The sequence below is a fragment of the Perognathus longimembris genome, chromosome 2 (genome assembly GCF_023159225.1).
Source record: "Perognathus longimembris pacificus isolate PPM17 chromosome 2, ASM2315922v1, whole genome shotgun sequence".
NCBI lineage: Eukaryota > Metazoa > Chordata > Mammalia > Rodentia > Heteromyidae > Perognathus > Perognathus longimembris.
The window spans coordinates 44,589,653-44,701,743 of record NC_063162.1 but is presented as its reverse complement, the minus strand read 5'-3'; the positions used below and the strand labels follow the sequence as shown (position 1 = coordinate 44,701,743).

At 48.2% G+C, this 112,091-nt stretch overlaps 2 protein-coding genes across 3 annotated transcripts; one reads left to right on the top strand and one right to left on the bottom strand.

The window, feature by feature from the left end:
• The first annotated feature begins 25,467 nt into the window (after positions 1-25,467).
• Positions 25,468-36,963, top strand: Tacr2 (tachykinin receptor 2). Its single transcript, XM_048338917.1, has 5 exons — positions 25,468-25,859; positions 30,275-30,469; positions 32,089-32,242; positions 33,415-33,611; positions 36,435-36,963. The coding sequence occupies exons 1-5, from the start codon at positions 25,468-25,470 to the stop codon at positions 36,625-36,627; spliced, it is 1,131 nt and encodes a 376-aa protein (XP_048194874.1). The 3' UTR covers positions 36,628-36,963.
• Positions 36,964-38,677: 1,714 nt separating this feature from the next.
• On the bottom strand, positions 38,678-101,695 carry Hk1 (hexokinase 1). 2 transcript variants are annotated; one of them, XM_048338916.1, is made up of 18 exons: positions 101,507-101,695; positions 77,487-77,649; positions 68,836-68,984; positions 65,949-66,068; positions 62,160-62,255; positions 61,501-61,600; positions 61,229-61,412; positions 57,095-57,250; positions 54,850-55,083; positions 48,791-49,095; positions 47,104-47,252; positions 46,695-46,814; positions 45,201-45,296; positions 44,398-44,497; positions 42,970-43,153; positions 41,767-41,922; positions 41,245-41,478; positions 38,678-39,573 (listed from the first exon to the last, which is right to left on the bottom strand). In XM_048338916.1, the coding sequence occupies exons 1-18, from the start codon at positions 101,567-101,569 to the stop codon at positions 39,432-39,434; spliced, it is 2,751 nt and encodes a 916-aa protein (XP_048194873.1). In that variant the 5' UTR covers positions 101,570-101,695; the 3' UTR covers positions 38,678-39,431. The 2 variants fall into 2 exon arrangements, with proteins under 2 accessions (XP_048194873.1, XP_048194872.1); XM_048338915.1 differs by lacking the exon at positions 101,507-101,695 and adding an exon at positions 98,611-98,777.
• Positions 101,696-112,091: the final 10,396 nt, after the last annotated feature.

Below are 112,091 nucleotides of genomic sequence, written 5' to 3'. Positions count from 1 at the left end.
CCTGTCCATCCCCTCAAGGGCTTGTTTACCCCCCCACCCCCACCCCACATCCCAGAAGCTGGTCTTCAAGTATCCTTCTCCCTGACCCAAGCTCCTCTCCCATCTTAGCCTTCCTTCCTGTTTCACTTCCCCTCATCTTTCAAATATCCTAGGTGACACTCCAGTTTCTGAACTGGCCCTCTCAGCTGGCTCTCTCAGTAAGATGTTCCAAGGGCTGAGATGTCCCAGGACAGGGATCTGGAACTCTTTGGAGTGGATGCAGGACTCCTTCCTTGTTGCAGCCCCAAGCTCTAGCCCCATCCACAGCAGGCCCACATAGAGACCTCTGCTGTGGCAACCTGCTTCCATGTTTCCCCTCTTCACCCTGAAGTTCTGGGCTAACCTTGGTTTTCCTAGGTTGCTTTTTGTGGCATTGTTCAGTTGGATGGCATAGAATGACATCCAGGTATAACTGTGACCCTGGCCACCAGTCACACTCACCTGGTGAACTTTATGCAACCCAATATCTAAGCCCCAACTCAAGCAAGTTGAAACTTCACCAAAGGGCACCTGAGAATCAGCATTCATTTTAAGATCCTTAGGTGATTTGTGAAGGATTAAGCATCACAGGTACAGAGGTAGTCAAGAGGCTGAAGGAGTCGGCCCACATTTTATCAGCAAGCCACATTCCAGAGGTCACTTAACTCTGGTCTCCACTAGTGCGCTGGAAAATGTTTAAAAATCGTCTGGGGAGGCAGGTGCCAGTGGCTCATACCTGTAATTCTAGCTACTCAAGAGGTTGAAATCTAAGGATCAAGATTTGAAGCCAGCTCAGGTAGGAAAGGCATGAAACTCTTAACTCCAATTAAATACCAAATGTCAGAAGTGGAACTGTGGCTCAAGTAGGAGAGCACTAACCTTGAGAAAAAAAGCTCAGGAATAATACCCAAGTCATGAGTTCGAGCCCCAGGACTGGCACAAAAAAAGAAAAGAAAAGAAAGAAAGAAACTAGTCTGGGCACCAGTGGCTCACACCTGTAATCCTAGCTACTTAGGAAGCTAATATCAAAGGATCGACAGTTTGAAGCCAACTTGGGCAGAAAAGTCTCTGTGAGACTCTCATCTCCATTGAATCACTCAAAGACCAGAAGTGGCACTGTGGCTCAAAGTGGTAGAGTGCTAGCCTTGAGCAAAAGAGCTCAGGGACAGCACCCAGACCCTGAGTTCAAACCCCACAACCAACAAAGAAACAGAGGTGAGGAGAAAGGGAAGGAGGGAGGGAGGGAGGGAGGGAGGGAGGGAGGGAGGGAGGGAGGGAGGGAGGGAGGGAGGGAGGGAGGGAGGGAGGGAAGAAACACTGGGAGTGGGTAGAAGCTGTTGTTGATTTCCATTGTGTCAATATTTCTACCACATGTAACGGTAAGTCACCACTTCTAAGTCAATGAACCTCTGAATCTACAAGGGCCATGCATGGGCAATCTGGAAGACTGGTATCCTGTACAGTGCACACATCTCAGTCCACTCCAGACTTTACTGGTTAGCAGAAAGAATGAACTGGCATTATCCTCAGTATAGTAATTACCATAACAGGAATTAGAGATGAGCTTTCTTTTGGTGAAATTAATAGCTTTCAATATCCATAGGCTGGCTAAAGTGTCTTGGATACCTTGCATTTGTTATTCAAGCATAGTTTAAAAAAACACACAAAAACCTAGAAACTGCTGCTTTTTACTTGGTCTACTGAGTAGGCCAGCCACAGTGACCTACACTAATCCCAGCAACTGAGGAGGCGGAGACAGAAGGACATGGTGGAGGGCAGACCAGGCAAAAGTTAGTGAGATAGAGATCTCAAAACCCTTTGAGACAGGGATCTCAAGTCAAATACGATGATGCCCATGTATGGTCCCAGTTGGTCAAGAGGTCAAGAGGCAGGAGGATTGCAGTCCAAGGCCAGCCAGAAAAGTCAGCATTAAACTCTATCTGAAAAACAAGCTAAAGCAAAATGTCAGGGATAGGGCTCCAGTGAAACCTTGAGTTCAATCCTCAGCACCACACACACACACACACGTACACACACATGCATACATATACACACAGATGGTGCACTGGGCTATATCCTTGATGGGGACCTCTCTCCCACTGATACAACCATCAGACTATTTGAATTATGCCTCTAGAATATTCTATTTTCCCTGAGCAGACCTATTCTGCAAGGTGGTAGAGCTCTAAAAGGCCAGAGAGATGGGCCTGCAATTGACTTCACAAAGTTCTAAGCACTAGTTTTGTGGCCACTTGTTCATAAAGGTTTGTTCTGTGATGTGCGTGTGGGTGGTAGAACGTATGCTGAGATCTGTCATCCTCATAACTTGGCAGAGATGTTGAGGGGAGGCAAACCCTTGCCTTTAAAGGCCACTATGGTTGTTAGGAAAGATTTTGCATCCATGCAGCTGGACTTTCTCCTCTGTATGCCTGTTTCCCCACCTGGGAAACAATGAGCTGACCTGTTTCTGTTCCAGCTCTGACAATCTTAACCAGAGTCCTCAGTCAAGAGACTAGTTAATAGACAAATGTATACTGAGCTTCTACTCAGAGTCAAGGGAGACAAACTGCTGTCCTTTTCTGGGCACCGGGGGTGGGGGTGGGGGACACTAAAGATCAGAGTCCCAGAAGAGGAAACAGCAAATAGGAAGGCCATGAGACAGGAGAGCCTTGGAGAGACTCCTGTGGCTGATATAGGGCTAGCAAAGAGTGGAAGGAGGGAGGCTCAGACAAGAAGAAAGCCAGGTCACTTTACTAAGCAAATGTGGCTATCTCCAATTTCAGTGCAGGACACTGGTCAGGTTCAAGCAGGGATGTGAGAGCAAATCCAACAGTGCTTCTGAAGGTTGGCTGTGGGCAGAGTGGGTTAAAGGGCAGGAGGCCTGGACAGGAGGCCTAGGCAGCCATCCTGGCAAATCCTAGTGTTAGAAGACTTAGGCTTAGACCAGGGTTCAGCAGGGAAAAGCACTTGGAGGGCTACAGATTGGAGGTAAGGCAAGGTTCCTTGATGACCTAGATGTGGAATGTGGACCCCAAGGGGCTTTTCTTTTTTGTCCTTGAGCAACTAGATAGATTAGGTGTTGGGGACTCAGTTTTGGCCTTGGTGAGGGAAGGGTGCCAAGAGCGAGACGCTGCCCTTCCCCCAGCCCTGGGACAGTGTAACAGCAAGTCCCTCCCACCTTCTGGCCTCAACCGGAAAAGAAGCTCCCCACCCCTGGGGGGCGAACACGTGCATGCCACCATGATAGGGTTGTCCAGCCCACAAAGGAAGTTTCATGACATCACCTGATGGGCAGCTCGGCTTAGCCAATGGCCCAAGTCCTTCCCTTTCCCGCCATTACCGCTATATAAGCCCCCCTCCCAATTAAAGCCTTTGAGACTCATTCAACCATCCAGCCGTGTCCTGCGGTTCCTGACACGTTATGGGGGGGCTGAGGAAGGGATTTCGGCATCCCACTTCAGCCTAGAGCAGTCCAGAAAGGACACGCCTTACTCCTTCTGCCGGTATGAGGGGTAGGGCGGAGTTTCTTCCACAGAATCGAGGTTCAGGCATTTCCCCCCGGGAGATGTGGGGGGTCCTCGAGACCCCGACATTGGAACATCTCCTCCGGGGAAGGGAGGAGAAGGGGTCCTCAGAGATCCCAACAATTAGGTAGATGTTAACAGTCATTTGTAAACATGTGAAAGACCAGAAAGCTGGACACCAGTGGCACACACCTATAATCCTAGTAACTCAGGAGGCTGAGATCTGAGGATCAAGATTCAAAGCCAGCCTGGTCAGGAAAGCCCATTAGATTCTTTTCTCCAATTAACCAGCAAAAAGCTGGGAGTGGAACTGTGGCTCATATGGTAGAGCTCTGGCCTTGAGCAAAAATGCTCTGGGACAGAACCCAGGCCCTGAGTTCAAACCCCATGACCAACTGACAAAAAAGAAGAAAAAGGCCAGATTAATTGAATTTTGACTCATCCTACTTCCTCTATTCTTCCTGATTTTTTTTTGTTTTGATTTGATTTTTTATTTCTTTTTTTGTGCTGGTCCTGGGATTTGAACTCAGGCCCTGAGTGCTATCTGAGCTTTTGTGCTCAAGACTAGCACACTACTACACTTGAGCCACAGCTCCACTTCAAGTTTCTTGGCAGTTAATTGGAGATAAAAGTTTCACAGAATTTCCTGCAGAGGTTGGCTTTAGACTGCAATTCTCAGATCTTAGCCTACTGAGTAGCCAGGATTACAAGCATGAGCCACTAGTGCCTGGCTAATTCGGTCTTTTTTTTTTTCTTTTTGCCAGTCCTGGGGCTTGAACTCAGGGCCTGAGCAATGTCCCTGGCTTCTTTTTGCTCAAGGCTAACACTCTATAACTTGAGTCACAGTGCCACTTCCAGCTTTTCCTGTTTATGTGGTACTGAGGAATCGAACCCAGTGCTTCATGCATGCAAAGCAAGCACTCTACCGCTAAGCCATATTCCCAGCCCTTAATTTGGTCTTTTAAAAATGTTTTTATTCTGCATTGGTGGAGATTGGAGTGAGGCTTTCATGCATGCTAGGCAAATGCTCTACCACTGAGCATTTTAAAACCCACATAGAGTTGTATAGGAAGCTCAGAGGTGAATAGTATGCATTAGTATGGATTGAATGGTATGCATTTGAGAGTGCTCAGATGAATGTCAGCTTCATCTGATGTGAGATTATATAGGGAGATAAAATGATATAGAGATCTGGGAATAAGGCCTAGTGGCAAAGAGTGCTTGCCTCATATACTGAGGTGCCAGACTTTGAAGTCAGGCCCCACCACGTGAACCCCATTTTAGAATCGAACCTTGAGCCAATCAGATTTGTACCTGTGTTCTAATCTCGCTTGCACAGCTGATTGTTGTAACCTTGTTCTTTGCCTTTATAAGCCCTGTAAAATCACAGCTCGGGGCTTGCTCCTAACCTCCGCTGTGTCGGTGGGTAGGACGAGGCCCGAGTTGGCAGCTCGTTAAATAAAGCCTTGCCTTGCTTTTGCATTTCGGAGTGTCTAAATCTCGGTGGTCTTCTTGGGGGTGGTCTTGCGACTTGGCACAACAATACATGAAGCCCTAGGTTCGATTTCCCCAGCACCACATATATAGAAAATGGCCAAAAGTGGTGCTGTGGCTCAAGTGGCAGAGTGCTAGCCTTGAGCAAAAAGAAGCCAGGGACAGTGCTCAGGCCCTGAGTCCAAGCCCCAGGACTGGCCAAAAAAAAGGAAATAGAGCCTAGAGGAAGAGGGATCATCAAAGAAAACAGAAGAGGTGTGGCCAGTTATGTGATAATGTGAAGGATGCTTAGAGAAGAGAGAGAGGGCAGAAGAGAGAAAAATAGAGAGAGAGAGCTGGAACGAGTGTGTGGGAACTCTCCTTCCAGATCAGAAGCCTCTGATCTGTCCTGAGAAGTCAGAAACCAGGGGAGGGAGAGAATCAGTCATTGGCTTTGCCAGATGTGGCTCACTAGGGACCTTCACAAGAGCTCTTTGACTCTTAATTTCATTCCTGAAAAAGGCCATTAGCTTTCTTCCAAGCTTTCCATGCTTTCTGAAGGAGGCTTCTCTCTCCTAGCTCAGATTCTAAGTCACTTCTTAAGATGGTCTTTATTAGCCTTACTTTAGAGTCTTACTTTATAGCCCTAGCTGGCCTTAGATAAGTGATCTTCTGCCTTAACCTCCTAAGTGCAGGACTTATAATCACGTACCTCCTTACCCAATCTAAAATGTTTTCATAAAGAAAAATAGTCTGTTCTCATTTTCCTGTCCTTGATGATTAGTGAGAGTGAGTCTATTTTTTGTTTGTTTGTTTTAGTGCCAGCCCTGGGTCTTGAACTCAGTACCCGGGCAATGTCCCTGAGCTTTTTGGTGTTTACTTGGAGATTAAGAGTCTCACAGACTTTCCTGCCTGGGCTGGCTTTGAACCTTGATCTTCAGATCTCAGCCTCCTGAGCAGCTAGGATTACAGGTGTGAGCCACAGGCACCTGGCTTCTGAGTCTATTTGAATATGTTCTACTTCTGTAAATTTCCAATGTTTATTCTTTGCACATTTTCCAATTAAGTAACGGATTGTTTCAAGGACCAATGCCAAGGGCTGGCAGGCTGAGAAAATGCCATTTGCTTCTCATGGTACAGAGACCTTTCTAGCTGAGGAGACTCCATGCTGCTTTGGCAGAGGAGAGTCTCAGAAGCAGCCACCAGCCTGGGTTGGCCTTGTTGGGGCCCAGCCAGGCATTCTGGGAGAGAAGCCTAAGAGCACCGGCTGATGGAATGCTGAGTTAGGTCTATGTGACTCACACATGGTGTGGTTGGCGCCTGGAGCTCCACCTGTCCTTTGGAGATGGGGCAGGACAGCTGCTTCCAGGAAAGCAGGGTGCTGCTGTGGGAGGGGAGCACTGGCAGAGCTGGGTGGGCTTCTAAAGCAACCTGAGAGTCTTGTAAATCTTTATTCTGTTGCTGTAACTAAATAACAGGGTCCAGCTAATTTGTAAAGAACTAGAGTTTATTTAGCTCAAGGTTCTGGAGGCTGAGAAGTCCTTGAGTATAGAGCTGGCTTCTGCTCACACCTGGCAAGGTCTTTCTGCACCTTAACCTGGCAGAGGAAAGCATTTGGGAAGACGCTTCTTCTTGTAAAGCCACTAATGCCATCATGGCGCCCCACCCTCATGATCTCATCCAATCCTATTTGCTCCCAAATACTATTACCACATGACTGGGGATTAAGTTTCCAGTTCATGAATTCTGAGGGACAAATGTTTAAATAGTAACCAGTACCAAGAATGGGAGACTGGACTGTCCAGCAGTGGAGTCTGAGCTCGCTCCTGAAGCTACAAAGAAATGGAAGACAAACATAGACCTGCTGGTCTGGACCAGGGAAAGTAACAAGTCACAGTGTTCTACCACAAGCTGGCTTCAGGGTGGACTTTACCCCAAGAATTAGAGCCCTGACCACTTCCAGATTTCCTCGGCTAGTGTCCCCATCCCTACTGGCTTGTTGAACCCTGAGGTGGGAGGGCCTATCTTACCAGCATATGCCAGAATGGGGTCTGAGTACCTGGTGGGATGCTAGGCTTGTAGAGATTGTAAGGTCCTCTCCCTGAGGGCTCCATGTAGATGCCCCCACCTCATTAAGTCTCCACCCAGTTACCTGGGTAACCTGCAGACCTGGAGGCAGTTACCTCCCCTTTCCCTGAGGTCACCTCCTAATCCACCTGGCCCCACCCCTCACCCCTGCCCTAGATGTAAGGCAGGGCTGGGTGGGGGTCACTTTCTCTCTCTCTCCCTTCTCTCCGGCCATGGATCATCTTGGCCACAGGCCAGCAGTTCGGTAATAAACTTTCTTTCCTGCCTGAATACCGCGTGGTGTTCTCCTTTACCAGCGACCTACTTTAAAAACCTAACATATATGGTGCCGTGACTGTGATGCAAAACCCAAAAAGCACGGGAGGGAGGCGCCTGGTGAGTGGATGAGCTTACCGGGCAGAAGCGGCAGGCAGAAGCGGCAGAAGCAGTGGACGGAGCAGCAGAAGCGGCGGACGGAGCGGCAGAGAACCCGAGCAGCAGCAGTTTCACTCACCAGGGTAGACAAGTGGTGTGGAGGTGGTGGATGTGGAGGCCAGCAATGGTATTAGTGAAAAGTGCCGCGTGGCTACTCGCAGCAGTTCGGTTCGCGGAAAAAGGGCCGTCAGGACTGGGCATACTCCCAGAAAAAGGAGAAAAATAGATGGGAATGGCTTCCCAACCAAGTGCTTTGGGCCAGGCCAGCTGACTACAGACAGAGCTGTTCTTCATCAGGTTTCTACCAGAAATCTGGTGGTCTGGGAATTTGGTGAGAAGCCCATGGAGTCCTCTGGAGGCATCTCCTCTGCTGCCACACCTGATGGCTCCCTTCCCCTACTTCCTCTGTTTCCACTTATCACTCAGCTTCCTCCTTCCTGGCTCAGTGGCAGCCCTCCTTGCTGTCCCCCCCCCCCCACCTCAGCTACCCTCAGTCCTGTAGAAAAAAATAAAAGCCCCTCAGTCAGCAAAATGCCATTGTCTGTCACCAATACTCTCCCCGTTTTACTCAGGACACGCGGGCTTGTGTGCACACAAGCCCGCAGCCCCTTACAATCGTGTTGTCTCCAAACCTCAGAGCCACGCGCTATTTTCCTCTGCCAGAGCAAATGGCCCAAACAGTTCACAGTGAGTGCAGCAAGCGTGGTGTGGAGGGGCTCGTGTTATATAGAAGGTAGTTACAGTGAATCTAAATACCACGTAGGGACCTGCTAATTCAAGTTAGTGACAGGCTGGTGCTGGTGGTTCATGTCTGTAATTTTAGCTACTTGTGCAACTAAGATCTGAAGACCAAGATACAAAGCCAGCTCTGAAAAGAAAGTCCATGAGACTCCTATGTCCAGTGAACCAGCTGGAAGTAGATGTGTGGCTCAAGGGGCAGAGCACCATCCTTGGGCAGAAGAAGTTCAGGGACAGGGCCCAGGCCCTGAATTAAAGTCCCAGACTAGCACAAACAAAATACAACAAAAGAAAGAAAGAAAGACTAAGAAAGGAGGAAGGAAGAAAAGCAAGGAAGAAAAAACAAGTTTGTGACAAAACCTTTTTCCCAATGTGGTTATTTTTGTCTTGTTTGTTTTGTTGAGACAGGCTCTCCATATATCTTCCAGGCTGTCCTTGAACTCAAAATCTTTCTGGCTCAGCCTCTGAAGTGGTGGAATTACAGGCATGTGCCTCCACACCAAGTTTAAGAAAGATGAAACTCAGTGGGGCAAGGGAGCTCATTCCTATAATCCCAACAATGAGAGAGACAGAGGTGGGAAGAGTTTGACTGAAGGCCTAAAAGTTAACAAGACTCCATCTCAAAACTGAGGCAAGTTGTGGTAGGGCATGTCTGATTTCTACTACATAGGAGACAGAGAGAAGTCTCCTAGGCTCATTCCAGGCAGAAAGCATGAAACCTATCAGAAAAAAAGTAAAACAGAAAGGGCCGTAGTCATGCCTCAAGTAGTAGAGTGTTTACCTAACAAGCTCCCTAAATAAACCCCAGTACCTCTTCTCACAACTGAGGTCATAAAAAAATACCTAGCATAGTTATTTTTTATTGAAATAAATGAAGTAAAGATACAGCTAACCACTAGGAGTTAAAATAAAACTGGAATGGAATTACCTTAAATTCATTTCTACTTCCATTGGGAGACTAAAAAGTGTATGACTTTATGCAGTTGAAGAAATTAGAGGGGAAAGAAAAGCAGCCACACATATTCCTCCATCAAAAAAACAAAAACAAAAACAAAAAGTAATAGCTACTCAGGAGGCTGAGCTTCACGGTTTGAAACTAGTCCTGGCAGAAAAGTCCATGAAACTCTTTTTTTTTTCAGCCAGGCCCTGGGCCTTGAACTCTGGGCCTGGGCACTGTCCCTAAACTCCTTTTGCTCAAGGCTAGCACTCTACCACTTGAGCCACAGAACCACTTTTAGCTTTTTCTGTGATTAACTGGAGATAAGAGTTTCATGGACTTTCCTGCCTGGACTGGATTCAAACCACAGTCCTCAGATTTCAGCCTCCTGAGTAGCTAGGATTATAGGCATGAGCCACCAGTGCCTGGCTTGTGAGATTCTTATGTCCAATTAACTACCAGAAAACCAAAAGTGGAGCTGTGGCTCAAAGTGGAGAAGTATTAGCTTTGAGCAGCTTCCAAGCCCTGAGTTTAAGCCCCAAGTGTAATTTTTTTAAAAAGTAAGACTAAAATAACTTGTTCATAAATCAAGAAATAGTCATGTCATTATGTTAAGCAATATGAATATAAATTCCAGGGAAATGGCTACAAGAATTGAAATCAGTATGGCTGGGGGCACATTTTATAACCTTGTGGTATGGTTTGACTTTTTTTTTTATTAGCATACATTAGTTGTTCAAAAGAGGTTTCCTTATGACATTCCCACATATGCAAACAATGGATCCAGATCAACCTCACGCCTCTGTCACTCTTCCTCATCCCATTTCCCCTTCTTAAAACAATTTCAGTAAGTTTCATTGTATTTTCATACACACAAAGAAACTACCTCAGACCATATTCGTCATCATTCCTCATCTTCCCTAGCTCACTGGTGCCCCCACCCAAAACTCATTTCACTTTCCTGTTATTCTTTTATTTTGTGTGTATGTGTATTATTAATTACACCAAGAGATTTCATCATGCTATTTCAGACATGCATATTTTATGTTTTACTCAGAATAACCCTCTCTGTTGCTCTCTCTTCCTTTGCCTCCCAGGTCTCTGTTGATTAATAGATTTCATTGGGGTCCCTTATGCTATATTTGTACATAGTTGCACTTTTTTTTTTTTTTACAATTTCACCCTCCATCTTTTTTTTTCTTCTCTTCCCCTCATCCGCCTATCTAGCTTCATAGTTAGAATCATGTTCTATGTGCATACATATATGATATATATTTATGTTTATAGGTGCACACACACACACATATATATATATACATTCTCATCAATGTGTGTGTTTTAGGTATTACACATATGAGCAGAAACATACAGTATTTAGCCTAGGGGCTGGGGGATGGTACTGGAGCTTGAATTCAGGGCCTGGACACTGTCCCTCAGCTTTTTGACTCAAGGTTGGTGCTCTATCATTTGAGTTACAGCTCTACTTTTAGCTTTTTGCTAGTTAGCTAGAGATAAGAGTCTTGCGGGCTTTCCTGCCTGTGTTAGCTTTGAACCAAGATCCTCACTTCTCAGCCTCCTGAATAGCTTAGAGTTACAGGCATGAGCCACCAGCATCCAGCTAATAGCTCTTGGAGCTTGGCTTATTTCACTCAGCCTGACAGTCTCCAGTTAAACTATATGATTTATTACTTTGGTTAAAAAGTTAAATTACCCAGATGCCAGTGGTTCACACCTGTAATCCTAGCTACTCAGGAGGCTGAGATCTGAGGATCAAGGTTCAAAGCCAGCCTGGGCAGGAAAGTCTGTGAGACTCTTATCTCCAAGTAAACACCAAAAAGCTGGAAGTGATGCTGTGGCTCAAGTGGTAGAGAGCTAGCCTTGAGCTAAATAATTCAGGGACAGAACCCAGGCCCAGAGTTCAAGCCCAGCGACGGACTAAATAAATAAACTTTAAAGAGTAAAGAGCAAATACCTCTGGAATTTTGTCTCATCCTGATTCAGGAGAACCAGTAGAGATCTTTACTTTGAATTTTCCCTCTACCTGCTTATTATAGAAACAGGACTTCAGACATTTTATTTCATCATTAAGTATGTGTTTCTTCATTTTGAATGCCCATGATAGAAGGGGAAGAGACAGGCCTGGGGAGATAGACCAGACAGAACTTTCTACGACTTCCCCAGTGCTAACAGGAACTCAGTACACATGCTCCTCCTCCTCCTCCTCTCACTGCTTGGTTAATTATAGTTTAGGTTTCTTAAAAGTCTTTACTTCTCATAAAACAGCCATTTGTGGTATTTTCCATAGTTTTAAGGACTCGCTGCTTTGAAATTTCAAATATACATGTACATACTTTAGAGTATTATACCTGTATATATGAAGAGAAAATAAATTTAAACATTTAGCCCTGTTAACAGTTAAGCTGCAAAAAATAAGAATTTAGAGCAAAATTCAATACTGTCAGAAATAAAACTTACCTCTCGTAATACTTTCCTCCATTTATCTCTCTCTCTCACGCACACGCACACACACACACACACACACACACAGAGAGAGAGAGAGAGAGCAGGGAGACATTTGGAAAAGCAATGTGCAGTAAATGTTACAATGCAGTGATCATGGATTGGCTTTCCAGGAAAGCTGTGCCTGATTACTGGGAGTTGCCCCAATTAAAAGTTATCTCAAACCAGGGATAGAGCCATGATTAAACTTGACTGCAAAATGGAACCACATGGATTCCTTAAAAAGTCCTTTGGCCTGCCTCTCTTCCCAGACATCCTGATTCCATTGATCTCAGATGAGCACATAAGCATCTGGAACTTTCCAAGCTCCCAGGTAATTTTAATGTGCAGCAAAGTTCTGGGACCACAAGCCTATATCACAAGACCAGAGCCTATGTCCCTTGGTAAATAGAAGGGGAAGTCAGAGAGAATGGATGAAGAGCAGGCATGGAGGGTTAAGATCCAGGACACAGTGTGGACTACAGTAGGTGATGGTGTGCTGACAGTGGAGACAGAAGATGATAGCAATGCCCAGCTTCCGGGCTTTGGTAACTGGGTGGATGCAACCCATTTCCTGATATTCTAAACACAGAAGGAAAGGGTGGTATACTTTGGAAGACCAGCTGACTAGAGATGGCATGTATAGTACAAGACAGTTGAACTTCATAAAGAGCCTTGGCTACCATGGTCATCTTATGGAGGAGACTCCTTGAAATCTTCTGGTTGCAAGTATTCAAGCAATGAGGCTGCCCTCTAGTGTCATCATTTGTGTATTACAGGCACTCCAGCTACAGACCAGATACCTCTGTAGGAATGAGAAGGTTGTGCCCAGAAAAGAACAAGGATGGAAAAAAGTATAGTGTTAGGGATGAGAAACACATGGTTTCCCTTAATTCTCAGGTCTGGAACACCCAGGACAGCCACATGCTTGGTGTAACTGTGACTAAGAATCTCCTTTGGATGAACCAGTGTCTCTGTCAAATGCTCACATATTAGAAAAAGCCCTGAGTAGGGAAAGGGTACTAGACAGTGAGCCAGAGTTCCTATCAGAACTGTGCTAGTGCTTATCTGTCTGAACTGGAGCCAGTGCCTTTTTCTAGATTTTAGTGTCCTTAACAGGCTGGGAGTTTCTAGAAAGCTTTGTTTTCTTTGTGGGTAACCACAAGACTAACTTCTCTGCCCCCCCCCCCCAAAGCACACCCCCATGCAGAAGAGACAAGGGTGGATCTGAGGTTTTCCAAATAGACTTGAAGTTTCTGGTAAGGGGCAGAGAACAAATGCTTTGAAAGGGTACCAGGTGAGGGTCCATGGAGGTTCAAAAGGATTAATGAATGGATGGATGAGAATCTCTGTGCCACCCATGCGGCATTCAGGAGAAGTTTCTAGTCACAGAGAAGCTATTGGATGAGAAGAAAGGGTGTGTGAGTCACACCAGTACTATGACTATTAGTTCCTCTAATGGTGTCACTTTGGACAACTGATTGAATGTTCCTGAATATATATTCTTATCTGTGAAATAGAGGCATCACAGGTCAACAACATCAAGTACTACTTGAATCCTCTGTGCCAGGTATTATCCTAAGCACCTTGCCATTATTAACTAAATGAATGTTCCTCAAATCCTTTGAGGTAGCACAAATAGTCCCACTTTACAGACAAGGAAAAAAGAAGCACAAAGAGGTCCAGGAACTCATTTACTCAGCAGCACACTCAGCACTCAGTAAACAGTAGCTACTGTGACCATAGAGACTATGGTCATTGATTGTGCTAAAACAGGTAAGCTCATGGGCAGAGGTCAACAGAGAGAATTTCAGGAGATAGTGACATTCTCCAGCCGGCATCAAGCACAATTTGTGACTTCATCCTGCTACCTCATTACCCTTGGTGTTTACCAAATGTGACCATTTGGGAAAGGAAAAGAAAGGGCCCTTAGAACTGGCATCGTTCTGCCAGCCCCAGTGACAAAATCCAGGTAGGTCCTGGAGAAAGAAAAAAGTTCCCTTTCCCAGCTTCCCTTGCAGCTAGGGATGGTCATGTGGCCTAACTCTGACCAATGACACAATAGAAAATTCAGCTGGGGGAATACTGGGAAAGATTTCCCTCCTTAACAAAAAGAAAGAAACCTAGATGAAGGGTTTTTCTCCTCCTCCCTGTTCCTTTCCTGGGATGACACTAGGAGTTGTTATATTACATTCCTGAGAGGAAGACCAAAAACTTTTTTCAAGTTCCATGTTAGGTTTTAAAGTAGGTAGCCAGTAAAGGAGAATGCCACACGGTATTCAGGCAGGAGAGAAAGTTTATTACCGAACTGCTGGCCTGTGGCCGAGATGATCCATGGCGGGAGAGAAGGGAGAGAAGGGACAACCCCCAACCAGCCCTGCCTTATCTAGGGCAGGGGAAAGGGGTGTGGCCAGGTGGATTAGGATGTGACCTCAGGGAAAGGGGAGGTAACTGCCTCCAGGTCTGCAGGTTACCCAGGTAACTGGGTGGAGACTTAATGAGGTGGGGGCATCTACATGGAGCCTTCCAGGGATGGACCTTACAGTTCCCTAAGAGCCTTTGATACCATCAAGCTATTTCTCATGGATTGCCTACTTCCAGAATCCCAGTGAGGTGAGACTACTAAATAAACCCCTATTTGTTATTCCCCCCCTCCAAAAAAGAGCATTCTTCATGCCACACCTAGGTTGTTTCAGTGGGTTTATTCATTTATATCATTGCATATTCACTACAGCCAGTCACTGTGGAGGAAGGATATGGTCATAATCAAGACAGATTTAAATCCTGGCCTTGTGGATGTCTTAGCATGGCAGAGGAAACATACCTTGAATAGATGTTAATAAGAAGGAAAGCATAGAAATGCTTGTGGAATGAAGAACAAAGATCATTAACCTCAGTAAGCATTGGGAACTTCCTCAAGGTGACTGATTATGTAGAGTTAGATGCTGTAATAATGAGACCCTAAAATAGAGTTCCTCAAGAGAGAAGTTGTGTTTATTTGACAACCAATCCTTTTTCACACTCTGCCCTGTCTCTGCCCTACAACATGGCTTCCTTCTGTGGATTCAAGATGGCAGTATCTATTGTCATCCTTGCCTCTCCCCTCAGGGAGGGAAGGTCAGGTAGATAATAGTCAGGACACTAGTTCCTTCTTTAAAGATAAGATCTTGGTGTTGTGTGTATTACTCCTGCCCACATGCCCTTGGTCAGATCTTTATCACATGACCACATTTAGCTTGTAAGGAAGCCAGGAGACAGGTAACATTCAGAAAGGTTGCATTACTTAAAGGAAAAAAAAAAAAAGATTCCTGAAAGACAGTTAGCTCTCATGTAAGGTAAAGTAGGACTATTTTCCTCTTAATCTTTTTTTTTTTTTTTTTTTTTTTTTGGCCAGTCCTGGGCCTTGGACTCAGGGCCTGAGCACTGTCCCTGGCTTCTTCCTGCTCAAGGCTAGCACGCAGCTGCCACTTGAGCCACAGCGCCGCTTCTGGCCGTTTTCTGTATATGTGGTGCTGGGGAATCGAACCTAGGGCCTCGTGTATCCGAGGCAGGCACTCTTGCCACTAGGCTATATCCCCAGCCCGTATTTTCCTCTTAATCTTGAGAGCCATAAGGAGTCAGTGAAGGGCTATAAGCAGGAAATGCCTGGATGGAATTATGCTATAAAAAAAAATCACTATAATCTCAGCATGGGATTGAGAGAGTAGAGCAGGCAGATCATAAATTCACTGCAAGCCAGGCTAAAATAATGAGACCCTGCTTCAAAAAAAATTACTCTGGCCAGGCATAGAACCACACACGTCTAATCTCAGTACTCAGGAGGCTGCGGTAGTATTATAAGCTCAGGACCACCATGGTGGGCTAGAAAGCAAGACTGTCTCAAAAAAAAAAAAAAAAGCATCTCTCTGGACTCAGGTCTAGATGGCAGCAACCTGGTAATTGTTAGGTCCTCTCCCTGAGGGCTACAAGCAGATGCCCCCACCTCATTAAGTCTCCACCCAGTTACCTGGGTAACCTGCAGACCTGGAGGCAGTTACCTCCCCTTTCCCTGAGGTCACCTCCTAACCCACCTGGCCACACCCCTTGCCCCTGCCCTAAATAAAGCAGGGCTGGGTGGGGGTCACTCTCTCTCTCCTTTCTCTCCGGCCATGGATCATCTTGGCCACAGGCCAGCAGTTCGGTAATAAACTTTCTCTTCTGCCTGAATACCGTGTGGCGTTCTCCTTTACCGGCTACCTACTTTAAAAACCTAACAGTTATATGCAGAGAAAAACTGAAAATCATCAAACATGGGATGCCCCTCCTAGTGCTTCCTCCAGATAATGATGAAGAAAAAAATCAGGATCAGCCAGCACACCAAGGCACTTACTGCTCCTGTGGCAAAACCAAGATGAAGAGCTGAACTCTGGGATCTGGCACCGGGGTTCCTGCATGAAGACAGTGGCTTGTGGCATTGAACCTTCAATGCCATTTCCACTGTCAGAGTCAAGTTGGCCATCAGAAGACTGGAGACATCCTTACCTTACAGGAAAGGAGCTCACTTGCAGAAAATGAACAAGAAAGGCAACAAAATGATCACTATGGTAGCCATGAAGGCCACAAAGGAAGGGAGAAGCTAGAACAAGGGGTGTTGAGCAAACTATTGTGGAAAATTCATTGCTAATGGCATCCAGGACGAGAGAGAGAGAGATTGAGAGAGAGATCAGTTAATTCAGACTGAACTATTTTTGCTGAGTGAAAAATTATTTCTTACAAGGCATGACAAGAGTTAGATGGGGGGAGGAGGGGCTGAGTGTTAGGTTTTTTAAAGTAGGTAGCCGGTAAAGGAGAATGTCACGCGGTATTCAGGCAGGAGAGAAAGTTTATTACCGAACTGCTGGCCTGTGGCCGAGGTGATCCATGGCCGGAGAGAAGGGAGAGAGAGAGGGACCCCCCTCCAGCCCTGCCTTATATCTAGGGCAGGGGCAAGGGGTGTGGCCAAGTGGATTAGGATGTGACCTCAGGGAAAGGGGAGGTAACTGCCTCCAGGTCTGCAGGTTACCCAGGTAACTGGGTGGAGACTTAATGAGGTGGGGGCATCTGCATATAGCCCTCAGGGAGAGGACCTTACACTGAGAATATGCCCTAGTGGTAGAGTGCTTGCCTTGACTACATAAAGCCCTAGGTTCAATTCCTCAGCACCACATATATAGAAAAGGCCAGAAGTGGCACTGTGGCTCAAGTGGTAGAGTGCTTGCCTTGAGTATAAAGAAGCCAGGGACAATACTCAGGCCCTGAGTTCAAGCCCCAGGACTGGCAAAAAAAAAAAAAAAAGAGTTAGATGGGCTCCCAACATAAGCTGAAGGCACAGAACACCTTCATCCAGCCCTGTGTTCCTTTGTCTGGAGTTCTTTCCATCTGCCAACTTTCTGCTATTATTTTAGTAGAACTCAGTTAAAATAAACAGTCTATAGTGAGGCCCAATCTGCTACCATCTCTAGGAAAGCCACACTTGTAAGAGGGTCAGGCTCTGCTGCCCTGCCGTGAGATGCTGAGGCAGTTGTTTTACAAATGATCTTCAGGAGGCCCTCTTAAGATCTACAAAATGGGGCTGGGGATATGGCCTAGTGGCAAGAGTGCTTGCCTTGTATACATGAGGCCCTGGGTTCGATTCCCCAGCACCATATATACAGAAAACGGCCAGAAGTGGCATTGTGGCTCAAGTGGCAGAGTGCTAGCCTTGAGCAAAAAGAAGCCAGGGACAGTGCTCAGGCCCTGAGTTCAAGGCCCAGGAATGGCCAAAAAAAAAAAAAAAACGGGGCTGGGAATATGGCTTAGTGGCAAGAGTGCTTGCCTCCTACACATGAAGCTCTCGGTTCCATTCCCTAGCACCACATATATGGAAAACAGCCAGAAGGGGTGCTGTGGCTCAGGTGGCAGAGTGCTAGCCTTGAACGGGAAGAAGCCAGGGACAGTGCTCAGGCCCTGAGTCCAAGGCCCAGGACTGGCCAAAAAAAAAAAAAAAAAAAAAGATCTGCAAAATGGTCAAGAAAACCATCCAACATCACCTTTACAATTACAATATTTTTTTTTTAAGAAAGCCAGGCACCAGTGGCTCACACCTATAATCCTAGCTACTCAGGAGGCTGAGATCTGAGGATCATGGTTCAAAGCCAACCCAGGTAGGAACGTCTGTGAGACTTTTATCTCCAATTAACCACCAGAAAACCAGAAGTGGTGATGTGGCTCAAGTGGTAGAGCACTAGTCTTGAGCTGAAGAGCTCAGTAACAGCACCCAGGCCCAGAGTTCAAGCCCCATGACAGAACAGAAAAAAAAAAAAAAAGGAGAAAGAAGGCCCTGTACTCCACAGGTCACATGTAGGGGCACCCCTGAAGAGGTGGCATTTGAATGACCAGTGGGGTGACTTTGGGCAGAAAGAACAATCAAAGTTCTCCCCACTTGTCCTCACATCCCTTTGCTAGCATCACCTTTGAAGCAGGAGATGGATGTTCAGATGGCTTTAATAGAGAAACTCAGCTTTTGCTTTTTCTTGCTTTTCTTTCCTGCCCTCAAAGGATGGAATGCAAATATTCTTTTCATTTCCTAAGAAGGTCTGAAGATTAAAGTTCTCCATAGCCTTGAGGAAAGCAGATTCTTTTTGTAGAGAAGGAGGGGTGCGTTGCTTGTGCTCTGTGTCTTCTCAGAGTATGAGAGAGAGCATGAAGGATGGTGGGTTGGGAGAAAGGCTGAGATTTTGACAGAAGCAAGACTTCTTTGAAAGAGCCAGGGAGGGAAAAGACATGAGGCCTGGAGAAGTGCCAGCCAGCCCCGTTCCTTGCAAAGCCCTGGGAGGAAAGGCCAGGACAGCATCTACAGAGATGGTCCTCCAGGGTCCACTCCACAGCCGAACCACAAATTCCTGGGCCCCAGATGTGCTGCAGAAATGACTATCCCCCAAACAGTGGAGCCCTGCAGCACATTGGTGGCCAATGATGGCCCCACCCCAGAAGCGTTAGTGCCCAGGAAGGCCCTGGCAGGTGGGCAGAGGAAACCTACAGGTAACGAGGTTGGATTTTCCTCTGAGCACAGTGGAAGGGAGACTTAGAGTTGAGAGGACTTTGACTCAGAAAATAAGAAAACAGAATCTTTCTATCAACCCCAGAGCTATGAGCCAAGGCTCATGCTGGTTATATCTTCCTTCCCACAGGCCTCCTCTGCCCCAGCCAGGCCTGGGCAGGATTGAAACGCATCTCTGTGCTTCCTCTAAAATTGTCTCCAGAAGCCACAGTGCCAGCCTCCTCCTCGCTGCCTTCAGCCCTCTCGCCTTCCCCAGAGGCCTATTCTGCCCTCCTCTAAGCCTCAGGGTGTCACCCATTACATAGAGGCTATGGAATGTTCTCTCTGTTTGGGTGGGACATGGCTTCCCAGCTTGGTTAGGTCTTGGTGGAGATGGGTTATGTCTCTACAGAACCCTGTCTCCTAGTGCTGTGCTGGATGCCCTTTTAAACCCCCAGCCAGTGACCCACTCCCTTAGAGCCCAGGGCAGGTTGGGCATCCTGATCAACTTGGCAGATTGACCCTTTGCCAACCTCTTTTCTTCACTTTCACCAGATCACAGCAGTGCTTGATAACCCATTGGCCAACACCCTCAGCAGACACCGAGTCCCCTCTGTCTGTGACACCCAGGCTTGCTCCGGGCTGGCCTCGATTACTGCCCAGCAGCGGGTGAAATGGCGCTTCTCCACTTCCTCAGCTGCCTGCCATAGATGGACAGACTGTGCGGGAGGCTGCTGCTGAGAAATGTGCGCCATGGGTTAAGAGCCCGGGAGCTCTGTGTACACCAGGCCCACAGCAGATGTAAACACTCAGGCCTCTCCTCCCCAGCTAGATAAACTTCAGGCTTTCAGGGTAAGGCACTGCCCTGGCATGCTGTCAGTGTTTAAGGAAGATGTCAGCTGCATCCCATCTCCTTGAAGAGAGAGATTCTCCATCACCTCACTAACCGCCTGAGTTCTGGGCTGGTGACGCCCTAGCCAAGGCGCACAAAATCCACCTCTCCAAGGAACCAGCCCGGGATGCTGACAAAAGGGGACTGAAAGAGCAATAAATCCAGCAATGCTGCAGAGACTCTGACTTCCTCCTTTAGCACCCTGCCTGTCTTTCAACAAAGGGACATTCTTTTACATTCAGCTTCAGAAAATAGGAGTGATATGCCCTTAACCTCTGACAGGGAAATGGTTTAACATTCATCATGTTATTCATGGACTCAACTGGAATTTACTGATCATCTAATACAAGACAGTGTGTCAGGCACTATGCTGCCCAGAAATCCCAGCATTAGTGTTGGCCCTGTTCATTTAAGACTTTCATGTCTAATGTTGGAGTCATGGTTCAGAGGGTAGAACACCTACTGAGCAAGTACAAGACCTTAATTCAAATCCCAATAGGGTAAAAAGAAAAAGACTTTCATATCTGCATCTATGCTAAATCTATACTTTATGAATATAGATAAATATGGTATAGAGCCCTCATCCTCAAGTCATCATTTTAATTGTATTTGTTATTTTTATTCAATGCATATTCATAGGATATCAATTTTTACAGGCCTCTGGTTCTAGACACTAGATACAACAAGAAAGTTTGAGTCCTGGAGGGTCCCCCTGGATTTGAGGGAGATGGCCTGAACGAGCCTCCTAGGGGAGAAGGCTAAGAGACCAGTAGTGGCCAGAGAGAAGTGCCAGAAATGAGGACACCATCTGACTTGGAATGGGACCCAGGCAAGCCCACCCCTTCTCTAAGCACAGAACTTGCCATTTCATGAACCCAGGAAACAATCTAAAATCTAAGGAAGGCCTCCACAGAGGCTACCAGCATTTTATTCTATCCAGTAAGGAATCTAAGAGAAGAAAACAAAGCCAGGTTAACCCCTACCAAATGTCATTATTATTTCTCTATGAAAGAACGGACATTTTAACCCCAAATGCAGAGAGGACACGCCAAGAAGCAATGACTCATGCCTGCAATCCTAGCTGCTCAGGAGGCCGAGATCTCAGGATCATGGTCTGAATCTGGCCTAGGCAGACAACATCAAGAGATCCTCATCCCCCATTAACCAGCAAAGAGGCAGACGTGAGATGTGGCTCAAGTGGTAGGGCACCAGTCTTGATTGAAAAAGCAAACAAAAGAGTAAGACCCTGAGTTCAAGCTCTGTCTCTGTCTCTCACACACACATACACACACATACACACACACACACACACACACACACACACACATGCACACACACAACAAGAAGGTCAAAGTCTCAGAATAAAGCATGAGCCACTGGCTGTGGAAACTAGGTGACTTTCAGTGCCGTCCAAAGCTAATATGCCACAGTTGCATATGTGAGCCCCAAAGTCATGAATTACAAGAGTCTCCATGGCAGAAACACAGTTCCAGATTGCAAAAGCATCTCTCAGCCAGGCGCTGGTGGCTCATACCTGTAATCTTAGCTATTCAGGTGGCTGAGATCAGAGGATCACAGTTCAAAACCAGCCCAGGCAGAAAAGTCCTCATGAGATTCTTACCTCCAGCTAACAACTCAAAACCCAAAATGGAGCTGTGGCTCAAAGTGGTAGAGTACTAGCCTTTAGCAAAAGAGCTCAGGGACAGTGTCCAGGCCCTGAGTGCAAGCCCCACAACTGACCAAAACAAACAAACAAACAAAAAACCATCTCTCAGACACCGAGGAAGGGCACCTAGCCCACAATGCTTCCTGGAGCCCCTTTTCTCTCTGCTTGCTTCCCTCATACCTTGCATCTGCCCACATCTTTTTATGCTCCAATCTCCCAGAAAAAGAATTCCTTTCTGATAGGGTTTAGAAGTGGGTTCAGCATGACCCCCCAAAAGTTCCTGTTTGAAAAGCTTGGTCCCCAGGGTGGTGATGTTGAGAGGAGGTGAGACCTTTAGAGGTGGGGGGGGCCTTGTGGGAATGGTAAGGTCATTGGGAGAGTTGCCTTTGGAAGGCATTGGTTGGTTCTTACCAGGGTCCAGTTGGTCCATGAGAGTGGATAATCATAAAAGAGAAAGAGTGGCCCCTTCCCAGTCCCGCTGGCTTCCAGTCCCAGTTGTGCACTTCTGCCAAGACACATCCACTCTCACTTGACAAGGCTGAGGGCGCCTGCCAGAGTCGGCACCATGCTGTTTATACTTTCAGCCTTTAAAATGGAGCTGAATAAACTTCTTTTCCTTATAACGTATCCAACCTCTGGCATTTTATCACAAAAGAAAACAGACTAGGACATTTTCCTAGCTCTAGCTTTAAGGCTTCTTTACCTAAAGATCACAATGACCCAAATCATCAAGGCTCACACACCAGCACCTTCTTCATCTAAAGCAGGCAGATGACAGGCGACAGTCCACATCCATAAAATCCTGGCTACTTGGGAGGCTGAGATCTGAGGATCATAATTCGAAGCCAGCCTGGGAAAGAAAAGTCTGTGAGACTCTTATCTCCAAATAACCACCAAAAAGCTGGATGTGAAACTGTGGCTCAAATGGTGGAGCACCTGAGTTCAAGGCCCAGTACCAGCAATAAATAAATAAATAAGGAGACAGCTGCCATTCAGCATGGCTACCCTGTTCCTCCCAGACCCCCTTTCCGGATGCTGCATGTGTTGTGGAGGACAGTGTCCAGCTGTCACCCACGGAGGCCTCACATCAGCTACAAAGAACTGAGGTCATTGGCCACACCCCTTTTTGAGGATACCCTCTCCCAATCATCTATGCAAATTGCTCTCCTCCAATAGGATGACCCTAATGCAACCCACGCCATCAAATCACATTCCATGCAGCCTTCCTGTACATGCAGAGGTTTCCCATGCACAATCTGGATGGAGCAAACCAGAACAGGTTTGAAGTCCCAAACAGAGGTGAGGAATTTAGAATATTTTGTTTTCTCTTTTAACAAAGACTGTCCTTTGAGACTATTGTCCAGCAGAGGCCCCTGATGGCCTGCTCTGAGCAGCAAAGCCATCACTACCCCTCATTCCGAGTTGCCCCCACCCTCTCCTGCCCAGAGGCTGCAGGCCTTGAGCAGATAGTTGAAAAGCTGCAAGAACATATGATTTAGTGGGGAAATAAAAACTCAGTTTTAGTAGCTCCAAAATATAATCCCCACTACAAACATGGTGGAGGTGGCAGGACATTGGGAGGGGGGACTTGGGCTATTCTGGGCTGGAGGGGGGGGGGAACTGGTGACACACTCTCAGCCCTTGAAGTGAGTTTGCATCCAAAAGCTCAACAAATACTGGCAGCCCCAGAGTCAGAAGCCAGGACAGCAGAGAGAGGGGAGAATAGTTTCTCTTAGGCTTACATTCTCATTTCCATGCCATTTGACCTCTAGGACCCAGACCTCATGAGCAGGAGACAGAAAGGAGTTGACCAGGGACCCTCAAATAAGAGACTATAGTCCAAACAGTCTGTGTGCCTGCTCCAGATCTGTGCCCCGTGGTTCATCCAGGGCTGGGGCCGGTTCTGTCCTGAGCTGACTCTGAAGGGGCAGGTGTCCTGGGTCCCTCCACTATCCCCCCCAGCAGGAGGGGCCCTGGAAGCAGCCCTCCCCAAGGACAGTGGATGCAACGCCCCCCCCCCACAATTCCCAGCACCTCAGCACAGCCAGCAGTAGATAGAAGGATAATACTGAATGTATTCAGAAATGCAGTGCAAAAAAATCTAAAAAGAAACTCTTTCGATTTCAGTATACATTTAAGTTTCATGATGGATAGCTTCATGTTTTATATTTTGAATTCCATAGACTGCATAATCTTTTCAACACTAGAAAACCTTAGAAGTCTTTCTTAGTTATGCCAGGGAGGCAGGAGGCCAGGATATGGAAACTGGAACAACGGGAGGGAGAGAAGCAGGCAGTGGTGCCTGGGAGACAAATCCAGGCTATGCCAGGCAGAGCCTGAGGCCGCTTTCTGAGGGCTGCTGAAGGAAGGATAGCCCTCGTAGACTTTCATGAGGGACCTGCGCCACACTTGGGAGCCTGCCCTGCCCCCAGCTCGCATGTCACAGGTGTGCATAGGTGTGCACAGGCATGCATGTGTGTAAGTGTATGAGTGTGCACATCCATCACCCCCACACATGCAAGCACTTAGAAACATCACCATAACTATGCACAAACATACACACATGCACAGTGCATCTCCTCAGTGCTTGAATCTTGGCCCTTCCTGGGAATCACAGACAAGACAGTGAGCCCAGTCTTCATCCTGAGACAATGATTTTAAAGGGAGACCTCTGGATCAGAGCCGCTCCCCTGGGAACTGGCTACAAATGCTTCAGGTTTGGTTTTCCTCTTGCAGAGCCCTGAGCTGACCGTGTGTGTGTGTGTGTGTGTGTGTGTGTGTGTGTGTGTGTACTCACACTCATGTGTGCATGTGTGCAGGGCTTAGGAGGGAAGGTTCCTCCTGAGACTACAGTCCAATGCTGTGTTTTTTAATCTCCCATCTCCAGTGCTGAGGAGACCACATGCAATCAAGTCATTGAAAACTTCCAACTTCCTGAGAGATGCCCGCAGCCATTCCATGTTTTCTGGATGGGGTGCCTACTTCCCTGTTATGGCTCCCTATACCCAAACTACCTCTCCCTAAATGTTCCCACAACCTTCACAGCTCCACTTTAATGGTTTTGCTATGGATTTTCCCCTGAAGATTTCATTTGGAAACTCTTTTTTTCCCTACAAGTTAAAAATAAAAAGCTTCAACACTATTCATCTAAGGCTAACTGCTAGTTCTACATTTTGGGAAACGGAGGCTAGAAATGATCAGGATTGCTGGAAGTCGGTCAGCAAATCAATAGAACCAGTGACCAAGACCCCAGCCTTCTGGGATGTAGGCACAGGAGACAACCCCTCATCTGACTGCCCTTTCACCAGCAAATGTAACCTGAAGACCCCTGAATATTTCTGAAAGTCTCATTAAGACTTTCCCTTCAGAAGGACTGAAGAACCTTTCCTGGGGCCCCAGAGCCTGGCTTAAACTCCCTCTGGCTCCCAGTTGTGTGCTCAATCACTTTCTAGATGTGGGTCCTGTCCAGGCTGAAGTAAACACTGCTGAGAGAGATGCCCTGTGGGCCACCCTCCCCCAACGGTGCAGTGCCTACTCCCCTAGGCCTCCCCTGGCCTCCAGCCTGTCTGAAATCTTTCAAGAGGCAAGAGAATGGGAGGAGGGTGGGCAGGACAGCCCCACCTCAGGAGCCACAGCACCTCCACAAGGCCTGAGCCTGCCTTGCAGGGAAGAGCAGCTGGGAGCTGCTGCCAAAGGCTGGCAGCTAGCAGAGCCAGGAGGCCTCAGCCCAGCTTGCACCACAGCAAAGGCCAGAGAGACAGACGACTTGCAAGATCCAGATTCCCACTGTCCACGTTCTGGGTTCAAATTCTGGCTTGTGACCAACACACCGAATGACTTCAGCAGCTCATGATCTCTGTTGGACTCTCAGCCTGAACCTATGCAATACCAGGACAGCTCTTACCCTGAAGCCTGGGTTGGAGTTCTGGTGTGATGTGTATTTGGAAGATCTGGCAGGAGCCTGGGAACCTGGCGTAGCAATGCCTTTGGGACTCTCTGCTCAGCCAAGCTCATCTTGGCCTGAGGCAAAGGCGTGGCCTGCAGGCTGGACGTCCCTCACTTTGCCTTTTCCGCTCTCCACCCCTTTCACCCCCATAAATCCATGCACCAAAGTGGATTTCTCTTCTGTTGCAAGTCTAGGAGCTGCCGAGGGAGGCCCGGGACCTGGGCTTCGAAACAGCCATGGGGGCCTATGCCATGGGAACTGATATCAACATCTCTTCTGGCCCCGAGGGCAATGCCACGGGCATCACAGCCTTCTCCATGCCCAGCTGGCAGCTGGCATTATGGGCCACTGCTTACGTGGTCCTGGTGCTGGTGGCTGTGACAGGCAATGCCACAGTCATCTGGATCATCCTGGCTCATCAGAGGATGCGCACAGTCACCAACTACTTCATCATCAACCTGGCGCTGGCTGACCTCTGCATGGCCGCCTTCAACGCCGCCTTCAATTTTGTCTACGCCAGCCACAACATCTGGTATTTTGGCCAGGCCTTCTGCTACTTCCAGAATCTTTTCCCCATCACAGTCACGTTTGTCAGCATCTACTCCATGACCGCCATCGCCGCTGACAGGCAAGAGGGCAGAGGGAAGGGTGTGGCCATCTCACTTTTCTGGGGGTCCAGTGGAGGGGTGCTAGACCTGTGGTCCCACAGCAAGTGAGGGGAGAAGTGTCGCTCTAACCTGGGTCTGATTCAAAGTTAGGAATCTGGAAGAGAGATCTAGGGAACTGTGGAGTTAAAGCATGTAGAACTGAGGTTAGACTCAGGAAGGACTTTGCCCTGGGTAGTTGTTTCAGGCTATAGGGAAAGGCTTAGGGGGAATTGTACTGTTTTCAGGACCTTGTTCTTCTCTGGATTTGATCTTTGTTTTGGTGTCTTTCTGTCACTATGAAGAGATTTGCTCGTATTGTTTTCATGTTCCTGATAGATGGGATGAAGGAGAAAACACGAATGTTACATGTAGTTTGTATCTACTTTTAACAAGGCTGATCACCACACACACACACACACACACACACACACACACACACCAGGTTTTAGGGGCTTGGGCTGGGAGCCTGGGAAGAGACAGCATAGGGCAGGGGTAGAGTCGTTAGCCACAGGCTGGGCTGGAGTCCTTGGAAGGCTTCTCGGGGTTGGTAGGGGTAAGTTTGGCAATAGAAGAACCTGGGTACCTGGGGAAGGGCCTTGAAGATTAAGGGCTCTCAGGACAGCATGCAGGAAAGACTCCGAGTGTAGGAGAGGTGGGGAGATGGGCTCCACAGTGTGTGAGCCCTGCAGTCTCCTCACCACAGCTTTCCCAGCAACTTTCACCCACAATCCCCTCACTGCTCAGCTTTAGCTGTTTTACAACAGAGTTTCCCTGAAGATTTCATTTCTTCCACATGTAAAAATGGGAAGAAAAATTCAAACATCATTCCTAGAGGCTTATCTTCTACCTTTACACCCAGGGAAAGCAAGGCCAGAGGTGGTGTAGTATTACCTGAGTTCAATCACCAAGTTAGAGGCAAAGTTAGGGCCTGGAGCCCTACCCTCTGGGCTGTAGGCACAGGAGACATCCCATCGCAACCACCAAGTACACCCTAATGCCCTCTGGATATTTCTAGACATCCTATTACACTTTCCTTTTTATTAATGCAACAAATACTTGGATGGTCCCTCTGTGTTGGGCACAGTTCAGGTACTGTGTGGACATATGCCAATGGGGAAAATGACTCAATTCCCAGCCTTCCAGAGCTTTTCCTTAAGGTGGGTGGGCCACAGAGGGCAAAATGGAGCCAGGAGAGCAGAAGGGAAGACAAATAATCCAGGCGGGAGAGCGTGGTGGTTGGAGCAGGACGACAGGACTAGGGACTCAACATTCATTCCTCCATTCTTCATTCAATTATTCAGTTAACAAATACATGTCCAATGCCTGCTATACACAGACACTATTCTGAGTATTACAGGAAAAATGATCAGTACAACCTAACTCCACTTTGACACACACATCGGGTAACATAACGAATGTAGGTGGTGTGTGTGTGTGTGTGTGTGTGTGTGTGTGTGTGTGTGTGTGTATGAGTGATTTGAACTCAGGGCCTTGCACTAGCTAGATTGACATGATGGCATGATACTACTGTGCCATGCCTCTATTCTTCCTCTCTAATACTTTTTCATGGCACTTATGACCTCAAAATACAATATAGAGCCGGTGCCAGTGGCTCACACCTATAATCCGAGCTACTCCAGAGCCTGAGGTTCAAAGCCAAGCCAGCCTGGGCAGAAAAGTCTTTTTATTTTTATCTCCAATTAACCACCAAAAAACTGGAAGTGGATCTTTGACTCAAGTGATAGAGTGCCAGCCTTGAAGAAAAAAGCTCAAGAACAGAACCCAGGCCCTGAGTTCAAGCCCCAAGACCTTCATGCATGCACACACACACACACACACACACACACACACACACACACACACACACACACACATCAACAACAGCATGGATTTCTTTTATTCATGTACTTATGATTTAAATTCTTAGCACAGCAGTCACATTTACCTGGTAAGTGGGTGTCAGGATGGCTCTCAATGGGTGGGTGGGATTTGGGAAAAGATGACAGGAGAGGATGAGTCTGGTGGGTCCTGCAGAGGCGAACATTCCAGAAGAAGACCAGATGGAATTGTTCACTGGGCACAGAGTCTTTGTGTCCAAGATGCTGACAGAACTTCCTTACTTGGATTCCATAAAATTCAGGGCTCTGTTCTATTGTCCTGGCCTTGTCCCAGGGCTCAGTTTAACCCCCAGGGAGGAAGATCCTGGAGCTATCCAGGACCCAAACCAGAATTCTGGTGAAGTTAAGGGCACAGAATGAATAGGGACCATCACAGTCTCCAACCCCAAGTCCCTGTTGCCTTCAGACTCTTCATTTCCTTTGCACACAACCTAATAGAGGAATTAGCAGCATCTGTCTGAGGCAGATGTGGATCATTCAGAGCTAAGGTTAATTGCTTGGCATCCTGTTGTTAGAAAGCAGCAGAGACAGGATTGGAATCCAGGTCAGTCTGTATCTGAAGTGGTCCGGGCTGCTCCTCACAGGATAAGGGACCTGTCCCCCTTCCCGCCCTACCCCCAAGAACAGCAGTGAACCTGGGCTCCAAAGTTGGCCCTCAGTGGCCTTTAACACCTATGGAAGCAAGAAGGGATGTGTTTAAGAACTTGGAGGAAAATGGCCACTCATCTGTCTCACTGAGGCACCTGCTGGATCCAGGCTGATGAGAGCAGAGCTGGCCCAGGGCCTGGTCCCCATCAAAGGAATAGGTCAGTGCTGAGGGGTGAGGAAAGAGGAGCCTATAACCACTGCCTGCCGACTGTGAGGAGAGAGAAAACAGGGGTGTAAGTTCATATGTGGACAAGGACATTTCATATGGCACGAAGACAAATGTAGGCAGCAAGGCAGCTGGCAGGACTGGACTGGAGCCTGGGATTTGTCATAGATGTCAGGTGCTGGGGTTGCAGAAGTTGTCAGGAGCTCACACCTGTAGTCCTAGCTACTCAGGAGACTGGGATCTGAGGATCATTGTTCAAGACCAGCCCAGGGAAGGAAAAGTCCATGAAACTCTTACCTCTCATTAACCACCAAAAAAGCCAGATGTGGAACTGTGGTTCAAGTGGTAGAGCACTCACCTTAAGAGAAAAAGCTAAGGGACAATGTCCAGACCCTGAGTTCAAGCCTCAGGACCAGCACACAGACAAGAGAAAAAAATATCCAGTAGTGTTGCTTCAACACCACAGCAGTTCCAGATATGCTGTGAGGTCATTGTTCAGTGACACACACACACACACACACACACACACACACACACACACACAGTCTCTTTATACGAGGCAAGCACTCTACTACTAGGCCATATTCCCAACCCTACAAGGTCTCTTTATTTGCATATACAAATATATGAGTTGTCCCCAATAATTCATTTTATATGTGTGTATAATGTGCTTTGATCATATCTCTCCATTACTCTCTGTTGTCTCCTTCCTCCTCCCCCCAAATAGTCCCCCTTCTACTTTTATGGGTTGTTGTTGGTGGTGGTGGTGCTGGTTGATTGGTCATGGGGCTTGAACTCAGGGCCTGGATGCCCTGGAGAACTTTTTTCTGCTCAGGGCTAGCAGTCTACCACTTTAGGCCACAGCTCCACTTCTGGTTTTCTGGTGGTTCATTAGAGATAAACATCTCATGGACTTTTCTGCCAGGGCTGGGTTCAAACTGTGATCCTCAGATCTCAGCCTTCTGAATAGCTAGGATTATAGACGTGAGCCACCAACGCCTGGCTTCATGTCTTTTTATTTTTAATCTAGAGAAAAGATGCTATATATTTGTCCTTCTACATCTGTTTTTCTTAGCATAATGATCTCCATGAATTTGCCTGCAAACCTGATTTGGTTCTTCATGGATGACTTATACTCCATTGTATATGGATGCACTGCATTTTCTTCATCCATTAATCTGTTGAAGGGCACACCTGGCTGGTATTGTGAATAGGGAATAGTGCCACAGTAATCATGGGCTGTATTCAGGAGTCTCAACTGTAGGTTGACGTAAATTGCGGCCCTCAGAAGTGTGGCTGGATTATATGGGCGTTCTAGCTTTAGTGTTCTGAGGAGCCTCCATACTGATTCCCATAGTGGCCACACTCCTTTACATTCCCACCAATCATAGGGAATAGTTCCTTCTCCCCACCACCTGTCCTCTCCAGCATGTATTAATGTTGCTTCTTCTTTTTCTTTCTTTTTTTTTTTTTTCAGTTATGGGGCTTGAACTCTCGGCCTGGGCACTGTCCTTGAACTCTTAAGTTCAAGGCTAGCCTTCTACCACTTGAGTCATGGCACCACTTCCTGTTGCTTCTTTTCTTGATGACAGCCAGTGTAACTAGTCTGTAAATGTCTAACCTCTTGGTGTGAGATGGGATCTCAGTAGAGTTTTGATTGCCTTTCCCTGCACTCTGCCCACAGGTACATGGCCATCGTCCACCCCTTCCAGCCTCGGCTCTCTGCACTCAGCACCAAGGCAGTTATAGCAGGCATCTGGCTGGTGGCCCTGGCCCTCGCCTTCCCCCAGTGCTTCTACTCTGCCATCATTGTGGACCAGGGTGCCACCAAGTGCGTGGTGGCCTGGCCCAAAGACAGCAAGAGCAAAACGCTCCTTCTGTAAGGCTCTCAGGGGGGAGGGCACCGTGCATGACTGTGTGTGCGCATGCTCACATCTGTGCAGCAGGTACCTGTGGGTATGCACAAGACTCTGTGGGAATATATGTATGGGATTATGTGAGTGTGCATTTATAAGACTCCTCTACTAACAATGGGGTCAGACCTGGAGAACCCATCCTTAGTTTAAAAAAATAACTTTAGGGCTGGGGATATAGCCTAGTGGCAAGAGTGCCTGCCTCGGATACACGAGGCCCTAGGTTCGATTCCCCAGCACCACATATACAGAAAACGGCCAGAAGCAGCGCTGTGGCTCAAGTGGCAGAGTGCTAGCCTTGAGCGGGAAGAAGCCAAGGACAGTGCTCAGGCCCTGAGTCCAAGGCCCAGGACTGGCCAAAAAAAAAAAAAACTTAAAAAAAAAACCCTCGAGTCTTACATTTGCTCACTTGTTTGTTTAACTGGTGCTCTACCACTTGAGCCATACCACCAGCTTCGCTTCTTATTTTGGAGATGGATTCTCACAGACTTTTCTACATGGCTTGATCCCTCTGGATTTCAGTCTCCTGAGTAGCTAGGGTTAGACCAGCACTACTAGCACCCAGATAAAAATACCTGAAGTGGAAAATGCATTTCATGCACATCACAGAATGCCATCCCAGCTTAGCAACACAGCCCACAGTGGAGTGTCAGCTGTCTCCTCTGGGGCTCCATGGCTCACCATCATTGCAGCCTGCTGCTGGAAGAGGCTTTAGCTGGAGTCAGAGAGTGAGCCAGGGATACACATCTCTTTACACTGGCTTTGCAGAAAGAGACAACGAGCCTCCAAACCACTAGGTGTTCTCCCTGGGGACTGGGTGGTAGCTGGGAGGCAATATTCCCAGCCACTGGTGTCAAGGTGAATGCAAAGGTGTTTGCTGACCCTAGGAATACTTCCAATCAAGTGGATTGGAGAGGAGGTGGCATGTGCAGGGTGACTATTTTCCATTGCCCCTTTTCTGGACATGGATCCTGATCAACCCCAGCAGATTCCTTCATCCATCCATCCATCCATCCATCCATCCATCCAGTCAGGTGTAGAGTACATGTATCCTTTCCCTAATCTATGCACATATTTACTCATGTATATGCACACATGCAGATATATGTGTGTAAACATTTTACCTGTACCTGCATGAATACAGAAGAAAAAAATTAACAGGAATAGGAGCAGGACAATCTTTTTCTCCTGTGTGCTTAGTAGCATATTACTTACTTGCATGTGTTTGTTTGTAAAAATAGAGTTTTGCTATGCAGCCCATGTCCTGGAATTCAGCATGTATCCCAGGTTAGCTCTGAACTCACAATCTTCCTTCCTCAGGATTACGGGCATGTACTACCATACTCAGCTGGTATTTTCCATTTTCCATTTCCTTTTCTTGCATTTGTCTCGCTGGTGTCCCTTTTGCAGGGGAAGCAAGCCCTCTTTGGGCACATAGGCTAGCCAATGCTGCCTTTCTTTTACTCAAATCAAGGCCTTGGGACGTGTCTAGGTTAGGCTGCTTGGTGGGAACCACAGGGCCCTGGCACAAGCTCAGGTGGACGTCAGAGTCACCAGATGCCCCGGTCCCTGGCTTTCCCTCCAGATACCATCTTGTGGTGATCGTCCTCATCTACTTCCTGCCCCTCGTGGTAATGTTCTTGGCCTACAGCGTCATTGGCCTCACCCTCTGGAGACGGGCTATTCCCACACACCAGGCACATGGAGCCAACCTGCGCCACCTGACAGCCAAGAAGAAGGTGAGCACCAGGATAGAATTGAGGCCAGCTGGGGCCAGGACAGACCTGGCCTCAGAAAGCTGCCCTTGCTGGCTCCAGACTAATCCACTAGGGGGCACTGAGGAGCACAGAACAGCTTAGAATCCTGGGAATGTCCATTCTGGGATTGGACCTCATCTCCTTGCCCACCCCATATTCTCCCTGCTGCTCCCCTCAGCCCCTGGCAGGAGGGTTGACCTTTGGCCTTTGGGCAAATAGAAGGTTAAAGGAATTCCCTGGAATGTTAGTGGAGTCCTAAAACCCCACAGAATTTCAGACACTTCAAGAAACTTAGTATGCTAGACTCTTCAGATGTTAACCTTTTGAATAATTGGAACTGTTGGATTTCAGAAGCCTTCTAGAATTTACATACTGGAGGCTCCTTGCTAGTGTTCAGAGAATCCTCGAGTGCCAGAGCTAAAACCTCAGAGATCTAGGGACTCGATTATAATCCAGCTTCTTCCCATTTCCAGGCCATATGGCAGTGTCCCTCCATTCCCCAACATCCAGGTTCCCCAGGGGTTCCAATCAAGCTTTCTATGCTCTAGACTTTCTTCCTTCTAAGCAAAGCTCAACTTGACCCAAGCTGTGCCCTCTTCCTGCTAAGCACCAGAGGAGATAATGGGCTAATTGAGGCATGTAACCAGGTGAAAGATGAGGTTTTCTACCAGTGGTAGAAGTGTGTGGGCACTCATGCATGCACGCATACATGTTAGTTGGGTTTGAACTAAAGGCTTTGCACTTGCTAGGCAGGTGATCTATCACTTGAGCCACACCTCAGCCCTCCTTGCTTTAGTTATTTTACCAATAGGGAGGGCCTTGTATTTTTCTTGCCTAGGGTAGCTTTAGACCATGATCCTTCATTTTCATCTCCCTGGGATTACAAATGTGCACTACCATGCCCAGCCAACAGATATCTTTACAGGGCAATTCTGAGAGGCAATTGGACACTATCAGTGTGTCCCTCCAAATAGAGAGTTGGTCTCCATTTGATGCCCCATCCCTCGTGGGGAGCTGGATAATGTCGATGTCTGCCGGCACAGAGGCCACTGATCAGGAAGTTTGGGAGTGATCGTGATATGGACACCCCATATTGCTCTGGGAAGGCATAGGGCCCTAGGGCAAAGGACTGACTTAAGCCTCTCTTGGACCAGTTTGTAAAGGCCATGGTGCTGGTGGTGGTGACCTTTGCCGTGTGCTGGCTGCCCTACCACCTCTACTTCATCCTGGGCAGCTTCCAGGAGGACATCTACTACCACAAGTTCATCCAGCAGGTCTACCTCGCACTCTTCTGGCTGGCCATGAGCTCCACCATGTATAACCCCATCATTTACTGCTGCCTCAACCACAGGTGAGCCTCACCCTCAGGGCCTCCTCTGGGCTCCCCTTCACAGCTGCAGCCTCCACTCCTAGTCTAAGGGTGCCTCTTACCCCACAGGTGAATACTGTCCTCTAGGTCAGCCATAGTGTAACCCTTTCTCTGGCCTGAGCCTAGCTTGGTTCCCACATTCTCCCCAAAGCCTTTCCCCTGGGCAAACTAGAGCTCCCTCCCTCCCTCCCTTCTTCCCTCCTTCCTTCCCTTTCTTTCTCTTTTTATTCTCTTTCTCTCTTCTTTTTTTTTCTTTCTGGGCCCAGGCTCTGTTACTGAGTTTTTGTGCCCAGGGATAGTACTCTACCCCTTAAGCCACAGCTCCACTTTTGGCTTTTTGCAGTTTATTGAAGATAGCAGTATCATAGACTTTCCTGTTCAGGCTGGTTTTGGATTGTGATCCTTAGATCTCCGGTTTCTAAATAGCTAGGGTTACAGGGATGAGCCACCAGCACTTGGCTCCAATCTTTGGTTTAGGGGATCTGCAGGTAGAACAAGATAGAGGTGGCCAGGGTCAGAGAGGATGAAAAAGCCAAGTCAAGTAGCGCTTGGCTGTTGTGTTTTGCAGTAGTGGAACCTTGCACGTCCATGTGCTCTGCCACTGAGCTATATTCCCAGGCCTCCATTTTATTCAAGACTGGCTTCAAACTCTTGCTCCTCCTGACTGATTTCTCTATCTAGTGCTGGGATTATAAGTGAGTACCACCATTCTAAGCCTGTTTCTTTCTTTTAACATTTATTTGGTTTTGCCTGTACTGGGTTCTGTCCTCTAGCAGTTATGCTCAAAACTCTTGCTCTACCACTTGAGCTATACCTCCACTTTTGGCTTTTGGCTTACTAAGAGATAGGAGTCTCATGGCCTCTTCTGCCTAGACTGTTTTGAACCTTGATCCTCGGATTTCAGCCTCCTAAGTAGCTAGGATTTTAAGCATGAGCCACTGGAATCTGGCTTTTTTTTTTTAAGCTTTTTTTCAAGTACTGGGGAGCGAACCCAGGATTCCTACACACTAAGCAATCACCCTACCACTTGAGCTACACCGCCAAGCCTCTGACACTCCACAAGTGTCCACCTGAGGCTCCTATGGGCCAGGCAAGCAGCAGCCTATGAAGCACTGGAAAGGCAGCTTCGGGGGCCCAGATGGAGGCAGCAACTTCCAGCAAGATTAATGTATTTTTTCCTCCTCCTCCAGGGGCGTAAGGCAGCAGGAAAGTGAACTTGGCAGAGATGGCAGGGCATAAGGGAACCAAAAATCTCCCTCCTGGTTTGGCCATCATCACGTTTTCCCAGCTTGGTGCTTTTGGAGTAGTCAGTGGGTGCGGCACTTGCTTTGGGGGTTTCAGAAAGGAACAGGGGATGAGCCAGGCAGGAGCCCCAACCCCATCCCCAGCTCTGTCATCTGACAGAACAGGCTTCTCAGGCTGGGAGACCTCTGTGGTGAGAAGTTAGAGGCAGACACCGAGTCTCGACCTCACAAGACTGTTTTGGATGTCGCTGACCAGAGGCCCCTTTGCCCTTGCTTGTGCAATACTGCGGCTAGAACTCAGGGTCTGTCACTCTCACTGGACTTTTTCCACTCAAGGCTAGTGGTGCTCTACCACTTGAACCACTGCCTCATACCTGTTTTTTGCTGGTTAATTGGAGAAGTCTCTTGGATTTGTCTGCCCAGGCTAGCTTTGAATCTTGATCCTCAAATCTCCACCTTCTGACTAGCTAGGATTGCAGACATGAGCGATCATTCTACGTCAGTCAGAGGTCAGCAGCTGAGGCAAGGTCTGCCAGGGAGAGATGGGATCACGATTGGGTTGTGGCACATGGGGTGGGGGTGTAAGGCCTGGAGTTCACAATAAACCTTTAATAGGCTCTCCATCAGGTCTCAAGGGGCTTTAAGGGGATGGGGAGGTCCCAAGCAAAGTGGCTCTTCTAGTACACAGAGCCCTGCAGCCCAGGAAACAAGTACAGCTGGGCTCCCCCTCACCTTGCACAGGGTCCCTTTTATTTCTGCCCCTCTCTGCATAGTCAGTAGCCAGTACTGGCTCCCCAGCCCCTTCCTCTCACTCACTACACCTACTTCCTCTTCACTCCAGCATATGCATGAACGTTCAGCACTGCCCTGAGGAAAGTTACTTGTTTTTGTTTCGCCAGTCGTGGGGCTTGAACTCAGGGCCTGAGCACTGTTCCTGAGTTTCTTTTGCTCAAGGCTAGCGCTCTACCACTTGAGCTACAGTGCCACTTCTGGCTTTTTCTGTTTATGTGGTGCTGAGGAATCCAACCCAGGGCTTCATTTATGCAAGGCAAGCAGGCAAGCACTTACCACTAAGCCATATTCCCAGCCCAGAAAGTTACTTGTCAAACTCATGCGCCCACACTTGGTGGCTCCATCTGTGAAATTTCCTTGAGCAATCCCTTGGGAGAGCACCTCTATTCCAACATTGCCAGAGCCCCAATCCTTATCAATCAATTCCTCTTTAAATAGGGCTTTGGAAGTCAGTCACACAGGAAAACCCATTCCTGTTATCACACTCGGCATCTTCCTGTTTGTAATAACAGTTGGTTACCACTCAAATCACTAGACGAAATTGCAGAATACTTCTGGCTGTTTCCAAAAAGTAAATCCATTCAAGAATGTGCCTCTAAAGAGACCCTAAGCAATTGTGGGCTCTTGGGGGAGGGGGAAAAACCTTCCTCTTCCTCTGGGAGTCTCCTAGATCTGGAAGCAGCTACATGACAGATGACTCCTTAGAGTCCTTGGTTCAGGTAACTCTGCATCCCCTGCTAACCCCCCACCCCCCCACCACCACCACCAGGTTTCGCTCTGGATTCCGGCTTGCTTTCCGGTGCTGCCCATGGGTCACACCAACCCAGGAAGATAAGATGGAGCTGACTCACACGCCATCCCTCTCTATAAGAGTCAACAGATGTCACACCAAAGACACTTTGTTCATGACTGGGGACATAACCCCTTCTGAGGCTACCAATGGTCAAGCCGGGGGGCCTTAAGAAGTGGGTAGTCTTCTGGAACCTCAAGCCTTGTGCCTGGCCACAGGACAAGGCAGCTAATTGAGAAGAGCAAATATAAATGTGTGGCCCACACCCCAGTCTTCAATGTGTCAATAGAAAAATCAGAAGAGTTCAGAGCCCGCCTGCTCATCAAGGAGCATTTTGGAGCCCAGTGGACAACGTAAGCCAACACTTACCTAATTCAGGAGCTGCCAACTCAAATGCTCCCTGAGCTGTACAACATGATGAACAGATGAACAGGGCCCTGTCAGTGCTCCAATAAAGGGTCCCTGATCTCACCAGAGTGGGCATAACAAGTCCTGGTTAAAGTTAGTACAAGGAGGGCTGGGGATATAGCCTAGTGGCAAGAGTGCCTGCCTCGGATACACGAGGCCCTAGGTTCGATTCCCCAGCACCACATATACAGAAAACGGCCAGAAGCGGCGCTGTGGCTCAAGTGGCAGAGTGCTAGCCTTGAGCGGGAAGAAGCCAGGGACAGTGCTCAGGCCCTGAGTCCAAGGCCCAGGACTGGCCAAAAAAAAAAAAAAAAAAAGTTAGTACAAGGAAAGTGTCATCCTGCAGGGGACAGACACCCAAGGACATGACTGATTCCATGGGGTAAGGTGGCCTTCTGTTGTCAGCTTTCCCAAGGAAAGCTAGGAACCCAAATTTGCATGTGAAACCTTCAGACTTGGTCAACTGGACTCACAAAAATGTCTCTACATCTTGGATAAAACCAACACAGCCTATCTATAAGCAGCACACAGCCAAAACCAGACTCATTTCCAAGCAGACACAAGGACTCTTCTTTTATGGCAAAGGCCTTTGGCTGTGAGTTGACTTGTGGCTTTCCAGATCTAGGAGCTCGAATACAGCCCAGGCTGGGTGGTAGGCAGTTCAGGGTCAGAAGGAACCTCAGGTGAGTTGCCTTGGGCAGCTTATGCTGACCCTCAGCCTCTCCCTGTGCTCAGTGCTGAACTACCCCCCAGGGATGCTATGAGGATTGATGGCAGTGATATCTACATACGAGCAGGCAATACACAGGTTAAGTCCTCCATAAATGGCAGCCCTGGTCTTGTTTACTGTGCCAGCCACTTCATACCAGTACCACCTGCAAGTCAGCAATACAGCTCTACCCTCACTTCTGCAGCAAGAAGCTGACAGGCAGAACACCAACTGTTCCAGCTCCCAGAATGCTCTAGGCTTGGCCCAGTTCACACTGAGACCTCTTGTCTCCCCATGTGCTGACTCACTTCCCACCACTGGGTGCCCTCTACAAGAAGCAAGGAACACTGTAAATACGCACCCAATGTCTAATGTCATTCTTTCTTTGCACAGTGATCACTGGGCTAGAGAAGCTGGCCCTGTCAGTGTCCCAGCAAAGGTGTCTCATCTCACCAAAGTGTACATGCAGTGCTGGGAAGCTGCTTAGCCCTATCTTGGTGGCTGGGACATCACCAGGTGCAGGGATGCCCTGCGGTGGAATCCACCAGAGCTCAAGAAGAAAATCCAAAATGGCAGTCTTGAAGGCTAGGCTGAGGTAAAAGGGTCAGACAATGGCTTATTTCCTGTGGACTGCTTGTTAGGACTGAGTAAGAAGAGGGAGCTGCTACCCTACCTCCCTGGGCTACCACTAGATGCCAGGTGTCACTGGCTGTCATGGGACAAGGTCTGCGGGTGGCAGAGCCACACCGTCCTCCCATTGAACCCAACAGCACTGGACACCACTGGTTCACTTTTCCTTTGTCCTAGCACAGAGGATTCCCTTTTTGCCCTCCTTCCAGGCCCTAGGGTAGTGGGGTTCAGAACACTGGGACTAGAGGAGAAACTAGCAGGGCTGGGGTAGGGAGGCCAGCTGAGAGGAGAGACTATGTTTTTGTATTCTGCAGGGCCGGTATAGAACTCCTCATGCTAAAGCTGGGGGGTTACAGACCATAATTTTATTTAAATCTTTCCCCCACCCAGAAGGCCACACAAATCCCAGCATCTGGCTGTTGCCACATGCCAAGATCTCTGCCCCTTCACCCCAGTAGCAAACATCACTCGGGTGTTTGAATCGGTACAAAGTTTACTAGTCATACAACATGGCTCACAAAAGCGATGGGAGATTCCAGTGACGGCATCATTTGTGGGTTGGTTCCTTTTTTACTCTGATGGAGACAACACATTTTCCCGCATGACTTCCCACCTCCCCCAATCCCCAGGAGACACACAGAATGCAAGACTGTCACAATGTGGCTAGGACCAGGTCCACGGACACACAACTCGGTGGCACTGACTCCTCCTGATGGCATGCCAGGCTGCACAAGGGGCTGCACGCAGTAATGCCACATCCATACTTGCTCTCAGGCCATGCCCCCCGGGAGAGGGGGTCCCGGCAGTGTCTGCTGGTGATAATACACTTGACATGGAGGAGGTGGCCCCAAGGATGGGCTCCGGAGGCCCTGCAGGCCTTGTGGGATGGTGTGAGTCTTCCTCTGAACCAGCACTGGCTCGGCTGGTGGGGCGCCCAAGGAAGGGAGAATGTTGCTACACCTCACACGTGGGGGGTGCACGGCTGGGTGGAGATCAAATCATGCAGAGTGGCGGGGCAGTGAGGGGTCCGGGCGAGAGATTATCAACAGCACACACTCTATGTGGGACCCTACGTGAGGCGCCATTGGTTGGGTTCTGTTCTCCTCCCATGCTGGCAAGGCGGGCTCTGGCGTTGGGGTCGCCCAACACAGCTCATGGGTGGAACAGGGTGGGGGTCATCGCTTGTATAGAGAAGTGCTGGAAGGGCAGCAGGCTGGGAGTGCTGGCTCTTAGCTGCTGTTGTCTCGGAGCCGCACACCCACGGCTGTGATGAGGGCAGCCCCCTTACCACTTCCGTCTTCAGACAGGAGGAAGGACACGTTACACTGAGGTGACAGTTCCTTCACAGTTTGGTGCATGATTCTGGAGAAGCTGCAAGACAAAGCAGAAGAGAAGGTAGGGAGAGGAGGGCAGGAGAGGGGTTGCGGATCCCAGCTGACAACACTCAAGTCCCAACAATGAGGAGGAGGAGGCTCTGCCAGCCAAGAGCAGCTCAAGCCCACGGGACTTACAGCCATGTTGTTATTGCCCTCTCTAGCAGGGGGCACACATGAGAATCCCAAACCAAGTTACCTGTATAGCTTGGGAGAGCCAGAGCATGAGTAATACTCAAGACACCCCTCCTCAGAACTCAGGGCTGCTAAGTGGTCTGATAAGCAAGAAGGATGTGGGGTCTATGCAAGGACCCTCCACCCCAAGGCAAGCCCAAGCACTGGGTTGATTCGGGACACATGAGAACAAACAGTACCACCTCACCTTCAGTCTTGAGACACCCCCCTCACCCCCTAGACTACTCCCAGCCACAGCCCCTGCAGCAAGAGAAGGAAGCCCCCTCCATGGGACAATCTCTGGGGTTTGGCACTCTGTGCTGAAAATGAAAGTGAGGGCCAGAATGAGGCTCTTAGAAGCTATCCCTACCTTGTATGGGCACCTACTAGGCACCTACATTTCGTATAGTTTCTAGCCAGGACAGTATCTGCAATCCCAGGAGGAAAAAGAGATTGAGCAGAGATGAAGTAATTGAGAACAGCTTCTATATGACGCCAGGACTGAGGGTAAGAGGACATGACTCTAGCCAGGCACCAGTGGCTCATATCTGTAATCCCCACTACTCGGGAAGCTGAGATCTGAGGGTCGCAATTTAAAGATAGCCCAGGCATGAAAGTCTGTGAAACTCTTACCTCCAATTAACCACCAAAAAACCCCAAAAGTTTAGCTGTGGTTCAAGTGGTAGGGCAAAAATAGCTAAGGATAGCACCTAGGCTCTGAGTTCAATTCCCATTCCTAGCACACACACATACACACACAAAACACATAAAGAGTTTATGACTCCAAAGCCTAGCTCTACCCCTCCCACTTTTCCTGTACTACCTCTAACGATGATGAGGACAGTGATGAAGATGGGAGATGGAGATAAAGATGAAGCAAGAGATCTTTTATCTCAAGCAGGGCACGAGATAAACAGAATGTCTACACAGCTAGGTGAGGTTGCTTGTAAGGACTGTGACAGATGGACCCACGAGAAATTACTGGCAGACTTTTCACTGACCAATGTACCCCAAGTTTAGACATGGTCACTTGATCATAGGAACCAAGTTTGAGATGTGAGCAGATGGGGTCACATGTTCCTCCCCAACTGGGGTATCAGACACTTGAGCAAAAGGAGGCCACTCTCTGCCCTCCCTGCCTTGGAGCCCAATATAGATCTGTGAATACAAGCCCTCCTCCCCTCTTCTTAGGTTCTTCTCCACCGGAGCAAACCCAGCCTTATCTAGAGTGACGGCAGCTGGCCTACTGGATGGGTCAGCTCACATCTATTCTCCTTTCACTCCCACCTGACAGGGATCAGGAAACGCAGGGTGAGAGCCGCCTCATGCTGTGTGAGCTAGCCAAGGGTCCCAGCCAAACTCCAGGGATGCCTATTCTCCATGGACGGCACAGCCTTAGGCTGCTGGGCCCCATGAGGCTTTGCCCTGGTGGGAGCCACACCTGTGGCTGTGATCCAGCCCAGCAAGCTCCGCCCATCCAAGAAGCTGTACTCACTGGGGATGCAGCTTGTAGAGCGTCCCGTCCACCCCCACGGTCACGTTCAGATAGTCCAGCCCTCTGTTCTCACGGATCTTGTCCACCACGGCGGCCATGCCTGCACCACACAACTGGGCGGCCCGCTTGGATACCACCCCGCACACCGTCTTGACCAGGATACTGTCGTCACATGTGCTGTTCAGACCCAGTTGCTGAAGGATGGCACGGACTTGCAGCAGCGCTAACCGGTCACTGTGGTGGACAACCAGAAGAATCAGGGCCAGAGGCATGGCTCAGCATTACTGTACCAGCCTAGCAAGTGCAAGGCTCTGATTTCAAACTCCAGTACCATAAAAAACAAAATGTAAAAAGAAAAACAATGAGGAAATTCTGACACAAGCTACAACTTGGGTGAACCGTGAAAGCATTTCACTAAGTGAAATAAGCCAGACATGGAAGGGCAAACAATGTACATCCACTTACTCGAGGTGTCTAGAAGAGCAGAGCCCAAAACAGTGGTGTAATTCCCTCCCCACTCACCTCTCAATCTGAGAGAGAAACTTGGTCTCAAAGATGCCTCGGGTCTTGAGTGGCTCAGAGATCTGTCCTCGGAAGAGGAATCCTCTCTTGGTGAAGTCAATCAAGATGTTGCGGACAATTTCACCCAGGTACATACCACTGATCATCTTCTCATACCTGGGACAGGAGAAGGGGGCTGGGCATCTATGCCGAATGATCAAAAGGACAACTAGCCCTCTACTAGCCTCTTGGTCTCAGTCTCTTACTGTCACCTCAGCCCCAGGGCAGAGCCACAGACCTGCCCTGTGGTGGCCCATGAGGCAGAGAGTACCAGAAAGGACCAGGACCCCCACCCCACCCCCAATCCAACACAAAGCTCAGCTAGATGGTCTCCTTCTCCCACAGACTTCCTGCTTTTGCCTGGCTGAATCCCTATTGGCCAAGTGCCCTGTCCCCAGCAAGGCCCATGGTGCTCCCCACCATGTAGGCTCTGCCTACCTGCTTCAGGCTCCCTCACACCACCACCACCACCACCACCTCCCCCCCCCTCCCCCCCCCCCCGCCAATCCTTCCCCTTCTCCTTGGGAGCACACAGGCTAGCGGGCTCCTGTCACCACCAGTGACTGACAACCCTAAGGGCAGGGAATGTGAATCTTGCTCAGCTGAGTCCCAGGGCACACAGTACAGCACGGTGAGAGGCCCTTGGCAAAGTACAAGCCCCTCTGGTTTACTCCTGCAAATAAGCAGTGAGGCCTAATGGGATGAGAAGACAACAAAGGAAAGTTCCCATGTTTCTTGTGCCATTTCAGTCCAGTCCTGAACAGCAAAGTTGCAAATGGCCACTAGGTGGTACAGGAGTTTGCAGTAGGACGGAGGAATTGAGACAGGGCCTAAGTATAACACTACCCTTCATATTATTCCGATGGGGAGGAAAAGAAGAGCACTGGAAGGCCAAATTCTCCCCAGCCAGAAAAAGGCTACTGAGGCATTGGTATGTCCACTGCCACCTGCCCTCTAGACATAGTCTACGTCCCATATCAGTGCCGTCTCGTTGGGTTTTCTGCCATTGCTAGGCCAAAAGCCAAGGTCAGGAGTGAACCAGAGGACCAGTTCCCAAGCCTTCCCCAGACCTCAGGCCTACTAGAAACTTCTTCCCGTGTAAGAGGTAGAATGCAGCTCAATACTCTCCCCATCCTTCAGGTGCTTCCTCTGCCAGACAGTTACCTTTGCTTCCCACTGTTTAGAGAATATTCATCCACTGCTCGGTCATATTCAGTTCTGATATCGTCCAGACACCCATTCTCCCCAAAGGCACCCCATTCCATGTTGATACACATTAGGCCCTGGTTCCCTTCCACCATTTCCACGTTCCTCATTTCCTCCATGTAGCAGGCATTACAGCCAGTACCTGTAACACACAATGGGGTTAATGATGAGGCCACCACACCTGGGAACTTGGCAGCTGGGCCTGAGGCCTGGGGTCTGTGACTGTACAGATAGGGAAACACAATGGAGATGAACAAAGCAATAGCTTTGCTTTCCCAAGGTTCTCTAGGAAAACCTCCAAACACAACTAGAGAATCGAAGTTGCACAGAAAGCACCTGATACCAAGAGCCTTGCAGGTTGACCTGGGCTATATTGTGTATGCGTGGTGTGTGTATGTGTGTGTGTGTGTGTGTGCGCGCGCGCGCGCACGCGCGCACGCTAGTAGTTGGGCTATATTGTGTGTGCTGTGGTGTGCTTGTGTGTTGATGTATGTGTGTGCACATGTGCTAGTAGTGGGGCTTGAAGGAAAGCCTGGGCACCGTCCAAGGTCCTGTGCTCAAGACTGGCACTCTTCCAGTTGAGCCACAGTTCCATTTTCAGCTTTTTGGTGGTTAACTGGAGATAAAAGTCTCAGTCTTTCCTGCCTGGGCTGGCTTTGAACCACAATCACCAGATCTCAGCCTTCTGAGCAGCTCCAGCAAACACCCAGCCTGACATGAGCTATATTAATGGTCTTACAATGAAGGTAAAATCACTGGACTCTGGCACCAGTTCCCAGGCGAGGCAGAGCTGCAGGCTAGGGGGGCTTGCCCATTCCACACCCAGGCTCTGGAGCACCAGGCCTCTACTCTAGGTGGGATGGGGTGGACTTTCAATGTCAAGAGGACAATTCAAGGACATGTCTTCTGGCCAAATAGATCCAAAACACTTGGTCCTTTGATCATTTCTATCAAGCAAGGGCTCAGAGGTCACTAGATTGCAAGATTACCCTGTGCCCATGTATGCACTAGCTGCGGAAATTCAGAGACCAATGAGAACCACCAATGAGTCTTTGTCATGCCCCTCCGGGCATGAAGCGCAAGGTTCTAGCCTCTCCTACTTCTCCCTACTTTTCCCTATTCAATAAAATAAATCTTGGCTCCACTTCCACCTTAGGAAATTCTCCTTCTGTGGGACCTCTCAAAACACTTCCCATAGATTACAGGGATCTCGAGTCCTTGTAATCTACATGGAAAAAAAAGGAAGTGATTCCTTTGTCCTTTCCCTCTCTCCTAACCACTTCCAGCCTGCCCATCCCCCTTCCAACACGTCCAGTGGGCCCCACAGAGCCCAGTGGGCTGCCCTGCTGAAACCCAGCCTTCCTTTTCCCAATTAGAGACACCCACCTACAATAAGTCCAATCTCACAGGTGGGCTCCTCATAGGCACAGGTCATCATGGTGCCCACTGTGTCGTTGACCATGGCCACGACATCCAGGTCAAATTCCTTTGAAAAGAAACAGGCGTGGCTTTAGGGAAGCAGCGGTTGAGCCTGGCTTGAGTCCTGTTATTCAGTAACTCTGGGTAAGTTTACTCTGGATCTGAAGATGTCAGGGAACAAGGCAGATTCTAGAACTATGTTCTGAATTATGACATGATTACTACATGGTTATTCTTTATGTGCCAGAAGAGCAGTCATGTCTGATGACTGAGCTCTAGAAAACCATGTTCATTAGAATGCCATGGTCTAGCTGACAATGCCAGGCTATGTATAGCTTTTCTTTTTTCATTCATACAAGAGTCATGATTTTACCTTTCTTCAAAAAAATGTCATACTAGTGTCAGGAGTGGTGGTATACACACCTGTAATCCCAGCCCTCAAGAGGCTAAGGCAAAAAGATGGTAAGTTTGAGACCAGCCAAGGCTATAAGGCAGAAAGATCTTGTCTCAAAAATCAGTATTTTCTTTTCAATACTTTGACATACAAAAGTGATAACTCCAGTTTAATAGCTGGCAACTGAGAAAATGGAGAACTTCTATTAGCCAAATCCCATAACACGATCCTCAGATTTCAACCTTGTGAACGGCAAAGATTACAGGCATGAGCCACCGCTCTGGCTCCTTCCAAATCTTTACAAGCTGGTACAATTTTTATAACCCCCAAAAGTAGAAAATAGCTTTATAAACATTATTATAGTTAAAATAGTTACCTCTCTCCTTTTTATTGCGTCCCTTAGTAAAGTGGCTACGTCATGACCAACACAGTCTGTTGCCTTAAAGCCTTTTGTCCAGGTGAGGAGGACTCCCTGAAACATGAGAAGGACCAGCACAACCTGGTGATTAGATGTTCTGGGCACCAGACAACTTGTTGATTAAATAAATGTCCCTCCCTGGTAGCAGGTACCAAGGCCTTACATTCAGACAATGCATAAACACCAGGATAGTGAGCCAATAAAAAGCAGAGCCCTACAGGCTGGACCTTCCCTACTAGCCTCCAGTCTGCCTGATTTATAATACCTATTTCATGAATGGAGAAATGGAAGCACAAGGTTCATGGGTCATGAGGGTGTCATTTAGTGGCATAGCCTTTTGCCTAAAAATATGCACTGTGGTGTTGGGTTGAACCCTCAGCATTGCAAAAATATTGAGGCATTTAAAAAGACATTGGTCTTTTTAATCCTAGCTACCTAGGAGGCTGAGAACTGGAGGATCGTGGTTCAAAGCCAACACAGGCAACAAAGTCTGTGAGACTCCATCTCTGATTAACCAGAAAAATGTTGGATTGGAAGTATGGCTCAAGTGGTAGAGCACTAGCCAAACAAACCAAGCTATAGGCAAAGTCATCAATTCAATCCCTGATACCAACAAATAAATAAGTGACTTAAAGAATTTTTTTTTACAAGAAAATGGTAATGGTGGACCATTCTTAGCCTGATTGTTAGCCTGATGCTATCTGTGGTATGAACAAGTAATTCCCCAGAAGTGTTAGCTGACCATATTAACTAAAAAATTGCAAATTTTATTAATACCACATTACCCCCAAGTAAACTTTAGGTGTGGCTGGACTTAAGTCACATACTTGCTTGATAAAAAGTGCCACAGGTGGGCTGGGAATATGGCCTAGAGGTAGACTTGAAGCCCTGGGTTCAATTCCTCAGCACCACATATATAGAAAAAGCCAGAAGTAGTGCTGTGGCTCAAGAGGTAAAGTGCTAGCCTTGAGCAAAAGCAGCCAGGGACAGTGCTCAGACCCTGAGTCCAAGCCCCAGGACTGGCAGAAAAAAATTTTTTAAGTGTCACAGGTGTGCACTATAATAAAGGAGCTTAAAAAAAAAAACAACCACACATGAGGCTTAGCATGGTGGTTCACACCTATAATTCCCAATATTTGGAAGATGAAGGCAGGAAGGTCTCAAGTTCAAGACCAACCTGGGACCAACCAGCCTGATCTTGTATCAAAAAAAAAACCCCAAACAAACAAAAACGCCAGAAAGTCCTTACACCTTTAAAAACTGAAAAAAATGACAGTCGAGTCTTAGGATGTGCCTGGAGGGGGTGAAGGTAGGCCGGTGTTGACCCACTGTGACCTGTGAGTCAGTCCTAGATACCCAGGTATGACTGGAGAAGGCGTCACAGGACAGCCCATCTGGACCACAGTGACTCGGCGCTGTCCAAGGTTCTGACATCCCTTGGAAAAGACTCACCGCGTCCAGACTCGTCTGCTTGCAGGGAAAGGAGAAGGTAAAGCCCAGAGGCATCCGGGGCCCTTTTATTCCCATGTAGTCCAGGAAGTCAGAGATGCAGGAGACAATGTGGTCAAAAAGCTTTAGGAGACAAGAGATAACTTGGGCTCGCTCTGCTTTTACATGTCAGAGCACACATGCATAAAGTAGGCATACACACACATGTTCACTCTTACACAAGCAGCGTGAAACCCTTCAGGACTCTCCTAGCCCCTTTCATCTCTGAGAAGGCATAGCTGAAGTTACCCGATGCTGTCCCAGGTATAGACAGTGGATATCACAAGGTTCATGGGTCATGAGGGTCATGAGGCTACCATGGGCCTTATATGTGGTGCACACATGTTGGGGCTGTAAGCTCAGTGCTGCCTACCTCCTCCCCGGTGCCCTGCATGATTTCCAAGGGAATGGCATAGATCTTGTTGTGCATCTCCACTGTTCTCTTTTTCCCACTACGGATTTTCACCAGCAGGACACGGAAATTTGTTCCTCCAAGATCCAGGGCCAAGAAGTCACCATTCTCTGTTAAAGACAACAAGGAACACAAAGAAGGTTGCAGACAGCTCAGTGCTTCTAGGCAGCCAATAACCCAGAGACTCCAGATTAGCAAGAGGAGAAAGTGTAATTCCCCTTCCCATCAACCCATTGTGCAGGCTGGGAGAAGGATGGCCACAGAACCCTGACATAGGAACAGTGCTACACTAAAGGACAAAAGGTCTCCTGAGTCACTGCCACAATTAAAAAGCCTGGCACAATGCACTGATTTTAGGGAACCCCATATAAAAATGACTAATTTACACTGATGTATATTATTCTTCCCTTTTCTATACCATCTTCTCCAAAAGATGGAGTTTGTGTCTCCCCCATCTTGGATCTTAGACTAACAGAGTATTGCAAGGCCAGGCACAGGGCAGCTCATGCCTACAATCTTAGCTGCTCAGAAGGCTGAGCTCTGAAGATCATGGTTCAAAACCAGCCTGGGCAGAAAAGTCTATGAGATTCTGATTCTTATCACAAATTAACTAGCAAGAAACCAGAAGTGATGATGGATTGGAAGAGATGGGAAACAATGACAAAAGAGGTGACATTGAGATGCACTGTATTCCACAAACTGACATGCTGAATTGAAACTCTTTTGTAGAACTACTTAAAAATAATGAGGAGGGGGCTGGGGATATGGCCTAGTGGCAAGAGAGCTTGCCTTGTATACATGAGGCCCTGGGTTCGATTCCCCAGCACCACATATATAGAAAACGGCCAGAAGTGGCGCTGTGGCTCAAGTGGCAGAGTGCTAGCCTTGAGCAAAGAGAAGCCAGGGACAGTGCTCAGGCCCTGGGTCCAAGGCCCAGGACTGGCCAAAAAAATAAATAAAGAGGAGGGGGAGGGGAGGAGGAGAAGGGGGGAGGGAGGGAGGAGGAGGAGGAGGAGGAGGAGGAGGAGGAGGAGGAGGAGGAGGAGGAGAAGGAAGCAGCAGCTAGATAGAAGTGGAGATGTAGCACAAGTGGTATAGTGCTAGCCTTGAGTAAAAAAGGAAAGTGAGGGCTTGAGGCCCTGAGTCAAAGCCCTAGTACTGGCATATATACAGGCTGGCGCACACACACACACACACACACACACACACATGTGGGCACAAAGTAACTGATATATAAGATGTAAACATATCACAAACACTGGCTGTTCAAGGAGCCACTCCAAAAGTTCCTCAGAGTTTCCAAAGAGCTTAGCTCCAGTTAAAGCAAGCAAGAATAGAATAAGGGCTGGATGCTTTCTCCGATCCACTGAGGCATGCAAGCCCAGGCCCTTCTCCTTGGAACACCCTGCCAGGACTAACGAAGGCAGTGTTGTGCATGAATTATGTGCATTCCTCCTTCAATGCCCGTCCCACTTTCCAACAGGCTAATGGGAAGAAATGACCTGCTCTGAGCCTCTCTCATGACAAATGAGTCCAAACAAGAACAATCAGGTGAGCGAGCCTCCAGCTCCTGCCACATCATGCACTGCCAGTCCACGGGAGGATGCAGCTCCCCTAGCCCCACTGTCCCTGGGCCACAGCCCCTCACCGGTCCCATCTGGGGTGCTCCTGACAAAGGATGGCAGCATCTTGACGGTGGCCTTTTCATGGGTCTCCTTTGACAGCCCGATCTCCATCTCGGCCCGCATCCTCTGCTTCACCTCCAGCAGCATCTGTTTGGTGAGGTGGAAACGGGCCAGGGTCTCCTCAATCTGCCGGTGCTGCTCAGCCAGGCGGTAGGCCACCGCAGTCACCATGGCAGCTCCTTTGCCACTGCCGCTCTCCGAGAGAAGGAACCGCACATCAGTGTCAGGTACCAGGCGCCTCAGGGTCTTGTGGAACCGCCGGGAATACCTGGGGGAAAGGGGACAGGGAGGAGTCCTTTAGCAGCGCTGGACCAGCATCCCCAGCGCTTTCAACCCGTGCTCTACACTGGCTTTGTGGCGTCACGCAGGTCCTGTTCATTCACTGCAGAAAAGGCCGTGAGTGCTGACAAGTAAAAAAAAAAAAGAGGGGCTAGGAATATGGATGGCCTAGTGGCAAGAGTGCTTGCCTGGTATACATGAAGCCCTGGGTTCGATTCCCCAGCATCACATAAATAGAAAAGGGCCAGAAGTGGCACTATGGCTCAAGTGGCAGAGTGCTAGCCTTGAGCAAAAAGAAGCCAGAGACAGTGCTCAGGCCCTGGACTGGCAAAAAAAAATATTGTCCGCAATCACACATAAAAATTGAGGTTTCAGCTGGACACCTGTGATTCACACCTTTAATCCTAGCTACTCAAGAGGCTGAGATCTGAAGATAACAGTTCAAAAGTGCAAAGCCAACCTTGGCAGAAAAAAATGCAAGATGCCCTTTCCAATTAACCCATGGCCCAAGGGGTAGAGTACTAGCTGTAAGAAAAAGGGGAAGGAGAGGGAGGGAGGAGGGAGGGAGAGTACTGAATATAAAATCTTGAGGTCCAAAAGGATTTTTCCCTTCCACAAGATACACCACAGTGTTCAAAAGAACAATGCTTCAAAATCAGATTATGAAAAAACAAAAAAACAACCAAGTGGGCCAGGCATTGGTGTAATCCTAGCTACTCAGGAGGATTAGATCTGAGGATCTTGCTTCAAAGCCAGCCCAGGCAGCAAAGTCCATGAGACTCTTTATCTTCAATTAACCACCAGAAAACCTGAAGTGGTGCTGTGGCTTAAAGTGGTAGAGCACTAGCTTTGAGCAAAAGAGCTCAGGGATAGATAGCACCTAGGCCTAGAGTTGAAGCCCCAAAACAGACCAAAAAAAAAGTGAGCTCACCCCTGCCCCCCTCCCCCATGCTACATAAGGTGACCTTGAGCCAGTTACTTAACTTTGGAGTAAACAAGGATCTTAGTGTCTGGCTAAAGGTGGCATGGGACAAACTGAATGAGTATATTAAATGTTGGGATTAAGAGGAAGGATTAATAAGTTATTGTTCTTTTCTATTTTCACTTGGCTCTTTCCCTTCTCCTTCTCCCCCCAAAATATGGACACTGCTTGGTGGCAATAAGAAAATTTAGGATTGTGTGACACACGGAAACTGGCTTCCTGTGTGGCGGGCTGTCTGCCAAAAAACAAACAAACAAAAAACAGGAAAAAAAGATAATCAAAATATTAACATTGTTGCAGATACTTAGGCTGTTTGGGGCAAAAATTAGCCAAGGGTGAGGGATAAGAATAACTTTTACTCTATTCACGACTTTTTGAACAGTCTATAAAGTTTCTACTCTGGGCCAAGTGCTTATGGCTCATGCCTGTAATCCTAGCTACTCAGGAAGTGAGATCTGAGGATCAGAGTTTGAAGCCAGACTTGTATCTCCAATTAACTACCAAAATAGCCAGAAATAGGGCTGTGGACTAGCCTTAAGCACAAAAGCACAGAGACAGTATCTAGGCCCTGAATTCAGTCCCCAGGACTGGTGTGCACGCATACACGTTTGTTCTAACTATATTACTCCCCGTTTTTTTTTTTTTTTTTTTTTGCTGGTCCTGGGGCTTGAACTCACAGTCTAGACACTGTCTCTGACTTTCTTTTTGCTCAAGGTTAGCGCTCTACCACTTGAGCCACAGCTCACTTCCATATATATTACTTCTGAAATAAGAAATATGTGACCAAAAGCTACTATTTAGCTGGGCCTTGGTGGGTAATCCTAGTTATTCAGGAGGCTGAGATATGAGGTTCAGATCACAAATCCCAGATACTTACCTCCAATCAACCAGAAAAGAGCCAGGAGTGTGGCTCAAACAGTAGAACATCAGCCTTGTGCAAAAATCCAAGCATAACTTCAAGGCTCTGAGTTCAAGAAAATACTGGTATACACACACACACACACACACACACACACAGAGTTATTTAGAAGGTGAATTTACAGATAAAGAAAGTTCTGGTATTTGTTTAGGCTTTGTGAAACTTTACTGAGTTTTTGAGTTGGTAATTGCTAGGTGGCCTAGTGTGTGTTAATAACAATGTGTGGGTCTTTCTCCATGTTCTTTTGGGGTTTTATTGTTTACAAACTTTTAGAATTGAGAAAAATAGCCAAAGCATCTTTGACAGAAGGTTCTGCACTAGACAAAAGGATCCGAAACCAAGTTGTGGGAACCTCTTCTAAAGTGAGGATCTTGAACCATCATTTTTCTTTTATGCCCTCGCTTCTCCTATTTCCCATTTTGGACTAGATCTTTCCTAAAAATAAGTCCTATCTCCTACCCTTTTGTCCTTCAAAAGAAAAACCTATGTGCTCATACACAGTTAAGTTGTGAAATGTCTCTTTTACTTTTATGTGACTTGTGCAAAGATTCTGAAGAACCTTGGGCTCCACCCCACCCCCCACCTTATTCCCATTTTTTAAAAAATGTGATTCTCACCAAACAAGACATTTGGGACCAAATCTACTTGTTTTGTAATACTAGAGAGAAGCAACTGGGGCTTTCCATGTAGAAAGTGGGGTCAGGAGACCAGGAAAGGAAATATGAATATATGTTCAAGTCACTCAGGAACTTGTGTGTGCACAGGTGCAAGAAAGTTATGTCAAAGTGGCCACAATATTGTTTAAGAGGAGACGGACGAATGTAACGCCATGTTTACTGCTAGAAGCCAAAAGCTTTGTGAGAAATCTTGAATTTATGGGGAGGGAGGGTGGGAAAGTGTGTACTGGTTTGTCCTTTCTCTGATCTCTACAGACCAAATTCCCTTAGGCTTTGATAGTCCCAGCCCTGGGGTGTTTTATTTCATGATTGATTTCCTTTCCCCTTTTCTAATCATTTTTTGTAACACATGCTGACTCTTCCTTTCCCTTCTTTTCCTGGGAAAATACAATGAATAAATAAATGCTGATTAGTACTCAAAAAAGAAAGTTCTGAATACGGCTGATTGGACAACAATATGGATGTTCTTAACACCACCAAACTGTACATTTAAAAACAGTTAAAAGTAATGTATCGAGGGGCTGGGGATATAGCCTAGTGGCAAGAGTGCCTGCCTCGGATACACGAGGCCTTAGGTTCGATTCCCCAGCACCACATATACAGAAAACGGCCAGAAGTGGCGCTGTGGCTCAAGTGGCAGAGTGCTAGCCTTGAGTACAAAGAAGCCAGGGACAGTGCTCAGGCCCTGAGTCCAAGGCCCAGGACTGGCAAAAAAAAAAAAAAAAAAAAAAAAAAAAGTAATGTATCGGGCTGGGGATATGGCCTAGTGGCAAGAGCGCCTGCCTCATATACATGAGGCCCTGGGTTCGATTCCCCAGCACCACATATACAGAAAATGGCCAGAAGTGGCGCTGTGGCTCAAGTGGCAGAGTGCTAGCCTTGAGCAAAAAGAAGCCAGGGACACTGCTCAGACCCTGAGTCCAAGCCCCAGGACTGGCAAAAAAAAAAAAAAGTAATGTATCTTAGGTGTGCTTTACTACACTAAAAAAACAAAAAACTCAATATGAGGTTGCAAGTCCTTAGGCTTTCTGTTCCAAAAATTAGCCAATAAATTCCAAAAGAAAACAAAACACTGCGGGTGTGGTAAGGTACCTGTACGTCCCAGTTACTTGGGAAGCTGAGGCAAAAGAATTGCTGTGTTCATCAAGAGTTTGAGATCTGCATGGGCCACACCTCAAGATACAGCTTCTTACAGGAGATACCAGGTGAGAAAGAAATTCCAAAGGAATAGATGGCTAGCTGCATTACAATCTCTCTCTCTCTGTCTGTCTCTCTCTCTCTGTCTCTCTCTCTCTCTCTCTCTCTCTCTCACACACACACACACACACACACACACATACATACATACATATCTGGGAGCAATAGGGAATGAACTCAGGTGCTGGCTAGGAAATTGCTCTACCACTGAGCCTCGTCCCTAACTACAAAATTTACTTATTTATTTTTAAATATAATTTTATTGTTTTTATTCAGGTGTAAGGTAGTATCAGTCTATGTTTTTATTTTTATTTATTTATTTATTTATTTTTTTGGCCAGTCCTGGGCCTTGGACTCAGGGCCTGAGCACTGTCCCTGGCTTCTTCCCGCTCAAGGCTTGCACTCCGCCACTTGAGCCACAGCGCGGCTTCTGGCCGTTTTCCGTATATGTGGTGCTGGGGAATCGAACCTAGGGCCTCGTGTATCCGAGGCAGGCACTCTTGCCACTAGGCTATATCCCCAGCCCCAGTCTATGTTTTTAAAATATTTTTTAAAAGCACAAAATTATACTATTTCCAAATAACAACAACTAGCCCAAATCCTTCCTCCCTGGCAAGACAGAACTATTGCCACTGAAAACTAAGCTACACTGGCGTCCCTACCCCTGGATCTGGGGTGAAGGGACAAGACTTGCAGGGGCTGGTCACCTACAGCTGCATGAAACCTAAGGCCCAAACACAAAATGCCACAGGCAATTTCTGTTAAAATTTACTTAATAAAGACAGGATTTGCTTTTAGCTACTTACAAAATGCCCATCCATATTTTCCCTGGCCAAGACCATTTTGGCCAGTGCAGGGACACCAAAGGCAGCCAGCAGTCAAGGAGGCAGCAGAGACTCACATCAAAAACAGGATTACCTACAGCATATTTCTCCATCTCTGCTCACCAATGAGTCAACAAATTGCTCATTCAAAAGAGCAAAGTCTGGGGCTGGGGATATGGCTTAGAGGTAGAGTGCTTGCCTCGTATACATGAAGCCCTGGGTTCAATTCCTCAGCACCACATACATAGAAAAAGAAGTAGAGTGCTAGCCTTGAGCAAAAAGAAGCTAGGGACAGTGCTCAGGCCCTGAGTTCAAGGAAAAAAAAAAAAGCAATGTCTGAGCTGGGTGCTTGATGGCTCACACATGCAATTCTATCTGCTCAGGAAACAGATATGTAGATCAAAGTTCAAAGCCAACTCAGGCAGGAGACTCTTATCTCCAATAAACCAGACCAAAAGCCACAAGTAGAGATGTGGTCAAGTGGTATAGGGCTACTCTTGAACAAAAAAACCAATGGACATCACCTAGACCCTGAGTTCAAGTCCCATACAAGTATGTGCACACATGCACACACGCACACACACACACACACACACACACACACACACACACACACACACACACACACACACACACACACACCAGTCATGGGTTTGGTGAGTTGTATTGTAGTGGGAAGCTTCTGAAAGGAGAATGCAGGCCACATCTGTGACACAGCTATAATAAGGATAAAATTCCTCCCAATGAAAGACAAACACACTGTGCCCAAGGCAAAGTCACTGAGAAATCTCTAAGGAAAGTTTGGAAGTGAATCTGCTGAGGGTAAGATTTCACAAATGGGCAACTCCACCAGGCTTGGTGACACATGTCTATAAAAAGACTGAGGCAGGAAGATTGTGAGTTCAGTCCAAGCCAGCCTTGGGGTAGCTGGGGAGGGGGAACAGCAAGACCCTGTCTGGAATAAACAAAATGAAAACCAAACCAAATGGGCAACGGGAACCCTTCTGCTCAGAAGTAGGCACTGTCATGTCTGCCTAAAGAAACAAATAACAAACCTTTCCTAGTCCCACAAGTCTTACCCCTGCAAAAGGGCTTTAGCCCCTGCTGAGATCGGACAGCCAAGCAGAGTAAAGGGCAAACTCACTGTGGGTGTGTCTTGTAGAGAGAGCCGTCCACACCAACCGTGGTCCGCAGCCTGGGTGTGCCTTTGTTGTCACGAAGCCGGTTCAAGATGGTGCTCAGTGTGGCCGCCACCAGGTTGGCTGAGCGAAACGTGACAATAGTGCACACGTGCTGCACTGAAATACAGTCATCGTCAGACGGCTCCACTCCCAGGCGGGTCAGGATTTCTTTGGCATTGTGGAGGCCTTCTTTATTCCTGTGGGTTGGAGGCCGGCAGTTATGAGTTCAGGAGCATACCAGCAGTGCACAAGGGACAGGGAATGCGGGACCCATCCAGAACTGAGACTGTCAAAGGCCTGAGGAGGAGCTTCTCCCATAAGAAATATGGACTGGTCATAGGAAAACTGTGCCAGACTGGGTTAGGACATGTCAGGCACACAGGTGAAAGCAGACAGGCAAGACACGTAGCCACTGGAGAAAGTACAGTACTCCAAAGGCCTGGCAGTGGAAACCCCTCTTATGGGATCTGAGAGTTGCTTTTATATCTTTCCTGGTGGGTTTCAGCCAAATTTTAATCTTCTGCTATTGTATGTCTTCTGTATCTTTGGTTGGATTTGTTCACAAGTACTTTATAGTTTTGTTGCTATTGTACATAGTACCTTAACCTCTTCTCATTCTCTCTCTCTCTCTCTCTCTCACACACACACACACACACACACACTTCAATGTAGTGTCAACAAAGGAGAAAGCTTGGTGAGGACTATGCAGGAATCCTCTGTAAGTCTAAATTCCAAGTTGATTTAAAAACTTAATGAGAACAAGTAGAAATACAATGCTTTGCTGTGTTCCCCAGCTCTCTTTCTCAGCTCTCCTGTCACTCTCTCATTTGTCTACAGATGTCTTTGAAGGCTCCACAGACGCATTTAATTACATTTGCAAACAATGGCAGTTTTACTTCTTCCTTTGATTCTTATGCCTTTAATGTCCCTTTTAAAAACCCTGCCCAAGATTCCAGCATAATGCCAGCAAGAGAGGTACCATATTAAATTTAGGGAGAATATCTAACACCTGCCCGGGAGCATGTTCTTTGGAGCCTTGATCACAGTCCACATGCTTTCTCGAGCTGGGTCACATGTATTTGTTTCTTGGTGCCCGAAGAGCCAAGAGGAAGGCAGGCATCTCCTTCCTGACTGTACCAATGACTTTGAAGTTAAGCCATAATCTGTTCCCCTCCCTTTCTAGCAGGTAACCAGGCGGCCTGTGGAAAGGGAAGGATGGAAACTCAGGGCTGGGACTCTGCACCACTGTTCCTGAAGCATCAGGGCACACAAGGGAGAGAGTCTCCAAACACCCCAGAGCCCAGGGCCTCCCCTAGCTGCAAAGACAGCTGACATGTGCCTTCTGTGACACTGTGAAGCCACTGGCTGCACAGAAATGTCAGGAGCAGAGGGAGCAGTGGAAATGACTCCTTGTGCAGATGGCTCCAGGCAGCTACATGGTATGTCCTGAACCTGGAACAGAAGCGGGTGGCATATGGATGCCAGCCACAGATAAGACTCCTTTAGACTTGGAGGCACCGGATTACACCATCCAGCCACTGCTATCAAGCTTACCTACAAACCCCTCTGAGAACAAAGGCCTGTGACTAACTAGGAAAACAGTGAACTCTGGGCATAGGTACCTTACAGGCCACCAATGCCAGGTCCTGGCTGTACCCTCCCTTCTATGACTATCAAACTTACATTTCTGGCTGACTATAGGTGTTCTCTGAAAATGTGACGGTGAAGAGGGATTTGAAGCACAAGGCTTGGAACATAATGCATTAATCAAAATGAAATGAGTTTTCTGTAACATGCTAATGAATTTTGTAAATCACTACAAGGAAGCTAAGTAGACAGCATTTGCCACAGATCCACCCCAGTACCACCTCCAGGTCTCCAGGGTTCTTGGAACACAGCCTGGAGAAGGTCAGGATATAGCAAGAGGGAATTCCGAGAACTTGGGCCCGAGTCTGAATGGCTGTGGAACTATCCTGGACTTAAATCTTATGTACATGGTGCATGTAAAAATGCTTTCCACCTAGGCAGGAGGCACTTGCTGCTATCTGGGTTCTCCCTTAAGGATCCCCCACAAGGTGCCTGTTGTGAGACTAGTGGGATGGATGGGCAGAGGGAGGGGAGAAGGGCTTGGAGCCCCCTTCCACTTGGACTGAAGCCCAGCCCCTGCCTCTGTCCCCCTCCACCAGAAGCCCTCAGGATGGTACCTACTTTTCTATGGCCTCCACATCACTGGTGTTAAACTTCCCCCTGGTGAGCAGCTCCGGGGTGATTCGCCCTTCAAATAAGAGGCCCTCTTTGGCCATCTTGACCAGGATCAACCGGACCAGCTCCCCGAGGTATAGGCCACTAACCATCTTCTCAAACCTGCAGGAGACAAGCACAGGTACCTGTCAGGTCTTCTTCTGCTTCCAACGGCGGGCAAAGTATGGGGAGGGAGCAGACGCAAAAGGCAAGATGGCCCACTCCCTCCCTACCGGTCTTGTTGGCAGCAAGACCATACACTTGTGTGGTTAAGTGATGGGTGATAAGGATGCCAACTTCAGAGGGCAGGACACAGAAGGGCAGGCCCAGGCAGAGAGCTCTGCCTGGAGGCAGGGCAATCTTAGCACCTAGAATGGAGAAGCCTGAACAGAGTATGATCATCTCTTACAAAACTGTTGTCTATGGCGTTTTTTGTTTTGTTTTGTTTTCTGTGTTTTGAATAGGGTCTCTCTATACAAAGCCCAGACTGGTCTGGAACTCATCATTCTTCTGCCTCAGCTCCTGAGAGCTGGGATTGCAGGTACATACCACTACACCCAGCCTTATGCTTAAGTTTTTATTGATGGTGGAGTCGACAAATGCTAAACAAGAAGCCCAGCAATCCTATTACATAAGCCCAAGATCTTTCTCTTTTGTGTTTTGGCAATATTGGGTTCTAAACTTAGGGTCCCACGCTTGCTAGGAGGACACTCTACCACTTGAGCCACAACACCAGCCCTCTTATATTGTACTTTTTTTTTTCCTTTTCTGTCTGTACTGGGGATTGAACTCAAGGCCTCCTGCTCTCAGTCAGCTTGCTTGCTCATAGCTGGCTTTTCCATCACTTGAGCCATGCTTCTAGTCCATAATTTTGCTGGCTAATGAGAGCAGGAGTCTTGTACTTTTCTGTCCTGGCTGGCTTCAAACCATGATCCTCACACCTCAGCCTCCTGAGCAGCTAGGATTATAGGCATGAGCCACCAGCCCCTAAGTTATGCTGTGCTTTTTAAAGAGCTGTCACTTCCATGACTCTATCATGAACCAGGAGCCCTCCTGGAGGAAGAAGATGGCCAGGACACACTCTCCTCACTTCTCAGCAGAGAAAGGGAAATGTCTTCTCAGAGGAAAGGCAGCCATTCCCTAGGGGACTACTGTGAGACATCTGTTGGTCACAGTCTTAGCATCATCTTCTTTCTAGCTAAAGGGAGCAAGAATCTGCTTCGGGAAACCTCTTTGTCCCTACTGATCTTCAGGGGCAGGCTCTGAGTAGCTGAAGGCCAATCAATTCATCCCATGAATAGGCCAAACCCAAAATAAAATCGGCTCTCTCACTCCCTCAAAGGGAATGTAACACGGTGGGTAACTCTGTTACTGCAGCAGCTACTATGGGCTCCTGCCTCAGGGAGAGGAAGCCACATGGAGCCCAAGATGGAAATGGACATTTAGTAAGACCAAGATCCAGCCCAGAGCCAGTGAACTAGGGCTCAATGTTTTATCTGAGACAGATTTAGCCCTTGGCCCTGGCTAACCAGGAGCCAGGAAGAATCCCAGAGAGAGCAGACCACAGAGAAGACCCACATCGAAGTTCTCTTCCGAGGGAGCCTGCTGGTGCCCCCAGGGCTGGCAGTGACATAGCAAAACAATCTGTTCCAGTCAGAGCCACAGCAGCCAAGGTTGCTGCTAGGACTTGAGGGCTGGCCTCACCCATCAACACACACGGAGCCTTGTTAGAAACACAGGCCTTGTTGTTCCGGCTTCTGGCAGGACCAGACAGGCCTGCCCAGACACAGCCAGTGGAGGATCCCTGGCAGGAGAGAGCCCTCAGTGCCAGCTGCCAGGAGGCCAGCGGGGCTCCTGTGGGATCAGTCCCTACGGAGCTGGGCACAGCCTGCTTGTTGAGTTCACTCCTGATTCCACAACTGCCTCTTCATTCTCCGGATCTCAATCTCCGCACCTATGTAGTAGGAAAAATGGCAGGGCCTTCCTCCAAGGTCACCCAGAGAACATGGAGTCACACAGGTCATATTCTGTGCTGTCTGGTTAATAATGACCTCTCCTAGGTGTCTGTTACTTTGCTAAGGTCTTTACATATATTAACTTATTTTATTCCCATCACTGTAGACATTAAATCATCCCATTTCTCAGATGAGGAAACTGAGGCACCAAGAGGTTGCAGAGCTTGTCCATGGATGTTGCTAGCATGTGACCACCTCCTACCTTCAACACAGTTAAACTGAACACTACTGTGCTGCTTTGCCTGTCCCATGGATGGTGTCATTCAACATCAGCTGGACATCTAGCTTCCTCCAGCTCACCTTCTCCCCAAGCAGCCTGGTCCCTACTGGGAAGCATGACAGGAAAGCGTCAACACCAGCCTCCCAGTGACCTCTGTACTGCTAATCCTTTGGCTTTATCTAGAGGCACTCAGAACGGTTATTCACACACTCAGATACCAATGTTCCAGGCCCAAGTCAAGGCTCTGTCCCTTCCCAGGCTCGACTGTCCTCATCTAGCTGCAGAAGAAGCCACAGCACTGTGTTGGGCCTTGTTCTGCTCTACCCCAGGGAAATCTGCCTCAACTAACCAGGCAACTCCCACACAGCCCAGCAGTAGGAGGCACTGCAGTGGTGCTCCTGTAGCCTGCCTCTGGTGAGCCCTAGGGGTTCTGAGCAGGCCCAGGGCCTGCATGCCAATTACAAGTTCCCTTGGTAGCAGTCAGTCCAGCTGCCAGATGGACAAATAAGCAATAAATAAAGAAAATAAGGTTGTCTGCCAGTAATCCTAGCCACTCAGGAGACTTAAGATCTGAGGATCATGGTTCAAAGCCAGCCCAGACAGGAAAACCCATGAGATTCTCATCTCCAATTAACTACCAAAAACATAGAAGTGGAGCTATGGCTCAAGTGGTAAAGTGCTAGCCTTGAGCAAAGAGGCTCAGGGACAGTCCCCAGGTGCTGAGTTTAAGCCCAGGACCAGCATCAAAAAATGAAGAAAGACGATAAGGAAAGAAGGGGACCAAAAGCCTACAGTTGAAGACAGGTAACTGACAAGAGCATCAAAAGACCTAGAAGACAAGGATAGAAAGCATTCTTTTAAAGAAGAGACCACCTAGTTCTGGGATCAAGGCTGAAGTTTTCAGTACCTAGGGTGGTTCCCTCTACTGCCTCCAACCATCACCAATAAGATCAATTAGATCCCTCATGCAGACAGGAGTCGCACCGCTACTGTGACAATACCCTCTACCAATGTATATAGCAGATCCTCCTGCTGCAGTGGTCCAGAGCCGACCTGGGCACAGAGAGGCTTTGCAAACTTCTCATATACTTAAATTTTTTCCAACCTTGGTTAGAAATTGGAACCACTCGGGAGTTTCTCTGGTACTGAGGATGGACCAGCCTGGGCCAAGGTGAACTGGAACTGAGAGGCAAGATGGGGTGCTGAGAGAGTAACTGAGAGTATTTTTTTTTTTAAAGCCTGGCCCTTACACTTCTGTGTGCTCTGAGTGGAAAATCAATCCCCAGACCATCTCTGATGGGTTTTGTCCATAACTGAGAAGAGAAGCCTCTTAAGTACTCTGTACGCTCCCTCTGACAACCTCATACTTTCAAACAAAACAGAAAACCCCAAACTTACACCAGATTCAAACTCAAAATTTTGAGTCTCAGGTCCACTCTGCCCTGATATGGTGCCCTAGTAGTCAAATGAGCAATCACCTTTCCCTAGCACAGAGGAGCAACAGCTCTGAAGAAACTGGTATGCTGTGAAACAAAGACACAGGGAAGACCAGAGTCAGACAGAAACCAGGAGAATGGCACAAATATGCTCAAGCAAAATTCTCTCACCAGCCTATTTCCAGGAATAAGTGGTACAATTCAACAAGTCCTCATCTCGTCTGAATGCTTTTTGTTTGTTTGTTTGGTTGTTGGGTTTTTTGTTTTGTTTTGTTTTGGTGCTGGTACTGGTACGTGAACTCCAGTCTGGGGCACTGCTCAAGGCCTTATGTCCTGCCCATGCCCATGTCCTCTCATCTCCCATCCCCAGTCTTCCATTCAGTGCACCCTGTGTCATATGTGAAACTAGAAGCCGAGGTCAAGGACTCACAGCTGCTTTCCGGGATTGAGAGATCCCCGGTCTAACTCTCTGTCAAACTCGGTACGAATATCTTCTAGGGACCCGTCGTCCCCGAAGGCCCCCCACTCTGTGTTGATGCACATCCTGCCCTCGTCGCCTTCTACCAGGTCGATGTGCCTCAGTTCCTCCATGTAGCAGGCGTTGGTGCCAGTGCCTGGGAGAGACAACATGGGAAGCTGCTACCAGAGGAGTATGGAGAGGCTGAGTGAAGGGCTGGGCACAGGAGGGAAGGGGGGTGTTACCAATGATCAGGCCAACTTCACAGTGCTGGTCGTCATACCCGCAGGTCATCATGGTCCCCACCGTGTCATTTACCACAGCTACAATATTGGCATCATAGTCCTGGGGGCAGAAAATAAATGGAGGAGTCACCACTTGCTCACACATGCAAGTGCTCTCTCCCCCACTCCAGTTCTCCTAACCACCATTGCACTGAGGTGAGGGAAGAGGGAGGGGCTGCTGGCTTCATTGCTACCAGGCCTCAAATTAATTGGATTAAAGAGCAGTGATTACAGGTTGAAAACTGCAGTCTCCTTAATCATCCAGCTTAGGATTCTTTGGGGAGAGGATTTTGCTTATGGAGCCACATTCCTAAACAAACCAGTGCACATGCCTACGAGAAGGCTGTATCTCTGCTCTTGTTCCAACCTTGGCAGGCTGCACCTGGGACAGCTCCCCACAGCCACAGTCCTGTCAGGGTCATCCGTGCCCTGGGGCCTGCCCCTGGGCATCGTGTCTGAGTGTTCAGCGCCAAGCCTTTCTCTCCACCCCTCCCACCCCCCGCTATACTCTGCAGCCTCATCTCTCCTCTGCAAGGGTCTCAAACCACAGCACTACTGTCCCCCAGAAAGGCCCTTAGTCCATTAGAGCCTCTAGCTTCCCACAGCCCAAGAGAAATTACCCCTCTCTTCTTGATGGCTTTATCCAGCAGCTTTACCACGTCTGCGCCTTCCACACCACTGGCTTTAAACCGCTTTGTCCAGGTGATCAGGATGGCCTGAAAGAGAGCATATGGGTGGGATAAAGGCCTCCACACCCCATGCCTGCAATTGCTCCTGGACAGGGATGAAACAGAGTACCCCTGGGGTAAGGGGCTTCCTCCAGATCACATCTGAGGGTGGAACCAGCTCTGTCATCTCCTGCACCCACATGATAGATTTCTCTGGGAGCAGCCATACATACAGGTGAAAAAACTAGTTCCTAATCTCCAACTAACACCTGAACGAAGCCAAGGGGCCAGCTGGTACAGGAGTGCCACACATCACGCAAATCCTCATGGGTAGCAGCTCTGTGTATAGAAACACACCATTTAAAAAGACAGCAAGAGGGCTGGGAATGTGGCCTAGTGCGTAGAGTGCTTGCCTTGTATACATGAAGCCCTGGGTTCGATTCCTCAGCACTACATATATAGAAAAGGGCAGAAGTGGCACTGTGGCTCAAGTGGCAGAGTGCTAGCCTTGAGCAAAAGAAGCCAGGGACAGTGCTCGGGCCCTGAGTTCAAGCCACAGGACTAGAAAAAATAAAAGTAATGTCTTAAAAAGACAGCAAGAAAGCTCAGCACTGGTGGCTCATGCCTGTAATCCTAGCAGCTCAGGAGGCTGAGGTCTGAGGATGACACTTCAAAGCCAGCCCTGGCAGAAAAGTCCATGAGACTCTTATCTCCAATTAACCACCAAAAAGCCGGAAGTGGAGCTGTGGCTCAAGTGATAGAGTGCTAGTCTTGAGCAAAAACAGCTCAGGGACAACACCCCAGGCCCTGAGTTCAAGCCCCAGGAATGACAGGCAGGCAGGCAGAAAGGAAGGAAGGAGAAGCAAAGGAGGAAGAAGAGGAAGGGAAGGAGAGATAGAGAGAAGGAAGGGACGGAAGGAAGAAAAGGAGGGAGGGAGGAAAGGAAGGAAAGAAGAAACAGCAAGAGAAATCCCACTAGATCCTAGGACCTCCCTGCTCTCCAGCTAAGCTGTAGCTCCTGCAGCACTAAGGAAAGCAAGCCAAGACCAGTGAGAAAGAAACAAAATACTAAGAGAACTCTTGGCTATTGAGCTATTAAAAGGCCAAGCCCTGGGCTGGGAATGTGGCCTAGTGCTAGAGTGCTTGCCTAGAATGCATGAAGCCCTGGGTTTGATTCCTCAGCACCACATATACAGAAAAAGCCAGAAATGGCACTATGGCTCAAGTGAAAGAGTGCTAGCCTTGAGCAAAAAGAAGCCAGGGACAGTACTCAGGCCCTGAGTTCAAGCCACAAGACTGGAAAAGAAAAAAAAAAAAAGCCAAGCCCTAGATAGTTAACGGGTAATGTGGATTAATATGATTTGTGTCTCTTTAGAACTTAAAGTTCCATTTGTAGGTGGTAAACACACTATTTATACAGTGAGTTCATTTCTGGTTGTATATTAATGGACAAAACATTAAGAAGGATTAGTCACTTGAGAATGTGGAGCTAAAATAATTATACTTTTTATATGACAATTTTATATTATTTCAATAGTTTTATACATTGTTTTGGGGGTTTTGTTGGTTTTTTTTTTTAGTCAAAGATGTTTAAAAAAAAGAAATTCAAAGCTGGGTGCCAATGGCTCACACCTCTAATTTTAGTTATTCCAGAGGTTAAAATCTAGGATTGGGGTCTACAAGTCACAAGGTTGTAAAGTCCATGAGATTCTTATCTCTAGTTAAAGTTAACCATCGAAAAGCCAGAATGGAACTGTGGCTTAAGTGGTAGAGAGCCAGCCTTAAGCAAAAAAGTTAAGGGACAGAACCCAAGCCCTGAGTTCAAGCACCAGTAAAGGAAGGGAGGGAGGGAAGAAAGAGAGGGACCCAAACCAACCAGAGACCTGTCCTAGGGTGGGTGAGCTCTTGGGTGGGTTTATGGTTCACTCAGGAAGAACCATAAATGACTATGGTTAAGCTAGGGGTTGCAAAGTCCCTGAATGCTCTTATTTTCTTCCCCTTGACCTTCATTCTCTAAAACCATGAAAGGTATTATGAGAAGAATATCAGTCCTATGCCAGCTCTCCTGTCCATTTCCCATTGGGCTATTCTCTTCACTCCTCCGAGATCCCCTCTGCTCATCCCAAATAAGAGAGCTTGTCTAAATCTGGACAATCTTAGAGCCCCCAGACTCTTGGGTGGGTAACTGAGAGTAGGATACACTGGATTCCTGGCAGACTGAGACCCTAGCCTGGTCCAGCCTAGGAAGCCCTCCCCAAATTAGAAGTAAGGCTGGCAGGTGGGTCTCACCATTGGCTCCTTCTCTGCTCCTTGTAGGTACATCTGCTTCCCCTGCAAGCTCCTGTGTCTATGAGGATGTCCCCTCCCCCCTCAGCCACACCTTTGTCCTTGAACCACTGTGCCTTGCAGGATCAGGCCACATCTACCAGCCATTCTCCCCCAGGGCCTGGCCCAGTGCCCGAGAGTCACTTATTCATCACTTAGGAGCCATTTCAGTCATCTGATCATGGTGCAATTCGGTATTTTGAGAGAGGACATTCACATGACTTCTATTACAGTATATTGTTATACTGTTCAGTTTCGTTATTAGGGATAGTCATTAGTCTCTATTACAAATTTATAAACTTCATAAATAGGTATGTATGTAGAGAAAAAAATCTTTTGAGCTATGTGTAGTCTAGGATGGGAAACATCCCCCACATGTAAGGAAAACTACTGCTCCCCTTTGGGAAAGGGGAGGGGGAGATAGCTGGAGTCCAAGTCCATCGGAATAGCTGGGATGTGTAACAATGCTGGACACCAAAGGGAGTGGGGATGGCCACAGTAGTCTAGATGGAACAAGGATGGGCCAGCAACTTCTCCAAGGCCTTTAGGGCAAAACACTGAACGGAAGGTGGACCCTGGGACCCTGGTCTAGGACCTCTGCTTATCAGCTCTGTGGCCTTTTGGAGACCTCTGCTCTCCATCCTGAAATGCAGGGCATGGCCTGCTGGATTCCCTGGGCCCTGCTGCTGATTCCCAGAGTGTACAAATAGAAGAGCTCTCCTGACAACAGAGTCCAGGATGTGGCTCACACGTTACTGCCTGCAGTGAACTAGTGATGAGCACAGGCCCTGCTCTCTCTTGGGCTGAAAGATCTCGAGCAGCCTCATTTTCTCATCTGCAAAGAGGGGATGTGTGTGTGTGTGTGTAAAAAGGGCTGCATCTGTTCCTTCTGTGTTTTGGCAGCTCTCTAAGGTACAAAACAAGGGCATCAAGGAGGCCTGAGTACATCCTTACTGAGCAGATAAATACATGTCAAACAGGAAGATGGTGTAACCAGCAGATCAACAAGGAAGCAAGGCCTCACTGGGGCTGGAGCACTGACCATCACATGCTATGGAGTAGCCTGATCCTGAGGAGAGAAGGGTCCTGAGCAGACTCCCAGTCACCACCAGAGTGTACAGCTCTAACAAAAGGACATGCCCTCTGTCTCCATCATCACTGAATCTCACCTGCTTGCACTAATAAACTGTCCCCTCTGCCTGGTGGCCACAAACACCATGATCTGTCTCCATATATATATCAGCAAGTAAATTAAAAGAAAAAAATGACACCCAGTACATCAGGTTCCTTTCTAAAAGTAATCACACATGCAGGCCATCCTGGAAGCAACAAGGAAAAGTGGTGGGGAAAGAGGGTTTGCTAGCATTTCTACCCTAGATGGTAAGGTAGAGCACAATAGCCCCCAGTCAGCCTTACCTCGTCTATTTTAGATTGTCGGCAAGGGAAAGAAAATGTGAACCCCACAGGTAAGTTCTTGTCCTTGATCTTTCTTTTCTCCATGAAGTCCCCCAGGCACTCAGCAACGTGATCAAATAGCTGGGAAGAGCAAGAGAGCACAGTCAGATGGGAAAAAAGGGAGCTGGCATTTCAGCTGGAAAATGTCCACACAGAAAGGAGCACATTTCCCTGAAAGGCCTGCCCCCATCGTGCCCTGAGACCCTGTCTGATAAGCCATGCTGTCTATGTGCCTGGCTGAGAGGAGCCACCCATGGGCCAGCATAGCTGTTAGGAAACATCTCTAACCTTCAGAAGGAAATGGCCTTTCAGCGGCCTACGTATCATCAGGCATTGGGAAAACTAGAAACAGTGTGTGTGTGTTGGGGGGCGGGGATCAGTGTATTTCTCTATCACACACTGTCCACGGGTCTCCCTCCACCACCAAGGTACACCTAGCAGGCTCCTTCTGTAAATTCCCAGACCCTGACCCACTGTTATGACAGACATAATCTTCAGACCATCACAGTTTTTTAAGTCTTTTGCTGAAGGATAATTCTCACAACACATATCCTAAGGTCACTGATTCCCACATGTCTCCAGCACTCACATCAAGAAACCCAACAGGGGGTTGGGGGGTACCACTCCATGGTAGAGCAGTTGCCTAGCATGCACAAGGCCAGCCACACTTGTTGGCCTACAGTCAGTATCGATGACTTCTAATCTCAAGGATTGATTAGTTCTGCCTATTTACCTCATTTCCATAGGGAAATGAGGCAACGGGTGCTCTTTGGTGTCTATGTGAACCATTCAGAGTATTGTGTCTGTGTGGACTGTTCACAAAGTATTGTCCACAACACCACTGCACAATATTTCTGATACAGAAACACCATATCAGGAATATATGTCTGCTTTACAACACATGGCCTATGATTCATTAGGGGTGTACACGTCTTAGAAACCCACTAAGAAGAGCCCAGAACACAGATCCATATTTTCTACATGAAAAATGCCAATGGATAATAGGTCATCTTCAGTGACACTGCCACAGAGTTGCTCGGAGCCCAGACAAAGGTGGTGAGAAAAGGGCCAGTCAAAGTCATTCCTGCAGTGCAGTCCAAGTTCCTAGACTAGGCCATCTTCCTGTCAGGTTTTCTTGGACAGGCCTCCTTGACAAGGAGCATTAGCATATTATGGCTACTCCTGTCTTTCCAGTGCCCATGACCCACCTTTCAGACTGGACTCTGGTGCCAGGATAAAGGGAAACCTGGTCACCTTTTTTATGTAGAGTCACTATTAATGCAGATTATGGCATTGCTGATAGGAGACATGACGGTGCTCCCTGGAAGAACCGGGCTAAGCTTCCTGTGACCTATTTCACACTAATCAAACCCATTACTACTAAGTCGCTCTGCACTACTCCTCCCCCCACCATCTGCACCAGACACTCCAGGCACCCTTGCTGCAGGCCAGCCGAAAGGAAGGGAAATATCTGGGGATGGCAGGTGCAGAGTCACAAAGGCCCTGGGCCTGGAGCCTGGATCCAAGCTAAACACAGCTCCCCAGAGCACTCTGCTAAGAATTTCTGAGGATTTCCCACAATGCAGCAGCTACAAACAGCCCAAGGAGGTAGGAAGCCACCCCTGGGATGACCCAGGTGGTTAGGAGAGCCACCAACTGCAGCCTTGTGCACGTAAGATGTCAGTCCAATGATGGAGGCAGGGTCACCCAAGTGACAACCGTTTCAGTGGTTGCATATAAAGTGACTCACCCGCAATAGACAATGTCTCCTTTCATGCTTTCTACAGTCTACAAAGTTCTGAACTCAAACCCCAGGGAGAAAGTTCAAGAGCACAACTGGACCTCATTGACTCTTGGACAAAAGAAAGGCTGGGTGGTCTGCTCCAGGTCCCACCCAAACTAACTGAGAAAGCAGTTCCAGAAGCCACCCACGCCACAGGAACAAAGAGGCAGCCAGAAGTGAAGCTTCCTGGGTTTCACCTCCAAGTCCATCCCAGAACCAAAGGGTCTTCCAGAGACTTCTGCTGTGAGCCTTGAGGTGAACATACCCTCCCCACAGAAAACATCTGGCAAGCTCTCAATAGTTACCTTGACCTGCAGCCCTAACACTGGGTAAGCACAGCCTAGACAGAGGCAAAGGCTCATGAACAGGCTCCAGGGACCCAGAGACAACTCAAAATAAGGAGAGTTGCAAAAACTCTGGTATCAGGATCCTAGGGAGAGAGAGAGAGAGAGAGAGAGAGAGAGAGAGAGAGAGAGAGAGAGAGAGAGAGAGAGAGACCCACCATTCACAACCAGACAGGCCCTTCCTGGGTTTGCCCAAGGAAGGCCAGTGCTCCTGCCTTGGAGACTCAGGTGGAGAAGTGGTGAGAGTGGATGAGCCAGCCTAAGGCACAAAGGTAGGACGAAAGAACAGTAGTTCCAAAACAGAATCTGTTTTCTCCGCTTGCCAAGCACCCATAGCAAGGAGCCCCACAACCCAAGCTATGAACCTTACTCCTGTCCAACAAATCTATAGCCTCTCCAAAAGGCAAAAACATTTCTACCCCATGGCTGTGCTAAACCTGTGCTAGGGAGCCCACACAAATCCTCCAGCCAAACGCCTCCCTCCCCGCTCTTCCTCCCTGCGAAGTCCAAGCCCCACTCCCAGCCCACCAGTTTACCCAGTGGACAGCTCCTCAGGCACAAGCCAGACCACTGTGCTGCCATACCCTTCTGCCTACAAGTCCTTTATGTATGCACTATGCCAGGCTCCATTAAACCCTGCCAGGGACTCAGAGCACCAGTGTCTGGAAGCCTGGCTCCCAAAGTGCCCCAGGTGACAACCCTGAAGGAAACAGGGACCCACCTGGCTTCCACTGCCATGCACAATGTTCTCTGGAGTTTCGAAAGCCTCAGACTCCATGTGAACATTCTGGTTCTTCTCATGATTCACTTGCACCCTCAGAATTCGAAAGGAAGATCCGCCAAGATCCAAGGCTATGAAATCCCCCTTTTCTGCAGAGGGAGACAAATGTCACATCAGATTTCAACATCAGGAGAACACATTCCAGGCTACTCCTTAGACCCAGTCCTGTCTGCTTCCACCCACAGAGCAGGAATCACGTGACCTTCATCCACTGCCTTGTCCGGTAAGAAGTGGGCAGAGAAACTCTACCTAGCTGCTGAACTAAGACAGGAAGGGCTTCAAGCAACTTCAACATCCCCCCCTGGCAAAGGAAGCAATAGGAAGACTCACCTCATCTTCCTATAATTTCTCACCCCATTTCAACACCAGCAATCCGTATCCATAGATAAAAATCACACCACATTTCACTCAGAGGCAATGCTATACCTCAGGTCGCCCTGTGCCCTAGGGTCTTTCCGGGTGGCTCAGCTTGTCCACAGCTCATCCTATCCCATAGGGTTGTTTTCTCGTGGTGTGCTTAATAGCAAATCAGTACCATACTCACTTTTAGGTGTCAAGTACATTTACCATGTTAAGCAACCATCATGACTTATTTCCAGAAGTTTTTACCAACCCAACAGAAACCCATGAAACATTAAGCCATAACTTCCCACAGCCCCAACCCTCCCTGGGCATTCCACTTTCTATCTCTGAAGCTTGCCTGGATAGGTTCTAGATATTTCATGGATGGAATCAGACACTCGTTAGTTGTCTTTTTGCCTTCATGGCTGGCTTCTTTCACTTAGTTAAGATGGTTTTAAAGTTCATCCAGGTTTTAAAGTTCATCCATGTTGTAGTATAACCAGCTTTTGCATTCATTTTTGTGTCCAGATACTATGCCTGGAGATGGCACCTCTATTTTTCTGTTCACCTGCTGCTGGGCGCAGGCTGCTTCCCCACTTGGCCATTCTAAGCAATGCTCTCATGAGCACTGGCTCACAAGGTTCTGTGGGGACAAGCTTTCATTTCTCTTGGCTACAGCTACCCAGGAGAACTACAGAGTCAAATGATAAAGCATGCTTAGCTTATAGAGAAACTGTCCTGTTTTCCAAAGCGACTGCACCAGTTTCCATTCCTCCAGTTTCCCCACATCTTCATCATCACGTGTGACTGTCTTTTATTTCCACTTGCATTTCTCTGAAGACTAGTGGTGCTTGGCAGCTTTGCTCCTATTTACTAGCCATTCAGACACCTTCTTACTTATTCAGATCCTTTGCTCACTTAAAAAAAAAAAAAACGAGTTGGTGCAGGGCACTGGTGGCTCACGCCTGTAATTCTAGCTACTGAAGAGGCTGAGATCTGAGATCAAAGTTCAAAGCAAGGGCTGGGGATATGGCCTAGTGGCAAGAGTGCTTGCCTCCTATACATGAGGCCCTGGGTTCAATTCCCCAGCACCACATATACAGAAAATGGCCAGAGGGGGCGCTGTGGCTCAAGTGGCAGAGTGCTAGCCTTAAGCAAAAAGAAGCCAGGGACAGTGCTCAGGCCCTGAGTCCAAGCCCCAGGACTGGCCAAAAAAAAAAAAAACAAAGTTCAAAGCAAGCCTGGGAGGGAAAGTCCATGAGACGTTTTTCTCTAATTAGCCATCCAAATGCCAGAAGGGGAGCTGTGGCTCAAGTAGTAGAATGCTAGCCAGCTTTGAGCAAAAAAACCTCAGGGACCTGAGTTCAAGCCCCAGTACTAGCATAAAATTATTTTTTTGGTTTTAGCCAGTCTAGGTCCTTTGAGCTTTCTATAACAATTTTTAATGTAATGATTGTTTTTTGTTTACTGCAATGTATTTTTTATATATACAGCTCACCCATGCCTGTATTTGATTCATCAGAACTTTAAAAATAGTGTGAGGGGGGGAAAAAAAAGAGGAATTTTTCTATTGCCAGCCCAGTCTCATGTTCAGATGAGTCAGAGAAAGCAGCTTTCATGTCACTGAAGCGTGGGGTGACAGAGACTAGGAGGGCCGGCTGAGTCAATATTCATGTCTACACAGAGCAGGAAAGGGCTTACCAATCCTGGTCAAGAAAGGAATAAAGGGCCAAAGGTCAGGCTGTACCTCCAGAAGGCACAGAGCCCGGCAAGTTCCCAGTGGTAGGGAAGTAAACTACAATCTCTGCTGCACAGAGATCAGGACATCTTCAGTTTTCTCACCCCACTCTGCAGTGCTCCTTTGTAAACAGGCATAGATCTATGGGGTCCCAGGGAGTTTGGGTCAGAGCAGGAAGGGGGGGTCGTCATGAGAGACCAGGACAAAGCTAAAGACCAGAAACTCCACACACCTGCAAGCAAGGGCTGATGAATCTGAGGGCAGTACCCAGCGATACACTATGCCAAGAGATGCCTCTCCCAGCCCCTGACCCTTTTCCCCCTCAATATGTGACCCTGGCTCTATCTGAAGGTGTTTTGTGGTTGAAAAGAAACCACACCTCTTTTGAAAATCCCTCTTTCAGCTTAGGAAACACTGGAAAAATATTAACTTACCTCCTCAGCGTATGGGTAAAGGAAGCACCAGCCAAACCGGTCACACCTGTGGCCAGGCTGTCTCTTGGACTCACACACACTGTGATTCTCATATTTTGTACCTTGTAGGTCTTATCCTCTATAGTTAAATGAGCCAAGGAGATTTCACCTGCTATCTCCCTCCCCTCCCCTCCACTGCTCACAGCCCTTGGTGCTGCAGACCCCAGGCGGGCACAGTAAGTGCAAGAGGCTGCAGGAGGAGGGAGGCCTCATCTGTCCCACAGTCTGGTCACTGGGAAAAGACACCAAGCCAACACTCGGCTTTTGGTAAATTCTACTGGATGTGTAGCACTCAAGTAAGAATACAAAAGCCATGATTCTCCACAGCTTCCCAAGGTAATAAAAAGGGAACATTAAAAAAAAATCTCTTTAGCTCATACCCTTCCTGTTCTTCACCCATGACGCTGGGGTGGAGCTGACCCTGCCCTAGTTGCAGGGGTACCAACGTGTGATCCAGGTTTACATTTGTAGCTATGCTGATTGGTGAAAGATGCACACATACCCAAGTTAACCAGTTATGGGTCCCGCAGGGAATAAGGCTGATTCTCTGGCGAGGACATTAGCCAAAGGGGAAGATGCGAGCCTTACCCTACAGGGCTCCGTCCACCATTATAAGGGGAGATGGGAGAGGTGGCCTGCAAATGAAGCCAACACAAGGACAGTGGGGCTGAACAAGAAAGTCAGAGACAGAGAAGTTCCTGGACACAGAAACCAGATGACAACCAGACAAGCTAGATTCCCTATCCTCCTCCTCCTCCTCCTCCTGCTGCTGCTGCTGCTGCTGTTTTGCCTTAACTGGTTGGAGTTTGGATTAGTTCAGCTACAACCAGAAGGTTCCCAAGTTTAATATTGTTTTTAGGGAAGGAATATCCCAAAATAGTCTAGCCTCTCTAAAGAGGAATCTGTCATCCCTCTTTATCTCTCAGTTCAGTTCCATAAGTCACAGTGGAAAGGTAGTCACTCCACTGTAGAGGGACTAGAGCTCACCCCGCTTTATGTGGGATAGAGGGGAGAGAATCTGATTTGGCCTCCCCTTTTCCCTGCTTCCTCCTCCAACAGCCAGTGAATTCTGAAAAAGCTGCATCCTTCCTCCAAGGGCTTGCACAAAGCAGGTGGACAGAGAAAAAAGACCTTCCCAAAGAACTCTATAAAATTACTTACCAAACTTCGTTAGGGATGACAATGATGGGACCCTGCATGGTGGGCAGAGAAGCAGCCATCATACACATCTTACAGATGGAGAAGGGAGGCTCAGGGAAGTGAGCTCGCCAGGGCCATTCAGAGACAGAGGGGACAGCACCAGAGACCCATCCAGGGCTCTGAACTTTTACTCTATTTTATTCTGTGTGCCTTTTGACATTCTCAGCCTCTTTTCCGTAGCAGCAGGCCTCCCTCCAACATGCTCTTCAAATCCTGATCTCATACCTGCCTTTTGGCCTTTCTACTCCTGGGGCCTCCTGCTCATGCCTTCTCCTCCCATTTCCCATCTCCACTGAGGCCAGGAGAGCCACTCTTCAAGCCTCATTAAGTACAACACCTGGAGAGCCTGATGAATCTCCACATCCTAATGACAGCCATTATTATCAGCAAATGATGGAAAACAAACACAGGGACAGATGTCTCTCCAGTACAGGCCTGCGCTGGAATACAGTGCAAACACAAATTGTGCCTTCATGAAGTGCCTCTCTTTGCCAGAGACATTCCTTCCCTCCTGTCTGCAACCCTGATAAGAATGGCCGTCCACAACCCGCCCAGGACACAGATTTCACAGGCGGAGGCAACTTCCAAAACAATCCAACTCTCCTTCCAGGCAGGAAACTGGACATAACCCAAAGGCCCCAAGAGAAAAATCTCTCTTCTTTGGCTGGAAAGTAGGACTGTATAGACAGGATCCCAAAGTATCTATGACCATATCATGCCCAATGTGGTAGGGTACACCTGCAATCCCAGAGACTGAGGCAAGAGGATCCAGAGCTTGAAATTAAGCAATACACTTTCTCAAAAAGAAAATAATAATAGAAAAGAAAAAGAAAAAAATCAATGAGCACAGAACTATGAATCATTCTGGTTTGCATGAAAAAAAAAAAAGTGATGGCATATCCAAAAGAATCCAGGAAGTATTTTTTCAGCTTCTTCTTTCATAAACATCATGCTATGAACTGTAAACGAAAAGCAAAGAACTATCTAACAGTATGCACCCTTAAAACAAAGTGAATAATCCAGCCAGACACCAGTGGCTCACACCTGTAATCCTAGCTACTCAGGAGGCTGAGATCTGAGGATCAAGGTTTGAAGCCAGCCCAGACAGGAAAGTTCATGAGACTCTTACCTCCAGTTAACTACCTTAAAAAAGCTGGAAGCCTAGTGGCAAGAGTGCCTGCCTCGGATACATGAGGCCCTAGGTTCGATTCCCCAGCACCACATATACAGAAAACGGCCAGAAGCGGCGCTGTGGCTCAAGTGGCGGAGTGCTAGCCTTGAGCGAGAAGAAGCCAGGGACAGTGCTCAGGCCCTGAGTCCAAGGCCCAGGACTGGCCAAAAAAAAAAAAAAGCTGGAAGTGGAGCTGTGACTCAAATGGTAGAGCACTAGCCTGAAGTATAAGCCCCAGGACTGGCACAAAAGAAAATACTAATAATCTAAATGAACTATGTAACTTGAGGGTAGGGACAGAAAGGGACAGAGGGTGGGAGCGGAGAGCATTGTATTCATATCATAACCTGATTTATGGAAATGCAACCCCTTTGTACAACTACATGATAATAAGAATCTAACTAGCATCTACAATACCCTTATTGATGAATAACAGAAAGAAAGAAAAACAAGGAGGGCAAAACCTACTTCAAGAAACTGTCCATTATAACAGGTCCCAAGGGAAAAAATTAATTAAAAATGAACTGGCATGTTTTAGAACATGTGGTTTTATCAAGTGAGTTTTTTATCAGGTATGTTTCAAAATTCTGGGTCCAGGGTCAATGGGTAGGAAAGGTGGGCTTCTCCCAGGAGGAAGGCTTCCCTTCACAGGCAGCTCTCATTCAACCTCAGAGGTCTGGGATTACCACTCATTCTGTGGCTAATTACAGAAAAAGAGTGATTAACACTTCAAAAACTGGAACAGCATCAGACTTCCTACTACGGAGGCCCACAGAGTTCTGGGAGAACAAAGGAGCCTGGGACATTAGGAAAGGATGAGAGGAGGGCCCTACTTCCCTACAGGCCAAGGAGTGGGAAGGGGTCCTTGGCACCCATGTCAAGGCCTCAGTGGCTGTCGAGACCAGGAATGTACCAGGACTGGAGGCCCAGGGCACATGAACTGAGCCCACCCAGAAATATCAGGTACAGTCACTAGAGAGAAAGGCTATGGGGGGCTTCCCAGTTCCACTGTCTCTCCTCAAAGGTCCACTGAGGTCGTAACTCCTCATAAATGTAACCCTGCTTGGAAATAGGCTCTACAGAAGGGATCTGGTAGAGAGGAGCTCATTGTTAAGAGGAACACGTTGAGGCCCTAATGCTCTATGACTGGCATCTACGACAAATCACAAGGCCCTGCTCTCCTGTGCACTGAAGGCTCCCGTGGGTTGGAGCTTTGGCTCACCCCATCCTCTCCTCCTCCTTCTGCTTAAAACACTTGTTGGTGCTTCTGAAATGTCCTAAGAGTTGGCCCTATCCACTTTGCAGGAGTCAGGCTCAAAGGGAGTCCCAGACTGCTGACTCCCAGTTCACAAACTAGGACAGGGCTTCCCAAGATGGACCCAAAGATGCTATTACATTTAAGACACCACTGGTTGTGAGACATACCACTATCTGATGGAACATTAACAAACACAGGCCAGGCAAGATAGAGCATGTCTGTAATCCCAGCCAAGGCAGGAGGATCAGACCCATCTCAAGAACCTTCGAAGGTCCTATCTCAAAAACAAAATACAAACCAATGGGCTGGGAGCATGGGAGCGGTAGAACACTTCTATAGCAGTGTTCCAAGCCCCAAGTTCCAGAAAATACTGCAAATGGCAATGAGATTACTATATAAAACTGGATTTAAAAAGAATGAGTGTCTCCAAATAGATGAAAATATGATAGTAGGTAGACAGCAAAAAAAATGTTACACCCACTTCAACAGTAATATTTTAAGACCTTCAAACCCAGGAAAGGGTCAATGGAAAGAGTGAAGAGAGCATCCTCTGCTGACCTAGGGTCTCAGAGGAAAGGGAAGGTGATGGTGGCTGCTGCTGCTGCTGTTGCTCCTGCTGCTCCTCCCCCTCCTCCTCTTCCTCCTCCTCTCCCTCCCCTCTCCCTGGAGCTGGACACAGGGAGCTGGCCACAGAGCACCAGGTGCCTTCTGGGATCAGGTGTCCTTCAGTGCTCTGCCTCAGCAGGTGCTCTCTGCACCTAACACCTTCCCTCCTTCCCTCCCTCCCTCCCTCCCTCCCTCCCTCCCTCCCTCCTTTGGTCTCTCCCTCCCTCCCCCTGCTCTCTCCCAGACAGGAATATGCGGCTGGCTACGGGCCCATCCTGGCTATGGGCTCATCTGGGGCTAAGGAAAGAGTGGGACTCAACTGCAGGGGTCTCCGTTCCCCAGGCATAGGCCCAGGCACATCCAGGAAGCCCCCTCTTCAGGACTATTTCAACAGCTAAACTGCTAATAACCAACTCAAAGAGCAGATGTGGTGGAGGTTCTTAAATAGCCTCTGTGCCTAGGTGAGCCTCACCAGCACGAGCTGGGAGGAAATAGCACACACCCTTCGTCAATGACTCTCACTTGGGTCTTCCAAGGCCAGCTGCAGCCAGGTCAGAGTTCTCTCTGGCCAGTCCACATAAGCCATGTACAGTACTTACTTATCCTCTGTCACAACAGCAGCTGCACCAGATGTAGCTATCCTGGTTTCTGCCTATAAGCGACTTTGAACAGGAGCCTCTCAACAAGCATTTGAACAGAGGCCTCCAGAGCGGAGAAGAAGCAGAGCATGACAGCCATACTCACAGGTATGCGCTCACAACCTCACTTCCTCATACCTTCATCCCCCATGCCAGGCAGTAGGTGAGCCCAAGCCAAGAGCAGGTCGCGGTGAATTCCTGTACAGGTGCCAAGCTGGGGCTGGCATGGCATCCACCTCTGCCAACTAATGACTATGGATTTAGCTGAGCCAAGAACAGCTTCCACGAAGGAGGCCAAGCCCACAGCCTCGTGGCCTTCTCCTGTCCAAGTGCAGGGCCGAAGTGGGGGTATTGACGATCCTCAGGGGGCCTTCTCAGCTCCCCAACTCACAGGGATGCATAGTGAATTCTACCTTCCCTCTCCATTTTGCTGCTAGAAGACGGCTTTGATTTAGCATCCAGAAAATTTGTTCAAATAAGGACTTGAATCCGGCCCAGTTGAGTCCAAGACCCATCTGGCCACTAGGACTATTACCGAGCTGAGTCCTGAGAGAGGGGTTCTCTGATGGAGGGATTCTTCTAAAATAAAGCCTTTGTTTGGGAGACATAGGAGCAGTCCACATGACATTTGCAAATCCCCAAACACTAAACCTTCAAAGTATCACAAGCTATCACATAGCCTAGCTCATGAGGGCAGGTTAGCCTTCCCCCTCCCCCAACCCCCCATCTTGGGGATTGAACTCAGGGTCTGAGTACTGTCCCTGAGCTTCTTTTTGCTCAAGGCTAGCAGTCTACCACTTGAGCCACAACACCACTTCCGAATTTTTCTGTTTATGTGCTGCTGAGGAATCAAACCCAGTGCTTCATGCATGCTAGGCAAGCACTCGACCGCTAAGCCACATTCCGAGATTCCGAGCCCGGGTTAGCCTTTTTAATATGTTGTCCCCATGCCTGGCACACAGGAGATGTTCCACAGACCTCTGGCAGATAGATGGATAGAGGCATGGATTAATCAGTGGTGGATCCATCAATGGATAAACAAAGGGAAGAACAGATCAACAAAAGGATGGATGGATGGATGGATGGATGGATGGATGGGTTAATCTATGAACACACAGAAGTTGGAAGGATGATTTTACAGAACATTCAGCCTCAAGAGACTCACCTGAGCCATCAGGAATGGACCTTACAAAGGTTGGCAACATCTTGACAGTAGCTGTTGGATTAAAATCTCGGGAGAGGCCATTCTGCATCTCCTTCTTGAAGCGAGTCATAATATCTATCAGAGTTTCGTCGGAGAGCCGCATGGCATAGAGATACTTGTCGATCTGAGGAAAGGATGAGAAGGAAGGAGAGTGAGACTGAGATGGAGGAAGGTCATTCAGCTCAAGCCTGGCAGGGGAGAAACCTGCCCAGGACAACCCGGCTCCTGCCAGCACTGGAAAACTGATGCCAGCACATCACGCGATGGGAAGTCACTGACCTGCCATCAGCCATGATGCCCAGAACAACCTCACAAATGCTCTGGTCCCAGTTACCTCACAGGAGATGAACTGCACAACACCAAGGTACCGTCCACCCCTGGGATATTACATGAAGACAGGCCACGATGGAGTAGGCAGAACCCCTCCAGCTGCCCTCCCTATGAGAAGTGGCTGACTCACCCTCACGTGGGCAGCAGTACCACAGAGTTAGTTAAGAATGAATGAGGGGGGCTGGGGATATAGCCTAGTGGCAAGAGTGCCTGCCTCAGATGCACGAGGCCCTAGGTTCGATTCCCCAGCACCACATATACAGAAAACGGCCAGAAGCGGCGCTGTGGCCCAAGTGGCGGAGTGCTAGCTAGCCTTGAGCGGGAAGAAGCCAGGGACCGTGCTCAGGCCCTGAGTCCAAGGCCCAGGACTGGCCAAAAAAAAAAAAAAAAAAAGAATGAATGAGGGCTCTGAGTCAGCCAGCTGGGTTCGAATCCCCACTCCACCTCTTAACAGCGGTGTCAATCTCAGTTTCCAAAGCTAAAAAACTGAGATGACAAGGAAGGCCTAACTTACAGGATATTAAGCTCATATGAGAAAGGCCCTTAGAACATAATAAGTGCTCAGTTAACACCAGCTATGGTTGCTAGCATTAGACAGTGGTGCTGGCAAGTTTCTTTGGACATAACTCCTAGAAAAGCACACACAGTAGTTATAGGGAAGACCTTTCAGGGTCCACAGCAGAGACCTTAACTCACCTTCACAAGGCATTACCACAGCCAGGGCACCCAGGGCCCTCTGTGGGGCCAGTGCACCAGCTCCAACACACATTCATTTCCACGCACATCATGTGGTCCCCTCAACACAAACCAGCCTGCTCCTGGTCCCCAGACCCCCAAACTGCATAAACGCCCAGACTGTCACTAATTGTTCTTCCTCCAGGGTATCTTCCCCACTTAATCCCTCACAAGTGAATGATCTACCAGGCACAGGTGTGTGATTGTGGCTACTACTTGAGATCTGAGGATTATAGTTTGGAGCCAGCCTGGTCAGGAAAGTCCATGAGACTCTCATCTCCAACAAACCACCAAAAATCCAGAAGTGGTGCTGTGGATCAAATGGGAGAGCGCTAGCCTTGAGCAAAAACAGCTCAGGAGCAGCACTGAGGCTCTGAGTTCAAGCCCAGAACTGACACAAAGAGACATTCCAGTGACTGGGCTGCAGATAAGCCCGCCTCCCCCTCTCCTCTGGCCTGGATCACTGCTTCCTCTGCACCCATCACCTCAGCACCTCCATAGTGTTCTGTACTCCACTTACCTCACCCTCCCCAGTGCCTGCCGGGAAGCCTTGCACACCAAGGCTGCCAGTGCATACAGACAGATTTATGAGCCAGTGAGGCAGAAAAGACCTTCAGGCCAATTTGCATGGAGACCCGCATCTCATGCTTGCTGTTCAGGGTGACTGGAGTGTCCCAATGGGAGGACCCCGGGTGCCCAGGCACTGCCAATCTCTGGCCTCATGACATACACAGCACTGGCAAGAGTCTGCCAGTCCTCTATGGCACTCCCAGCTACTTCCCAGCCACAAACAAAACAATATGGAGGATGACCAGAAAGCACAAGGAATGGAACAGAAACTTCCAGGAGTATAACCCAGGGAATGGACAAGGTATTCTCCCCTAAGGCTGGCAGCACCAATGCCAGCAGTGCCCTCAGTCTGGAGACACCAATGCAATGCACATGTGCCAGAGCAGTCCTACAGGGGCATGTCAGAGCCTTCAGGCACACGCCAAGAGCAGGTGTGCTGGACAAATGTGAAAAACAATGTTTTCAATCCAGAGAAATAAATTCAGCATGGATCAAAGCAGACAGTGCAAGAAATGAGATAGCCAGAAGGGCTGCGAGGACCTACAGCATGGACTAAGGGCATGGCACTAAAAAATTTAAAACATGTCTATAATCCTAGCTATGCTAGGAGGTCTGAAGATGGTGGTTCAAAGTCAGCCAGGACAGGAAAGTTCAAAAGGCTCATCTCTCTCTCTCTATAACTAACTACCAAAAAGCCAGACATGGAGGTATGGCTGAAAAAGCTTTGAGTGAAAAAGCTCAGGGGACAGTGCCCAGGCCCTGAGTACTGGCAGGGGTAGGGAGGGAAGTCATTATGGTCTGAGTGTGGATCTGCTGCCCCCTGGCCTCCAGGCGAACACCCAGCCCATGGAATAAAACTTTGCATTTCACCTCATCACTGCCACAGAGGAGCAATTCACATAACACTGGTTGCCAGAAGACTGCTTTATACTTACATATGCTTTATATATGCTTTACATATATTACAAGTGTTTCCACATCATTAAAGGAGACATTCTTAACCCCCACTTTAGAGACTGAGATGTAGAGACTGAGGCTGCAAGAAGCTGAGGGATGAGCACACAGTCAGGGGAGTAATAAGGTCTAAAGCCTAAGGCTTGTCTGTACGATCTTCCTGGATCCTAGGGAAGGCAGGTTCCCCCTACTCTATAGAGGGCTGATCTAAAGCCAGCTCTTGAGGTTTTCCTCAGATAAAGAGGAACTTCTAGAAAAGGTGGTGTTCTCTGAAGCACCACAGCCGCCCTGCCTCCTAGGGGAGGGTATAAGGAAGAGGCTGTCCTCTTCCCATGAGTCACACAGGGTACAAACCCTCTAAGGAGAGACACCGGAACTGGGGCCAGCACGGAAGCAGCAGTACTGGAGTAAAGCCATCAAAGCAACCAGAAGGAAACTCTCAGAAATCCAGAAGAGGACCCGACACCTGGCACAGGCCTGCTCCCTCTTCAGACCAGTCCAGCAAGCCATCACGCTTGACACATTTGCTCTGGAGCCTGCAAGAAACCCAGCAGAAGCCAGCATGGTGGTGATCCCAGCTCTCAGGATCAGAGACAGGAGGATCACGGGATCAAGGCCAACCTGGGCTACATGATGAAACTTTGCTTCAACAAAAATAAAGGATGAACAAAAAAAAAAACTCAGCAGGAAGGTCTGGCCAGGGGCTCCGGGAGTTTGTCCTTTGTGGCCCTTTTAGCTTTTCAATCTCTGTTCTCAACATGGCATGTCCCGATGCTTTCTCTCTGTCCTCCCTCATTCCCCCCTCTACCCCCGTCTCTCTCTCTCTCTCTCTCTCTCTCACACACACACACACACACACACACACACACACACACAATCTTACCAGTGCTCTAAGGGCCCTTGAGGCCTCTCATTCTCAGCTGCCCACAAAGTCCTTCCTGCCCCTCAACCCCACCTTACCCTTGGCAGCAGGGTCACCCTTGCTCTGGACTTTGAAAGCAGGAGCCAGGATGCGAACCTGTAGCCATCAAATGCTCCCTCTGGAGCGTGGTGCCTGACACAAGTATGAGGGGCTCTGGCCAGGCAGTCAGGGAAATGGGCACCTCCTGCCAGGTGGGGCCCTGCAGCTGCTGCCTAAATCTGATGAACAACTCCCATCCAGCCTCCAGGGCCGCCTGCTCCTGCCCCAATGGGAAAAGCCCTGCAAGGGGGGAGGCAGGGGGAGAGGCACCCTGGCTGGCATTCTTTCCCAATACTGTGCGCACTGTCATCCCCAGTAGTCATTCTGCAGGGTAGAGGGGGCCTTGAAGCTCAGCAGCTCCCACAGTTGGGCCCATCAGAGGGAGCACAGCCTCACCAAACCCCCCCGCAGGGAGAGCCACTGGCCTGGCACTGGGCCCCATCACAAACATGGCCATGCCCGACCCCAATTCCACATCCTTCCCCAAAACAACACACACACTAAACAAATTCAAAGCTGGACACACCCAAGTGAGCGGGCAGGTTGTGGCAGGACTAACAGTCACCACTGGCAACCTGGGCATTTTCACCTCCTAAGAAGGGGCAGGACCATGGAAAATGCCACTCCCTCTCCCATTCACTTTCTCCTGGGAATCAATAATGAAGCAGAGGCCAGGCACTGGTAGCTCACATCTGTAATCCTAGCTACTCAGGAGGCTGAGATTGCAGTTCAGAGCCAACTTAGGCAGAATAGTCAGTGAGACTCTTGTCTCCAATTAACCAAAAGCCCAAGTGGGAGCTGTGGCTTGAGTGGTAGAGCGCACAGACCCAGAGTTCAAGCTCCAGGACCGCTAAATAAAAATAAGAAATGGAGCAGAGTCAAGAGGATGTTATATACCTATAATCCCAGCACTGATGAGATTAAGGTAGGGGATCATGAGTTCAAGGCCAGTTCAAGGCTCCGTCTCAAAAAAAAAAAAAAAAAAAAAGGATGGGGCAGATCAACCAGAGCAGAACTAAAGCTGCTCAGAACGCGCCTTCAAGATGAACTTGCCTGGGCCAGGGCCAGGGCCAGTGGCCCACATCTGTAATACCAGATCGGGAAACCGAGATCAGAGGATAACAGTTCAACATTCATAAGAATTGATCCAAGGGGTTGGGACTGTGGCTCAGTGGTAGAGTATTTGCCTAGAGGGCATGAAGCCCTGGGTTGGATTTCTCAGTGCCACATAAACAGGAAAAGCCAGAAGTTGCACTGTGGCTTAAGTAGTAGACTGCTAGCCTTGAGCAAGAGAAGCTCAGGGACAGTGCCCAGCCCTGAGTTCAAGCCCCAGGACTGCCCCACCCAAAAAAAACAACAAAACAAAAAGCATTGATCTGAGAAGTTAAGAAAGGGGATAAAGAAGAGCAATCAAGGGATTGAGTCTGATCAAAGTACACGTTGTGCATATATGACTATGTCCAAATAAACCCCCCTTGTACAACTAGTTGAGACCAATTTTAAAATGTGGGGGGAAAAGTGTAATTGCAAGAAAAGGAAGTTGGCAAGATCCCATCTCAACCAATATGCCAGATGTAGTAGTACACACCAATTATGCCCCAGTTACTTCTCAGCTACATGGCACACCGTGGAAGAATTGTGGTTTGAAGCCAGCCTAGGCAAAAAGCATGAGACCCTCTTGAAAAGCAACTAAAGCAAAAAGGGATGGGGGTATGACTCAAAAGGGATAAAGAGCCAATTTAACAAGGGCAAGCCCCCCCACCCCAGTCCAAAATTCCAGTACCACTCAAAAATTTTTAAATAAAAATACAATGAACTTTCTAAGCAAGACACTTTAACTAGCGAAGGCAACTGGAGAAGTGGCAGTAAAGGGTGAGGCAGATGTTACCTCATGCGTACCATGGAGATTTCAACACAGCCTTCACTTCCCTTTCCTAAGGAGCCGGGCTGGGGACAGAAGGCACTGCTGCTGAGTGGGACATTAGCAGGGGCTGACTGCAGCCCAGAGCCAGGACTCGCACCCCCGTCATTCCTGTGCACTTCATAGCAAAGCATGAAACAAGCCAACCACCAACTGCCAGACATGAAGCCGCGCTTCAACACTTAGGGCCTTTTCTCCATTCACTATAATGCTGAGAAATTGAAAGGAAAAATGTCATCATCTCCATTTTATGGGAAAGGAAATCGGACTAGTGACTCATACAAAGTCACATAGTTTATAAGAGGCACAGGATCTGGTGTCCAGGTCTTATAAGCCATCATTTGGAGCTTCTGCTTAAGCACATCTATTCTTTCTCATGTGGGAAGAAGGAGAACTGTAGACAAAGACAGCTGCATTCAAATTCAAGATCTGCCATGCATGGGACTTTCGATGAGATATTTAACCTCTCTGGGCCTTGTATTCCTCTTCTAAGATGAGGAAATACCACCTCCACCTGAAAGGTTTATATTGTGACAAGAACAAAGCCAGCATCAAGTAGCACTTGTTTCCCTCATCCTCCAGTGACAAACTTGTGTGTGAATGGGGAACTCCTGGTAGATAAATAACTAAAATGTACCTGTGACAAAGGCTAAGGAGCCTGAAATTATAGCTTTTAGATGGTGGAAGCAGGATGATGGATGTTAAGTTTGGGGAAAACAAGGGTAAAAAGGCTCTTGAGAACCTGACTCAAAAGTAAATAAACAAAAGGACTGGGGAGTGGCTCAAGTGTCAGAGCCCCTGTGTAGCAGAATCAGGTCCTGGGTTTAATCCCAAGTAGCAAGCAGTAGCATGCAAACACACACACACACACACACACACACACACACACACGATTCATTTTTGTTTTCCAAATAGTTTGGTTTAGAGCCAGTGTGGTGGCACATACCTGTAATCCCAGCACACAGAAGGCTGAGGTAAGGAGACCGGGAGTTCAAGGCCAGCCTAGGCTACATAGTTACATAGTAAGACCTTGATTCAAAACATTAATTACTATTACCATTTTCAATTGTATTTTAGGAATATTCAAACAGGGCTAGGTATGTGGCAGAGTGCTCGCCTAGCAAATATGAAGTCCTGTGTTCAGTTCCCAGGACCACAAAGAAGAAGGTAGACATAAACACATAAAGTTAAAAAGTGATTTTCCCCAAGCTCTAGAAAATGAGAGAGAAGAGACAGAAAGAGAGACAGACAGAGAGAGAAATAGGGATTTCCATCCTCGGATCCTTTTCCTGCCTATCAAACATTCAAACATTTTGACAGATAACAGGTTCTTGGGGTTGGTTTTTGTTTTGTTTACAAAACAGCCCTAACCCCATGTAGACCCTCCAGGATTGGTGCCAGACTCTGAAGGTGAAACCAGGAAGTAAACTGAAAAAGCAGTTAAGCTCCCTCCCACTTCCCTCCTTTTAGATGCCAAGTTACAAGGCTGAGAAGACTTAAACCTGCCTCCTCTTTTTGGAATGGTAAAAAGCAGACAATCTCCACTAACCCGCAGAGACAGAAAGGTGAGACGCTTATCCTAGAAAAGAAAGCCCTAAGACTTACCTGCTGTTTCAAGCCACCCCAGAGACATCTCCATATTTTAGAATAATATGAAACCCATCCAGGTCCCCCAGAACACAGGGTAAGGGCTGGCCGCACCTCACACCTGGTACATTCTCCCAGTATGAAGGCCAGAGGAGAACCACTATTTGGAACTTTAACTCCCATTTCCAGCACGGGGAGCAGGAAATGTTTCTCTCTTCTTTTCCATGTCTCCCTACTTTCTCCTGTAATATTAAAAATAAATCCTTGCTAAACCTTCCACCTTGTGGCCCTCTTCTTGTGAGACACTCTGAAATGCTACTCAAGGGCTGTGGTTTTGCACAGGGAAGCCCTCAGCCACCCTCTGGTGACCTCGTGATGTTGTGGCTCTTTCTCTCAAAGCCAAACTCACCTGGTGCAGAGCACACACTCCACTCCACCCAACCCCGTACTGTCCTCTCCTAATCTCCACAGCATTGCCTGGATGTCACTCCAAGGGACTCAGCTGGCCCCAGGGGATATCTCTCCTGATCACTGTGGCCCATGCTTTTGTTCAGTCAGGGATGCTAGGGATACAAGGGCCATGTCTTCTGCCCTTTGTGTGCTCTCAAGCCCTGGGGACAGTGCCACACGTTGGCCCACAGCTGGGCTGGGTGACTCCTCGGCTGGGCGGGAAGCTTCAGATGGCACCTAGCCCAGGGAGGTCTCCCAGGGTTTGCTGGCTCTGATAAGGCCTAGGGGCTCCTGCCCCCACCAGCCAACCCTGCAGTGCCCTCTCCAGCACCTGTGAAGGGTGTTTCTTCCCCTCAGAACATCTCACTTGCTGGCTGAGGCCTGAAGGACACTAGGGGCCAGTCAGGAGTCTCCTGTTCCTGCTCAAGCTACCAAAGAATTGCTGACATACCACAAATCACCAAAGAAATGTGCTTGGGAACAACAGATTCCACTCTCCTCAGTGCAAAAGCACCAGAGAAGAAACAAAAATGCCAAAACACCCAAATCCCTGAGGCACTGCATGCCAGGCCTGCCAGGCTCCTGCACTGCTTTCCTGTTGTTCACACATCTGAACTGCAGGTTTGGTTTCAATGGACAAGTAAAGGCCCAATCCTTTTATGTATCTGAAGATGGAATATGAAGGACTGATTCCTGTCTTAGTCCCCCAGGCCAAGCAAGACACCAAGTGCACACAAACAAGCTGGACCACATGCCTGTCCACGGGCAGGTTCCAATCTGGGCCTGGCCAAGGACACCACCCATGGTCCCCAGGGGACAATAGCCCTCCAGCCAGGTAGAGCATTCCACTGTGAGCCTGACCAAGGACATCACCCTGGGCCCTAAGAGACCATAGCCCATTTTCTATTTTCTATTTCCTTGTTAAACCCTATATAAACCCACCCCAAAATTCAGTCCCTGGCACAACCTCCAACCCTACGGGAAGGTCTGTGCCCCTCGCTGTACCTCAATAAACAGTCCTTGCCTGTTGAGGATTGAGTTCGGACTATTCCTTTTCCATTCTCCATTTTCCTAACAACAAGGACTGAGCCTCAAAGACTGTTGAGGCAATTCTGTTTACTCACAATAGATCAGGAAGAAAACAAAACTCCCCATTTGTGTGTGTGTGTGTGTGTGTGTGTGTGTGTGTGTGTATTAGGCTTGAACTTTGAACTCAGGGCTTGAGCACTGTCCCTTAGCTTTTCCACTTAGGCTGGTGCTCTACCACTTGAGCCACAGCTCCCCTTCTGGCTTTTTGTTGACTAACTGGAAACAAAAGTCTCACAGACTTTCCTGCCCAGGCTAGATTCAAACCACTCTCCTCAGACCTCAGCCTCCTGAGTAGCTTAGGATTACAGTTATGACCCACTGACATCCAGTTTAAGATCCCCATTCTTAAGTAAAGAGTCCCTATTTTAAAAGGGAAACTTTACAAACCTTCACCTGCATCCTAGACCATGACAAGACCACAGGAAGGAGAGTGTGGCCAGGCCTACAGTGGGCACCTAGTCTGATCTAAATCTACGCAGATGGTGAGGTAGCCATTAATGACTTCACCCTCATATAGAAGCCCAGACTTCACAATCAAGCAAAAACGGTCCCAATCACCTAGCAAGAAGAGCAGCATGGGCTTCCCCTTCCAAACTCAGTGGTCCTTCCCTTATTCCTCAGTCTCCTCCAGGCAGGAGGACCAGAGTGAGGCTCTGAGGTCAGGCCCAAGGTCCTCCAGGAGACCTTGGCCCTAGCACAAGCTCCCAGGTTAGTAACAGTGGTCAATCCATGCCTAGGAAAAGAACAAAGCTGTCACAATGAACTAACTAAAACTACAAAAGGCTTGCAGTGCCCTGGAAGGAGACACAGCAGCCCCAGAATGCGGCAGGGCAAGAAAAACAGGCTTGATCCTCAGCCATCAATGTTGTGGTTCCAGAAAGGGGACCAGCCCACAATTCCCAGTGTCCTAGGCACATCAGAGGACATCTGAAGTGCAGAGGGTTTCCTAGGTCACAAACACTGCAGGGAACTGGCTCAGAAATGGAAATCCTTTGGGCAGCCCACAGAGTGACATTGAGAACCTGGGGCAAGTGCCTTCCAGCTGTGCTCCCAACAGTAAAGGGCAAGGTGAAAGGTTTCACCTTGAAAGGTTTCCCACGTGGTGGGCATGTGCCCCACAGCACTGACATTCCCCAGAACCACGTGGCCAGGACCATGTGAGAGGTAGAGAGGTAGAGGCTGAATGGCACCCAGCTGTCTCTGCTCCAGGTGAGAGTACATTGCCAACCCGGCATGTGTACACTTGTCACGTCCATTCCCTAAGTTGATCAAGGTGGGCAGGGAACAGGCAGGAATTGCCACCATCTGATAAAGGAGGAAAGTGAAGCTGGAAGACCCACAAGAACTCACTGCTTTCAACACAGAGTGTCTGTGCATTCCTTTTTCTTTTTCCTTTCTATCAGTACATGGGTTTTGAATTCAGTGTGTCCACACCTCTGAGACATCAAATTCACTATATAGCAGGAATGCTCTGCAAGGCACAAAATAGGCACTGGTGGCTCATGCGTGTATAACCTCAGCTACTCAGGAGGCTGAGATCTGAGGACTGAGGTTTGAAGTCAGCCAGGGCAAAAAAGTCCAGAGACTCTTACCTTACCCAGAAAAAAGCCAGAAGTGGAACTGTGGTTCAAGTAGTAAAGTGCCATCCTTAGCAAAAAAGCCAAGCAAGGGAAGAAGGCACAATTAAAGTCCGAATATCGATACATATGGTAACAAAATTTTTCAGTAACCACATTTACAATAAACAGGTGAAAAAAATACTTTATTCAATCTAGTAGATCCAAAATAGTACTCGAATGTGTCATAGATATTACTTTTCCAAGGCCATATGCCAGTACTGGGGCCTGAACTCAAGGCCTGAGCAGCCACTTTAGCTTTTTCATTCAAGTCCAGTGCTCTGCCACTTGAAACACAGCTGTTGTTGTTTTGGTTTGGTTTTCTGGCTGGTCAATTGGTGATATGAGTCTCATGGACTTTCCTAGGCTAGCTTTGAACTAGGATTCTTAGATCTTAGACCTCAGTCTCCTTAGCTATGATTACAAGCATGAGTCACCATCACCCAGCTCACACAGTCGAGTGATTGGCAGCTACAGGGCCTGGTGGCTGTTGCCCTGGAAGGCAGGGCCCCGCCCTTCAGAGAGCTACACTCTAGGAGCCTGCCAGGGCATTGGCAGGTTCTACTGCAGAGCACCATGCAGAGCGAGAGAACTGAGGTAGGAGTCCTGAGCCTCCTACCATAAAAGGGAGATCAATAAGAGAAAATTTACAAATTAATGTGTTTTATGTGATACAGGAGCTTTCATTTTAAAAAATGATAGTGCAGGGGTATGGCTCTAGTAGTAGGACATGTGCCTGGCAAGAATAATGTCAAGTTCAAACCTCGGGGTGGGGGGGGAAGGAAGAAGGAGGAAATGGACAGACATGAAATAAAGAATGAATGGACAAAGAAGCTATGATCCATTGGAGAAAAACTGGGAAAGCTGAGCACCATGATGTAATCCTAGTACTTGGGAAGAGTCAGACAAGAAGTTCAAAGCCAGCTTGTGCTACAAAGGGAAACATCATCTGAAAAATAAATAAGTAAAATGGATGGACCTAGAACAAATCTTGTTAAGTGAGGTAAGCCAGAAAGACAAATGGCACATGTCTATTTGTTAGTTTTTCTCATATGAGGAAGCTAGATCTAAACTACTGGGACATAATATATTACACAGGTCTCTAGGCATTCACACACAGTGAGACCAAAGGAGGACACTCTTAGGAGAGGAACACAGAAGCACAATATCCATGTGCACCTGATTATACAAAGTAGTATTTATCACAATGAGCTCCAGGAAATAAAAGCAAGTTTTTTTTTTCTTTTTTGCTGTTTTTGTTTTCCTTCCTTTTTAGTTCTGTTTGTTCATTTATGTCTTTGGGAGTATAAGGAGAGGCACAAAAATGGAGAGACAAAGGGTAAACAAATACAGCAATGGTACTCACTATGCTGAAAATGAGCTACACAACTTATGTGCGGAAGAAAAAACTGGGAGAGAGCGACATAAGGGGTGATACTATCCAAAAAAATATATACTCTTGAGTTATGTAACCCCTCTGAACATCCCCTTTATAATAACAACAAAAAGGCAAAAAATAAATCAATAGCCTGGTGCCAGGCACAAGCACCTCACACCTGTAATTCTAGATATTCAAGAGGCTAAGATCTGAGGATGGTGGTTTGAAGCCAACCTGGGAAGGCAAGTTCCTGAGATTCCAATTAACCAGCAAAAAGCCAAAAGGTGTGGCTTAAGTGGTAGAACACCAGCCTTGAGCACAAAAGCTCAGGGACAGTGCCCAGGCCTTGAGTTCAAGCCTTAGGATTGGCACTAATTGAATAAGCAAGCAAACAACTGGGGGAAACCGTCCATAGTTCTAGCTTTGGCTTTTCGTGCACATCAAGATCTACCCATGGAGGGCAGATCAAGGACGCCGTGTCCCCACACTGACTCCACTGCTTTCTGACCACCCATATCCTGTCAGCGCCACTTAGCAGGCCTGACCTACCCTCCAGATAAGATGCAAGAAGAAATACCTACATCCAAGCTTACTTTACAAGAGGGGTGGGGTCTTTATTATAATTATGGCATGGGCCTCCTAATCCACTAAACCTACCCATGCTGACAAGGCCCTGGTAGGGACCAGAAGCCATGAGAGAAATGAAGTACAGACAAGTAATTCTACTGAAGGCAACCTCCCTGTGTCAATCAATCAAGAAATTTGACAGTTACATTTACACAGTGGCTACCAGCAGACATTAGAAGGGATGCGGGGGGCTTTTTCCAGGGCAAGCATATGGAGAGAGGGCGCCTCTTTTAAATGTTAGCAAGAATGAGAGAAGAGGACAAAAAGAAAATTGGCAAAAAGTGGCAAATCCCCAGCATCTCACTGTATTTCCTTTCCAAGAGAAAGGATCATACACACTGAGCAATAGGGAGCAGCAGGCAGGACTGGCAAGATGTTGGGGAGTCATGGGACTTCAATGATCCCAACCAAGCCAGCTCTGTCCCTCCTCCCCTTGCCTTTTGCTCCTTGATCTGTTCTCCTAAGCTACACAATGAGACATCAAGAAAGAGTCAGGGGGCTGGGGATATGGCCTAGTGGCAAGAGTGCTTGCCTTGTTGTATACATGAATGAAGCCCTGGGTTCAATTCCCCAGCACCACATATACAAAAAATGGCCAGAAGTGGCGCTGTGGCTCAAGTGGCAGAGTTGCTAGCCTTGAGCAAAAAGAAGCCAGGGACAGTGCTCAGGCCCGGTGTCCAAGGCCCAGGACTGGCCAAAAAAAAAAAGAAAGAGTCAGGGAGGCTGGGAATATGGCCTAGTGGTAGAGTGCTTGCCTAGCATATATGAGGCCCTGGGTGCAATTCCTCAGCACTACCTATACAGAAAAAGCCAGTAGTGGCACTGTGGCTCAAGTGGTAGAGTGCTAGCTTGACTTTAGCAAAAAGAAGCCAGGGCCAGAGCCCAGGCTTTGAGTTCAAGCCCTAGGACTGGCAAAAAAGAGAAAAAAAAAGTCTGGGAGCCAGGCACTGGTGACTTCATGCCTGTAATCTTAGCTACTCAGAAGGCTGAGATCTGAGGATCCCAGTTCAAAGCCAGTCCAGGTAGGAAAGTCCATAACACTCTTATCTCCAACTAACCACCAGAAAACTAGAAGTGGAGCTGTGGCCCAAGTGGTAGAGTGCTAGCTTTGAGCTGAAGAGCTCAAGGACAGTGCCCAGACCCAGAGTTCAAGCCCTACGACAGACAAAAAAAAAGAGCCAGGGGTCCTGATGGTGGCCAGACTTCTGTCCACCAAGAGCTGTGTGGTTAGGGTAACACTTCCCAGGATGTGTGTGTGTGTGTGTGTGTGTGTGTGTGTGTGTATGTGATGTGTGTGTTTCCTCTTTTCTCAATGCAGATGACACTGACACCTTCCTCCAGGAGGTGAAAAGCAGGGCTCTCCCAGGGACTGCACTCCTACATAAATGCCCAAGAGATATGAAAACATATGTCTAGTAGAGACTATACATAAATGTTCACAGCAGCATTATTCACAACAGCCCAAAGGAGAAACAACTGAAACACCCTCCACTGACACACAGATAATGTGTGATCTATAGAGACAATCATGCATCAGTATCGACAGACCTCAGAAATACACTCAGCGAAAGAAGCCAGACATAAAAGGCCACATTTTGTATAGTCACATGTTGATGGAATGTACAGAAAAGGCAAATCCATAACGAAGAATGTAGATGTAGCTGAGTGGCTGCAAGGAGCTAAAGGGAAAGAGGAACAGGGAATGAAGGACTGCTCAAAAGAAACCCTGGGAGGGGCTGGGGATATAGCCTAGTGGCAAGAGTGCCTGCCTCGGATACACGAGGCCCTAGGTTCGATTCCCCAGCACCACATATACAGAAAACGGCCAGAAGCGGCGCTGTGGCTCAAGTGGCAGAGTGCTAGCCTTGAGCGGGAAGAAGCCAGGGACAGTGCTCAGGCCCTGAGTCCAAGCCCCAGGACTGGCCAAAAAAAAAAAAAAAAGAAACCCTGGGAGCGATGAAAGCATACCTTATGAATGTGTTGGATACTACTAAACTGTATGCTGTAAATGGAGAGCCTGTAGCCAAGTGAAGTGGCACATGCTTGTAAGCCAAGTCTGAGAGGCTGAGGCAAGAGGATAGCAAGTTTAAGGCCACATAGTGGCTACATAGTAAAACTGTCTCAAAGAACAAAGCAACAACAACAACAACAAAAAATAATCATGGTATATGATTTGTAGTCCAAATGAAAATAAAGCAGAGCCCCCTTCATCGTGCTCCATGGGTCTGAGCACAAGCTCTACCTTTACTCTCTGGATGAAGTCCAGGGTCCCACAATGCTTTTTATCATGGTGCCCAGCAGTAAATGTGACAAGAGTTACAGGTTGGCCTTGATTGGCTTGATTAGTGTTAACTATAAAGAAAGAGGCCCATGGTAAGAGAAGTTGAGAAAGAGACACTCATAGGAGGCAGGAACATCCCCCACCCACCTTCCCCGCCCCATTGGTTCCCTGCTGGTCTGAGCATCTGGAGCCTGGAGCCAGCATGGACTGAGATGAGCCAGAGCCGACATTTTCTACCTGCACAGGGCCAGCTCAGTTTCTGTTTGCAAAGGGCAGGGCTACACCATTCCCTTTCCCTCCCAGCCAGGCCTGGCCACAGGAGTCCAGCCACCCTCTCCTTTTAGGAAAGATAGTTAGAAAGGAGCTGCTGCCTTTTAACAGGCCTGGACACATTTAGGGAACAGATAAGCCTGCCCTGCCAAAGGTAGATCCACTCAAAGAGACAGTGCAGAATAGGGCACACAGGTTGAATTCCCAGAGACCTTGACCAGAGAGCCGCCCTAACCCTCCTCTCCAGCCACTGCTGCCCAGCTCACAATGAGGCTCACAGTAACAGCTGTTAGGGTCACTCAGTGAAACTTTGCAACCAGGGCTGTTTGATAAGGGACGTGAGGAAGCCAGCTAATTTTAAACTAAGCTGCTATGCTGTAACATGTGTGAAAATGACTGCAGAAAGAAACAGACTGAAAAATGATGGATTACAAGTTTGCAAAGGGTTGGCATGAACAATGGCAACCCCACATACTCACATGGCCTGGAGGACTGTAATTTGGCAAAATCTGATAAAGGGCAAAGTGCCCCAGTTAGTAACTCTAGTCTGAGGAACATAGCCAGCTCAGGGCCTAGAGAAAGTTGCTCAGGTGCTAGCTACCATTGTTTGAATGTTCACAGAGACACTGTCAGCTGAAAAATGAGACACCCAAATGCCCATCAAAAGAATGGATAAATTAACTGTCACACACACACACACACATATATATGTATGTATACATATATACACACATACACAATGTAAGAACACACAGTAGTTTAGATGAGAGTTACATGGATGAACATTTAAAAAATACCAAAATATAATTTGAACTTAAGGAGGCTGGGAATGTGGCTTAGTGGTAGAGTGCTTGCCTAGCATACATGAAGCCCTGGGTTCGATTCCTCAGTACCGCCTAAGCAGAAAATGCCAGAAGTGGGACTGTGACTCAAGTGGTAGGCCATTAGCCTTGAGCAAAAAAGAAACTCAGGGACAGTGCCCAAGCCCTGAGTTCAAGCCCCAGAACTGGCAAAAAAAAAAAGGTAAGTTGGCAGAAGGATTATATATTGTAACACCAACTATAAAATATAAGGCCATAGAAAGCAATACGTAAGGTGTAACAGCATTTACAAATGGTTAAAACCTATATAAAGCAATACAATATACAGATGTAATAAAAGTATAAAAGCATTCATGGAATGACAAATACCCAATTCAGGACAGAGGTCACCTCTGGAGGGAGAGAATGCTGAAAGGGCTTTGCCTGCAAGGATGTCTGTGATATTAACTGTAATCCTGTCTAACTTTTCAAGCTAAATACTAGGTGCAGTAAATACCGTGCTTGTTATGTTTACCTCAACTTTTTCAATGTGCCGCAAGTATACCAAAATAAAAACAAACTTACAGATATTTTTCATTTGTGGAGGAGAAAACTAAAATGCAGGTTCTAACATAAACCACTAAAATCAGCACAGTTGTGTTTTCTCCTACAGGAAGCAGAGGCAGCAAGATGAACCTTCAGGATCCCATTCCTGATTTCCTTGCAAGCTAAGAAAAAGGTTCTCCTGTTTCTGCTCAGACTTCGGCCCCCAGCAGCACCCCTGCAAGCTGCAAGGGAGAAAGCAGTGCTGGATACCCAAGAATAATACTTCCTATTCTGACAGCCTTGCAGAGAATGTTTGTTTGTTGTTTGTTTGTGAGCCTTCTAATGAAATTCATCAGCCACAGAATCAAATAACCCTTTCCTAAAATAAATTAAGAAACAGCTGGCTTTCTGCACTGCCTTGCTGACACTTCTTTGTTTTTTTTTTTTTTTTGCCCCCACAGGAATCTGCCTTCTCCTCCCTAACGTTTCTGAATGATCAAATGAAAACCAATATCTACCAGTGTGTTTGTGCATTTCAAATATTTATAATGTAATATGTCTCTCTGTGTATATGCATGTGTGCATAAATAACTGATATATGAGATGGTGCACAAAGTATTTTAGGATACTCAGATCTAAACAACCATTAAAAAGAGAAAAAAAAACTAATTTTGGCTACTATCTTTCTGGCTCCACTTTACAAAGTTTCAAAGTATGATATCCTTGTTCACACAGGTGACCAAAAGACTGGATACAATAAACACTACGCGGTGTATATCAAAAGGCCTCAAAGATCCTAATACTGTGGTCTACTAGGCTGGAAGGAGGTGGGCACCTCACCTACTTCCCCAAACAGACTAAGTCCACCTTTCTCAGATTAACACATGGGAGGAGCCAGGTTATCTTAGGCTAGTGACCTTCCCTCCCACAGTCTGACCCACCCCCACCTCTCCACCCCCCTACCCCACCACCTTCAGGCATCCAGAGCAGCCAGTGTTCTACACATTGTGGTCAATTTGCTTCGCACATATCTTAAGGCAACAGATAATTATTTGTGTACCATGAGAAAAGAGACACCCACCCCCCTTTCTGCCTTATTCATAGCTGTCACCTTAGCCTAGCACAGTATCACGAACATAATAGAGAACTTCAACCTTTTTTAAAGACATGATTTCGTTCCTGTGAATGGACTGGATTCTAAGAGGCCTCAAATCAATGGCCAGCCATCTGGCCACCGCTGATTCCTGGACATGGAGGTGTATAGCTGCCTCTGTAGCCAACAGCTCTCCCAGGTCGACCCCAGGCATGCTCAGCGTTGGCTGCAGAGGTCAGTTCTACCAACCAGGCACACACAAGCCCGCACATGTGCATGCACACACATACCCAGACAGCCCCAGTCAAGCCCAATCAGTCTTTTGGGGGAAAAGCTGCCTGTGCTTCCCAGAGAACAGCAGGAGCGTAGGAGGGAGCACCGTGCTGCGTGGTCAGATGCAGAGCACCTCCCAGCCACCCTGCCTGCCCACTTTATTCCCTCACGACATTGCTGAGTGATCCAAACTGCTGATGACAGGCTGCTGTGGGGGAGAAGCCCCAAGATGGAGGGACCAGGGATTAGAAAGTGAAGACTCACCAAGGATGCTTCACTATGTGTACACTACCAGGCTGAATGGTGTATGAGATATTTTTCATAATAGTTTGACTCTCACCCCCTTCCACACAATAGGAACAAGCCTGTTCCCTAGGCTCTGAGGATATGGGCCTTGGGTGGCCTTCTAATTACTAAGCATAATCTACCCCAGACTTCCTGGGCTAAGGACTCCAGGGTTGGGCTACTGGGCAGATCACACTTTTCTCCACCTCCTAATGGGGATTACTTAGGGTAAGGCCTGGAGATTCGACCCAGAGAAAATCCATTAGTATTCGCTTGCCTTTGGGACAAGCCCAGGGGAAAGGAAGTCTAACCTTTATTTAAAGCTTCTTTCTTTCTGACCTTCTAGGACCCATCTTCCCTTCCTAAACAAACAACACACTATCCTACACCCTCCTCCAGGTCGGTCATGGCTAAGCCAAATGGAGGAAGTTGGCAGGAGAGAGGCATGTTAAAAGTCACTTAGAGGTCAAAAGACCCACCTCTTAATTGTACAACCAGCTTTTAGTGAATGAGAGTGTTCACAAGCACACAAGTGCCACCTCCTTTCCCTCCTAATACCACAGGAAGAAAGGAAAATGTGCTTTATGTCTGGGCACCTTTTTACAGCACCCATCACCCATTTGTGTGAGACACTGCCTGAAGCATGGAGGCTCAAAGCTGAGAAGTCAGCCCCTTCAACTATTTCAGCCCAGAACACACTCGGTGAGGCTGAATTACTGACATAAAGAAAGAAATGTACCCCTGGTGGTAGCTATGATATTATGAACAATCCCAGCATGACCCCACCCTCCTTCCTCCAACTGGAGAGCCAGAAGACCAGCATGGATTACCAAAGGGATAGGGGGATGTCAGGTCTGTCTCCGGAGCCCCAGAGTCTGCCTGGGGCTAGAGGGCTGAATCACCACAGCCACCTCCTCTGCAACACAGGCTTTCCTCTGGGTAACACATTGAGCCCAGCCCCACAGGAGGAAGGGAACTTGGAGTCCTGCACCCCAGCCAGCCTTTCTCATGGTGAGAAGTGGATGGGAAAGGTAGGTCTCTAAAGTCCTCACCTCTAAGCAGGTCACACTTAGCAGTGGGTAACACTGACTAGGTCATCAAAGCACACACTAGGTGCTTATGCTCAGGAAGCCTCCCAGAGACCACACCCACACCTGGCGGTGCCACCCCACCCACCATGCAGGTAAAGTGGCACTCTGGGGCAGGAACCAACATACTGCCCCACACCAAGAGGTACAAGAAGTCCTTGGTGAGACACAAGCAAGCCATTTGGGGGTTTTGTTTTGGTATTTCTAGAATCTGCTGACAATGCTAACTGGTGAAAGTGTTGGCCTCAGGACCCTCTCTCCTCCAGCAAGGTTCAGCAGCTAGAGGAAAGGGATAAGGGATGACAAACTCTGAGTGGGCAGGATTTAGGATTAGGGAGATTAAAAAAAAATCACACACTTAGGATACCTAGGTAGCCTGGTAGAATGTACATACACAGAGGTACATCAGCGGAGTCCTCAGCTCCGTGACTACACTGGACACTGCAGGTCTCATGTCCATTGAGTCCAATCCAAACTTTAGTCCAACTCAACTGCTGAGCACCACACTGCCACCAGGCGTGGAGCATGGAGAGCAGCCCACAGTCCCACAAGTGGTAGGTTTGGATGCTGGAAGGTTTATATATTTTTCCTCCTGGCCCCAATCCATGGACCTGCGTATCCTGGCTATAGAGGATCCCAAATGCTGGAGTAGGACAGGAAATGTTTGGCTTCAGGAAACTTCTTAGCATAAAGTGAACATGCTAGGGGGCCTGTCTCCCCTTTCCAGTGGGAGAAGCATCTGTGATACACACCACCACTGAAAGGCATGCTTTTGCCAGCAAGGCCCCTGGAAGGCAGCAACCAGGGCTCTTCAGGGTGTACCACCTGAGTGACTGTGCATCGGAGGGTTTGCCTAACTATCCTACTTCTAGTCCCCTACCCAACACAAAATTTATGATCAAGGTGCAGGGGCCTGGTCTCACATGTTTTCCCCACCCTCTAGCTGACTTCCGGGAGTCCTGGTCCAGTTCTTAGGTGGAGGGTGGCAGGAACCCCGCCCTGACTCCACCCCTAACTGGCTGAGTGACCTTGATGAGGTCACTGCCCAAAGGAAGGCCTACTTCCTAAGCTGCCAGATGAGGAAGTCTTATGGATAGGGCCACCCTGTAGAATGTAACACAGAAAATCAAGGTCTGTCACTTCCGCCTCTCACCTGTAGATAGGACTACTTTGATACTTTGAACATCAGAGACAGTTTGACTTTTGTCAGTCCATCCCAGCTAACTCTAGTAATAATGTTACCCAGGTGGGTAAAGAGCTTGTGCCATACCTAGCACGGATTTAAAAAATGAGTCTTTCCCTATTGCTTTGGCAGTTTCTGGAAAATACAGTACCAAAGCTGCCAGAAGGGTGACATACATCTTCAAGAGCGGCCAACGGATAGTATTTTGCACTAACTAGACAGCGACAGTCAGCGATGGCACACACCACCACCACCACCACCACCACCACCACCCCAAGGTGATGTTCTGCTGAGAACACCCAAGCCACATGTCCACATGTCAAGGCCATCATCCTGCCCGAGGGACTAAGGTCTCTTATTTGAGATCCAAACATGGGGCTGGCTGGAAACTGCAGCTTAAGAGGAATAAAAAATTCCATTCAGACGTGCGGCTGGAGACCTGAGGCCTATGAGCAAAGTTTCCGGTGGCCTCCACTCCCCGCCCCGCTCCGGAAAGCCAGGCGGGTCACCGGGTCTTCAGATTAAGAGCAGCTGCAACAACTAGGGGAGCCCTAGTGATCGCTTCTCGGGGTGGGGTGGGGGGGAGATACCCATGCCTTCCGCTGGAACCCCAAATATGGGATGCCTGTAGTCCAGCCAGCACCCTCGCTCACCTCCCCAGCAGCATCTCTGATCACACCTCCCTCCGCCCACAGCGCTCAGACCCTTCCAAACAGGCCCCGGGAACCGGTCCCCACGCAGCCGGCCCCCAGATACGGCCCCGAGGCCCCTCTGACATCCAGTCCGTTTCAAGGACATTGCAGCAAGCAACCCGGTGTCGTGGGGGTCCTCGGCCCGCCACGACCCTCCACGACACACTCTCACAGACAGGCACACGCGCGCAGACGCACACGGTGCGAGGAGGACCCCAGGGCGAGGCCTCTCATCCAACCAGCCGAGGGCCTGGAGGAGGCCGGGCGCGGGAGGATGGAGGCGGCGGCGAGCGGATGCGGGAGGCTCGGTTGCGGCGGGCGGGGGCGAGGGCGGGGGCGGCCCGGGCGGGGCTCACCTTTTTGATTTGGTCATCCTTCAGCTCGGTGAAGTAATAGGCCAGGAGCTGCGCGGCGATCATGCTGGCGGTCGGAGAGCGCCGGGCGGCAGGCGTGCGCGGCCGGCTGGTGCTCCGAAGCCGGGGTGAGAGCAGTGGTCCTCCCGGGGCGGCGCGGCGGCTCCTCCTCCTCCCCCCTCAGGCTCCTCCCCCTCGGCCTGGGGCGCGGCGTCAGCCCGCGCGCTCCCGGAGCCCGCGCTCTCGTCCCCGGGAGAGTGACCGCGCCGCCAGGCCCACCTCCTGCGCGCCCATTGGCTGCCGCGCTCCGGGGCGGGGCGGGGACGGGGTGGGGGGTGGAGCCGCTCCCTCCGCGCCGGAAAGGGGACGGGCAACGTCTGGAACCCCCCCCTCCACGCACCCCTAGTTGGGCATCACTCTGCACGTCCCCCACGTAGGGCGCCGGCGCAGGGTGGGAGGCGCTCTCCCGAGCGCACGGTCCTGCGTGGGCCGGGCGCTGGCGGGGAGGACGGGATGCCCCCCTCCCGGAGGATTTGCTGCGACACAGCAGCCAGAGGCGGGCGGCAGTCCCGGTCCTTGGGAATTAGGGCTCCCCCGCCCCCACCCACCCCCAACAGACCCCGAGAATCCCCCGCGGATGGGGAGGCGCCCGGCGGCGGCTTGCGGCACTGGGCGTAGAAAGCGAACGGAAGCGGGAGTCGGGAGGCCTCACGGTCCTCGAACCAAGGTCCCTGGCTCTTGCTGGCGCTCACGACTCCGAGGGTCCCGACCCACCTGAGACCTCCCGGCCGCGCTTCACCCCACCCGTAGCTAAACCTGGAGTCCCGCCCCGGGCAGTCAGCTTCTGAGTCATCGCTTGTGAGGCTCTGCCCGAGGGCGACGTCCGCAGGGCGGCACTTGGGCCTTGCCTCCTAGCCTCCTCTCCGTGCTCTTGGGCCACTAAGCCCAGGGAATTGGGGGTACGGTTTAGCCCCTCCCAAGTGCCGTCTTTTTCATTTCCCCAGAGGAAATTACAAGGCAACATGTAGGAGGAGCTCAAACATAAAGTTGTAGCCACGATCCTTATTCAACAGGTAAGGAAACTGAGGCTCCGTGAAGACTAAATCTTGGTAGGACTGTATCCGACCAGACCAGGATTAAGGCTTGCGTCTGCCCCAAAGTAGTTGGTGCTCACCCCTGGGGCTTGTTGTCCACAGCCCATCCTGTCCAAATAGGCTAGGGGCCAGAGCTGCACCTTGTGGTGTACTGAGATGGCCAGAGTCCAACCTGTACCCCAGCCATGGATAATGGGTGCCCTTGGCCAGGCTTAGCAAAGGTACAGCTGCATGAAGGGAAAGATGGTCTAGATCCCAAACAGCCCTCCTCAGGAACCCCTAGGGTCTGAAAGCTGCCATCGCCCACTGGAGGAGTGGCTTAGACACGGCCTGGACATCCCAGCCCTCCATTCAGAGAACATCTCCATCTCCTGCTTGATGGCCTATAGGAGAGGCATCCTGAGTCACCTTTCTGAGCCTGCTTATCCATAAGGTGGATATACTACTGCCACCTAGTCCCCTTCCTTACTGTGAAATACCATAAAATACCCGTGTAATATACAAGAAATCCTGAATAGAATTCACTGAGAAGGTTAAAGCTTCAGGACCAGCCATCTGCATGAACTCCTTTTCCAGGCCTCGAGAGGGCCTGGAAGTTTCATATTTGAATTATTTTTCAAAGCAACCCCTTCTCAAAAGATTAAGCTTAAAGCCTCTACAAAACACTGGAACAAGCTGGGTGTCCGTGGCTCAAGCCTGTAATCCTAGCTAATGCAGGAGGCTAAGATCTAAGGACCACAGTTCAAAGCCAGCCCAGAAAGTCTGTGAGACTCTTCTCTCCAATTAACTACCAAAAGGCTAGAAATGGTGCTGGGGCTAAAAGTGGTAGAGCACTACCTTGAGCAAAAAGCTCAAGGACAGTGCCCATACCTTAAATTCAGGCCCTAGAATGGGCACACACACACACACACACACAAAAAAAAAAATTGAAACAATATTCTGGCCCATATGGAATATGCTACCAGTGTGCCATATGAAATTTGAATAGATTAAAGGACAACTGTTCTGAATTGCCATTGATTTGAGTCCTGCAAATAAATAGACTTCTGCCAAGTTCTCAAGGTGAAAGCTCCCTGATGATGAAAGACTGGGTTTTGCTGCTTGCACTGACTCCACACCTGCCCAAGGCTGGCACCACTTAGCAGACTGAATGAAGCAAAGATAGTGATGAGCATAGCCTGTGCCAGCCCCTAGCCAGTGCCATCACCCACCTACTCCTCAACCTTTATCTGGGCCTGGAGTCTTGGAAAAGCTGGCCTATGCTTTGTATACACACCAGCAGGAAGGTACTTCTGCTGTCTCTCTTGCCTGGCCTGGAGGGAGAAGGTACTAGTCAAAGTAATTCTGTGATCCCCACCCCCTGCACCCAAGGGCCAGCAGTATTCTGTAGACATAGCTCCAGGCCTGAGCCACAATCACTCCCAACCCCCAGCCCTCCTGACCACAGCCCAGAAATATAACAAGAGCCTTCCAACGTCCTCTCTGGTTGCTGGCTTCCTGCCATCCCAGCCATCCCGAGCTCCCGGTCACATTAATCTTGCTAAGAAGCAGCCTAATCACATCACACCCCTGTGCACATTCCCACCTAGCCAGCCCCCTTCTTCCACATAGAGCTAATGTAAATGTCTCCAAGTCTGGTTGTTGAGGCCTTCTGTAACCTGACTCCTCTTTCTCACTTATCTCTTCCTTCACCCTGGTCATAGGAAGCCACTTCCCACCCCACCCCCACTGTGCACCCCTGTTCTTAGCCTCTCGCCTAAGGCCCACCTTCCACTGGCATGAACTCCCCTGACCTCACTACTCACCGCACTAGCCTCCTGGGCCTCAGTGAGTCCCCAAGGCAAGCACAGACAGCGGAGGAAGTCCATCCTGAGCAAGACCGAGGCTCTTCTGTACAGACGAAGAGCCTACAACTCAGCTGGTGGGCCATCTTGCCCACGGTCCGGTTAGGAGAGAATTGAAGCCAGGTCTCAAACCCAGTTCTGATGCCCAGCCAGAATTCTGACCATCCTACCCTACCACCTCCAGCAGCCTGGGCCCCGATAAGTAACACTGAGTCATGCCTATCTCCCAGAGAGGGGTTTCTGTCCTCTGGGGCCTTGCTCTTATCTACCCCCATCAGACAGCTTCCTAGGGATGGAGCACAGCCTATGCTGGGTCTCGCCCAGCCCCCCTAATCAAATCAATGATCTTACGCATGTTTTCATTAGTCTGCCTCTTATGTCTGTTACTTGGCTCTGTGTGTGTGTGTGTGTGTGTGTGTGTGTGTGTGTGTGTGGTGCACTCACACTCACCTCTCTTGCTCAAGGCTATCACTCTACTCCACTTGAACCACAGTTCAATTCCAGCTTTGGAGAGAAGCATCTGAGAGTTTTACTTTCCTGCCTGAGCTGGCTTCAAACCTCAATCCTCAGATCTCAGCCTCCTGAGGAGCTAGGATTACAGGCATGAGCCACCAGTGCTGGCCTGTTACATAACTCTCAAACTCCAGCTTTGTGGCCTTGATTACTCCTTGGACTTACTGTGGAAGAAGACCTTATCACAGAGGGGGTCTCTAGTTTCTTCCGTTTTCGAGGCCTTCCCCTTTCCATTATGCCCCCCAAACTCTCAGTTCATTTCCTGTGGTTCTCCTTGTACATGTTGCAGGAGAAATTATGGTGCCTTACTACCAGCCCACAAAACACAACTCAAGTTGTATTCTTAAGAATGTCTCTCCCAGAGAGAATGAGGGAACAGATGACACTGTATGGAAGGAAATGTACTTATTACCTGACGTATATAAGTGTAACCCTGCTATATACCTCTAAAATAACAGTAAAGTAAATTAAAAAAAAAAAGAATGTCTCCCCCACTTCCCATCTGGCTATCAGTACTAGAAAGGCTACTGCAGCTATGAGCACCCACAGATGGAGGTGAACCCCAGCACTTGGGAGCACACTGGGAACAGCAATCGTGTTTGCATAACGTTGACAATTTACAGAGCACTTCCACATTTATTGCCTCATTTCTCCTGATAACAGCATGGAGAGGTTAGAAAGGCAAATATCATTATCCACGCTTAATCAATCAATGAGGTAGAAGGGCCATAGAGCTTGTTTAAGGTCTCAGAAATCAAGAGGAGTGTTAAGGCCAGTTGCCTATATTACTGCATATCTGGGAATCTGCCCAGTTGAGCACTGTCATGCACAGCCCATCCTGAAGGGACCCCAACCCAGCTTTTCTGTGCATCATGACCCATGGTTTCTATCCTGGCTGCCCATAAGTCAGATGGAGGACTTTCCCAAATGTCATTTCCCAGCATGATGGTGAAGCCAGAGGCAGGTGCAAGAATTATCTAGGCTTTTGTCTACACAGTGCCTTTTCTCACCAGGTGAGATTCAGGTGCTGCCAGGAATGAGAACCACTGACTTCTACCCTGGCTTTCCTGGGGGGCATCTGGAAGACTTATTTTTAAATGAATTGAACTCTAATGCTTGTTGCAACCTCTCGTGGGCAGAGCTGAAGGCTGTTCCTCCAGCCTGGGAAAGGCTCTGAAGATTCCGAGCAAAATGGGGGTAAAGTTCATCTCAACTTTGATATCAGCATTGCTGACAGTTCTGCTTCCTGGGTGAGAAGCTGAGAACTGGGTGCAAGTCGCTCATGCCTCTATTCGTAGCCACTCAGAAGGCTGAGATCCAGAGGATCACAGTTCGAAGCCAGCCTCAGGAAAAAAAAAAAAAGTCCTGTGAAACTCTATCTCCAATTAACTAATAAAAAAGAAAGAAAGAAAGAAAGTCTGGGGACATGGCTTGAGTAGTAGAGCTCCCAGTCAAGCAAGCAAGCCAAGCAAGCAGCAGGCCCTGAAGTCAAGCCCCAGTAACAACAAAAACAAAGAAAGAAAGGAAAAGGCTGGTTGAAGCTGTACCAGTACCCAGCCCTCTGTTGTGGCAGAACTGGTAAAATCACATTCTCACGTTTCCTTCCCTGTTGCATTGACCAGAGTTCTTCCCATCAAAGCCCAAAAAACTAGCAACTCTCAGGCTAACACTATAACCTATAATACCTTGTTTGCTCCATATGATATTTAATAAATATAGGCCACAATTTCATAGTTGGGAGACATTACCTTGAAACTCTCGTCTGGGGGCTGGGAATGTGGCTTAGCCATAAAGTGCTTGCCTAGCATACACAAAGCCCTGGGTTCGATTCCTCAGCACCACATAAACAGAAAAAGGCAGAAGCAGTGCTGTGACTCAAGTGGTAGAGTGCTAACCCTGAGCAAAAAGAAACCAGGGACAGTGCTCAGGCCCTGAATTCAAGCCCCAGGACTGGAAAAAAAAAAAAAAGAAAAGAAAAGAAACTTTCATCTGTGGCATGTGGGGGCCATTCACATCACCATGCAGGTGACCATGTGGCATTATTGGGCAACAGCCAAGTTCAGCCACTGCCCCTCAGGCAGTCAGCACAGGAGCCTCGAGCCAGCCTAGATCCGCCCAACCCACCAATTCACTAGTTCTAACTCACCATCCATACTCTTCCATCCCTGTGAGACCTAATGCTTACAGCATACAGGCCCAAGGCCTCAGGTGGTGGGACCAAGGTGAGGATGAAGCAAGAGACAAAATTAGGGTGCAGGTTTCAGCCTCCCTCCTGGATCTTGCACCCAGGATGCTTTTCTAGCTTGCTCTGAGCAACCGCCCCTTTCTCCATCCTGACCTATTCACACAGTTCAGAGAGAGCCTGGAGGAGGATGGATTAACCAGTCTGCTGAGCGCTTTTGGGGCTTAGACCCGACCTGTTCTTTATCTCAAGCTGACCCTTCTCCCTCCTCCCCTACCAAACAAAGCCCATATCTTGTTGGGCCAGAGTAATTGCAAATCAACCTGTTGTACCCTGAGTTTCCTGGGTTCACTCCCCTGCCTTCTCCCATACCCCACCCTCCATCCCGCCCATGCTGGGCAGAGCTGAGCCCTTCTTGTCCACACCTAGGCAGGGTTCCTAAATGGTAGAAGTTGAGCACCCAGCAAAGGAAAATTAGTTAGCAACTCCTTTTTTATTTTACTAAGAAATGATCTTTTTTAAAAGTTAAAACTCCTATTTCCTATCACCATAGTTTCCTAAAGGAAAAAAATGTATGAACCCTGACAGGTAAAAATAACAGTTGCTTTGGGTATATGTTGGGGGGGTAGGGGGGAGATATGGTACTGGAGTTTTCATTCAAGGCCTCTGCTTGCTCAGCAGGTACTCTTAACACTTAAATCATGTTCCCCAGCCCTTTTTGCTTTTGTTATTTTTCAAATAAGTTCTTACTTTTTGCCCAGCCTGGCCTGGATGTGATCCCCTTACTTAAGCTTCACAAATAGCCAGAATGACAAGAATGCACCGTTATATCTAGCTTTTATTGCTTGAGATGGGTCCTGTGAACTTTTGCCTGGATTGACCTCCAACTGTGATCCTCCCAATCGCAGCCTCCTGAGTAGCTCCAATTACAAGCATGAGTCACGGTGCTTGGCTTAACAACAATTATTATTTAAATGCAGTTGACATAGTGATATCAATAGCTAATGCTTAGACAAAACTTAGTATATCCCAAGTAGTTTTGGAGCTGGAGGTGTAGCTTAGTAGTAGGATGCATGCTTAGTTCTTATAAGGCCCTTGTTTCAACCCTAGCAACAACAAAAATAAAATAATAAGACACTTGGCTTACATTATCTTATTTGAGCTTCAAAAGTGATCAATGAGGTCTATATTGGTAACAACCTCATTGTATAGATCAGAAAACAGAGCTACAGGGAAGTTAAACAACTTCCCCAAGGCCACAGGCTCCTCAGTTGAAGGTCTGGTAAAACAGCCAGAGTGGTCTGACTCTAGACCACCTTGCCATTCCAACCAGGTGAATTGTGTATTGTCCTCCTCACTCTCATTTTACTGAGGCCCAGTAAAACCTGTCAGAGATGTTCTGAGAATCTGCTTTGAGGAGTCTGTCCCCCAAGGGATGGAGTTTGGGTGGATGGAGTCTGGCCTGTGGATCCTGGCTCTGCAAGCCGTGTGTGTGTGTGTGTGTGTGTGTGTGTGTGTGTGTGTGCGCACTCACAGGCATTAGGGCTGGAACTGGGCACTGTCCCTTAGCTTTCTCACTCAAGGCTGGTACTCTGTCACTTAATCCACAGTTCTACTTCTGGCTTTTGGTAATTAACTGGAAATAAGAGCCTCAGCTTTAACCAGGTGCCAGTGGCTCACACCTGTGAGCTATACCTTGCTACTCAGGAGGCTAAGATCTGAGGATCACGGTTCAAAGTCGTCAGCCTGGGCAAGAAAGTCTAAGAGACCTTGATCTCCAATTAATCATCAAAGAAAACCATAAGTGGAGCTGTGGCACAAAGTGGTAAAGCACTAGCCTTGAGCAAAAAAGCTCAGGGATGCAGCTCAGGCCCTGAGCTCAAGCCCCATGACCAACAAAACAAAAAGTCTCAACTTTGAACCCTGATCCTCAGATCTCAGCCTCCTGAGTAGTTAGGATTACAGGTGTGAGCCACCACACCTGGCTTCTGCAAGCCTCTTATACAGAATGTATGTATGTGATCAGAGAGGGACTGTGGGTGGTGGGCTCTATCTGGAAGGCCTTGCTCAGGGCTGGGAGCATCTGGAGCTTTCTGAGCATGCCTGCTCCATCACTGTCCTCTGCTGGCCTATGTCCCTGCACCCATCTTGCTTTTCAGCCTTTCAGCTTCCATCTCAAGCTCCCCCGGCCTCTGAGCAGTTCTTCAGGTCCCCTAGGAGCCATTTTCTCCTTCTCAAACTTTCTCTTTTTTCTTTCTCCACCCAGTAATTTGTTCTCTCAGCAAATATTTTCAGAGCATCTAGTCTGTCCTGATAGGTCACAAGAAATGTAGCAGTGAATGAGACAAAGTGCCCACTCACGTGCTGGCTGGGAGAGACAGACAGACAGAAAACAAATTACTAATTAAATATATAACAGACTGAGCTGCAGCAGGAAAAATAGAGCCGGCTGTAGCCCACACCGCGATAGCCCATGCTATCTCTCTCTCCCTTGACTTCACTAATGAAAGCTTCAATTTTCTGCTGAACTCAGGCTCCCAGAGGATAATGAACCACATTTCCAGCTTTCCCTGCAGCTAATGTGGCTATATAATCAAGTTCTGGCCAAAGATTTGAACATAAGAGTGTCTCCTGGAAGCTTCTAGATGCCTGCCTTAAGACCCAGCTATTGTGCTACTTTTCTTTCTTCCTTTCCTTTTTCCTTTCTGCTTTCCTTCCCCCCTTCCTCTTTTCTCTCCCTCTCTACCTTTTTCCCTCCCTCCCACCCTCCCTTTCTCCCTTTCTTCCTGGTTGCTTCTTAGATTATGAGCTAACCTGAAAGATGGCAGCCACACAAAATAAAGCAACAAAATAAATAGACATGTCCCTATCACAAGGGTATCCTGAAAAACAAAATTCCAGCATGTTTTTTTCCCAAATGTGGCTTTTGGTCTGATGTCTAGATCAGCCAAGTCTGATCCCAGCCGATACCCAGGTTAAATAAATATAGGGTTTGGGGTATCATATCAGCCAGTACAATAGGAAGGGCTCTCTGAGGATGTGACAGCTGAGCAGAAACTACCATAAAAGGAGGGAGGGTGTCATTCCCATGTCTGGAAAGTGTCCCCAGCAGCATTCTCTCCTGTCACCCAAGCTGGAAACCTGAGTGACCTGCACCTGATTAACACCTACAAATTCCTTTGAATCCAACTTTCCTCCTCATTCCTTCCCCATAGTGGGTTACACTGGGCCCTTAAAAACATAAGTCCATGTCCCAACTCTCAAATTGGTGACCTTATTTGGAAAACAGGTTTTTGCAGAGATAATTAAGGCTCTCAAAGCCTGGGGCTATAGCTCAGAGGTAAGAGTGAACTCAGCATACTTGAGGCCCTGGATCCAATCCTGCATGCACACACACATGCACATGCATGCACACATACACATATATACACACAATAATAATAATAATAATAATAGCAGCTGGGTGCCAGTGACTGAGTGAGGATCAAGGTTCAAAGCTAGCCTGGACCAAAAAAAAAAAAAATCGTGACACTCTTATCTCCAATTAACCACAAAAACCCAGAAGTGGAGCTGTGGCTCAAGAGGTAGAGCCCTAGCCCTGAGCACAAAAGCTCAGGGACAGTGCCCAGGCCCAGAGTTCAAGCTCCAGAGTATGGAGCTGGCCAAATAATAATAAAATAATAACAATAGTAATGGTGGTGGATTAGCAAAATAGGCCCTAAATCCAGTAACAGGAGTCCTGATACAAAGCAGAAGAGACTATATAAAGACAAAGGTAGCCACTGGCACTCTGTAGCCACCAGCCAAAGAACATGTGGCGCTGTCAGAGACAGAGAAAGAAAGAGAACGTTCTTCCTGTGATGCTTGGACTTCAGCACTGTTGAGAATAAACTTCAGGATGACTGTTTTGCTTTGTCTTTGTTTTTGTTTGGCAGTACTGGGGTTTGTATCTGGGCCTCTATACTCACCAGGCAGGTGTTCTCCCACTTGCACCATAATCCCAGCTCAAATTTCTGTTGGTACAGGTATGAGCCACCAGCACCTGGCTGATTTGTCTTTTCAAAAAATGCCAAAGAAGCATTGTACCCATAACCCTGACATATGAAATTGTAATCCCTTTGTACAACTTCTTAAAATAACAATAAAAAATGGATACAACTGGCTGTTGGTAGCTCACATCTATAATCTTAGCTACTCAGGAGGTTGAGATCTGAGGGTCACAGTTTGAAGCCAGTCAGGAAAGGAAAATGCATAAGACTTTTATTCTCAGTCAACCACCAAAAAACTAGAAGTGGAGCTGTGGCTCACGTAGTAAAGCACCAAACTTGTTTAAAAAAAAAAAAAAGCAGTGGGACTGGGAATATGGCCTAGTGGTAGAGTGCTTGTCTTGCATACATGAAGCCCTAGGTTCAATTCCTCAGCACCACATATACAGAAAAGGCCAGAAGTAGCGCTGTGGCTCAAGTTGGCAGAGTCTAGCTAGCCTTGAGCAAAAAGAAGCCAGGGACAGTGCTCAGGCCCTGAGTTCAAGCCCCAAGACTGATATTAAAACAAATAAATAAAAATTGGTACAGGGGGGCTAGGAATATGGCTTAGCGGTAGAATGCTTGCCTCACATACATGAAGCCCTGAGTTCGATTCCTCAGCACCACATATATAGAAAAATCCAGAAGTGGTGCTATGGCTCAAGTGGTAGAGTGCTAACCTTGAGCACAAAGAAGCCAGGGACAGTGCTCAGGCCCTGAGTCTAAGCCCCAGAACTGGCAAAAAAACAAACCAAACAAAAATCGGTACAGGGGATTGCAGCACTTTTTGACTCCTGAAGCCTCATCATGGTGCACACTCCTTCTCCACACTTAACCTCACACCTCCAGATAAGTCAGAATCTTGATGCCCAATGCTCCCTCCAGCTCAATCAGAGAGAACACCATTTAGTCCCATGAGTCTCAGCCTAGAACATCCTTTAGACCCCAGAACATTCCTTGACTGGACAATCACTCCAAGCCCCACTCGGCTTCCCAGAGCTTCATCTTATCTTCTTAATTTTATATCCACTCCTCTCTCTGTACTCAATGCCCTTCCTAACATGGCAAATTCCTTCTCTGCCTCAAAACTCTTAAATCCTATCTGTCTGGCCTTCCCGGTCTCCCAAGACAGGGTTGGTCACTCGCTTGCTTAGGTCCATGTTGGGCCAGCCATGATGGTGTATGCCTATAATCCTAGCACTCAGGAGGTAGGGGCAGGAAGAGCATGAGTTCTAGGCCAGCCTGGGCTACATAGCAAGAAGTTGTTGCCAAAACTCAAAAAAGGAAACAAAATAACAAAAATATATGTCACTTGGTGTTGTAATTTCTCTTTTTGTACAGTTTTATTCTCAACCATAAATCATCTTAGAGTGGGGTCTGAGTCTTTCTCTCTCTCTCTCTCTCTCTCTCTCACACACACACACACACACAATCTCTCTGTATGTATATGTATAATGTTTTATATATATATATATACATGTATGTATGTATGCATGTAGTATATACTAGCAGTACAGGTGGTGGTGAACTGCCTGAGTCTCACCTGGAATCTGGAATCCCAATCATGGACTGAGATACAGGAGAAATAGTCAACTTGGCTCTTTTTTTTTTTTGGCCAGGCCTGGGGCTTGAACTCAGGGACTAAGCACTGTCTCTGAGCTTCTTTTGCTGAAGGCTAGCACTCTACCACTTGAGCTACAGCACTGCTTCTGGCCTTTTCTGTTCATGTGGTACTGAGGAATCAAACCCAGGGCTTCATGCATGCTAGGCAAGCACTCTTACCACTAAGCCACATTCCCAGCCCAGAACTTGATGCTTAACCAGGGACGAGTGGCTCATGCCCATAATCTTAGCTACTCAGTGTTATAGGAAGCAGAGCTGATTCCATCTTGATTAGGGAAACATGGTAGGAAATGTTGGGGGCAGTAGGTTGTCAACCTGACCCCCAAATTCTGCTTCTGTAAATGGCTTAACTTGTTTCTTGTTTGCTGTACTCCTGCGTCAAGCCCCTACATCTGTGCTAAGCTTTTACCTTTATAAACCCAAATTTGAGGACTGCTCGGGATCATGGTGGCAGATCCTGAGTCTGTGCTGTGTCCCTGGCTGGTCAGCCCGCTTTTCAGGGACATAGTTTCAGCTCCCGGGTCTGTACTACGTCCCTGGGTAGGCAGTTTGCTTTTTGCTTCCCCAATAAACCCATCTTTTTGCTTGAGACTGTCTCTGAGTTGTGGACTCTTGGGGGGATGTGGAACCCCTCTCCCCAGACCCTGTAACACTCAGGAGGCTGAGATCTGAGGATCACAGTTCAAAGTCATCACAGACTGGAAAATCCATGAGACTTTGATCTCCAATTTAACCAGCAAAAAAAAAAAAAAACCACAAGAAGTGAAGCTGTGGCCCATGTGGTAGAGCACCCGCTTTGAATACAAAAGCTAAGGGATAGGGACAGAGGAATAGTGCCCAGGCCTTGAGTTCAAGCTCCAAAACAAGCACACACACACACACACACAAAAAAAAAGGAAAGATCTGACATTTGTCCGTTGAGTGCAGAGGGGCTAGGTGCCATGTTCCTGGCCCACCTGTCTCTGCACAATGAGAAAGACAGGGCGGGAGTGGGGGGGAGGAGAGGCCCCTCCTGTCCTCTCCAAGACTACACAGCTATGCCACACAGCTCTGACACTTAGCATTTTGCTTTCAAGAAAAGAGTGAACCAGTTGCTCACATTTGTAATTCTAGCTACACAGGAAGCTGAGATCTGAGGATTGTGATTCAAAGCCAGCCTGGGTAGGACTTCTAAAAAAAGCCAGAAGTAAAGCTGTGGCTCAAGTGGTAGAGCATTAGCATTGAGCAAAAGGAGCTCCAGGGACAGTTCCTAGGCCTTGAGTTTAAGCCCTAGAACCAGCACCAAAAAAAAAAAAAAAAAAAGGAAAAGAAAAAGGCCACCTCAGAAGGCTGGGAATGTGGCCTAGTGGTAGAGTGCTTGCCTAGCATACATGAAGCCCTGGGTTCGACTCCTCAGCACCACATATACAGAAAAAGCCAGAAGTGGCACTGTGGCTCAAGTGGTAGAGTGCTAGCCTTGAGCAAAAAGAAGCCAGGGACAGTGCTCAGGCCCTGAGTTCGAGCCCCAGGGCTGGCAAAAAAACAAAAAAGCATGCCTAACTAGGCCAACTCAGAAAGCACCTGTGCTATGGAGATCTGGGCACAGTGCTTCCCATCCAGGGCAATGCATGCAGGGATAGTGGCTCACAGGAAGCCATATGTCAGAATTCCCAGTGACAATTGCCACCCAATGTCTACCTTTGTTACAGGAAAAAAGAAAAAAGAGAATGAATGTTTGGTGTCTTACCTTACTTTCAGTAAGTGGAGGTTGTATTTTTACTTCAACTGCTACAGCCTTAAAGAAAGACAGGATGAGAGAAAGGATTATAAAGATACCTCAGCAACTTGTACTCACAACAACACCCCAAGCCTGTCACAGATCAGACACCCTCAAAGGCAAATGTAACTGCAAGAGCTTTGCAATGTCTAGGCAGATTCTAACTCCACTAAGGTGTCCAAGGTGAAGGATGACAGTACTCTGAAATGTCCACTTCATGAATTTACTTGCATGCACTCCTATCAGGTACTTGCAAATGGACCAGCACTGTGCTAGATGCTGGAGATTCAAATGTGGGTACACAACAGAGGCTCAGTCCTTAAGGGAGCCCTAAGTCCACAAGGGAAGACAGAAGTACTGATCAATAATGAAAGCTGAATGCAGTGGCTAATGGCTATAATCCCAGTTACTCAGAAGATGGAGATTGAGAAGTCTGAGGTTTAAAGT

Bases quoted from the DNA above. Each gene is read 5' to 3' on its own strand.
- Tacr2 (XM_048338917.1), top strand. From the start codon at position 25,468: ATGGGGGCCTATGCCATGGGAACTGATATCAACATCTCTTCTGGCCCC. The intron at 32,243-33,414 runs GTGAGCACCAGG...CTCTTGGACCAG, and splicing joins ACCTGACAGCCAAGAAGAAG to TTTGTAAAGGCCATGGTGCT. The intron at 33,612-36,434 runs GTGAGCCTCACC...CACCACCACCAG, and splicing joins TACTGCTGCCTCAACCACAG to GTTTCGCTCTGGATTCCGGC.
- Hk1 (XM_048338916.1), bottom strand. From the start codon at position 101,569: ATGGACTTCCTCCGCTGTCTGTGCTTGCCTTGGGGACTCACTGAGGCC. The intron at 49,096-54,849 runs GTGAGTTTGCCC...CCTTTCCCCCAG, and splicing joins CTCTACAAGACACACCCACA to GTATTCCCGGCGGTTCCACA. The intron at 39,574-41,244 runs GTGAGTACAGCT...TTTGTCTTGCAG, and splicing joins CTCTACAAGCTGCATCCCCA to CTTCTCCAGAATCATGCACC.